This window comes from Cottoperca gobio, chromosome 4 (assembly GCF_900634415.1).
Source record: "Cottoperca gobio chromosome 4, fCotGob3.1, whole genome shotgun sequence".
Lineage (NCBI taxonomy): Eukaryota > Metazoa > Chordata > Actinopteri > Perciformes > Bovichtidae > Cottoperca > Cottoperca gobio.
Genome location: NC_041358.1, coordinates 26,892,395 through 27,036,573, shown reverse-complemented (window position 1 = coordinate 27,036,573; position 144,179 = coordinate 26,892,395). Strand labels below are relative to the sequence as shown.

Genomic DNA, 144,179 nt, shown 5'->3' with positions numbered 1-144,179 from the left:
TACCATGCTGATGAGTGGGTTCACTGATATTTTGTTTTAGATCATTAGCTGTCTAGTAACTTTTCAAGTTCAATAGTCTTGGGATCATTCTTCTTATTTAGGTGAATATTTAGGTCTCCATGCAGGATTATTCTTTCACATCTAGTGATGCTGAGTGAAATCAGCTCTGAGAATTCCTCTAGAAATAGTGCTGAATATTTTGGTGGCCTGTACGATGTGATGATGAGCAAAGATAATTCTGCTTTGAGCTCAATAGCAAGATATTCAAATGATGTAAATTCACCCAGGTCAATGTCATTACATACAAGTGACGCTGATAAGATAGCAGCAATCCCTCCCCCTTTCTTATTTTGCCTGACTGCCTGATAGTATTTATAGTTTGGAGGACACGTCACAGTCAGTGTGCCACACCAGTAATGTTGTTTAACCAGGTCTCAACTAGAAACATACATGCAAGTTCTTTTGAACTATTAGATCATTAATCAAAAAAGATTTGTTAGCCAGTGATCTGACAGAAGAGCCACTTTCAGCTGCAGGGAGTCTGTGACAGGAGTCAAAGCCGGTCCTGGCTGTGCACTGATATATCTAAGATAACCAGACGCAGTGCGTGCTGAGCGCTGATTATTTAGTCTGGTAGTAGTCAAGACAGGAACGGCATGACATATTAGAACAGTTTGGGGCGGATGATGTCCTTGAGTGTCCATGAGTGTGCTCTTCGTATACGCTGAGGCGGAGGTGCGAGGGATGTCTAGGAGGGGGGAGAAGAACAGGGGATGATGGTTTAGAGGAACGGGTGGCTATTTGAGGTGTCAGTTTAAGACCACCTTTCACTAATTTGTTCATCTTGTCGTTAAATTGGAGGAAGGGAGAGGAAGATGAGGAGGAGGGGGGGTAGGGTGTAATTCCATCTTCATCCATGTCTGGCAGTGAAGTTGAGGGACTGGGGTCCTTGGTGTGCAGGCTTGTTGTGGCAGGTGCTGCAGCAAGGTCACTCGCTCCAGTTATTTGGACGGTAGTTAACTAAAGATGACACTTTAGAAACCTGCATCAGGCAGGTTGTATTGCTGCAAGAGTAGCCTAAAGATAACTGCACACTTTATTAATAATATAATTGAAGAGGCATTTATTATTATTATATATTATTATTATGATGGAGGCCTTTTCATTGTAAAGGCACTTTGTTTCTCCAAGTAAATTTAAGTAAAATAATCTTTTTTTCTCTCTGTGGCTTCTTTTCGATCTGAAATCTGTTCAATCAGTAATAAAATAAATAACATCCTCTTCACGTCGATTTCTTCTCACTGACAGACTTTTGATTTTTGTAATAAACTTATTCCAGATTTCCAACGTGGCGTTATCATGTGATGAATTTGTGATTTTGCTGCTGACTTCCCAAAATAAATGTATAAAATATAATTTTTTGTTTAACGCACTTTTATCAAGTCTGTCTGTATCCACATTCCCTCGATTGGAACATGAGCTGCGATCCAACAGAAATTAACGTCTCTTCCTGTTTGCTGTAGATTAAATAAAGTGATATAACCTCGATTATAAACTCGTCTCGAGCTGATTTTATACGGAACCTGAACACATCACTTCTTTACAGCTGTCACAGAGAGTGTAAGGACCCAAATGCAACACACAGGAAACCAGGAATTGTAGATAGACAGGTTTATTTACCGGAACAGGCAGGTACAGGAAATCCCAGGACGCATGCAGAGACCAAATGCAAAATGATAATTTCACACAGCAGAGACATAAGTACTCAGACATAAGTAACCCAGGTTCAGAGGTGGGGAACATAAGGCTGGTGGGTATTCCTGGGATTTGACGAGGAGGGTAGTTCAGAGACAGGCAGTGTCGGTAACAGGAAATCAGTCCGGGGGTAATTGCTGGAAAGTCTGACATGAGTAGAGAACAATCTGGCACGGAGTGAGTGACTGGGAGAGGCTTAAATAAGGGCTTGATTAATTGGCAGCAGCCTGAGCCCAAGGTGAGGTGATGAGGTGGGAGTGGCTGGCAGGTGAGGTGAGAAGGAGGCGGGGTGTGGAAAAGTAGGAAGTACTGGAGCAGACTGTGACAACTGGTTTAACCTCCTGAAGAATGAATATTATTAAAGTATCATTGTAACCTAAACTCTATTTATATAACCTGTGCAATACTCACACACATTTAGTATTATTACTGTATTACACTGACATTTCAAGCTATATTCTTGTTTTCAACATTAATGTCATTATTAATAATATTACACCGGTGTATATATTGTAAAATACATATTTATTGTTGTTTTATAATGTATGAATATGTGAACATTTTTACTTTAACTTTTCTGTTTTTCTATTAATATTTTAATTAATTTAAAAAAAGTTTTTTAAATGAAGCTACTGTTACAAAATCCAATTCCCCCCCTGGGAATAAATAACCTTTTTTATGATTCTTGTTCTGATACCATTCGTGGCCACATGATGTCGACCTTGTTTGACCAATTTTATACATTTATTTTTAATGCAAAGTAAGTAGAAACATTTTCACAGTTTCTCTCAATTCTAGAACCAGAAAGTTAAAATCTCTACTTCCCAAGGACGGAGAGGTTCGGGGTGGGGAACATATTTTTCAGACGTTGTGTGTGAGATGAGAACGAGTTTGTTCCTTTTGGAGGCAGTTTGTGATCGTGGAGAAGAAACGGGGAACTAAAGATGAGAATGAGTTGAATTAAATTAGAGCAGCAGCAGAAGGTGGGGGGCAGCAGAGAGTTCATTGAGTTTGTGTCTATGCTGTGTCTAAGAGGGGAAACACACACACACACACACACACACACACACACACACACACACACACACACACACACACACACACACACACACACACCATGGTTATATGTTCCTTCTTTTTACTGCCTGGCTTCAGCCCAGGATGTCGTATGCAGGTGTAAAGATGAGAGGGCAGAGTGCACATCTCGTCTGCCCAAATGTCTCACGTCTCTTGTCTCATAAACAGAAATATCGTCTCCATCTAACTCTCTGCACTTTAGCTGCACGTGGTTTGATAAATGATTTATTTACACAGAACATGTTCCTGAACAGAGTTTTCTAGTTTGACTAAATAAGATCATAGCTGTTAAACATATTTAAACTGCGTACGGGATATAAAGTAACAGGAATGGATTCTGTGCAACAGAAAATTACAGAAGACTGCTTTTTGTTTTCTATCAAGTTACATCTGGACGTTACTGGCCAAGCATGTTGACACACATACAGTAAGTTTGAGACTAAACCTCCCCTCACCCTGATTATATAGATCACATGTACAGAGCCTGCTGAAACAGTAAAATAATATCATGTACATGCAATTGAACGATAAGTATATTAGGCTGTGTATGCACAATAAGATTTGACACATATTAATTCCAAACTATTATCGTTCAGTGGCTGAAAGTGATTTCTCTGTATTTATTCAACATCTCAAAGAGAAAATCATTAAGAAAAGCTTCAACAAAGTGAGCAAAGCATCTTTGACAAAACCTCTGAAGCACTTCAAATGTGTTTCCACACACTTCTAGCGCTGCACGCTCTGTATCCTCTGATCAATGAACGAGTGTCATCCTCTAAGAAAAATGTGGAAGTATTGTTCAGTAAAAGTACCAGACTGTAAAAATACTCTGTTACAAGTTAAAGTCCTGCATTGAAAAGGTAATTAAGTAAAAGTATATAATGTAGAATATAGTAAATATTATATCCGTAGATTATTATATTTCTCTATTAATTGATCGATTGTTTGGTTTGTAGAAATAGTGGAAATAGTGAGAAATGTTCAGTGCAAACCTTCAAATTACAAAAACAAATTAAAACCAGAACATTTTAGAAGTTGGAAGCATGAAATGTTTTTGTATAAAGAATTACTTAAACGTCAAACTCTTCATATGTTTTATAAGTAACGAGTAAATAAATGTAACGGAGTAAAAAGTAAGTGTTATGAAATGTGTTGGAGGAGGAGTGTGAATGAAAATAAAACACTCAAGTAAAGTACCTCAAAACTGTACTGAAGTGCAAAATGTCCACAAAAAGGTGTCAATAACAAAAACTGTTCGTGAACGTTTGTGTTCCAGGAGCCTCATGTCTGCCGCTGCATGTCTGCCGCTGCATGTCTGCCGCTGCATGTCTGCCGCTGCATGTCTGCCGCTGCATGTCTGCCGCTGCATGTCTGCCGCTGCATGTCTGCCGCTGCATGTCTGCCGCTGCATGTCTGCCGCTGCATGTCTGCTGCATGTCTGCTTCTATGTCTGCTGCTACATGTCTGCTGCTACATGTCTGCTGCTGCATGTCTGCCGCTACATGTCTGCTGCTGCATGTCTGCCGCTACATGTCTGCCGCTACATGTCTGCCGCTGCATGTCTGCTTCTATGTCTGCTGCTACATGTCTGCTGCTACATGTCTGCTGCTGCATGTCTGCCGCTACATGTCTGCTGCTGCATGTCTGCCGCTACATGTCTGCCGCTGCATGTCTGCTTCTATGTCTGCTGCTACATGTCTGCTGCTACATGTCTGCTGCTGCATGTCTGCTGCTACATGTCTGCTGCTACATGTCTGCTGCTGCATGTCTGCTGCTGCATGTCTGCCGCTGCATGTCTGCCGCTGCATGTCTGCCGCTGCATGTCTGCCGCTACATGTCTGCCGCTGCATGTCTGCCGCTGCATGTCTGCCGCTGCATGTCTGCTGCATGTCTGCTGCATGTCTGCTGCTACATGTCTGCTGCTGCATGTCTGCTGCTGCATGTCTGCTGCTGCATGTCTGCTGCTACATGTCTGCTGCTGCATGTCTGCTGCTGCATGTCTGCTGCTACATGTCTGCTGCTGCATGTCTGCTGCTGCATGTCTGCTGCTGCATGTCTGCTGCTGCATGTCTGCTGCTACATGTCTGCTGCTACATGTCTGCTGCTGCATGTCTGCTGCTACATGTCTGCTGCTGCATGTCTGCTGCTGCATGTCTGCTGCTACATGTTTGCTACATGTCTGCTGCTACATGTCTGCTGCTGCATGTCTGCTGCTGCATGTCTGCTGCTACATGTCTGCATGTCTGCTGCTACATGTCTGCTGCTACATGTCTGCATGTCTGCTGCTGCATGTCTGCTGCTACATGTCTGCTGCTACATGTCTGCTGCTACATGTCTGCTGCTACATGTCTGCTGCTGCATGTCTGCTGCTACATGTCTGCTGCTACATGTCTGCTGCTACATGTCTGCTGCTACATGTCTGCTGCTGCATGTCTGCTGCTGCATGTCTGCTGCTGCATGTCTGCTGCTACATGTCTGCTGCTGCATGTCTGCTGCTGCATGTCTGCTGCTGCATGTCTGCTGCTACATGTCTGCTGCTGCATGTCTGCTGCTGCATGTCTGCTGCTACATGTCTGCATGTCTGCTGCTGCATGTCTGCTGCTGCATGTCTGCCGCTACATGTCTGCCGCTACATGTCTGCTGCTACATGTCTGCTGCTGCATGTCTGCTGCTGCATGTCTGCTGCTACATGTCTGCTGCTACATGTCTGCTTCTACATGTCTGCTGCTGCATGTCTGCATGTCTGATGCTGCATGTCTGCTGCTACATGTCTGCTGCTGCATGTCTGCTGCTACATGTCTGCTGCTGCATGTCTGCTGCTACATGTCTGCATGTCTGCTGCTGCATGTCTGCTGCTGCATGTCTGCCGCTACATGTCTGCCGCTACATGTCTGCTGCTGCATGTCTGCTGCTACATGTCTGCTGCTACATTTCTGCTTCTACATGTCTGCATGTATGCCGCTACATGTCTGCCGCTGCATGTCTGCTGCTGCATGTCTGCTGCTACATGTCTGCCGCTACATGTCTGCCGCTGCATGTCTGCCGCTGCATGTCTGCCGCTGCATGTCTGCCGCTGCATGTCTGCTTCTATGTCTGCTGCTACATGTCTGCCGCTGCATGTCTGCCCCTACATGTCTGCTGCTGCATGTCTGCTTCTATGTCTGCCGCTACATGTCTGCTGCTACATGTCTGCATGTCTGCTGCTGCATGTCTGCTGCTACATGTCTGCTGCTACATGTCTGCTGCTACATGTCTGCCGCTACATGTCTGCTGCTGCTACATGTCTGCCGCTACATGTCTGCTGCTACATGTCTGCATGTCTGCTGCTGCATGTCTGCTGCTACATGTCTGCTGCTACATGTCTGCTGCTACATGTCTGCCGCTACATGTCTGCTGCTGCTACATGTCTGCTGCTACATGTCTGCTGCTACATGTCTGCATGTCTGCTGCTACATATCTGCATGTCTGCTGCTGCATGTCTGCTGCTACATGTCTGCTGCTACATGTCTGCATGTCTGCTGCTGCATGTCTGCTGCTACATGTCTGCTGCTACATGTCTGCATGTCTGCTGCTACATATCTGCATGTCTACTGCTACATGTCTGCTGCTACATGTCTGCTGCTACATGTCTGCATGTCTGCTGCTACATATCTGCATGTCCGTCTCCTCCTCACGGATGCACAGATGTTTTAGTTCGAGAGGAGACACCTAAACGTTGTCTGACACTCATGTGCAAAACCCTCAAAACAATACGAGCATTTAGAGGAAAATATAGACTGAAAATATCTGCAGGGTTCAACTGTTCGCCCTCCTCGTCCGGCCCGCCTCCCTGCCCAAAAATAATACAATAACAGGATTAATAACAGCGTGCATTCACTCAGACGACATGTTGAGTGATATATTTACCCAGCACCTCCGGGAGGAAAAGTAAAAAGGTCATTAGTCACATTCTTCTATTTCAAACAGGGAAAGCTGTCGAATCTGTAACGCCGTGTAAATGTTCAGACTCCTTGCGCTGCCCAGGTAAACATTACTTCATTTTGTTTAAGGATGTTCAGACACTCGACCGAGGACAGAATAATATTCAGTCATTTCCACTGAGCTCCAACAAACAGCTTCTACTCTTTGCAATAAACAAACAATTCTCTCCAAAGGTAAATATTCAGAGCACGTACCCAGACAGAGAACACAACATGAGCACAGAGGTGGCGTTAAGTCATTTCACTAATGATCACACTGCAGACTCGACACACAGTCGGGAGGGTTAGAAATGTGCATCGCTGGTTATGTATGTGTGGATTTAAATACATCACATTGAGCTCTTTTAATAGTTTTGAAGAGCCGTTACATCATCGATATCATGTACGTGCAAACACTGAGGCTGCTTACAATTTTCTTTTTACTTTTAGTACATTCTGCAGCTTCCCTTACAAAGTATGCACTGTTACATACAGTATGCACACAATTAGAACATACTTCTTCATCTAACATTGACCCTCTCGATCAGATGTCCCCTGTGCAAAGGATTGTGGGTCAGCATAGCCAGAAAAGCATGCTGGCTTGCAGACTGCGGAATGCGACCGGGTGCAGCAGGACATCCTGGTATTTATCATACTATGTATTGGGAAGTACTAAATCTTTTTCTTAGCAAACTAAGCAGTGTGGTAGTGTGTCTGTTGGAACGCAGGCGGAGGATCTTAAAGTTGCAACCTTGCAAGATGAAGTCACAAAACTTAGCAGGTGTGTAGTCGAGATCGAAATGAAGATTGAGTTTGAAGATTTCTTGTGTATACAGCATTGTTTTCCGAGTATGTCACCACAGACACCCAGTTTGTAATACTGCAAATATATAAATATTGCAATACTTTCATCGGTAGGACATTGTGTTGCCTCTTAGGCGGTGGATGGTGATTTAACACACTTAAAAAAGAATGCAAATTGCATTTTCCCAACTTTAATGTTGTGAAATCTTGTTTGAAATGTTTCTGTTATCCAGTGAATATGTCTTGTAATTATGTTTTGATACTACAGTGTTAATCTTCTTCAGATTCTCTGTTTCCTGCCCAGAAACTACAGATGTGAACGAGTGATTAACCAGCAGGACTTCATTGGAGGATTAGTCAGAGTTGATACATTATTATGTTATTATGTGTCCTCTCATGCAGCTGATGTGTGAAATCATAATTGTCTAAATGTGTTAAATATGATCTGAATGATGGAGGTTTGTATGAACAGTGTCAGATCTATCACAATGAACTCAGACTATGTGAACAAACTCACAGAAGTTTATTATGAAATTGAGTCACAGTTTACAAATGTACGACTGTGGAGGAAAAGACATCCGGACGTTTTCAGGTGATGTAATGATACAGCTTTAATTTAAGGCGACACGATACCGGAAAAATCATCGTTCTTTATTAATGCACTGATCCATTTTGCATTCAGAACTCGTCTTCTGTCAGACGAGTGTAAAGAAAACATCAGAATCACATCCAGAGTTTCTGTTTCTAACTTTGTGTGTGTGTAGATGTGTCCTAAACTCAGCAACAGTTACATTACATAATGCCTCATGTACATATTTAAACATGTCAGAACACATTTACACATGCTTTGCTCAGTTATTGTCTCAGATCAGCTTCACGTTGTCTCCGTCAGCTTTGTTTGATACCCTGGAATGAAGACAAGAAGAAAAGACTTGATGTTTGTTTATTCATCATGTGAAGCTGCACTTTGTTCTCACATCAGTAAAGTTCAATGACGTCATGTACACGTTCACTTTGAGCACAATGTCAGCATGTGAAAGACAAGAATGAATCCTCTGCTGATGGATTATGATCAGGATAAGTACACTTCTATAAGCCCTCATAACAACAACAACACATCAATGTGCTTCTAGACGTCTTTCTAACAGAACAAAGTGTCCAGGATAAAGCTGCTGCTTCCTCTCTGAACACATGCAGTGGAAGAGAAACAAGATAGAAATACATCAACACAAATATTCATCAAACATTGAGTGGACATGTTGATGCAGAGACAGCAACATGATGAGCAGTGAGAGCCTCCATGGCTCCACAGACAGAGGGAGCAGCTCCACCTAAACAAAGTCCCACATTACACAACCACTGATGACGTCAAGCACCGCCCACAATGTTTGAGTGACAGCTGAACAAACGCCACAACAATCAGCCGTCGGCACAAACACGGAGACGAAATACGTTTCAGAGTTTAAACACAGAGCTGATGTCGGCTGGATGTTTAGTCGACTCCCCTCGAGCTCTCTCTGCCTCTCAGTCCTTTCTGCTGCAGCTGAGACTGTGTCGTGGCCTTTATGTTCCTCCACAGAGCAGAGATAACAGATACACTGCTGATCAGTACGGCAGAACATCTTCATCACCTCATCGTGACGAGAGCACATGTTCTCCTGGAGCTTCTGGGAGGGCTCCACCAGCTTGTGTTTCTTTAATGGAGCCGCATCATGATGAGGCTGGAGGTGTTTCTCACAGTAAGAGGCCACACACTGCACACAGGACTTGAAGGCTTTCAGTTTTCTCCCAGTGCAGACATCACATCCCACATCTTCAGGTCCAGCATAGCAGTGATCAGCAGGAGCAGCTTGGAGTCCAGTCTTCTTCAGCTCCTCCACTAAAGCTGCTAACATGGTGTTCTTCAGCAGGACAGGCCTCGGTGTGAAGGTCTGCCTGCACTGAGGGCAGCTGTGGCTTCTCTTCTCGTCCTCTCCATCCCAGAAGCTTTGAATACAGTTCTTGCAGTAGCTGTGTCCACAGGGAGTCGTCACCGGATCCTTCAGTAGATCCAGACAGATGGAACAAGAGAAGGTTTCCCGGTCCAGCTGAACTCCTTTCTGCGCCATTTCTCCTTCACTGCCAGATACTGTGTGAGTCTCACTTCCTGAGAAGTGTTGGGTATAAAGGTCCTCCACATTACAGGAAGAGGAAGGGGGGGGGGGGGGGGGGGGGGGAGAGCAGGGTGTGACAGATACTGTGCGAGTCTCACTTCCTGAGAAGTGAAACTAGTTTGAGCTGCGATCTCAACAGCATGTGTGTGTGCAGCGAGTGGAGCCTGTCAGCTGTGTGTGTGCAGCGCCATGTTGGTTAGACCCATCCACACAGCTGTAGATCTGCAGGGGAGGGACCAGGTAGTGTATGAGCAGGGGGAGGGGGGGGTTATCAAGCTCCTCCACATTACAGGAAGAGGAGGGGGGGGAGAGAGCAGGGTGTGACAGATACTGTGTGTTCAACATGTTTCACAAACACTCACTTCATCTTCAGGAAACTTCTTACAGTCAGTTTAGACTTCAGCTGTAAAAACAAAGGAGTCGTCCTGTAGTGAAGTACAAATACTACAGTAATACTTCAGTACAAGTACAAATACTACAGTAATACTTCAGTACAAGTACAAATACTACAGTAATACTTCAGTACAAGTACAAATACTACAGTAATACTTCAATCCAAGTACAAATACTACAGTAATACTTCAGTACAGTATAAATACTACAGTAATACTTCAGTACAGTATAAATACTACAGTAATACTTCAGTACAAGTACAAATACTACATTAATACTTCAGTACAAGTATAAATACTACAGTAATACTTCAGTACAAGTACAAATACTACAGTAGTACTTCAGTACAAGTACAAATACTACAGTAGTACTTCAGTACAAGTACAAATACTACAGTAATACTTCAGTACAAATACTACAGTAATACTTCAGTACAAGTACAAATACTACAGTAATACTTCAGCACAAGTACAAATACTACAGTAATACTTCAGCACAAGTACAAATACTACAGTAATACTTCAGTACAAGTACAAATACTACAGTAATACGTCAGTACATGTAATACTTCAGTACAAGTAAAAATACTACAATAATACTTCAGTACAGTACAAATACTACAGAAATACTTGAGTATAGTACAAGTACAAACACTACAGTAATACTTCAGTACAAGTATAAATACTACAGTAATATTTCAGTACAAGTATACAAACTACAGTAATACTTCAGTACAAGTACAAATACTACAGTAATACTTCAGTACAAGTACAAATACTACAGTAATACTTCAGTACAGTATAAATACTACAGTAATACTTCAGTACAAGTACAAATACTACAGTAATACTTCAGTACAAGTATAAATACTACAGTAATACTTCAGTACAAGTATACATACTACAGTAATACTTCAGTACAAGTATAAATACGACAGAAATACTTCAGTACAGGTATAAATACTTCAGTAATACTTCAGTACAAGTACAAATACTACAGTAATACTTCAGTACAAGTACTAATACTACAGTAATACTTCAATACAAGTATAAATACGACAGTAATACGTCAGTACAAGTACAGATACTTCAGTCATACTTCAGTACAAGCATACATACAACAGTAATACTTCAGTAAAAGTACAAATACTACAGTAATACTTCAGTACAGTACAAATACTACAGTAAAACGTCAGTACAAGTACAAACACTACAGTAATACTTCAGTACAAGTATAAATACTACAGTAATACTTCAGTCGAAGTCTAAATACGACAGTGATGCTTCAGTACAAGTACAAATACTACAGTAATTCTTCAGTACAAGTATAAATACTGCAGTAATACTTCAGTATGGATATAAATACTACAGTAATACTTCAATACAAGTACGAATACTACAGTAATACTTTAGTAAAAGTATACATACTACAGTAATACTTCAGTACAAGTATAAATACTTCAGTAATACTTCAGTACAAGTACAAATACTACAGTAATACTTCAGTACAAGTACTACAGTAATACTTCAGTACAAGTACAAATACTACAGTAATACTTCATACAAGTATAAATACGACAGTAATACGTCAGTACAAGTACAGATACTACAGTAATACTTCAGTCGAAGTCTAAATACTATTGTGATGCTTCAGTACAAATACACATACTACAGTAATATTTCAGTACAAGTATAAACACTACAGGAATACTTCAGTACAAGTACAAATACTACAGTAATACTTCAGTACAAGCATACATACTACAGTAATACTTCAGTAGAAGTACAAATACTACAGTAATACTTCAGTACAGTACAAATACTACAGTAATACGTCAGTACAAGTACAAACACTACAGTAATACTTCAGTACAAGTATAAATACTACAGTAATACTTCAGTCGAAGTCTAAATACTATTGTGATGCTTCAGTACAAATACACATACTACAGTAATATTTCAGTACAAGTATAAACACTACAGGAATACTTCAGTACAAGTACAAATACTACAGTAATACTTCAGTACAAACAAACATACTACAGTAATACTTCAGTACAGGTATAAATACTTCAGTAATACTTCAGTACAAGTACAAATACTACAGTAATACTTCAGTACAAGTACTACAGTAATACTTCAGTACAAGTACAAATACTACAGTAATACTTCAGTACAAGTACAAATACTACAGTAATTCTTCAGTACAAGTATAAATACTGCAGTAATACTTCAGTACAAGTACAAATACTACAGTAATACTTCAGTACAAGTATGAATACTACAGTAATACTTCAGTACAGTATAAATACTACAGTAATACTTCAGTACGGATATAAATACTACAGTAATACTTCAATACAAGTACGAATACTACAGTAATACTTTAGTATAAGTATACATACTACAGTAATACTTCAGTACAAGTACAAATACTACAGTAATACTTCAGTACAAGTACTACAGTAATACTTCAGTACAAGTACAAATACTACAGTAATACTTCAGTACAAGTACTAATACTACAGTAATACTTCAGTACAGTACAAATACTACAGTAATACGTCAGTACAAGTACAAACACTACAGTAATACTTCAGTACAAGTATAAATACTACAGTAATACTTCAGTCGAAGTCTAAATACTACAGTGATGCTTCAGTACAAGTACAAATACTACAGTAATTCTTCAGTACAAGTATAAATACTGCAGTAATACTTCAGTACAAGTACAAATACTACAGTAATGCTTCAGTACAAGTACTACAGTAATACTTCATACAAGTATAAATACGACAGTAATACGTCAGTACAAGTACAGATACTTCAGTAATACATCAGTACAAGCATACATACTACAGTAATACTTCAGTAGAAGTACAAATACTACAGTAATACGTCAGTACAAGTACAAACACTACAGTAATACTTCAGTACAAGTATAAATACTACAGTAATACTTCAGTCGAAGTCTAAATACTACTGTGATGCTTCAGTACAAATACACATACTACAGTAATATTTCAGTACAAGTATAAACACTACAGGAATACTTCAGTACAAGTACAAATACTACAGTAATACTTCAGTACAAGTATACATACTACATTAATACTTCAGTACAAGTATAAATACGACAGAAATACTTGAGTACAGTACAAATACTACAGAAATACTTGAGTACAAGTAGAAATACTACAGTAATACTTCAGTACAAGTATATATACTACAGTGATACTTCAGTACAAGTATAAATACTACAGTAATACTTCAGTACAAGTATAAATACTACAGTAATACTTCAGTACAAGTACAAATACTACAGTAATACTTCAGTACAAGTACAAATACTAGAGTAATACTTCAGTGCAAGTATAAATACTACAGTAAGACTTAAGTACAGTACAAATACTTCAGTACAAGTATAAATACTACAGTAATACTTCAGTACAAGTATAAATACTAGAGTCATACGTCAGTAAAAGTATAAATACTACAGTAATATTTCAGTACAAGTGCAAACACTACAGTAATACTTCAGTACAGTACAAATACTACAGTAATACTTCAGTACAAGTACAAATACTACAGTAATACTTCCGTACAAGTATAAATACTGCAGTAACACTTCAGTACAAGTATACATACTACAGTAATACTTCAGTACAAGTATAAATACTACAGTGATACATCAGTACAAGTACAAATACTACAGTAATACTTCAGTACAAGTATACATACTACAGTAATACTTCAGTACAAGTACAAACACTACAGTAATATTTCAGTACATTATAAATACTACAGTAACACTTCAGTACAAGTATAAATACGACAGTAATGCTTCAGTACAAGTACAAATACTACAGTAATACTTTTGTACAAATACTACAGTAATACTTCAGTACAGGTATAAATACTGCAATAATATTTCAGTACAAGTATAAATACTACAGTAATACTTCAGTACGGATATAAATACTACAGTAATACCTCAGTACAAGCATACATACTACAGTAATACTTCAGTACAGTTATAAATACTACAGTAATACTTCAGTACAGGTATATATACTACAGTAATAGTTCAGTACAGGTATAAATACTACAGTAATACTTCAGTACATGTATATATACTACAGTAATACTTCAGTACAGGTATATGTACTACAGTAATACTTCAGTACAGGTTTATATACTCCAGTAATACTTCAGTACAGGTATAAATACTACAGTAATACTTCAGTAGAAGTACAAATACTACAGTAATACTTCAGTACAAGCATACATACTACAGTAATACTTCAGTACAGGTATATGTACTACAGTAATACTTCAGTACAGGTATATATACTCCAGTAATACTTCAGTACAGGTATAAATACTACAGTAATACTTCAGTAGAAGTACAAATACTACAGTAATACCTCAGTACAATTACAACTACTACAGTAATACTTTAGCACAAATACACATACTACAGTAATACTTCAGTACAGTACAAATACTACAGTAATACTTCAGTAGAAGTACAAATACTACAGTAATACTTCAGTACAAGTACAAATACTACAGTAATACTTCAGTAGAAGTAGAAATACCACAGTAATACTTCAGTACAGTACAAATACTACAGTAATACTTCAGTAAAAGTACAAATACTACAGTAATACTTCAGTAGAAGTACAAATACTACATTAATACTTCAGTACAGTACAAATACTTCAGTAATACTTCATTACAAGTTCAAGTACTACAGTAATACTTCAGTACAAGTATAAATACTACAGTAATACTTCAGTAAAAGTACAAATACTACAGTAATACTTCAGTAGAAGTACAAATACTACAGTAATATTTCAGTACATTTACAAATACTACGGTAATACTTCAATACAGTACAAATACTACAGTAATACTTCAGTAGAAGTACAAATACTACAGTAATATTTCAGTACATTTACAAATACTACGGTAATACTTCAATACAGTACAAATACTACAGTAATACTTCAGTATAAGTACAAATACTACAGTAATACTTCAGTACAAGTATAAATACTACAGTAATACTTCAGTAAAAGTACAAATACTACAGTAATACTTCAGTACAAGTATACATACTACAGTAATATTTCAGTACATTTACAAATACTACGGTAATACTTCAATACAGTTCAAATACTACAGTAATACTTCAGTACGGATATACATACTACAGTAATACTTCAGTATAAGTATAAATACTACAGTAATACTTCAGTACAAATACTACAGTAATATTTCAGTACAAGTACAAATACTACAGTAATACTTCAGTACATGTACAAATACTTCAGTAATACTTCAGTACGGATATAAATACTACAGTAATACTTCAGTACAAGTACAAATACTTCAGTAATACTTCAGTACGGATATAAATACTACAGTAATACTTCAGTACAAGTACAAATACTTCAGTAATACTTCAGTACGGATATAAATACTACAGTAATACTTCAATACAGTACAAATACTACAATAATACTTCAGCTTCCCTTACAAAGTATGCACTGTTACATACAGTATGCACACAATTAGAACATACTTCTTCATCTAACATTGACCCTCTCGATCAGATGTCCCCTGTGCAAAGGATTGTGGGTCAGCATAGCCAGAAAAGCATGCTGGCTTGCAGACTGCGGAATGCGACCGGGTGCAGCAGGACATCCTGGTATTTATCATACTATGTATTGGGACGTACTAAATCTTTTTCTTAGCAAACTAAGCAGTGTGGTAGTGTGTCTGTTGGAACGCAGGCGGAGGATCTTAAAGTTGCAACCTTGCAAGATGAAGTCACAAAACTTAGCAGGTGTGTAGTTGAGATCGAAATGAAGATTGAGTTTGAAGATTTCTTGTGTATACAGCATTGTTTTCCGAGTATGTCACCACAGACACCCAGTTTGTAATACTGCAAATATATAAATATTGCAATACTTTCATCGGTAGGACATTGTGTTGCCTCTTAGGCGGTGGATGGTGATTTAACACACTTAAAAAAGAATGCAAATTGCATTTTCCCAACTTTAATGTTGTGAAATCTTGTTTGAAATGTTTCTGTTATCCAGTGAATATGTCTTGTAATTATGTTTTGATACTACAGTGTTAATCTTCTTCAGATTCTCTGTTTCCTGCCCAGAAACTACAGATGTGAACGAGTGATTAACCAGCAGGACTTCATTGGAGGATTAGTCAGAGTTGATACATTATTATGTTATTATGTGTCCTCTCATGCAGCTGATGTGTGAAATCATAATTGTCTAAATGTGTTAAATATGATCTGAATGATGGAGGTTTGTATGAACAGTGTCAGATCTATCACAATGAACTCAGACTATGTGAACAAACTCACAGAAGTTTATTATGAAATTGAGTCACAGTTTACAAATGTACGACTGTGGAGGAAAAGACATCCGGACGTTTTCAGGTGATGTAATGATACAGCTTTAATTTAAGGCGACACAATACCGGCAAAATCATCGTTCTTTATTAATGCACTGATCCATTTTGCATTCAGAACTCGTCTTCTGTCAGACGAGTGTAAAGAAAACATCAGAATCACATCCAGAGTTTCTGTTTCTAACTTTGTGTGTGTGTAGATGTGTCCTAAACTCAGCAACAGTTACATTACATAATGCCTCATGTACATATTTAAACATGTCAGAACACATTTACACATGCTTTGCTCAGTTATTGTCTCAGATCAGCTTCACGTTGTCTCCATCAGCTTTGTTTGATACAGAACAAAGTGTCCAGGATAAAGCTGCTGCTTCCTCTCTGAACACATGCAGTGGAAGAGAAACAAGATAGAAATACATCAACACAAATATTCATCAAACATTGAGTGGACATGTTGATGCAGAGACAGCAACATGATGAGCAGTGAGAGCCTCCATGGCTCCACAGACAGAGGGAGCAGCTCCACCTAAACAAAGTCCCACATTACACAACCACTGATGACGTCAAGCACCGCCCACAATGTTTGAGTGACAGCTGAACAAACGCCACAACAATCAGCCGTCGGCACAAACACGGAGACGAAATACGTTTCAGAGTTTAAACACAGAGCTGAAGCCGCTTCCCTTAAATCATACGTTCACATTCATTTTAAAGGAAGAAGTCTTTTTAGTCTTAACATGTTTAATACAAACCCCACCCAGGATGAGTGTCATGTTCAACTTCACTGTTAACATTACAAGAACATTGTGTTCAAAGTAAATGTGATCTGTGATCAACATTCACAGGAAACTATCTGCTCACACTTCATCCTGGTGTCACACAAACCTCCTGCACTTATATTGGGATTATTATTCAGGTTCATTGTACAGCTGATCATCTGGAATATAATATGAAACATAGAACATGTCACTTAGTCCGGGGGGGTTAGTTTACTCACTGAGAGAAAAAGACTCCCTGAAGGAGAACCAGAGATTTACTTCTGTCTACTTGAGTTTACAGAACTCAGCAGTGTCTCCAGGAGGATAATGTAAACTAACTCCAGCGTAGAGCGGCTGAGAGAATGTGTGGTGGACTCTGTGCAGGAGAGTCATGGTGTCAGAGACGCTGTAGAAGGACAGAACACCTGCTCTGTGATCCAGGTACACTCCGAGTCTGGAGGACACAGGACCTGAGACGGGAGTGTGGACATTGTTGTGATAAAATGTATATCTGTTATTGTAACAATCTAACGCCCAGGATTTATCATTGTGTCCAAATCCACATTCAAGCCCCCTCCCTGCTCTGCTGATGTTCTTATATGCGACTGCTACACAAACTCCCCCCCCGCTCCGCTCCACCTCCCAGTAACTACGTCCAGTCAGACTCTCTCTACTCAGCACCTGATACCATCCAGTGAATCTGTCTCTGTGACGAGAATAAGACTGATGACTCATTGCTGTCACTTTTCTGCCCCCCTCAGATAATAACAGCTGTCTGAATGCTGTGTTTGGATCCAGTGTGATGTCACGTGAATACTTTAAGAATCCAGCTCTGGTCTTGGGCTCTGCTGACAGTGAAACATCCACTTCAGTCCCAGTCTGTGAGATGTTTGTCCACTTCTCTCTCAGAACGTCCTGGAGTTCATCTGTGACTTGTGACACAGCCGCTGTCACTTCCTCAAAGTATCTGAGAGGGATGTTGATGCTGGAGGAGAGTGTAGACTCACTGAGTGGGGACAGTGAGGGGTAGTTGTGTAGAAACTGGTTGTGGTCCTCTGTGTGTGCGAGCTGCTTCAGATCAGCGTCTTTCCTCTTCAGCTCAGTGATCTCCTGCTCCAGCTTCTCCTGAAGCTCTTTGACTCGACTCACTTCACTTTCCTGCTGCGATCTGAGCTGCTGCTTCACATCAGAGCTTCTTTTCTGCATGAGACGGATCAGCTGAGTGAACATCTTCTCACTGTCCTCCACTGCTCTGTCAGCAGAGCGATTGATGACCTTCACCTCCTGCTGAAGCAGCTTCACATCTTTCTCTCCGTCCTGGATTCTCGGCTGGATGTTTAGTCGACTCCCCTCGAGCTCTCTCTGCCTCTCAGTCCTTTCTGCTGCAGCTGTGACTGTGTCGTGGCCTTTATGTTCCTCCACAGAGCAGAGATAACAGATACACTGCTGATCAGTACGGCAGAACATCTTCATCACCTCATCGTGACGAGAGCACATGTTCTCCTGGAGCTTCTGGGAGGGCTCCACCAGCTTGTGTTTCTTTAATGGAGCCGCATCATGATGAGGCTGGAGGTGTTTCTCACAGTAAGAGGCCACACACTGCACACAGGACTTGAAGGCTTTCAGTTTTCTCCCAGTGCAGACATCACATCCCACATCTTCAGGTCCAGCATAGCAGTGATCAGCAGGAGCAGCTTGGAGTCCAGTCTTCTTCAGCTCCTCCACTAAAGCTGCTAACATGGTGTTCTTCAGCAGGACAGGCCTCGGTGTGAAGGTCTGCCTGCACTGAGGGCAGCTGTGGCTTCTCTTCTCGTCCTCTCCATCCCAGAAGCTTTGAATACAGTTCTTGCAGTAGCTGTGTCCACAGGGAGTCGTCACCGGATCCTTCAGTAGATCCAGACAGATGGAACAAGAGAAGGTTTCCCGGTCCAGCTGAACTCCTTTCTGCGCCATTTCTCCTTCACTGCCAGATACTGTGTGAGTCTCACTTCCTGAGAAGTGTTGGGTATAAAGGTCCTCCACATTACAGGAAGAGGAAGGGGGGGGGGGGGGGGGGGGGGGGGTGGGGGGGGAGAGCAGGGTGTGACAGATACTGTGCGAGTCTCACTTCCTGAGAAGTGAAACTAGTTTGAGCTGCGATCTCAACAGCATGTGTGTGTGCAGCGAGTGGAGCCTGTCAGCTGTGTGTGTGCAGCGCCATGTTGGTTAGACCCATCCACACAGCTGTAGATCTGCAGGGGAGGGACCAGGTAGTGTATGAGCAGGGGGAGGGGGGGGTTATCAAGCTCCTCCACATTACAGGAAGAGGAGGGGGGGGAGAGAGCAGGGTGTGACAGATACTGTGTGTTCAACATGTTTCACAAACACTCACTTCATCTTCAGGAAACTTCTTACAGTCAGTTTAGACTTCAGCTGTAAAAACAAAGGAGTCGTCCTGTAGTGAAGTACAAATACTACAGTAATACTTCAGTACAAGTACAAATACTACAGTAATACTTCAGTACAAGTACAAATACTACAGTAATACTTCAGTACAAGTACAAATACTACAGTAATACTTCAATCCAAGTACAAATACTACAGTAATACTTCAGTACAGTATAAATACTACAGTAATACTTCAGTACAGTATAAATACTACAGTAATACTTCAGTACAAGTACAAATACTACATTAATACTTCAGTACAAGTATAAATACTACAGTAATACTTCAGTACAAGTACAAATACTACAGTAGTACTTCAGTACAAGTACAAATACTACAGTAGTACTTCAGTACAAGTACAAATACTACAGTAATACTTCAGTACAAATACTACAGTAATACTTCAGTACAAGTACAAATACTACAGTAATACTTCAGCACAAGTACAAATACTACAGTAATACTTCAGCACAAGTACAAATACTACAGTAATACTTCAGTACAAGTACAAATACTACAGTAATACGTCAGTACATGTAATACTTCAGTACAAGTAAAAATACTACAATAATACTTCAGTACAGTACAAATACTACAGAAATACTTGAGTATAGTACAAGTACAAACACTACAGTAATACTTCAGTACAAGTATAAATACTACAGTAATATTTCAGTACAAGTATACAAACTACAGTAATACTTCAGTACAAGTACAAATACTACAGTAATACTTCAGTACAAGTACAAATACTACAGTAATACTTCAGTACAGTATAAATACTACAGTAATACTTCAGTACAAGTACAAATACTACAGTAATACTTCAGTACAAGTACAAATACTACAGTAATACGTCAGTACATGTAATACTTCAGTACAAGTAAAAATACTACAATAATACTTCAGTACAGTACAAATACTACAGAAATACTTGAGTATAGTACAAGTACAAACACTACAGTAATACTTCAGTACAAGTATAAATACTACAGTAATATTTCAGTACAAGTATACAAACTACAGTAATACTTCAGTACAAGTACAAATACTACAGTAATACTTCAGTACAAGTACAAATACTACAGTAATACTTCAGTACAGTATAAATACTACAGTAATACTTCAGTACAAGTACAAATACTACAGTAATACTTCAGTACAAGTATAAATACTACAGTAATACTTCAGTACAAGTATACATACTACAGTAATACTTCAGTACAAGTATAAATACGACAGAAATACTTCAGTACAGGTATAAATACTTCAGTAATACTTCAGTACAAGTACAAATACTACTGTGCGAGTCTCACTTCCTGAGAAGTGAAACTAGTTTGAGCTGCGATCTCAACAGCATGTGTGTGTGCAGCGAGTGGAGCCTGTCAGCTGTGTGTGTGCAGCGCCATGTTGGTTAGACCCATCCACACAGCTGTAGATCTGCAGGGGAGGGACCAGGTAGTGTATGAGCAGGGGGAGGGGGGGGTTATCAAGCTCCTCCACATTACAGGAAGAGGAGGGGGGGGAGAGAGCAGGGTGTGACAGATACTGTGTGTTCAACATGTTTCACAAACACTCACTTCATCTTCAGGAAACTTCTTACAGTCAGTTTAGACTTCAGCTGTAAAAACAAAGGAGTCGTCCTGTAGTGAAGTACAAATACTACAGTAATACTTCAGTACAAGTACAAATACTACAGTAATACTTCAGTACAAGTACAAATACTACAGTAATACTTCAGTACAAGTACAAATACTACAGTAATACTTCAATCCAAGTACAAATACTACAGTAATACTTCAGTACAGTATAAATACTACAGTAATACTTCAGTACAGTATAAATACTACAGTAATACTTCAGTACAAGTACAAATACTACATTAATACTTCAGTACAAGTATAAATACTACAGTAATACTTCAGTACAAGTACAAATACTACAGTAGTACTTCAGTACAAGTACAAATACTACAGTAGTACTTCAGTACAAGTACAAATACTACAGTAATACTTCAGTACAAATACTACAGTAATACTTCAGTACAAGTACAAATTCTACAGTAATACTTCAGCACAAGTACAAATACTACAGTAATACTTCAGTACAAGTACAAATACTACAGTAATACGTCAGTACATGTAATACTTCAGTACAAGTAAAAATACTACAATAATACTTCAGTACAGTACAAATACTACAGAAATACTTGAGTATAGTACAAGTACAAACACTACAGTAATACTTCAGTACAAGTATAAATACTACAGTAATATTTCAGTACAAGTATACAAACTACAGTAATACTTCAGTACAAGTACAAATACTACAGTAATACTTCAGTACAAGTACAAATACTACAGTAATACTTCAGTACAGTATAAACACTACAGGAATACTTCAGTACAAGTACAAATACTACAGTAATACTTCAGTACAAGCATACATACTACAGTAATACTTCAGTAGAAGTACAAATACTACAGTAATACTTCAGTACAGTACAAATACTACAGTAATACGTCAGTACAAGTACAAACACTACAGTAATACTTCAGTACAAGTATAAATACTACAGTAATACTTCAGTCGAAGTCTAAATACTATTGTGATGCTTCAGTACAAATACACATACTACAGTAATATTTCAGTACAAGTATAAACACTACAGGAATACTTCAGTACAAGTACAAATACTACAGTAATACTTCAGTACAAACAAACATACTACAGTAATACTTCAGTACAGGTATAAATACTTCAGTAATACTTCAGTACAAGTACAAATACTACAGTAATACTTCAGTACAAGTACTACAGTAATACTTCAGTACAAGTACAAATACTACAGTAATACTTCAGTACAAGTACAAATACTACAGTAATTCTTCAGTACAAGTATAAATACTGCAGTAATACTTCAGTACAAGTACAAATACTACAGTAATACTTCAGTACAAGTATGAATACTACAGTAATACTTCAGTACAGTATAAATACTACAGTAATACTTCAGTACGGATATAAATACTACAGTAATACTTCAATACAAGTACGAATACTACAGTAATACTTTAGTATAAGTATACATACTACAGTAATACTTCAGTACAAGTACAAATACTACAGTAATACTTCAGTACAAGTACTACAGTAATACTTCAGTACAAGTACAAATACTACAGTAATACTTCAGTACAAGTACTAATACTACAGTAATACTTCAGTACAGTACAAATACTACAGTAATACGTCAGTACAAGTACAAACACTACAGTAATACTTCAGTACAAGTATAAATACTACAGTAATACTTCAGTCGAAGTCTAAATACTACAGTGATGCTTCAGTACAAGTACAAATACTACAGTAATTCTTCAGTACAAGTATAAATACTGCAGTAATACTTCAGTACAAGTACAAATACTACAGTAATGCTTCAGTACAAGTACTACAGTAATACTTCATACAAGTATAAATACGACAGTAATACGTCAGTACAAGTACAGATACTTCAGTAATACATCAGTACAAGCATACATACTACAGTAATACTTCAGTAGAAGTACAAATACTACAGTAATACGTCAGTACAAGTACAAACACTACAGTAATACTTCAGTACAAGTATAAATACTACAGTAATACTTCAGTCGAAGTCTAAATACTACTGTGATGCTTCAGTACAAATACACATACTACAGTAATATTTCAGTACAAGTATAAACACTACAGGAATACTTCAGTACAAGTACAAATACTACAGTAATACTTCAGTACAAGTATACATACTACATTAATACTTCAGTACAAGTATAAATACGACAGAAATACTTGAGTACAGTACAAATACTACAGAAATACTTGAGTACAAGTAGAAATACTACAGTAATACTTCAGTACAAGTATATATACTACAGTGATACTTCAGTACAAGTATAAATACTACAGTAATACTTCAGTACAAGTATAAATACTACAGTAATACTTCAGTACAAGTACAAATACTACAGTAATACTTCAGTACAAGTACAAATACTAGAGTAATACTTCAGTGCAAGTATAAATACTACAGTAAGACTTAAGTACAGTACAAATACTTCAGTACAAGTATAAATACTACAGTAATACTTCAGTACAAGTATAAATACTAGAGTCATACGTCAGTAAAAGTATAAATACTACAGTAATATTTCAGTACAAGTGCAAACACTACAGTAATACTTCAGTACAGTACAAATACTACAGTAATACTTCAGTACAAGTACAAATACTACAGTAATACTTCCGTACAAGTATAAATACTGCAGTAACACTTCAGTACAAGTATACATACTACAGTAATACTTCAGTACAAGTATAAATACTACAGTGATACATCAGTACAAGTACAAATACTACAGTAATACTTCAGTACAAGTATACATACTACAGTAATACTTCAGTACAAGTACAAACACTACAGTAATATTTCAGTACATTATAAATACTACAGTAACACTTCAGTACAAGTATAAATACGACAGTAATGCTTCAGTACAAGTACAAATACTACAGTAATACTTTTGTACAAATACTACAGTAATACTTCAGTACAGGTATAAATACTGCAATAATATTTCAGTACAAGTATAAATACTACAGTAATACTTCAGTACGGATATAAATACTACAGTAATACCTCAGTACAAGCATACATACTACAGTAATACTTCAGTACAGTTATAAATACTACAGTAATACTTCAGTACAGGTATATATACTACAGTAATAGTTCAGTACAGGTATAAATACTACAGTAATACTTCAGTACATGTATATATACTACAGTAATACTTCAGTACAGGTATATGTACTACAGTAATACTTCAGTACAGGTTTATATACTCCAGTAATACTTCAGTACAGGTATAAATACTACAGTAATACTTCAGTAGAAGTACAAATACTACAGTAATACTTCAGTACAAGCATACATACTACAGTAATACTTCAGTACAGGTATATGTACTACAGTAATACTTCAGTACAGGTATATATACTCCAGTAATACTTCAGTACAGGTATAAATACTACAGTAATACTTCAGTAGAAGTACAAATACTACAGTAATACCTCAGTACAATTACAACTACTACAGTAATACTTTAGCACAAATACACATACTACAGTAATACTTCAGTACAGTACAAATACTACAGTAATACTTCAGTAGAAGTACAAATACTACAGTAATACTTCAGTACAAGTACAAATACTACAGTAATACTTCAGTAGAAGTAGAAATACCACAGTAATACTTCAGTACAGTACAAATACTACAGTAATACTTCAGTAAAAGTACAAATACTACAGTAATACTTCAGTAGAAGTACAAATACTACATTAATACTTCAGTACAGTACAAATACTTCAGTAATACTTCATTACAAGTTCAAGTACTACAGTAATACTTCAGTACAAGTATAAATACTACAGTAATACTTCAGTAAAAGTACAAATACTACAGTAATACTTCAGTAGAAGTACAAATACTACAGTAATATTTCAGTACATTTACAAATACTACGGTAATACTTCAATACAGTACAAATACTACAGTAATACTTCAGTAGAAGTACAAATACTACAGTAATATTTCAGTACATTTACAAATACTACGGTAATACTTCAATACAGTACAAATACTACAGTAATACTTCAGTATAAGTACAAATACTACAGTAATACTTCAGTACAAGTATAAATACTACAGTAATACTTCAGTAAAAGTACAAATACTACAGTAATACTTCAGTACAAGTATACATACTACAGTAATATTTCAGTACATTTACAAATACTACGGTAATACTTCAATACAGTTCAAATACTACAGTAATACTTCAGTACGGATATACATACTACAGTAATACTTCAGTATAAGTATAAATACTACAGTAATACTTCAGTACAAATACTACAGTAATATTTCAGTACAAGTACAAATACTACAGTAATACTTCAGTACATGTACAAATACTTCAGTAATACTTCAGTACGGATATAAATACTACAGTAATACTTCAGTACAAGTACAAATACTTCAGTAATACTTCAGTACGGATATAAATACTACAGTAATACTTCAGTACAAGTACAAATACTTCAGTAATACTTCAGTACGGATATAAATACTACAGTAATACTTCAATACAGTACAAATACTACAATAATACTTCAGCTTCCCTTACAAAGTATGCACTGTTACATACAGTATGCACACAATTAGAACATACTTCTTCATCTAACATTGACCCTCTCGATCAGATGTCCCCTGTGCAAAGGATTGTGGGTCAGCATAGCCAGAAAAGCATGCTGGCTTGCAGACTGCGGAATGCGACCGGGTGCAGCAGGACATCCTGGTATTTATCATACTATGTATTGGGACGTACTAAATCTTTTTCTTAGCAAACTAAGCAGTGTGGTAGTGTGTCTGTTGGAACGCAGGCGGAGGATCTTAAAGTTGCAACCTTGCAAGATGAAGTCACAAAACTTAGCAGGTGTGTAGTTGAGATCGAAATGAAGATTGAGTTTGAAGATTTCTTGTGTATACAGCATTGTTTTCCGAGTATGTCACCACAGACACCCAGTTTGTAATACTGCAAATATATAAATATTGCAATACTTTCATCGGTAGGACATTGTGTTGCCTCTTAGGCGGTGGATGGTGATTTAACACACTTAAAAAAGAATGCAAATTGCATTTTCCCAACTTTAATGTTGTGAAATCTTGTTTGAAATGTTTCTGTTATCCAGTGAATATGTCTTGTAATTATGTTTTGATACTACAGTGTTAATCTTCTTCAGATTCTCTGTTTCCTGCCCAGAAACTACAGATGTGAACGAGTGATTAACCAGCAGGACTTCATTGGAGGATTAGTCAGAGTTGATACATTATTATGTTATTATGTGTCCTCTCATGCAGCTGATGTGTGAAATCATAATTGTCTAAATGTGTTAAATATGATCTGAATGATGGAGGTTTGTATGAACAGTGTCAGATCTATCACAATGAACTCAGACTATGTGAACAAACTCACAGAAGTTTATTATGAAATTGAGTCACAGTTTACAAATGTACGACTGTGGAGGAAAAGACATCCGGACGTTTTCAGGTGATGTAATGATACAGCTTTAATTTAAGGCGACACAATACCGGCAAAATCATCGTTCTTTATTAATGCACTGATCCATTTTGCATTCAGAACTCGTCTTCTGTCAGACGAGTGTAAAGAAAACATCAGAATCACATCCAGAGTTTCTGTTTCTAACTTTGTGTGTGTGTAGATGTGTCCTAAACTCAGCAACAGTTACATTACATAATGCCTCATGTACATATTTAAACATGTCAGAACACATTTACACATGCTTTGCTCAGTTATTGTCTCAGATCAGCTTCACGTTGTCTCCATCAGCTTTGTTTGATACAGAACAAAGTGTCCAGGATAAAGCTGCTGCTTCCTCTCTGAACACATGCAGTGGAAGAGAAACAAGATAGAAATACATCAACACAAATATTCATCAAACATTGAGTGGACATGTTGATGCAGAGACAGCAACATGATGAGCAGTGAGAGCCTCCATGGCTCCACAGACAGAGGGAGCAGCTCCACCTAAACAAAGTCCCACATTACACAACCACTGATGACGTCAAGCACCGCCCACAATGTTTGAGTGACAGCTGAACAAACGCCACAACAATCAGCCGTCGGCACAAACACGGAGACGAAATACGTTTCAGAGTTTAAACACAGAGCTGAAGCCGCTTCCCTTAAATCATACGTTCACATTCATTTTAAAGGAAGAAGTCTTTTTAGTCTTAACATGTTTAATACAAACCCCACCCAGGATGAGTGTCATGTTCAACTTCACTGTTAACATTACAAGAACATTGTGTTCAAAGTAAATGTGATCTGTGATCAACATTCACAGGAAACTATCTGCTCACACTTCATCCTGGTGTCACACAAACCTCCTGCACTTATATTGGGATTATTATTCAGGTTCATTGTACAGCTGATCATCTGGAATATAATATGAAACATAGAACATGTCACTTAGTCCGGGGGGGTTAGTTTACTCACTGAGAGAAAAAGACTCCCTGAAGGAGAACCAGAGATTTACTTCTGTCTACTTGAGTTTACAGAACTCAGCAGTGTCTCCAGGAGGATAATGTAAACTAACTCCAGCGTAGAGCGGCTGAGAGAATGTGTGGTGGACTCTGTGCAGGAGAGTCATGGTGTCAGAGACGCTGTAGAAGGACAGAACACCTGCTCTGTGATCCAGGTACACTCCGAGTCTGGAGGACACAGGACCTGAGACGGGAGTGTGGACATTGTTGTGATAAAATGTATATCTGTTATTGTAACAATCTAACGCCCAGGATTTATCATTGTGTCCAAATCCACATTCAAGCCCCCTCCCTGCTCTGCTGATGTTCTTATATGCGACTGCTACACAAACTCCCCCCCCGCTCCGCTCCACCTCCCAGTAACTACGTCCAGTCAGACTCTCTCTACTCAGCACCTGATACCATCCAGTGAATCTGTCTCTGTGACGAGAATAAGACTGATGACTCATTGCTGTCACTTTTCTGCCCCCCTCAGATAATAACAGCTGTCTGAATGCTGTGTTTGGATCCAGTGTGATGTCACGTGAATACTTTAAGAATCCAGCTCTGGTCTTGGGCTCTGCTGACAGTGAAACATCCACTTCAGTCCCAGTCTGTGAGATGTTTGTCCACTTCTCTCTCAGAACGTCCTGGAGTTCATCTGTGACTTGTGACACAGCCGCTGTCACTTCCTCAAAGTATCTGAGAGGGATGTTGATGCTGGAGGAGAGTGTAGACTCACTGAGTGGGGACAGTGAGGGGTAGTTGTGTAGAAACTGGTTGTGGTCCTCTGTGTGTGCGAGCTGCTTCAGATCAGCGTCTTTCCTCTTCAGCTCAGTGATCTCCTGCTCCAGCTTCTCCTGAAGCTCTTTGACTCGACTCACTTCACTTTCCTGCTGCGATCTGAGCTGCTGCTTCACATCAGAGCTTCTTTTCTGCATGAGACGGATCAGCTGAGTGAACATCTTCTCACTGTCCTCCACTGCTCTGTCAGCAGAGCGATTGATGACCTTCACCTCCTGCTGAAGCAGCTTCACATCTTTCTCTCCGTCCTGGATTCTCGGCTGGATGTTTAGTCGACTCCCCTCGAGCTCTCTCTGCCTCTCAGTCCTTTCTGCTGCAGCTGTGACTGTGTCGTGGCCTTTATGTTCCTCCACAGAGCAGAGATAACAGATACACTGCTGATCAGTACGGCAGAACATCTTCATCACCTCATCGTGACGAGAGCACATGTTCTCCTGGAGCTTCTGGGAGGGCTCCACCAGCTTGTGTTTCTTTAATGGAGCCGCATCATGATGAGGCTGGAGGTGTTTCTCACAGTAAGAGGCCACACACTGCACACAGGACTTGAAGGCTTTCAGTTTTCTCCCAGTGCAGACATCACATCCCACATCTTCAGGTCCAGCATAGCAGTGATCAGCAGGAGCAGCTTGGAGTCCAGTCTTCTTCAGCTCCTCCACTAAAGCTGCTAACATGGTGTTCTTCAGCAGGACAGGCCTCGGTGTGAAGGTCTGCCTGCACTGAGGGCAGCTGTGGCTTCTCTTCTCGTCCTCTCCATCCCAGAAGCTTTGAATACAGTTCTTGCAGTAGCTGTGTCCACAGGGAGTCGTCACCGGATCCTTCAGTAGATCCAGACAGATGGAACAAGAGAAGGTTTCCCGGTCCAGCTGAACTCCTTTCTGCGCCATTTCTCCTTCACTGCCAGATACTGTGTGAGTCTCACTTCCTGAGAAGTGTTGGGTATAAAGGTCCTCCACATTACAGGAAGAGGAAGGGGGGGGGGGGGGGGGGGGGGGGGGGAGAGCAGGGTGTGACAGATACTGTGCGAGTCTCACTTCCTGAGAAGTGAAACTAGTTTGAGCTGCGATCTCAACAGCATGTGTGTGTGCAGCGAGTGGAGCCTGTCAGCTGTGTGTGTGCAGCGCCATGTTGGTTAGACCCATCCACACAGCTGTAGATCTGCAGGGGAGGGACCAGGTAGTGTATGAGCAGGGGGAGGGGGGGGTTATCAAGCTCCTCCACATTACAGGAAGAGGAGGGGGGGGAGAGAGCAGGGTGTGACAGATACTGTGTGTTCAACATGTTTCACAAACACTCACTTCATCTTCAGGAAACTTCTTACAGTCAGTTTAGACTTCAGCTGTAAAAACAAAGGAGTCGTCCTGTAGTGAAGTACAAATACTACAGTAATACTTCAGTACAAGTACAAATACTACAGTAATACTTCAGTACAAGTACAAATACTACAGTAATACTTCAGTACAAGTACAAATACTACAGTAATACTTCAATCCAAGTACAAATACTACAGTAATACTTCAGTACAGTATAAATACTACAGTAATACTTCAGTACAGTATAAATACTACAGTAATACTTCAGTACAAGTACAAATACTACATTAATACTTCAGTACAAGTATAAATACTACAGTAATACTTCAGTACAAGTACAAATACTACAGTAGTACTTCAGTACAAGTACAAATACTACAGTAGTACTTCAGTACAAGTACAAATACTACAGTAATACTTCAGTACAAATACTACAGTAATACTTCAGTACAAGTACAAATACTACAGTAATACTTCAGCACAAGTACAAATACTACAGTAATACTTCAGCACAAGTACAAATACTACAGTAATACTTCAGTACAAGTACAAATACTACAGTAATACGTCAGTACATGTAATACTTCAGTACAAGTAAAAATACTACAATAATACTTCAGTACAGTACAAATACTACAGAAATACTTGAGTATAGTACAAGTACAAACACTACAGTAATACTTCAGTACAAGTATAAATACTACAGTAATATTTCAGTACAAGTATACAAACTACAGTAATACTTCAGTACAAGTACAAATACTACAGTAATACTTCAGTACAAGTACAAATACTACAGTAATACTTCAGTACAGTATAAATACTACAGTAATACTTCAGTACAAGTACAAATACTACAGTAATACTTCAGTACAAGTATAAATACTACAGTAATACTTCAGTACAAGTATACATACTACAGTAATACTTCAGTACAAGTATAAATACGACAGAAATACTTCAGTACAGGTATAAATACTTCAGTAATACTTCAGTACAAGTACAAATACTACTGTGCGAGTCTCACTTCCTGAGAAGTGAAACTAGTTTGAGCTGCGATCTCAACAGCATGTGTGTGTGCAGCGAGTGGAGCCTGTCAGCTGTGTGTGTGCAGCGCCATGTTGGTTAGACCCATCCACACAGCTGTAGATCTGCAGGGGAGGGACCAGGTAGTGTATGAGCAGGGGGAGGGGGGGGTTATCAAGCTCCTCCACATTACAGGAAGAGGAGGGGGGGGAGAGAGCAGGGTGTGACAGATACTGTGTGTTCAACATGTTTCACAAACACTCACTTCATCTTCAGGAAACTTCTTACAGTCAGTTTAGACTTCAGCTGTAAAAACAAAGGAGTCGTCCTGTAGTGAAGTACAAATACTACAGTAATACTTCAGTACAAGTACAAATACTACAGTAATACTTCAGTACAAGTACAAATACTACAGTAATACTTCAGTACAAGTACAAATACTACAGTAATACTTCAATCCAAGTACAAATACTACAGTAATACTTCAGTACAGTATAAATACTACAGTAATACTTCAGTACAGTATAAATACTACAGTAATACTTCAGTACAAGTACAAATACTACATTAATACTTCAGTACAAGTATAAATACTACAGTAATACTTCAGTACAAGTACAAATACTACAGTAGTACTTCAGTACAAGTACAAATACTACAGTAGTACTTCAGTACAAGTACAAATACTACAGTAATACTTCAGTACAAATACTACAGTAATACTTCAGTACAAGTACAAATTCTACAGTAATACTTCAGCACAAGTACAAATACTACAGTAATACTTCAGTACAAGTACAAATACTACAGTAATACGTCAGTACATGTAATACTTCAGTACAAGTAAAAATACTACAATAATACTTCAGTACAGTACAAATACTACAGAAATACTTGAGTATAGTACAAGTACAAACACTACAGTAATACTTCAGTACAAGTATAAATACTACAGTAATATTTCAGTACAAGTATACAAACTACAGTAATACTTCAGTACAAGTACAAATACTACAGTAATACTTCAGTACAAGTACAAATACTACAGTAATACTTCAGTACAGTATAAATACTACAGTAATACTTCAGTACAAGTACAAATACTACAGTAATACTTCAGTACAAGTATAAATACTACAGTAATACTTCAGTACAAGTATACATACTACAGTAATACTTCAGTACAAGTATAAATACGACAGAAATACTTCAGTACAGGTATAAATACTTCAGTAATACTTCAGTACAAGTACAAATACTACAGTAATACTTCAGTACAAGTACTAATACTACAGTAATACTTCAATACAAGTATAAATACGACAGTAATACGTCAGTACAAGTACAGATACTTCAGTCATACTTCAGTACAAGCATACATACAACAGTAATACTTCAGTAAAAGTACAAATACTACAGTAATACTTCAGTACAGTACAAATACTACAGTAAAACGTCAGTACAAGTACAAACACTACAGTAATACTTCAGTACAAGTATAAATACTACAGTAATACTTCAGTCGAAGTCTAAATACGACAGTGATGCTTCAGTACAAGTACAAATACTACAGTAATTCTTCAGTACAAGTATAAATACTGCAGTAATACTTCAGTATGGATATAAATACTACAGTAATACTTCAATACAAGTACGAATACTACAGTAATACTTTAGTAAAAGTATACATACTACAGTAATACTTCAGTACAAGTATAAATACTTCAGTAATACTTCAGTACAAGTACAAATACTACAGTAATACTTCAGTACAAGTATAAATACTACAGTAATAATTCAGTACAAGTACAAATACGACAGTAATACGTCAGTACAAGTACAGATACTACAGTAATACTTCAGTCGAAGTCTAAATACTATTGTGATGCTTCAGTACAAATACACATACTACAGTAATATTTCAGTACAAGTATAAACACTACAGGAATACTTCAGTACAAGTACAAATACTACAGTAATACTTCAGTACAAGCATACATACTACAGTAATACTTCAGTAGAAGTACAAATACTACAGTAATACTTCAGTACAGTACAAATACTACAGTAATACGTCAGTACAAGTACAAACACTACAGTAATACTTCAGTACAAGTATAAATACTACAGTAATACTTCAGTCGAAGTCTAAATACTATTGTGATGCTTCAGTACAAATACACATACTACAGTAATATTTCAGTACAAGTATAAACACTACAGGAATACTTCAGTACAAGTACAAATACTACAGTAATACTTCAGTACAAACAAACATACTACAGTAATACTTCAGTACAGGTATAAATACTTCAGTAATACTTCAGTACAAGTACAAATACTACAGTAATACTTCAGTACAAGTACTACAGTAATACTTCAGTACAAGTACAAATACTACAGTAATACTTCAGTACAAGTACAAATACTACAGTAATTCTTCAGTACAAGTATAAATACTGCAGTAATACTTCAGTACAAGTACAAATACTACAGTAATACTTCAGTACAAGTATGAATACTACAGTAATACTTCAGTACAGTATAAATACTACAGTAATACTTCAGTACGGATATAAATACTACAGTAATACTTCAATACAAGTACGAATACTACAGTAATACTTTAGTATAAGTATACATACTACAGTAATACTTCAGTACAAGTACAAATACTACAGTAATACTTCAGTACAAGTACTACAGTAATACTTCAGTACAAGTACAAATACTACAGTAATACTTCAGTACAAGTACTAATACTACAGTAATACTTCAGTACAGTACAAATACTACAGTAATACGTCAGTACAAGTACAAACACTACAGTAATACTTCAGTACAAGTATAAATACTACAGTAATACTTCAGTCGAAGTCTAAATACTACAGTGATGCTTCAGTACAAGTACAAATACTACAGTAATTCTTCAGTACAAGTATAAATACTGCAGTAATACTTCAGTACAAGTACAAATACTACAGTAATGCTTCAGTACAAGTACTACAGTAATACTTCATACAAGTATAAATACGACAGTAATACGTCAGTACAAGTACAGATACTTCAGTAATACATCAGTACAAGCATACATACTACAGTAATACTTCAGTAGAAGTACAAATACTACAGTAATACGTCAGTACAAGTACAAACACTACAGTAATACTTCAGTACAAGTACAAACACTACAGTAATACTTCAGTACAAGTATAAATACTACAGTAATACTTCAGTCGAAGTCTAAATACTACTGTGATGCTTCAGTACAAATACACATACTACAGTAATATTTCAGTACAAGTATAAACACTACAGGAATACTTCAGTACAAGTACAAATACTACAGTAATACTTCAGTACAAGTATACATACTACATTAATACTTCAGTACAAGTATAAATACGACAGAAATACTTCAGTACAGTACAAATACTACAGAAATACTTGAGTACAAGTAGAAATACTACAGTAATACTTCAGTACAAGTATATATACTACAGTGATACTTCAGTACAAGTATAAATACTACAGTAATACTTCAGTACAAGTATAAATACTACAGTAATACTTCAGTACAAGTACAAATACTACAGTAATACTTCAGTACAAGTACAAATACTAGAGTAATACTTCAGTACAAGTATAAATACTACAGTAATACTTCAGTGCAAGTATAAATACTACAGTAAGACTTAAGTACAGTACAAATACTTCAGTACAAGTATAAATACTACAGTAATACTTCAGTACAAGTATAAATACTAGAGTCATACGTCAGTAAAAGTATAAATACTACAGTAATATTTCAGTACAAGTGCAAACACTACAGTAATACTTCAGTACAGTACAAATACTACAGTAATACTTCAGTACAAGTACAAATACTACAGTAATACTTCCGTATAAGTATAAATACTGCAGTAACACTTCAGTACAAGTATACATACTACAGTAATACTTCAGTACAAGTATAAATACTACAGTGATACATCAGTACAAGTACAAATACTACAGTAATACTTCAGTACAAGTATACATACTACAGTAATACTTCAGTACAAGTACAAACACTACAGTAATATTTCAGTACATTATAAATACTACAGTAACACTTCAGTACAAGTATAAATACGACAGTAATGCTTCAGTACAAGTACAAATACTACAGTAATACTTTTGTACAAATACTACAGTAATACTTCAGTACAGGTATAAATACTGCAATAATATTTCAGTACAAGTATAAATACTACAGTAATACTTCAGTACGGATATAAATACTACAGTAATACCTCAGTACAAGCATACATACTACAGTAATACTTCAGTACAGTTATAAATACTACAGTAATACTTCAGTACAGGTATATATACTACAGTAATAGTTCAGTACAGGTATAAATACTACAGTAATACTTCAGTACATGTATATATACTACAGTAATACTTCAGTACAGGTATATGTACTACAGTAATACTTCAGTACAGGTTTATATACTCCAGTAATACTTCAGTACAGGTATAAATACTACAGTAATACTTCAGTAGAAGTACAAATACTACAGTAATACTTCAGTACAAGCATACATACTACAGTAATACTTCAGTACAGGTATATGTACTACAGTAATACTTCAGTACAGGTATATATACTCCAGTAATACTTCAGTACAGGTATAAATACTACAGTAATACTTCAGTAGAAGTACAAATACTACAGTAATACTTCAGTACAATTACAACTACTACAGTAATACTTTAGCACAAATACACATACTACAGTAATACTTCAGTACAGTACAAATACTACAGTAATACTTCAGTAGAAGTACAAATACTACAGTAATACTTCAGTACAAGTACAAATACTACAGTAATACTTCAGTAGAAGTAGAAATACCACAGTAATACTTCAGTACAGTACAAATACTACAGTAATACTTCAGTAAAAGTACAAATACTACAGTAATACTTCAGTAGAAGTACAAATACTACATTAATACTTCAGTACAGTACAAATACTTCAGTAATACTTCATTACAAGTTCAAGTACTACAGTAATACTTCAGTACAAGTATAAATACTACAGTAATACTTCAGTAAAAGTACAAATACTACAGTAATACTTCAGTAGAAGTACAAATACTACAGTAATATTTCAGTACATTTACAAATACTACGGTAATACTTCAATACAGTACAAATACTACAGTAATACTTCAGTATAAGTACAAATACTACAGTAATACTTCAGTACAAGTATAAATACTACAGTAATACTTCAGTAAAAGTACAAATACTACAGTAATACTTCAGTACAAGTATACATACTACAGTAATATTTCAGTACATTTACAAATACTACGGTAATACTTCAATACAGTTCAAATACTACAGTAATACTTCAGTACGGATATACATACTACAGTAATACTTCAGTATAAGTATAAATACTACAGTAATACTTCAGTACAAATACTACAGTAATATTTCAGTACAAGTACAAATACTACAGTAATACTTCAGTACATGTACAAATACTTCAGTAATACTTCAGTACGGATATAAATACTACAGTAATACTTCAGTACAAGTACAAATACTTCAGTAATACTTCAGTACGGATATAAATACTACAGTAATACTTCAGTACAAGTACAAATACTACATTAATACTTCAGTACAAGTACAAATACTACAGTAATACTTCAGTACAAGTACAAATACTACAGTAATACTTCAGTACAAGTATAAATACTACAGTAATAATTCAGTACAAGTACAAATACTACATTAATACTTCAGTACAAGTACAAATACTACAGTAATGCTTCAGTACAAGTACTACAGTAATACTTCATACAAGTATAAATACGACAGTAATACGTCAGTACAAGTACAGATACTTCAGTAATACATCAGTACAAGCATACATACTACAGTAATACTTCAGTAGAAGTACAAATACTACAGTAATACGTCAGTACAAGTACAAACACTACAGTAATACTTCAGTACAAGTATAAATACTACAGTAATACTTCAGTCGAAGTCTAAATACTACTGTGATGCTTCAGTACAAATACACATACTACAGTAATATTTCAGTACAAGTATAAACACTACAGGAATACTTCAGTACAAGTACAAATACTACAGTAATACTTCAGTACAAGTATACATACTACATTAATACTTCAGTACAAGTATAAATACGACAGAAATACTTCAGTACAGTACAAATACTACAGAAATACTTGAGTACAAGTAGAAATACTACAGTAATACTTCAGTACAAGTATATATACTACAGTGATACTTCAGTACAAGTATAAATACTACAGTAATACTTCAGTACAAGTATAAATACTACAGTAATACTTCAGTACAAGTACAAATACTACAGTAATACTTCAGTACAAGTACAAATACTAGAGTAATACTTCAGTACAAGTATAAATACTACAGTAATACTTCAGTGCAAGTATAAATACTACAGTAAGACTTAAGTACAGTACAAATACTTCAGTACAAGTATAAATACTACAGTAATACTTCAGTACAAGTATAAATACTAGAGTCATACGTCAGTAAAAGTATAAATACTACAGTAATATTTCAGTACAAGTGCAAACACTACAGTAATACTTCAGTACAGTACAAATACTACAGTAATACTTCAGTACAAGTACAAATACTACAGTAATACTTCCGTACAAGTATAAATACTGCAGTAACACTTCAGTACAAGTATACATACTACAGTAATACTTCAGTACAAGTATAAATACTACAGTGATACATCAGTACAAGTACAAATACTACAGTAATACTTCAGTACAAGTATACATACTACAGTAATACTTCAGTACAAGTACAAACACTACAGTAATATTTCAGTACATTATAAATACTACAGTAACACTTCAGTACAAGTATAAATACGACAGTAATGCTTCAGTACAAGTACAAATACTACAGTAATACTTTTGTACAAATACTACAGTAATACTTCAGTACAGGTATAAATACTGCAATAATATTTCAGTACAAGTATAAATACTACAGTAATACTTCAGTACGGATATAAATACTACAGTAATACCTCAGTACAAGCATACATACTACAGTAATACTTCAGTACAGTTATAAATACTACAGTAATACTTCAGTACAGGTATATATACTACAGTAATAGTTCAGTACAGGTATAAATACTACAGTAATACTTCAGTACATGTATATATACTACAGTAATACTTCAGTACAGGTATATGTACTACAGTAATACTTCAGTACAGGTTTATATACTCCAGTAATACTTCAGTACAGGTATAAATACTACAGTAATACTTCAGTAGAAGTACAAATACTACAGTAATACTTCAGTACAAGCATACATACTACAGTAATACTTCAGTACAGGTATATGTACTACAGTAATACTTCAGTACAGGTATATATACTCCAGTAATACTTCAGTACAGGTATAAATACTACAGTAATACTTCAGTAGAAGTACAAATACTACAGTAATACTTCAGTACAATTACAACTACTACAGTAATACTTTAGCACAAATACACATACTACAGTAATACTTCAGTACAGTACAAATACTACAGTAATACTTCAGTAGAAGTACAAATACTACAGTAATACTTCAGTACAAGTACAAATACTACAGTAATACTTCAGTAGAAGTAGAAATACCACAGTAATACTTCAGTACAGTACAAATACTACAGTAATACTTCAGTAAAAGTACAAATACTACAGTAATACTTCAGTAGAAGTACAAATACTACATTAATACTTCAGTACAGTACAAATACTTCAGTAATACTTCATTACAAGTTCAAGTACTACAGTAATACTTCAGTACAAGTATAAATACTACAGTAATACTTCAGTAAAAGTACAAATACTACAGTAATACTTCAGTAGAAGTACAAATACTACAGTAATATTTCAGTACATTTACAAATACTACGGTAATACTTCAATACAGTACAAATACTACAGTAATACTTCAGTAGAAGTACAAATACTACAGTAATATTTCAGTACATTTACAAATACTACGGTAATACTTCAATACAGTACAAATACTACAGTAATACTTCAGTATAAGTACAAATACTACAGTAATACTTCAGTACAAGTATAAATACTACAGTAATACTTCAGTAAAAGTACAAATACTACAGTAATACTTCAGTACAAGTATACATACTACAGTAATATTTCAGTACATTTACAAATACTACGGTAATACTTCAATACAGTTCAAATACTACAGTAATACTTCAGTACGGATATACATACTACAGTAATACTTCAGTATAAGTATAAATACTACAGTAATACTTCAGTACAAATACTACAGTAATATTTCAGTACAAGTACAAATACTACAGTAATACTTCAGTACATGTACAAATACTTCAGTAATACTTCAGTACGGATATAAATACTACAGTAATACTTCAGTACAAGTACAAATACTTCAGTAATACTTCAGTACGGATATAAATACTACAGTAATACTTCAGTACAAGTACAAATACTTCAGTAATACTTCAGTACGGATATAAATACTACAGTAATACTTCAATACAGTACAAATACTACAATAATACTTCAGCTTCCCTTACAAAGTATGCACTGTTACATACAGTATGCACACAATTAGAACATACTTCTTCATCTAACATTGACCCTCTCGATCAGATGTCCCCTGTGCAAAGGATTGTGGGTCAGCATAGCCAGAAAAGCATGCTGGCTTGCAGACTGCGGAATGCGACCGGGTGCAGCAGGACATCCTGGTATTTATCATACTATGTATTGGGACGTACTAAATCTTTTTCTTAGCAAACTAAGCAGTGTGGTAGTGTGTCTGTTGGAACGCAGGCGGAGGATCTTAAAGTTGCAACCTTGCAAGATGAAGTCACAAAACTTAGCAGGTGTGTAGTTGAGATCGAAATGAAGATTGAGTTTGAAGATTTCTTGTGTATACAGCATTGTTTTCCGAGTATGTCACCACAGACACCCAGTTTGTAATACTGCAAATATATAAATATTGCAATACTTTCATCGGTAGGACATTGTGTTGCCTCTTAGGCGGTGGATGGTGATTTAACACACTTAAAAAAGAATGCAAATTGCATTTTCCCAACTTTAATGTTGTGAAATCTTGTTTGAAATGTTTCTGTTATCCAGTGAATATGTCTTGTAATTATGTTTTGATACTACAGTGTTAATCTTCTTCAGATTCTCTGTTTCCTGCCCAGAAACTACAGATGTGAACGAGTGATTAACCAGCAGGACTTCATTGGAGGATTAGTCAGAGTTGATACATTATTATGTTATTATGTGTCCTCTCATGCAGCTGATGTGTGAAATCATAATTGTCTAAATGTGTTAAATATGATCTGAATGATGGAGGTTTGTATGAACAGTGTCAGATCTATCACAATGAACTCAGACTATGTGAACAAACTCACAGAAGTTTATTATGAAATTGAGTCACAGTTTACAAATGTACGACTGTGGAGGAAAAGACATCCGGACGTTTTCAGGTGATGTAATGATACAGCTTTAATTTAAGGCGACACGATACCGGAAAAATCATCGTTCTTTATTAATGCACTGATCCATTTTGCATTCAGAACTCGTCTTCTGTCAGACGAGTGTAAAGAAAACATCAGAATCACATCCAGAGTTTCTGTTTCTAACTTTGTGTGTGTGTAGATGTGTCCTAAACTCAGCAACAGTTACATTACATAATGCCTCATGTACATATTTAAACATGTCAGAACACATTTACACATGCTTTGCTCAGTTATTGTCTCAGATCAGCTTCACGTTGTCTCCGTCAGCTTTGTTTGATACCCTGGAATGAAGACAAGAAGAAAAGACTTGATGTTTGTTTATTCATCATGTGAAGCTGCACTTTGTTCTCACATCAGTAAAGTTCAATGACTTCATGTACACGTTCACTTTGAGCACAATGTCAGCATGTGAAAGACAAGAATGAATCCTCTGCTGATGGATTATGATCAGGATAAGTACACTTCTATAAGCCCTCATAACAACAGCAACACATCAATGTGCTTCTAGACGTCTTTCTAACAGAACAAAGTGTCCAGGATGAAGCTGCTGCTTCCTCTCTGAACACATGCAGTGGAAGAGAAACAAGATAGAAATACATCAACACAAATATTCATCAAACATTGAGTGGACATGTTGATGCAGAGACAGCAACATGATGAGCAGTGAGAGCCTCCATGGCTCCACAGACAGAGGGAGCAGCTCCACCTAAACAAAGTCCCACATTACACAATCACTGATGACGTCAAGCACCGCCCACAATGTTTGAGTGACAGCTGAACAAACGCCACAACAATCAGCCGTCGGCACAAACACGGAGACGAAATACGTTTCAGAGTTTAAACACAGAGCTGAAGCCGCTTCCCTTAAATCACACGTTCACATTCATTTTAAAGGAAGAAGTCTTTTTAGTCTTAACATGTTTAATACAAACCCCACCCAGGATGAGGGTCATGTTCAACTTCACTGTTAACATTACAAGAACATTGTGTTCAAAGTAAATGTGATCTGTGATCAACATTCACAGGAAACTATCTGCTCACACTTCATCCTGGTGTCACACAAACCTCCTGCACTTATATTGTGATTATTATTCAGGTTCATTGTACAGCTGATCATCTGGAATATAATATGAAACATAGAACATGTCACTTAGTGCGGGGGGGTTAGTTTACTCACTGAGAGAAGAAGACTCCCTGAAGGAGAACCAGAGATTTACTTCTGTCTACTTGAGTTTACAGAACTCAGCAGTGGCTCCAAGAGAATAATAAAAACCAACTCCAGCGTAGAGCGGCTGAGAGAATGTGTGGTGGACTCTGTGCAGGAGAGTCATGGTGTCAGAGACGCTGTAGAAGGACAGAACACCTGCTCTGTGATCCAGGTACACTCCGAGTCTGGAGGACACAGGACCTGAGACGGGAGTGTGGACATTGTTGTGATAAAATATATAACTGTCATCGTCACAATATAACGCCCAGGATTTATCATTGTGTCCAAATCCACATTCATGCCCCCCCCCTGCTCTGCTGATGTTCTTGTATGCGACTGCTACACCAACTGCTCCCCCGCTCCACTCCACCTCCCAGTAACTACGTCCAGTCAGACTCGCTCTACTCAGCACCTGATCCCATCCAGTGAATCTGTCTGTGTGATGAGAATAAGACTGTTGTTGACTCATTAATGTCACTTTTCTGTCCCCCTCAGATAATAACAGATGTGTGTGTGCTGTGTTTGGATCCAGTGTGATGTCACGTGAATACTTTAAGAATCCAGCTCTGGTCTTGGGCTCTGCTGACAGTAAAACATCCACTTCAGTCCCAGTCTGTGAGATGTTTGTCCACTTCTCTCTCAGAACGTCCTGGAGTTCATCTGTGACTTGTGACACAGCCGCTGTCACTTCCTCAAAGTATCTGAGAGGGATGTTGATGCTGGAGGAGAGTGTAGACTCACTGAGTGGGGACAGTGAGGGGTAGTTGTGTAGAAACTGGTTGTGGTCCTCTGTGTGTGCGAGCTGCTTCAGATCAGCGTCTTTCCTCTTCAGCTCAGTGATCTCCTGCTCCAGCTTCTCCTGAAGCTCTTTGACTCGACTCACTTCACTTTCCTGCTGCGATCTGAGCTGCTGCTTCACATCAGAGCTTCTTTTCTGCATGAGACGGATCAGCTGAGTGAACATCTTCTCACTGTCCTCCACTGCTCTGTCAGCAGAGCGATTGATGACCTCCACCTTCTGCTGAAGCAGCTTCACATCTTTCTCTCCGTCCTGGATTCTCTGCTGGATGTTTAGTCGACTCCCCTCGAGCTCTCTCTGCCTCTCAGTCCTTTCTGCTGCAGCTGAGACTGTGTCGTGGCCTTTATGTTCCTCCACAGAGCAGAGATAACAGATACACTGCTGATCAGTACGGCAGAACATCTTCATCACCTCATCGTGACGAGAGCACATGTTCTCCTGGAGCTTCTGGGAGGGCTCCACCAGCTTGTGTTTCTTTAATGGAGCCACATCATAATGACGCTGGAGGTGTTTCTCACAGTAAGAGGCCACACACTGCACACAGGACTTGAAGGCTTTCAGTTTTCTCCCAGTGCAGAAATCACATCCCACATCTTCAGGTCCAGCATAGCAGTGATCAGCAGGAGCAGCTTGGAGTCCAGTCTTCTTCAGCTCCTCCACTAAAGCTGCTAACATGGTGTTCTTCACCAGGACAGGCCTCGGTGTGAAGGTCTGCCTGCACTGAGGGCAGCTGTGGCTTCTCTTCTCGTCCTCTCCATCCCAGAAGCTTTGAATACAGTTCTTGCAGTAGCTGTGTCCACAGGGAATAGCCACCGGATCCTTCAGTAGATCCAGACAGATGGAACAAGAGAAGGTTTCGCGGTCCAGCTGAACTCCTTTCTGCGCCATTTCTCCTTCACTGCCAGCGACTGTGTGAGTCTCACTTCCTGAGAAGTGAAACTAGTTTGAGCTGCGATCTCAACAGCATGTGTGTGTGCAGCGAGTGGAGCCTGTCAGCTGTGTGTGTGCAGCGCCATGTTGGTTAGACCCATCCACACAGCTGTAGATCTGCAGGGGAGGGACCAGGAAGTGTATGAGCAGGGGGGAGGGGGGGGGGGGCGATAACAAGCTCCACCACATTACAGGAAGAGGAGGGAGGGGGGGGAGAGCAGGGTGTGACAGATACTGTGTGTTCAACATGTTTCACAAACACTCACTTCAGCTTCAGGAAACTTCTTACAGTCAGTTTAGACTTCAGCTGTAAAAACAAAGGAGTCGTCCTGTAGTGAAGTACAAATACTACAGTAAAACTTCAGTACAAGTACAAATACTACAGTAATACTTCAGTACAAGTACAAATACTACAGTAATACTTCAGTACAAGTATAAATACAACAGTAATACTTCAGTACAAGTACAAATACTACAGTAATACTTCAGTACAGTATAAATACTACAGTAATACTTCAGTATAAGTACAAATACTACAGTAATACTTCAGTACAAATACAAATACTACAGTAATACTTCAGTACAAATATAAATACAACAGTAATACTTCAGTACAAGTACAAATACTACAGTAATACTTCAATACAAATACTACAGTAATACTTCAGTACACGTACAAATACTACAGTAATACTTCAGTATAAGTACAAATACTACAGTAATACGTCAGTAAAAGTGCAAATACTACAGTAATACTTCAGTACAAATACAAATACTACAGTAATACTTCAGTACAAATACTACAGTAATATTTCAGTACAAGTACAAATACTGCAGTAATACTTCAGTACAAGTACAAATACTTCAGTAATACTTCAGTACGGATATAAATACTACAGTAATACTTCAATACAGTACAAATACTACAGTAATACTTCAGTACAGGTATAAATACTACAGTAATACTTCAGTACAGGTATAAATACTTCAGTAATACTTCAGTACAAGTACAAATACTACAGTAATACTTCAATACAAATACTACAGTAATACTTCAGTACACGTACAAATACTACAGTAATACTTCAGTATAAGTACAAATACTACAGTAATACGTCAGTAAAAGTGCAAATACTACAGTAATACTTCAGTACAAATACAAATACTACAGTAATACTTCAGTACAAATACTACAGTAATATTTCAGTACAAGTACAAATACTTGCAGTAATACTTCAGTACAAGTACAAATACTTCAGTAATACTTCAGTACGGATATAAATACTACAGTAATACTTCAATACAGTACAAATACTACAGTAATACTTCAGTACAGGTATAAATACTACAGTAATACTTCAGTACAGGTATAAATACTTCAGTAATATTCTGAAGCTTTGTGCAGAGGGCTTTGTTCACCTGTCACTCACAGCTCATGTTATACACGCTACACTCACTACATGCAGGAGATGCACAGAGTTCTGTGTGTTGACAGGATTCAGTGATTTATGGAGTGATACAAAGACAGATCCAGAATCCGTACAAACCTTTGACGACAACATGTTGAACCTGATTTATCTAAAGTTCACTTTTCTCTTGCAAATGAGCACAAATGTAATAAGTTAATGCCACATCTGCATATTTAAACATACCATTTCAGAAAACTTGTAATACAATAAATAGTTGTCTTAATGTAAGTCATGAAGTGGGGAAGCTTCATGCTGATATCTGTTAGTTACTTTTCTGACCCTCATCCAGTGCAGGGTGGATGCAGTCGGTATGGACAGATGTGCAGTTTGTGTCACTGCAGTCTCGCCTGTTGGCTCTGACACTTGTTGACCGGGAGTCTCAGACAGTCGGGCTCAGCCTCACAGACCTGCCGATCACAACGTTCAGCCGTGGTGCTGCTGAGGTTAACAGTTTGCAGTCAGGTTTTCCTGGCCGTCTGCAGATCTGTGGAATTTCTCTCCTCCTCGCCATCTCCTGCAGGGGCGACCGGCAGCTCTGCCCGTCCCGCACGCCCTGCAGGCTTACAGCACATCGGCCTGCCCTGAGCAAACAGCTCCGGGAGGCCCTGACCCTCCGTCACACTCAAGTTCACATCAGCGGATCACCTCCACGTCTCTGACCAAAGATGGTGTGGGCTCACAGAGAGGCCAAGTTTGGGTAAATCTGAGGTTTTAAAGAAGCTTTTAAGCCTCGTGGGATGTGGACATCTGCGGCTGCGACGTGCACAGAGATTCTCCTCATGTCTGGTTCTTTGCCATCGTTTGCATCCACATAACTTTATAATTACAGCAGCAGAAAGTCACCAAGTGCGTTTTCACAGATACATACAGACGTTTCAGATTCATGTGTTGATGAACAACATTAGTTGACGTTAAGCTTGAGCCAACTTAAGACCCACTTTTATTCTCTGGCTTTAATTGTGTGTAACCAGTTGTTCTTATTCCATGTTTAACCTCCACATGCACATATATGTATATATATATATATACATATACGTCTATGTCTGTCTTTGTGCAGCATTTATAAATGACCTAAATAAATGAAATAAACTTGAAACTTTACAAATATTTTGTCTTGTTCCTGGTTGACAGAGTTCCCTTCTAAACTTCTCAGATGGTTTATTTAAATACTTTTTAGAAGTTAAATCATCCAATAATTCACAAAACAGCGAATATAAAAACAAGGAATAAAAGGAACTTTTCTTTGCTCTGCTCAGTATTCTTTAATATTAATGATCCAGTAATGTTTTAATATCATTCACATGGACCAGTGCTTTAACTTGTCATGGAGTATTTTAACATTTATTAGTGGCCTACTTAAATGTGTAACAACTCTGTATTAAAATGAACAGACCTGTAGTATATATTTTGTTTTGTGTTCTCACATTATCCCAAATGTTTCCAGATAAATCCACATTTTGAATCAAGTGTTATCTGCTCTCCTGTCCTCCCGGCGTTGAACGTTGCGTTTCTCTGCCACGCGCTTCATAAACTGACTTATTATCCAGATTTAAGTCACATTTTTACCAGACACTTTCTCAGATCTTGGTGGTTTTTAACTCTGTTTTAACCAGATGAAGGATTTTAGTCGTCGGACGTCTGGATCTCAAGTTATCAGAGAAACAATCCGTTGTCCACAGAGCAGCGTCGGGGAAACACTGATTTGGTAAAAACCTCCTGAATGATCCAAACCGGGAGAAGCTGGCAGCGATGGACGCCACCAAACTCCATCTTTAGTGGCAGAAAATGACGTGTTGTGCATTTGAGTAAAACAGTTTCTTCTGGTTCTCTCGGTGCCTTCATAACTTGCAACGTGTGAAATAACAGATGGAGATCATCGACCCGGCAAACGAGGGAGCAGAGAAGTTGGCGGTGACCTGCTGATGTTGCCATAAGACAGACTGTGTAAGTGATTCAGGAACAGATGCTGCAGAGCAGTGGAGAGAACACACTCCCTGACCTCTACCTCCACCTGCACATTCATCTCGCAAACATCCCGAAACTTTCATCAAGGTTTTGCATGAAAGTTGCTGAGATCAAAAAAAGGTTTCTGCTGAGGAACAAGTCGTTGTGGTGCAGAAACAAACGTTTAATTACACAACAGTTCCCGGACTTCTCTCGTGGAGTTAGCAAATGTTTTCTCAATGCCTCATCGACTGCAACACAACATGACAAACACACAACAACAGGCTTCAGGTGCGAAGTGGAATCATTTCAGGTATTTCTCAGAGGTGTGTTGTTCCGAAAGGAGTAAACGAGCCACAGCTGACTGAAGGCCGTCAGCTGCTGTTCATGATGAATGTGCAGCGACTTCATGTTGCTAAATATTTGTTCAAATTATCCCATCAGTGACTATTTAGATTGTTGTTTGGAAAGTAAGTCTTCAATGCTGCCTTTGTTTCCACAAATACATTATTAATAAATAGAATTCAGAGCAGCTTTCAAACAACCAAACATCCTTTCAATGGATTGTAGAAGAGCAGACTTTACATGTGTGTGAAGGTAATATATATAAATAAACTGCAAAGAATCATACTGCTCGAAATGCATGCACATGGTTTTTATATTTTAATAACATTTGCACTTGATTAAATAACAGCAGGCAAATATTTGTGTTCTTGGTCTAAATATTTATGCACATTGTTTAGTGACGTTCTTTTCAATATGAGTTTGTTTGGAGAATCTGTGTTTGTTAAGGACAAAAGGCCGACGATGTTCGGACTAATTAGGACTTTTACGACGATATAAAATAGAATATGACACGGAGAATCATAAATGTAGTATATGATCTCGTCACCTGAGGGTTAACGAGGTCTATCTGACAAGCTGGACAGATGTGAGGTCTATGTCTCAAACGTCTGGACGGTATTTTAATCTAATTTATCTCAATGTGATGTTTAAATGATAAAGAAAAGAGTTTGTCTTCTTGTTTTATTGTGAACAGCGTGAACATTTTGTAAACATGGATGATGCACAAAGGTGTGAAACATATAAATGTCTGGAAGAAGAGGAAACAAATATTCACAGAAATGATTATTAAGTGTTTTTAATGTGAATCTTTTTCACATGCTTTGAATGACAAGCCGGAAGATGTTTGTAAAATAGTTTAAATGGGCCGAATGTTTGACCTTCCTTCCAACACTGAATATAATAAGACAAAATGCAGATACATACATAACTTCTTTATGTTTGTGACTCACGCTCTCCTTCTGCACACACACAGCCAACAGTACAGTCATCGCTTAGAAATACACTGAACATGTATAAACAATAACATAAGTTAACATCCAGCCGGCCCGGCTGCAGCTGCAATGTATCATAAGACATAAATATGACAAACATCTCAAAGTAAAACATTAAGAGCAACAAGAAGTTATTAGTTATTGTGTTTCTGTGGGACAAAGAATAAACATCAGGGATCTTCCTCTTCTTCTTCTTCTTCTTCTTCTTCTTCTTCTTCTTCTTCTTCTCCTTCTTCTTCTCCTTCTTCTTCTTCTTCTTCTTCTTCTTCTTCTTCTTCTTCTTCTTCTTCTTCTTCTTCTTCTTCTTCTTCTTCTTCTCTTTGACCTCTGACCTCTGACCTCCAGAGAACTTGAGACTCACACGGTGATCCTGCAGTTTCTCGCCTGCACGAAGCTTCCTGTGTAGCGGATGTCGCAGCGAACCTCGTTGTTGGAGAAGTCCGACTCCTGAACCGTCTGAGACGGGTTCACTGTCACCTGAGAGACAGAGAGGCGGGCGTCACGGTGACCATCAATCACGTGAGACGTGATGACTCGAATGTGTTGATTTTAAATAATAAATATTATATTAATACAAGATGCTGCAGGTAGGTCTGCAGTATCTTTGGGGGGCACGATCACACACACGCAAAATTAAACTGTGCCTCCCGCTCACGGCCTTTCTGTGTTAGCAAAAGGAAGATAAAACATTGACTTCCTGTGGCGAAGAACATCCGTATATTTGAGTCTTTGCATTGCGTGGAGTTCAACTTTGGTCACACGTGGCCTGATGGGGTGAGGGGTAGGAAGCCCCTTCGCTCGCACAGAATGGAAGTGAACGGGAGGCGAATGTTATTTTAATCTAATGTGAGGAGACTCGATGTGACTTCACTTGTTGAGTCACATGTTTGTCTGAGAAACAGCTACGAGCGAGAATGTCTTTTGATTCCAGTGATATGAAAACATGCTGCACATGCGGTGAAGTTCATAATTAATCTGGTTATCATGCATCGTGTGCTGTTTCCTAACGCTCTCCCACCTTGAGTACGTAGTTTCCAGGAGGTACGTCAGTGATGTCGATCCATTGGCAGTCGATGTTGGCGTGATACGTGTCGTAGCAGCCGGGACCGAGCCCCTGAGAACAATCCAATTCAATCGATGGATGAATAAAATAATGGAGGGATGGAAAGAAAAGTAAATAAATCAGAGAGCAGGACCAACCTGTGTGTGAGCAGTGCAGGCGAAGCGCCGGCGCACCCCCGGGTCACAGGAAGTGTCCTCCAGACAGAAACTAGCTTTGTGTCCCTCAGCGACCTTCTGTCCAGAGGAGACGTCCAGCAGGTCGTAGTTACTGAAGGCATCCATGCTGTGGTAATGCCTGCAGAGACACACACACATACACACACACACACACACACACACACACACACACACACACACACACACACAGACACACAGAGACACGCACACACACACACAGACACACACACACACACACACACACACAGACACACACACACACACACACACACAGACACACACCCACACACACACACACACACACAGACAGACACACACACACACAGACACACAGTCTCTCAATGCACTTGGCTCTCAAACATGCTCCAGTAAAGAGTCTACACACCACTGTGCACCGACTGGTTTGATAACTGAACTCACTGGTGACAGCTGTGCCATTCCCACTCATGTCTGGGCTTCACTGGCAGGAAGTCTGCTGTTCCCTGGTTCTTCACTCGCTGTGGGAACCGCAGCAGAACTCTGTAGTCCAGGTCCCTCACACTCGGGTGATTCGCGGACCTGCAGGAGAAGGAAACAGGAAGAGAATGAGCGAAGTTTACCTTGAATTCAGCTTTATAGAGAAGATACTTTTAAAGCTTCCAGGATCATTTGTTGTCATTATGCAACACAGATATACACATAATGCAGCCGCAGCTTAATCCATTACACTGAATCCCTCTGCAAACATGAGTTAAGATATCAAACACAGTGTGCGAACTATACGACGGCTTTGGGAGCTCACTTTGTGTGAATAACGACGATTAGTTTATTTTCTGATCTATGAGTTAAAGGAGATAAGTTCTTTGATTTGCACGCTTCGATGGTGATGTCAGGGATAACATAAACATCCTCATGCAGGAGTCAGACAGCAATAACAGGTGATCCTTGATGATGAGGATACAGAAAGTGGATACTGTATGTGTGTGGGGTCAACATGGGTTTAATTACAGAAGCAAAGGTCAAATAAAAACTCATTATTTTCCTTTTTATGGCCCAAAATAGTTTGTAGTTTCAGTAAATAATGTCAAAGAACAGTAACTAAACTAAACTAAATATATTTCATAGACTGAACAGGGATGTTGCACATGAATGATTGAATTGTGAGTTTCGTTCACATTGACGTCTCCTCCCCACAGAGGACTTCACATAACGGGACTGTGGAAGCGGCCCAGCTGCTTTCTGGTCTTACTTCAGTCGGGTGGTTTTTTTTTGCATTCACCTCAGGAATCCTTTGCTTTTCACTTCTGCTGCTCAGATCAGAGGAGAGAATCTCCAGCCGCCTGCCGCAGGTGGGACTGAAGCCAACACACATCCTCATGTGGCAACTTCAGAGGAACTAAACCTTTATTTCTTTAGAAGTGTTGATGTCAAGGACAAAAGGTTATACCAGGCTGACTCTCATACTTTACCTGATTTAATGCATCTTGACTTGACTGACAAATTCAATGTCAAATTAATACATTAATAAATGCACCTGGAAAGACAGTTTTCTTCAGCAGCACAGCGCAGTGCGTACATCTGCACTCTCTGGATGTAGGAGGCAGCTTGGATGTAATAAGGGTCAGGAACCAAGTCAGGGAGACCTGCAGGAAAACAATTCATCCACGACGTTAAAGTAACTCGTGCACTGACTCCAGAAATATATTTACTTTTCGTTAAGGCTTAAAAAAGTTCTTCAAACTTAGTCTCTGGAAAAGAGGAGGAAGGTTTAAGGAAGTTTGGGCAGAACAATTAAAATATAGGAAATTGAACAAATATTAAAGTTAAACTTTATTGTACTTTTTCTACCTCGTTAACATCATGCTTCATCAGATTATTATGGAGAGCTTTGGATACTTTATCCTCTCATAGTTTATATTCTGCACCACTGCTGGCTGAACTAATAACTCACTTCCAGTCCATTAATCAGCCATTTAATTTAAATTGAGCTCAGAGGCTCTCACACTGTAGACATTAGTTTTGTCATTAGGGGGCATTAACTCTCACTCTCATTAAAAAAATGCATTAGGAAATAAAAGGGATTTAAAATGTGAAAATCATCATGAAGCATCTCTTCTCTGGTTACTTTGATTTCAGGGTCAATTAAGGAATATTTAGATTTATTACGTTCTACTTGTTATGCACTTCCGTTAAAGTGTCTCTGTGCGCCTCACCGTTGTGGAAGAACCTGGTGCCATAGCCCGGCCCTGGTGGAGGCTGCGCAGTGATCCTGTTCCTGCGGTCTGGCGGGTAAACATTATAGAAAACTGAGTTCCTGTGATGAATACTGTGCGGGTCGCGCGGGTCACCGGTGTCCGTAGTCCGTGTTGTCTCCGGCCTCGGACGAGGAAAGTGTATTTCTACTGCGTTACTGGACAGCGCTGTGGGAGAAACATTGGACTCTGGAGTGACTCTGGTGAGGGATTGCGCTCTTTGCGCGCTGCGAGCGTCTCCTTCACTGTTTTGCCGCGGGATGCCACGTGCATTCCCGCCATCCTCCGCCACGGTGAGCGCTGCAGCTGCGGCAGGTGACCGGGCAGTTGATTCTGAGCGTGCCCTGCCGCCGCGGCTGTGCGTAGAGTCCGGAGATCTCCCCGGTGGCGCAGTGGCCTGTTGTGCGCCATCTCCAGGTGTGCTCCGGCCTCCTCGTGGAACACCACTGCCGGAGAACTCCTGGATGGGGGTGAAAGCGGCGGCGCTGCCGTTGGACGCCGCCTGCTGTGGACGGTATCCCGGAGCCGCTCTGGTGGTCGCGATGCGCGGTGGGGACTGACTGTGCGTCCCGGGTCGTCCCGAGGCGAGTAAATACTGACCCGCATCAACACCAAGAACCGACGCATCAATGGGACTCAGTTCGTTTGGATGAGAGTGACCCATGGCTGCGTCCTCGAGCTCTCCATGTCTGGTTCTTGTGGGTCTGCTGAGCGCGACAGGGGGGTGAATTCGGTTAAAACTGTTTTTAGTTGTTAATAAGAGCTGAGTGCGTCTTCTGGTCTGCACAGGCGAGCGATACTGAGTCCCCGTGCTCAGCAAACTGTACACCTGACCGTTATTCTCCCACTGAATCCGGTGTTTCCACGGTCCGACACGTGCGCGTAAATGGTGCTGACCGGTACCAAAACACACTAAAACATTTAGTAGGAAAATTAATACCAGCACAAATTTCTCCATGACTGAACGTGACGGTGTCTCTACAGAATGTGAAGATCTCCAACACTGAGACATTAACTACAAACACAGTTTACACCCAACTCCGTCACGCAGTTGCGCACAACACCATCCCCGAGGGAGAGTTTGGGTCAAGACGTCTTCAAATACAAATCTCTGTTCGCAGTTCTATTTGATAGATCTGATTTTTATTTTGACAACATTTTATATTCATAAATCCAAACTTTATAGAGCTTGTCCATATCAAACATTACATTCCCTCTATATCTAAATAAACAAACACAAACAGTTTAGAACATATAACCTCTGTAGGCTTTACAAGATATTTATTTAACTCTATTATTATTTTTTATCTTTTTATTTGTCTTACAATCGTCAGTCCCCCTGGCGTGTTTATATTTATGAACCTATATATACACAAAGTGTTGTGAACTGCTTGATCTATAAGTATCTCAATAAAGTTATTTCAATTTAACAAATAAGAAAACGGTAGAAAGTTTTTATTTCAATTTCTGTATTAATGTTCGTGTTGCATGTTTGCTTCTGACTAAAGATGAATTCAATGTCAATGTCTGCAGGTAATTACATTTTCTTGGCACATTGCGCACACACTGAGGTTTGTCTTTATCCGACACCTGTTGAACCTGCAGACTGTGATCCACCTCTTCACCACGAGGTGGCGCTGGACCCTCACTGAGAGTCACATCAATATTTATTCAAGTCTCGTGACCTTTGCGGGTGTCAGCGCGTGAACAGCTTTGAACAGGAATAAATAATTCTTATAATTTACTATTTATAAAGTTTATTAATCTCTACTATTTTTTTCCTATTGTTTTAAATATAATTATTATTTATTGTGCATTTAAATGTAAAAATATGCCACTTAATTGACCTTTGAACCCTTGTAAACACATGTCATCATGTGATGTGTGACAAGTTTAGCCATTTATCACTGTAGAGTTTTAAATGGCTGCAGAACATTTATGTAAATATATGTCCGAGAGATCTTTACATTTCATACTCTACTGTCTAACGTCACATTTATTGCAGATCATTTCAAAATAAAACAGTAAAAACAGGAACATGAAGACTTTGTCAGACTGTTCAATGTCTTTGGAGATTGTGATTATTGAAATTTAAAGACACAAAATGTTTTAGTGGTGAGAAATGACACATCATACACATCACAAGCTGTGTAACACACCACGTATCTCTCATAGTGCTCACAGTGGTGGAAAGTACATTTTTACAATGTATTTAATATTTCTTATATGTATTTCTTATATGTGTATTTAAGTTGTGAAATAAACTAAACTAACTAAACTAAACTAAGTTGTATATATGATAACTATTAAGTTAATTCTTATAGTTGTATCTTTATATTAAGAGTTTGCTTTGTGTTTACTGTTTTTACTTAATTAAAATATTTTCTTTACATGTTTGAAACAAATAAATATCTAAATATTTTTATTTCTCATTTAGAATTAATTACATATTTCCCAAGAAACATAACAAGAAAAACAGTATAACACTACAAGGACTTAATACAATAAATAAATACAAATAAGGTTATATATTAATATATATTAAGTAGGTGAGAGCTCACCTTTATTCTGTCTCTGTTCTAAATATACCCTCACACCCTAACAGGCACTCTGAGCTTTCGTGTGTGTGTGTGTGTGTGTGTGTGTGTGTGTGTGTGTGTGTGTGTGTGTGTGTGTGTGCGTGTGTGTGTGTGTGCGTGCGTGTGTGTGTGTGTGTGTGTGTGTGTGCGTGTGTGTGTGTGTGAGTGCGTGTGCATGTGCGTGTGTGTGTGTGTGTGTGTGTGTGTGCATGCGTGCGTGTGTGTGTGATTTGTATCCAGTGGTGGTAAGTACACTTACACAAGTACTGAACTTAATTATTTCCATTTCCTGCTACTTTATACTTCTACTTTATCTACTTAAGATAAACTTTATTGATCCTTTATTGATTCACAAGTTACCCGGCATATATAATAACAGTGAAATGTAGGCTCCTGTGAATAGTGAAAAAGCTTGTGGTGCATCTATAACCAGCACATGTTCCTCTTCATTTTATTGCCTCCTATTAAAATAACAAGCAGTCTTTCAGTTGCTAAGACATCCGCTGTCTGCACGTCATCTGTCATGTGTTTGTCTTTGTGATTAATGTGACGCTGTAGCAGGTGGACGTGGAGTAAACCACGGTGGCTGGACTCCCGGTGCTAAAAATAACAGCAGTGTGTGTGAGGGACGTAAAGCATGCACATCGAATATACTTAAAGTATCAGAAGTAAAAGTACTCATTATGCAGAACAGCACATTTCAGAATAATATATATTATATTACTGGATTAGAATTATTGATGCATTCACGTGTTCATCACTTTTATGTTGCGGCAGGTAAAGATGGAGCTCATTCATTACTTTATATGCTGATAGTTTGAGAATTTCCCCCTTTATCTTATATTATTTATCCTCTAATAATATACATCATATTTTAAAGGTTCAGTGTGTAAGATATGCCAGAATTTAAACTTAAAACATTAAAACAATGAACTAATATTATGAACAGAGTGTAAAGAAGTAAGTGTTGACGTTAAAGACGTCTGCGTGTTGTGTTACAGAGATATCTACTGAAGTTAGCATGCTAACAGTTAGCATGCTAACGGCTAGCTGCGCTCCGTCCAGTCTGTAATACCACTTGTTCCTCTAGAGGTGATAGTGAGTCACTGTAGCTGCAGTCTGCCTCATTACAGAGAGAGAAGAAGAACAGCTGCCTGACTGTATATCGGCGTAGCTTCAGTTAGCAGTTAGCAGTTAGCAGTTAGCAGTTAGCAGTTAGCAGTTAGCAGTTAGCAGTTAGCAGTTAGCTGGAGTTCAGCCACAGCACCAGGGTTGGACTTGGTTCTGGCTGAACTCCTTCTGACGGAGGCTCTCTCCTCCCCGGCGGGCTGCTCTCCTGGCTGCGCCGCCACCGGGAAGACGAGACGAATATGTGTCGTTTTCTAGTTTCTGCCACTTTGGATTTAGTCCAACAAACAAACTAACGTAACGTTAACGGACTACAGCCCCGGTAACATCAGTGCAGTAAACACAGATGATCAACGTGAAGATTATAATCACACAGGAGTAAGACACAATAGAAAGAATACATTACAATACAATAAATATGTCAAACTACTACAACTAAAACATAAACATTAGAGATTGTATGGACCCAGTTTAGAGGTGAAATACTGCGTCCTGTTTCTTTGGAGCAGGTGGCTCAGAATTACACTTAATCGTTGATTATATTTTGTATTATCATTCTTAATCTGCAAAGTGAATAAAGTCGTCAGATCAATGTAGATGGAGCTTCTGAGATAGAAGTATAAAGTGAATATATATATATACTCAAGTAAATTACAAGTACCTCAAAATTGTACTTAAGTAATTGTACTTTTGACCTCTGGCGCTGATGAGGGTGGATCTGTTCATAAATTACAAACATGAAACAAATAAAAAAACAGAAAACAAAATAATATCTGTGTTTTGGAAGATTTTCGACACATTACTCAAGTCAGAATAAAAATAAGGTTTATTGCCATGCAGGTTTTCACTTGCAAAAAACAGGCAAGTACATAAATATATATTTAAAAATGTTTAATATAAATATAAAAGATAGTATAACAATAACCCAGGTCAAGAGGTGAGAAACATTATGTTTGCCACGTCAGCGAACACAAACGTCTCCACACGTGAAGGCGAGTGTGAAACAGCGGCGTCGTTATCCGCAGCTGCTTTACAGACAAAACAAATCCAGTCTCGACATTTTCCTGGACAAACTCGACACCATAACTCACAGCGTGTGTGTGAATGATCATCAGCTGGGTCTGAACAGGGTCAGTATATCACATGGTGCTGTGACCTCACACTGTTTGCATTGTGACTGCACATACAGAACATTGCAATGCAAGTCTGTGAGGCTGCACGTGTTTTTACTTTTTAGTTTAAGCTCCAAAATGATTTAATTCCCTACCAAGAGCTAAAAGAGATGCTGTGGACATTTTTAAATGACTGTTAAAAACCTATTTATTCAATTCTTTAGGGTGAATAGTGGTAAAGTGGGATACTTTCAGATTATTTTATTTTATTAATGGTCTGTGTTTTTTATTTCACTTAATATTTTAGCATCTACTGTGTTATTATTGTGAAATGTCAGTGTGCACTTATTTAAATGTTGCATTTGCATTATGAGCGACATCTCTTGTATGAAAAGTGCTCTATGAATAAAGTAAATTATTGTTATTTTATGTTTCTTAAATGCCTTTGTGGAATAGAGTGCTGCTCGTGAAACAGGGTTTACAAGAAGAGTATAGCGATGATTTATATATATATATATATATATATATATATATAAATCTGGTCTTTGTTTTGGACTCAACATGCGTCACAGGACTCTGAGGTTTATTACCTACATGGAAAAACTCTCACTGACTTGCAGCATGTACGCTTTACTGCCCGCATGTTCACATTCAGACCCGGAGGTGCAGAACAACTGTTTACTCATTAATAAGCAAACCAGAACAGAAAAGCAGCTATAATTTTATTATTATTATTCTGTTGCTTTTATAACAAAGAGTTTCCACAACAAAATGACCCAAATCATTTCTACCTTCTTTCTTTCTTCAACCTTTATTTAACCAGCAAGTCCTTGAGATTCAAATATTTTAAGAGGGAGAACTATCCAACATTACAAAGTACAAAGATAATAAAATAGAGCACGCAGCAAACAGACACATAATACAAACTCCAGTTTAGGAAACACAATCTTCAGTTACAGAGTTTTATATCAGAGCTGTAAGCAAAGAGTTCAGTCAGCCAATGAAACGGCAGATAATCTGTTTCCTTAGTCGAGTGTGAATTATTGTGTGCGGCTCATGTTTCTGTACGTATTCATTGTAAGTAACTATATTTGACAGACTTTCTATTTCAATTGTTTATTTATTGTTTAGAGTAAACATAATATGCTTCTTTACGCTCGGGGAATGTGTAAAAAGAGTTGTGTTTTGATTGTAAATCACATTTCTTTTCTTTTATTGTGCACTGCCATGAGAGGAATAAATGAAATAAATTATCCTTTTGTTCCGCTAATGAAAGAAACACTACTTTGGAAATGAGGAGCCCCAGAAAACATGCACCTACCGGACCTGTTCTTAATTTAGCTGTGGTATATAGAGCTGTGCGACAGGGTGAGGTGTTCCCACGGGGGAAATGAGAAATTATTCTGGCCTATTTATACGCGTGGGAACATAGGTGACATATCTGCCTCCAGCTGTAAATCTAGTGCTAATATCCTAAATCTTGAGGTGAGTCTATGACCTACTCCGGCATCTACTCACAGATTTATGTCTTTCCTGTTTCCAAAATAGATGCAAGCAAACTTGTCTCAACCCAGATGCAGTTTACGTGGATTGTTTATACGTAAAACAGGTGTGATAATGAGATTAAAGCTATTTGATTTCCTGCCAGTTAGAACTTGTGCCCCTTTAAAGTTTGAAATGTTTACCGACGAGCCCCCTTCAAAGGTTGAATACAGGCGACAACCTCCGGGTCTGAAAAGTGAAGCCAAAGCAGAAGAACCTTAAACCTGCAGTCTCTGTAACCTCCAGCAGGGGGCGACACCTCTGGTTGTATAGAAGTCTATGAGAACATGTTTCTACTCCTCTGTAACCTCCAGCAGGGGGCGACACCTCTGGTTGTATAGAAGTCTATGAGAACATGTTTCTACTCCTCTGTAACCTCCAGCAGGGGGTGACTCCTCTGGTTGTATAGAAGTCTATGAGAACATGTTTCTACTCCTCTGTAACCTCCAGCAGGGGGCGACACCTCTGGTTGTATAGAAGTCTATGAGAACATGTTTCTACTCCTCTGTAACCTCCAGCAGGGGGCGACTCCTCTGGTTGTATAGAAGTCTATGAGAACATGTTTCTCTCTTGATTTATTTCTTCAGTAACATTTTCCTGATGAGTTTATGTCTCAAGTCAACACATGATGTTCATTTACTAACTTATGGAAACATTTAAAATAGAGGATAAAGCAGCGTAAGCTTTAGGGCGGGGCTACCTGTGATTGACAGGTCACTACCAGTGTTGTCCGTGCTTTTGTCTTTCAACTTTAACCTTTTCTCAGTGCGTTTTCAATTCATGAAAGTTAATTGTAACACCGCCTAAAAATTCAGTGTTTGGTTGAACTTAGCTTCACCCTCTCGTGTCACATCTGGTGGCAAAAAAACAAGATGGCAACAACCAAAAAACCAAACTTGAGGCATCAAAGCACAAAATAGTCCACAAACTAATAGGTGACATCACAGTGACTACATCCACTTATTTAGTCTTTGTTTGAATAATCATTGAGTTTGAGGAAGTTAAACCAAAAAGTGAGGTTTCCTTTTTTAGACTGAAGTATGCTTATCTTAAAAAAAAGAGAAAAACAAAAGATTTATTTTTTCTCCATTTTTTTTTTCTGGTCGAGTACTGGTCTAATTGTTAGTTAAATAGACTCTTGTGTTACTCTTTGGAGGGAATAGTTCAAATAGAACAGAAAAAGAAATATGTCGCTGTATTTTATTTACTTTTTTCAGAAGTATACAAAAACAACGGGGAAACAGCAAAAACACATCCGACACATTAAACAAAGATTGGACGTCTGCACAACGGGACTCATCCTGTGATGTTCTGATATATTCAATTTAAAAAAAGGACCCCAAACCAAAACAGTTACAATAAGTCAGATGAGGAGTGAATCATTTTAATTCACACTCGTCACAAGATGATACTATATCAAGTTGCAGGTGTTTTAATAGGCATTAAAAACCTCAACTGGTTCAATAGAATTATAATAAGTCGTGTTTATCTGCATATAAAATGATAAAGGCAATATGTTATATTCATGCGAGGATTCAGGAAGCTATATATATATATTATATATATATATATATATATATATATATATATATATATATATATATATATATATATATATATATATTATATATAAACTCATAACACAAAACATATAGATAATTATAGCGACTGCAAACGGTAATTCTGTGATGACAAGAAAATACAGATTCTTGATTTACTGTATATCAACAGCAACGAACACATTTATTTGAAGGAGAATGTGACAAATGGTCCAGTACAAGTTCAGTGGTTTAACAGAACAGTAATGTTCACATAAAAAAATAAATCAAAACAATGATAAGTTAACAAAGAATAAAATTAGAAAAACGTCATTAAAAAAAGCAAAATATCCTCGAGACTATTTACAAGTTCTGTACAGGGATGGAGGAGTCTTCCTGCTGCAAGAAAACAAATACTGTTGTTAGACGAGTACACGTTAACATACATACAGTTCTTTTTAAATATGCATAATATTAGTTTCCTACGATATACACAAAATCTGTCTTCTTACCTATAAACGATTGAGCAGGTTGTTCTGGATGCTCTCATACACCTGGTTGTAGATTTCCTCTTTGGATTTCAAACCATCCAGGCACTCTGCAACACATTAACATTGACTAGTTAATAAGATGTTTGAAAATCATCCATATAAAATATATATATATAAAAAAATATATATATATATAAATAAAAATAAAATATATATATAAATAAATAAATATATATATAAATAAATATATATATATATATATAAATAAATATATATATATATAAATAATATATATATATATATATATATATATATATATATAAATATATATATATATATATATATATATATAATAAATAATATATAAATATATATATATATATATATATATATATATATATATATATATATATATATATATATATATATATATATATATATATATATATATATATATATATATATATATATATATATATATATATATATATATATATATATATATATAAAAATTGGGAATTTCAGAATAGACTAAAAGCTGCAACATACCAATACTAAAGCCGCTGCTCTCCATCTCTCTCCTGTGCTTCAGGTACATCGGCCACACATGGCCATCAAACAGGCCGGGAGGGTCGGGGACGGTGTACTGTCTTGTACTGAAAATAACAACACAATGTTACAGATGAGTCAAGACAAAAAAGGGCAAAAGCGAGAATGAAGTCATTAAAATGTAAAAAAGGTATCCACTAAAAATATAATTCTATGTACGCTCACCATCTCCTTCTCTTGCACTCCTCATAGGGAATCGTGATGTAATAGCTCTTGTCGAAAACATCCAGCAGAGGCCTATAAGAGAGATGAAGCATTAAACTATGGTACACGTTTCCAGAGAAAAGGAGCAGCGTCATGCCACTCGTGCTCATGCCGTCTGCAATCTACAACTCTGCAGCGTGCTCGACATTCATCCCTAGCACAGAGGCACTTCCACCTTATCTTTACCAGCAGCTGAAGGCTGGGATCCGTGTACACACACTAATGTTCCGCATGCACAAGTACCGCGTGACACTACAGCTATATCACAGTACATCCCATCTTCGGTGTCATGAATTCCTCAGAAATAGCAAAGAACAAGACTGTGGTGTGAAGGGGATTAAGTGAAGACTCATTTTAGAGCCAGATTAAAAACAAGACTTATCACTTGCAAATTGACACAAATGCAAACTATCGTTTTATTTCTTCGGCACACAAGGTCAGAACACTTGTACGTACCTGATCACTTAAATATCAGGATTGCTTTATAACTGGACTTCTCTTTATTATTAATAACCTCATTCTTTGCACATAGTATTTTTTGACTTACTTACTTATCTTCAGTACTTTATGCCTTCATATTGCACCTTATTTAAAACCAGACAATAACCCCACTTATCCATTTTGCCATCTTCAGCTGTGTTCATGAACCTGTTGTCTTTGTATTTTATTTAATCTGGCTGCTATGACCATTTAATTTACCACCTTAGATTAATAAAGTAAACTTTCCATCCATCTTTCCTCATTTGGAATAACGAACATATTTTCCATTTATAAAAACCGGTTTATGTGTCATTACAGAACAGTCGTTCAGGGTGTTGCAACAAAAACATATTGGGGTAATAAATTGTGTTCAAGGACACTGAAGCAGCAGAGGATCAAACCCCAAACCTTATGATTTAAGGATGACCGGCTCTACCTCCTGAGCCACAAAGATGGCACACACAGCAAGTTAAAACAAGCAAAAGAAAACCCACTTACGGGTAGTTGTAGAGCAGGAAGCCCTCCACGATCAGAATGTAGATCTGCTGGTCTGTGTCGGCCACCTGGGATGCAGAAGACAGCGGGACGCCGTGGGAACGGGCGAACTTCACTGGGTTCTCGATCCAGCCTTTTACTGTGTTGGTCATGGACTCCATATCCATGGCTGTTATCACTGGAGAGCAAGATCGATAGAAAAGGAAGACGGTGAAGAGGATAAACAGTGAATTAGACTTTATTCAAGGAAAAAAATACAAAATAGAAATGTGTCTTGCTTACTGGGGGCTGTTATCAGATAAATAATGTTGTGCATGTTAAATTGACATGTGTGTCATGTTGGAGGGTGGGGGGCATATATAGATATATGATATTAAAGGGTAAATGAGTCAATGGCAGTCTTCGGTGAAGTCTTACCATCCCATTGTCTAAAGCCGTCGTCCCCGACTTCTATCTGATCAGGTTTCTGAAATAACAGTCACCAATAAAACATTGCTGCAACCTCACAGCTCTGAACACTTGCAGATCCCACTCACATGCCAGAGTAATAAGGCTAAACAAGTGCGCGCACGCACGCACACACGCACACACACACACACACACACACACACAGACAGACAGAGAAGAGGGAAGAAGCAAAGCAAAGGGCATGCACAAAATAAAGCGAGCAATTTACAAAAGTACATCGCTTTAATGAAATTGGGGAAAAGAGGGAAATGCTAAACCAGATACAGTATGTTGGTGCTAATGGAGATGAATGAGAAAATGGATGCATCTGGCCCTGATAGTAAAGTGAAGTTATTTGTTAGTTCCCTGGTAAAGGCATGTTATATGGCTATCCCAGAAATCTGAAGACATTTTAATGACACAAGCAAGGAAATCCTGACTGAAGCAGTAAAGGATCTATGTTGAATAGACATTTAGATATGGCACACACAGTGTGGGGGGTGACATGGCAGCACCAACTACTAAAATGCAATGCTGATGCAGCGTGAATGAAAGGGGAAAGTATGCCCACAATAAACAAATAAAACTCTTACTATCTATTTGCAAACACTCACCTTGAAGAAGTCATCTTGGTGCACAACACAGCAGTTGGGCAACGTCTTGATCAACTTATTTGTCAGGGTAGTTTTACCACCATTAGTGACTCTAAACAACAACAAAAAAAGCACATTAAAAATATGTTGACAGTTTCAGCTATATCTTAAAATTCAATATTTATTATTGGGGTTAGGGGTGAATCAGGCACACAGGACAAGAAGTCACATTTGCCTAACACACATTAAAAGTAATAAAAGATGCATGTGTGAATAAAACGTGCACTGATTTAGTAAACAAATGCTGCACATGGTCACATTTCATAAAATAGCTGGAATAACATGCATTTAAAGTAGTGTCATTTCCTACTTTAGAAGTGTATATACAAGTTATTATTAGAACAGTTGACTGTTTCTGGTTTGGGACCATTGTAATGTTAAATCTCCCTCCACTTTTGAACAGAGTCTCGCGGTGAATTTTCAAATATCCCGCTCGATTTATGACAACAAACCGGCAACACCGGACATGGCTGATAACACCTGTGGCCATAAGGTAGTAGATGGTGTCCATCAACCAGAAGCTAAAGTAAGTCACCATTTATAAAAACAAAAGCACTTTTAACTTGAGATACCTCCACGAGCAATAACACAACACTACACAAGATCATGTTAGTTTGATATTAACTCATCCACAAGTCAATTTAGCTAACATAACAATATTTTAGATAGAAATTAATGTAACTCTACTTGGAAAATGTTAGCAAGTAACAAGCCGTTTGATAGAAATATAAAAACTTACCCGCCAACTCCTATAATGTATTTCATCTTTTCGTCTCTTCTCGACAGACCTGTTCAACGTCAGCTGAAGAAACACTTAAGAGTACTTTTTTTTAGTAAAGTCGAGGATAAAAATCCAACAAATTAAACGCTTAAAAAGTCGTAAATGTAAGTTTATGTTGCTCTGAATGCGTTTCTCTCTACTTCTCCATTGACTGAGTGCGCGCGAGCCACTGCAGTTTATATCCAACGTGCGTCGTATTGCGTCATCACTCACGCAGTTATAGGGCGTTCTCGTGATCGGGCGTGCACTAAGTCGAGCTACGTGCTCCTTGGCGGCAGCCAATCAGCGCCCACAGATCTTCTGCCACCAGCCAATCACAGCCCGCGAACTTTCACATATTAACATATGTCCCAGCACCTGCTCTTATCCATCGCATATGATCAGCCGCTTGTACTATTCCTTTGACGTACTGTGGAAAGAGTACGTCAAAGTGACAGTTACTAAGTACATTTACTCAAGTTATGTAATTACGTACAGATTTAAGGTTCTTGCACTTGAGTATTTCCATTTTCTGCTACTTTATACTTCTACTCTCACTGTTGTGAGATGCCAAGAACACATATTGTTCTTTTATTTTTACTCCTTCTACATTTAAATTGACAACATAAATTATTCTACACATTCAGATTAATAATACAAAAGTATAAATTAAGAAATAATTGTTGATGTATTATTATAGATTAAACTACCCAGCAGTGAATGAAGCAATTAAATGAGCTACACCTTTAACAGCTGCAACATTAAAGTGATGAACACATTATTGCATCAATAATTATAAGCCAATAATATATATAATAATATATGTTAGTAGGTCATATTGCATATTGAGTAATTTTTGTACTTTAGTGTTTTTTGATGCTAATACTTTTGTACTGATACTTCAGTAACATTTTGAATTCAGGACTTTTATTGTAACACTTTAGTATTACTACTTTTACTTAAGAAAAAACAGGAGTACTTCTTCCACTGCTGCTTATTGATATATTAATATAACAGCTGTTTTGCGCTGCTGTTTACCAGTAAACTGATGGTTAACAGTGCTATCAAAATCAGTGAGGAAAGTATTAATGTAATTGTAATTTTCAGATGTTATTTAAGTCAACTATCTATAAATAAAGAGATTGTTTGTTGTTCATCATTCAGAGGTCTCATCTTCTCCAAAACAACAACGGACACAGTGATTAAAACCAGTTAAAACTCTGAATAAAGCAGTTTCACGTCACGGGGCGGAGCAGCTACGAGTTAAAGGCTAACGTTTGCTCAGCTTGTTTCTTAGATAACTTAAGATCCAGATGTACGATGAGTAAAATCCTTAATCAAGTTCAAATGTATCGCTAAAAACAACCAAACTGTAGCCTCATAAAAATGCTTAAAACTGGATAAAAAGTACATTTCTGACTTCTGACAACCACAACGCTGACGCATGCTGAAAGGAGATACGACGCCATGACAGCCGACTGTTACCTTGAATTTATGGAAATATTTGTGATAATTTAATGTAAAGTACACAACTGATCAAAATACATAACATAGGTGTAGCGATTTTTAGACATTTTAAAGCGGGAAATGTTACATATTATTCCTTTAAATCAATATTCTGTGTCAAATTATTGATTTTGTCAGTCTTCCATTGCGGTCCTGCTCACCGTGTTCATTTCACAACAACCCGCTTGCTGTAGATTATCTTATGTGATATATATAAATAATAATGTGTTTACAGGTGCTGTAGGCTTACATTAGCTATGTCAGTGCCTTGAGGTGAATCACCTTCTGTAAAGTGTCCTGCTCTCTGTTCCTGACAGTGTGCGTGACATTCATGTCTATTTGTGTGTATGCGTACGTGCAATGTGGGTCAGGGGTCTTCAGCCAGGGTCTCTCTCTGTCAGTATTGTGTGTAAGTGTTTGAAGGGTGACTCATGTGATAATCGTATGGCTGCATCACAAGACTCCCCCTTTTAATCCAAGAAAAGACAGGGACAAATCGAGCATCCTTCTGAAGTTGTGACACCGCTCTAAACAAAGGCAGCATCAACAGTAAGGTGCACGCCCCCATGAAGCCGGAAGTTTGGCCTAAACCAAAGAAGCCATTCAAGCAAAACGACTTCTGCAGGTAGCTTAATTTTGTTCTGTGCAAGAGATATGTTAATGGGAATAAAAGGGAATACAGCATACACCATGGATCCATGAACATATTTCTGATACTCTAAAGTAAGGATGGGAAGATAAAGGATCACAATAAGTTGATCCTGGTGAATTTCCTTTATCAGGATATTTGTAATGCATAGTTGATTGCATTTGTATCAACTGGTTACAGTATTGTGAATACTAGTAAGAAAATGCACCAATTAGAATTGTACTAACAAATCATCACCAAGAACACAAACGTCATGTTTCTTTTAACTGAGTGCACTGCCAGAGTTTTTACACACAAAACACACAAGACTCAAACTCACTGAACTCAAAGCCATAATTGCTCCTTAAAGGAATAGTTCCCCCACAAAATGATCATTTGTACATCATGTTCTCACCTCGTGTTACTTTGAATTATTGAAGAAAACTTTGATTTTCCCACATGCCTCCCTCGTGAACAAACAATTAAAAAAACAGAGAAAGATCTTGATGAATTGACGTAAAGTGAGCCGCGTTTAACATCAGAAAAACTACATCAAAACATCCGTTCACAAACTCTCTCACAACTCGTGCAGAATAATCCAAGTCTCCTTTATCCTGTCGTGTGCTCATTACTTTACAGACACGTGACTTTTCACGAGTGCACGTGCAAGCGAGCGTGACACTGTTTGTGTGTGTGTGAAGTGTTTTAAGGTTTTAGGGAAAATGCATGTTTTTGGATTCTTCGTTCACCGTGGAGGCACGTGTGAAAATCAAAGTTTTCTTCAAGAATTTAAGGAAACACGGGTGAGATAAAGAAAACGGGATTTTGTGGGTTTTAAACCTTTAAAAGAACTCCTTGTTTGACCTCTTGGTAAAAGCTGGATACACAACACTGACATCAAAACATCCTTTGAGTTAATAGGACAAAAGTGTCTCTTTACACATCCAGCTAAAAATGTAATGTTTTTTTCCAGTACAAAGAAAGTATGAAAACATAAAACAGATTTAGGGAGGAACAGTTTATTCAGTTATATTTACAAGGCAGAACCAATTATGGATCATCTTTCCCATTTAAATCTGAGCAAACATTTTACAGCAGACAGATGATAGGCAAATCATTTGCAATATAAATATTGTGCTTTTATAGTCAGAAGGAACATTTAGACTTTTGCGAAGGTCATATCAGCCGTTTCTATGCAAACCTTGCTTGTTATTTTGGGTGTGACTTGATGTAGTAAACCTATAAAGTAAAATAACTACAAATGTAAAGACAATACTTTACATTCCTTCACTTTTTATGGATTTCTTTTAATCATTTGGTTCAAAAATAGGCACTCAGTACAGCAAACAATAATGAGCTGTTTCATCAAGGATGATAAATATTTGATGAAGCTGCTCAGGTTTGAAGCGGGACTGAAAATAAGTGAGAAGTCGAATCTTTTCCTTATTATTTATGTATCACAAAAGGCAAAAGAATTGAGATGGCACTTCAGAAACATACATTTCATTGTTCTGTACTAAAGAAACATAAACATGTTCATGCCTTACTAACAGCTACACGACTGCATGTTATGCTACTTAACACAAAATATACTTCAGGAGACTTTTCTCCTCTAAACATAACCGAATGCAAAAATGCAGAAATGCAAAAATGCAAAAATGCAGGCAGGAAATGTAGTTATGCATTTTACAAAAATAAAAATTCTTTCTCCTCTGCCCTCCTGCTACAATATATATAAAAAGATGGAAGACATTAGAGAAAATCTAAAATAACCCCAGAAAATGTTCATAATGCATAAGGATGTTTGTGGTTCCAGATTTTCATCAGAAACAATCACACTTAAAAACATAAGGTGATGTCGCTCTGCTGGAACAAACACAACTTCTTGAAATCACAAACTAAATCTCAACATAAACGACATTAACTTTATGATTCTGAAATAAGAAAACAATTTCATTTCAGAGGCCGCCGACAGAGAAGTTTCCCATATGAAACGGATCAATAAGAATTATAGATGCACAATTATTATGCAATCATATGTACAATGTTTGTGTATTTTGTCTTGAATTGTGGCCACTTTGATGTGAATTTCATACAAAATGATTGCAGATATTTTGTATATGGTGGGTTAGTACTATATTTATCTTACATGACGTATATGTGGAATACATGGTCTGAATATTAATGTAAAGCGGATTTGTTTAATGTTGTATGATATCTATTTATGTGGCCATTTTACACAAGCATATTTTTTTACAACATATGATTCTTAAAGATTTTCTCATATGGGGTTTTCCAGGCCACAAAATGCAAATATTGATCATGTTCATGCATTTTCTACGCACAAGATGACTGAGGCACATCATAAAAACAAGGATGTTAGTACGTTTGGACATTTTCTAAATGTCGTACAGCAAAGGAGAGAGCTTGAGAAGGCTTTATGATACAGCAGGCAATATGAGGCAAAAAATAGCAAAGAAGGCATCTGATGCATTATTATTTACATCACACACACATTATGTTCACACGAACCAGAATATAAATGTGTGTTTGGTCTGGTGGTCACATACTGACCCAAGATCAGCATCTGCTACATGATTATTTTTGCTGTAAGACGTATTTGAGTTAAATCTTTCATAACATACAGTATGTACAATACTTATATCTCCAATTGTAAGATTTTCTGAAATTTTGATGCAAAATTCTGCCTTTTTTGTTGTTAATTTAGTAAATTTGTTTTATTATTAAAGCAACATTATGTAACTATTTTACCTCAAAATAACAGCTTCAAAATCATTTTGATGCTACACTGACGTGTAAGGGGGAGAATAGTGTCTGGATCAAACTGGATCATATTTTATTAAGAAAACGTTTTTCTGGTTTTCCCTCTGATGTCCTCTAGCTGCTCCGTCGCGACCCTCTGTGATTTACGGAGTTTCCTGATGGACAGAAAGCTTTAATTGTTGCTAAATTAACGCTAAATGCTAACAGTAGCCGTTAGCTCAGTTAGCTGTCAGCTCAGTTAGCCGTTAGCTCAGTTAGCTGTCAGCTCAGTTAGCTGTCAGCTCAGTTAGCCGTTAGCTCAGTTAGCTGTCAGCTCAGTTAGCCGTTAGCTCAGTTAGCCATTAGCTCAGTTAGCTGTCAGCTCAGTTAGCTGTCAGCTCAGTTAGCCGTTAGCTTAGTTAGCTGTCAGCTCAGTTAGCCGTTAGCTCAGTTAGCGGAGCCGGGTTAGTAATATTAGCTGGCTAGCTTACTTGATGATTCGCTGTTAGCAAAGTTGTTGACAGTAATGTAATTATAACAAATGCATGTGTAACGTTACAGCTGTCCATATTTAGGGAAGCGGTGTAAAAGTGATTACACTCTGAAAGTGTAGGGGCGCTAAAGCACAAAAATACCGAATTAATATTATTATTATTATTATTATTTGTCATTTAGCAGACGCTCTTATCCAGAGCGACTTACAGTGAACTATGTTCATTATGTTGCTTTAACAAAAAGTAGAATTGCAGCATTTTAAAGCTGTACTTCTTCAAATGAAGTAACAACATGAGTTTTGACAATTGGAGTTACAAGTTTCACCCAACATTGCTAAAGTCAGTTATCTTTCTTCAGTGTTCCCGTTACGTCTGTGTTGCATTATAGACTGAGAGTTTCTGATCTTCCAGAGCCTCGCGATGATGCAATATTACAATGTGAGCTACACAACAAGTCCGACTACACAGCAGGTAAATGAATCGAAGAACCCAACATTAGTCGTCATGGTGAAACCCTTCCTGTCGCAGAGCGGGGTCTTCCTTCGTACATTTTCAAGTTGCAATATGAAATCCTCCGGCAGGGAGGAAGAAGGGTTGCTTCACACGGGTGTAAATCGAAAGGTTCATGCTCCATACGTCTGTCCCACACTGAAGAGAAGGAGATGTGTGTGGGGGATTAAAGCATCACAGGATATTAAGAACATTTTGCTGCTCTGGTATCATGATATGGCAATCGAGAGAAGCTGCTCTGAAAAGCTGAAGAACTAGTCTTCCTAACGACAAAGCATCAATGCAAAACATCACAAACTACTACGGAGGATTATCAACCGGATGAACGTGAATCTGAATGCAAATGAAAGTTTAGAAAGGCTACAGTTGAACCCTCTGTATGGACCAACACAACCTGCACAAATAACACAAAGTCCTTCACACCACATTCACGCTGTTTGCTGTTTGCTCCCCAACAATAGACAGTTTTCTCTCCAGAGGCCATTGTGCTTATGCAAATGTAATAAATCTCTTTGCAATAGATGCATGTATTTATCTTTACCTCTCATTGTTTCTTTGTAATTTATTCTTCGTTATCTACATACCCATGGCCTCAGCTAAAACCTCAAATATACTTGAATATTCTGTTTCATTATTTCTGTTAGAAAAGGAATGTAATAATAAATAATAATATCTTTTGTTTTCTTGACAGGAAGTGACCTTCTGACGATTCCTCATATTTTATTCACAGTTTTGAAATCTACATTGAGTAAGTAAATGTTTGGCTCTTTTCTTATTTCTTATTATCGGCTGATGCTAGTGAATCTGTGTCGGTATGTAGCGCAGGAGTGAGTCTGCTCTCCTCAGTTGGTATTGTTTAGAGTTCCTCCACAGAAACAAGACAAAAGCTTTTCCTGAATGAACAAAACAACAGTGTGTTTTGTTCATTCAGGAAAAGCTTTTGTCTTGAAGTCACTAAGTGAATATTAAGTAGCAGCTGGTTGGAAATCACAAATTCCAGATCTCAGTAATTCATGAAAATATAACAATTTTTACAAATGTTTTCTTTTTTCTCAAAGAAATGTGTGAACAAGTGACATTATACATATAAGGTGTTTAAATACACAAAAATGCACTTTAACAAGAAATACAAGCGTGTTTTAAATTACCTTCAGCCGCGACGCTCGGTCCTCATAATCCTTGATTTACAAACATTGACTTCGGCCTGAAAATGAGAAAGAAATGCACTGAGAACTTTTAGAAAGTTGGCGGGATGACAACAAACTAAAAACAAATGTCCCAACTACCTAAATGTTTATGATTTTAAAATCCAGGCTGAAGCAATACCTCTCAGACTTTTTAATTGGCTCCTGTGGGACTGACTGCTGCTCCTGTTGTCTGTGCTCCTGCTCCATCCTACACACACACACACACACACACACACACACACACACACACACACACACACACACACACACACACACACACACACACACACAGGGAGAGAGAGTTATTGTAGTCATTTGGACTCATTCCCATTTACTGTAGAATCTACACGCAGCCACTTAATTCAAGCTAAGTGCTTAAACCACAGTTAATTTCGAGGACAATTCTGTACAAGCAATAAATATGTATGAGTGAGCAATCTTATTACATTTATGTTACCTTTCTCTCCGTGCTTTAATCCTCTCCTCGTCAAATCTGAAAATGAGTAACAGTGTTACATCCTGCAGTAAATCCAAGCCCTTTTATTTAAACACATTGGACTTGTTCTCAGTCAGAGTTACACGACTGTTAGTTTTAATAAGCAGGAGCTGCAGCATCACTGCGGCGGCTCGTGTTCTCCACCCAGTGTTCAGAGGTACTTACTGCACCACACACTCGGGAACATGGACGTGCTCCATGGGGACGATCTCTGCCAGTTCATCCAGGCTGTGCACGTACTGGATCTTATTCATGAACTTCACACTGCAGAGGAACACACACACTGTTACAGTCGCTGCATCACTGATGTCACATTTACACAATCCTCACGGTTAAAAGCAGATCTGTTCACTGTCAGTGCCACAAAAAGCATTGTAACTGTGTGTGTGTGTGTGTGTGTGTGTGTGTGTGTGTGTATTACCTGATAAAGGGCCTGGATATTGCCAGGACGGTGCGTATGAACCAGGTGGGATGAGCGATGACCAAAGACTTCAGGTTCTTCCTCAATCTGCCATCACAACACAAACAGCATCAATAATAAGTCCAGTCAGTGAACACAGTTCTGTTAGTGTTTACAAAAATTTTTAAGTAATACTTCACCCACAAAATGTGTTACCCTAAATTCCTGAAGAAAACTTTATTCTCGTACGCCTCCACGGTGAACGAAGACTCAAAAAAGAGAAGATTCTAGATGAATGGAAGTAAAGTGCATCAAAACATGAGTTTACAAACTCTCACAACACTCGTGCAGAATCATGCTTCGTGTGCTCACTACTTCACAAACACAAGACCTTTCACTGCATTAACACTTTGGCACATGTGCAGGCACGCTGCTCGCGTACAAGAGTTTCAAACAGGACGGTTTGTAGTGAGCACACGAAGGATACATGAGACTTGGATTGTTCTGCACGAGTTTGTAAACTGATGTTTTGATGTAGTTTTTCGGCTCCATTTACTTCAGTTCATCAAGACTTCTTCTTCTTCCCCTCTCTCTTTGTGTCAGTCAGTAACACCATCATGCATTTCCATATATCACGGGTGAACAGGGCGCAGCAGCTAAATATAGCTCGGTGGGCCCGACTCATATTTCTGTGTAGAACAATAAGTATTTTATACACATCGTATATCCAGTTTCACACCTCCTGTCAATCATCTGGTAGCATTTCTTGAGCCAGCTGATGCCGGGCATTTTGTTCCGAGGAGTGGCTCCGTTCATGTAGATGATCAGGTAATCTTCAGCCACGAGCATCTCCAGACTGCTCACCACATACCTGCAGGGGGGGGGGGGGGGGAGGCTGCTCATCAGACAACAGGCGCACAGATACATTGAAAGAAGAACTTTTTAAAAGATACGTTTTTGCCTTTTATTGGATAGTCAGATCCAAATATAAATAATAATAATCAGTCAAATTAATCTTTAACTTTGTTTATTGTGTGTTTTGTCTCTTTTTTTGGCAAATTAATTGCACTCTGAGGTGGGGAGAGTCTGAAACTGTACAAGAGTGTACAAAAAGAATAAATATAATTAATTTTAGGGGTGCTGGATGATTCACACGATATTATGATATGTGTATTATTAACATGGTATCAATATTACATATTCTTTTTAAATATCACGGTATATTGCGACACCCCATAATATATACGGTATATATATATAAATATATGTTTTACTTTATATACCTATATATATAAATATATTGAACTTTTTATATTGTAATATTATTAATTTAGTTATTTATTCAGTTTTGTTGTTTTTCGGTCGTCTTACCCATGTGGGGGGAGGGGACATTTTAAAAACAAATATTTTAAAGGCAAATAAAAGTTGATGAATGTCATAATATACGTGGATAAACAAGAATACTATGTTTGTATACTTGTGTTAAAATAATCCACGTCCAGGATGACAGACGCTGATGATTTAACCTCCAGTATTCAGTATCTAAGTCACTCACAGGAAGAGGTTCTCCATGATGTAGTGGTAGTTTGCACAGCTGCTGTCAGGCAGGTAGCAGGCGGAGAAGACGATGATGGCATTAAGCCCCTCGCCATAATAACCTGGAGGCAGAGAGTTTCAGTTAAACGTGAATAAAGCTTCTCTGCTCTCGGGTTAAAGATACGATGAGAACTTTACTGATCCCACACCGCGGAAATGCACTTGTTACAGTTCAAGAGACGAAGAACACAAGGAAAAAAGATACTACAAGTAAAAGTCCTGCGTTAAACATTTGACTTAAGTAAAAGTACATTTATTAGCATTAAAATATATTTAAAGTTCTCATTCTGCACAGTGGCCCATTTCATAATAAATATATTATATTATTGGATTATAATTATTAATATACTGCAGGGTAGCTTCTTTATTCCACCAAGTGATCGATACACTTCATCTTATCTATAATAATATTTATTTTATTATTTGCTGATTATATTGTGTATTATAAATCAGTCAGCTAAGCAATACTACCAAATACATTTAGTGGAATAAAAAGTGCAATGTTTGCCTCTGAATTGTAGTGCAGTAGAAGAATAAAGAGGAACACTCAAGTAAAGTACAAGAACTTCACATTTCTACTTAAAGTACTTGAGTAAATGTACTTAGTTACTGTCCACCGCTGCATACGGATCTTATCCATGATGGATAATTGCACCCATAGGATGGATTTATATGTACTATAAAGTTTGCAGAGTTTGAATAATACTTGAAACCATCATTCACGACATATTCCTGTCCCTTCACTGACCTCCGTGTGTGATGACCCGCAGGTAAGGTCTGATGACCTGCATGTCGATACGATGCTCCTGCTCTCCGATGATCACCGTCCTCCAGAGGCGTCCGTTGTTGGCGTTCCCCTCCTCGCCCGCTTCTCCTGAGCCGCCGGCGGGACCCGCTTTAGCCGAGGCCACCGGGGCGTCATCTGGACGGACACATAATGTAATAATGTTGCTTCTGTTCACACATTAAACATTTATACATCTGTTTATACAACCTCTTCATTCAAACCTCCCCGTATTACAGTGTTTCATCTCACGTTCTGTTTTCTCTTATTCTGTTCCGTATGTATACATGTGACTTACTCCTGCACGGTATTATTGCACCATTATGTCTCCTGCATTATTTTATTTATTTTTATGTCTTGGGTGTAATGTACGCTGTCGCTGTTGTGCATGAAAATAAATCCTTTTAATCTTTTCTTATCAAACTATATTTAGTGTTTCGGCAATTTTTGTCATGATCTTGGTTCTGTTTCCTGTTTTATTTTGAAATGTTCCCTTCCCCTTGTGTTTTTGCCTTCTCCCCAGGTGTGTCTCGTTCCCTCGTTAAGTGTTTGTGTGTATATGTCTGTCCCAGTGTTCCTTGTCTGTTCGTCATCGAAGTGTCGCCCCCTGGTGCCCCTGGTGCCCCTGGTGCCCCTGGTGCCCCTGGTGCCCCTGGTGCCCCTGGTGCCCCTGGTGCTCCTGGTGCTCCTGGTGCCCCTGGTGCCCCTGGTGCCCCTGGTGCCCCTGGTGCCCCTGGTGCTCCTGGAGCCCCTGGTGCTCCTGGTGCCCCTGGTGCTCCTGGTGCTCCTGGTGCTCCTGGTGCCCCTGGTGCCCCTGGTGCTCCTGGTGCCCCTGGTGCCCCTGGTGCCCCTGGTGCTCCTGGAGCCCCTGGTGCTCCTGGTGCCCCTGGTGCTCCTGGAGCCCCTGGTGCTCCTGGTGCTCCTGGTGCTCCTGGTGCCCCTGGTGCCCCTTGTTACTTTGTGTTTTTGCTAGCTTTTATATAGACATATATAGAAAGAAAACAATATGTACCCTGAGACTAAATATAGTATGATAAGAAACCTTTTTCTCAACTAAACGGTTTGAAAAGGTTTTTCCCCAGATTTCTTTTGTAAATATATAAGTGTATACTCGTATACATTACAATACATATCACATCGACACGCTGCACAGCTCTTCCACTTTAATTCAAATATTATTATTATTGTATTTTCTTTTTTGCACATTTATGTTTCTTGTACACATTTCTTCTCTTTCTTTTATAATGTTTTTAATATATTTGTCTTCAATATTTGCTCAAATTCTCTCACTGCGTATTTTACACCAAGACAAATTCCTTGTTTGTGAAAACTTCTGATTCTGATATGAATGAAATGTGAAGTTTGATGTTTCAGACAGAAATCATAACTTTAAAGCTGCTTTCTAAAGGCGTCGTGGTTTAATAAGGGACAGTGGAAAGTCGTCCGCGTGCGTGTTTAACCTCTGACCTTCCCACTCCAGCTCGTTGCCGTTGGTGATGAACTCCAGCGAGTCCGTCTCGTCGGGCGTGTCCATGTCGTCCACGTTGATGTCCAGGTCGTCCGGTGTGTCCAGGAAGTCGTCCGACAGCAGAGAGCCCTCGCTTCGGTCCAGGGACAGGCTCATCTCCGGGGCAATCAACGTCCGGCGTTTACGGTGGGACGAGGACACGCCGCCGCCTCCCGGGGGGCTCACAGCCAGGCAGAGGGGGGGTGCTGCAGCAACACAGGGAACCGTTAGTAATGTCAAAAACTACGAGTAATTAAACTGGTGCACAGAAACTAAGTACATTTACTCAAGTACTATTTTGAGGTACTTTACGCGAGTATTTATATTTACTTAATACTTCTACCACATTTATATCATATTCTATATTTATATAATTTACTTATTCCTGCATTATTATTGCATTAATGCATTTTGCATTGTTGGAGAACAACTACACTGCTGCTCTTTGAATCTTTGAATCTATTTGATAACTTTAGTTACTTTAAAGATTCAGATAATAATACAAAATATAATCAACAAATAATTCATCAGGTATTATTATAGGTTAAGATGAACTTTATCGTTTGGTGCAGTTCACAAGCTACCAGGCAGTATATATATATATATATATATATAGTAAAAATAAAAGATTTATTATGAAGCAAAGGAAAGTATTATGATGACATATTCTAACCCCCTTTGTCTAATCTGCTTTAATCTACCTATCAAATCTGTATTTACATGTTTTATTATTATTATGATTATTTCTATGATTTTCTATGATTTTTTTAAATACACATTATTATTATTTTTTTTATTATTATTATTATAATATATTTATTTTTGTCTGTTTTTCCCCTACTTTTTTCATAACTTAAAAGAAAAAGCTTTTGGAATAAAAGTCATACGATATGGCATGTTCTTTGTTTTGTTTTATTTATGACAAAATAAGACATTAATGCAACAATAATTATAATCCTATAATATAATTATATATTATTCTGAAATGGGAAATTGTTCAGAATGCATACTTTTACTTTACTTTAAGTACATTTTCATGCACATTTCTTTTAGACCAGTGCTCAAGTTACATATTCTTAGCTTATGCTTTAAAGTATCTTCCCCAACACTGCTCATAAAGCAGAGTTATTATGGACTTTATTAATGACCCTCGGTGTTACTTACAGGCTCTGTCGTCTGAGAGACCACAAGAGGGATCCATGTCTCCGTACTCTGGCAGAGGTCTGGAGGGAAACACATTCACAGGTAACAGTGCTGAGCTTGTTGAGTATCTGCAGAACAATCATTACTCTTAAAGCCAACCTCAACTTCTGGCTGATAACATTTGTTGTTCTGTTCTCCAGCATGCAGTACTCTCTAAAGCCTCGTTTTGAGCGCATGGATCGGCGTCTACATTAGGTTTTAGGGACATTTTGCGAGGAGATTTAACGTCCTGGTCGGGGGGGGGGAAGTACATTCTGAAAGTACAGGAGCTTTCGTTGTGGGGTTTGCAGGGATGTCCATCGCCCTGGTCCCGTGTCATGTTGCCTTTTCACACATCAGTGGACTAATTCTCCTAATCTCCGCAGGTCTTTATGGAAACGCAGACAACAATGGGCTGAAGGAACCTTTTCAGTTCCTCGGAAAATGTTAAATTTAGCAGGAACTTTTCGGTGTAAACGCAGCTCAACTATTGCGTCACAATAAAATGTAACCTTGGCGATTAGGATGATGTTCAAAGCACCAGTCAAGGCTTGGGTGTCACTGATCTGGATAAGCACTAAAAAGAGGAGCAAGGACAAGAGGGTAGAGATGGTAATTAACTTCTCTCTGGGGAGAGATGGAGATTTCAGGGCTGCCAGAGGGCGTGAGGGGGGGGGGGGGGGTTAAAGATATGTGAGTGGAATAGAAGAGGGACGAAGAGTCTGGTGCAGCTCTTTCCTGCTTCTTATTTACTGCTGATCATCCTCTGCATATGTTTGCATGTGCGTGTTTATTCGAGAGGACAGAAGTGCTCTTTTTGCATATGAGCAACAACAACAGGAAACATCGTCGTGGTTGAAGAGATGCAGAGAGTTACAGCTGCAGTCCTGTGTCAGTGAGTGTGTGTGTGCTCCTCCTGAGCTTCACACTGGCTTCAGCTCAGAGAAACATGCACTGATGATGAACGTGTTCGACCCTTCCCCCCCCCCAGCACTCTTGCAGGGATTACTGGTCCAACGCTTCCTTTGTCAGACATAAAGCCAATTCTATGAACACATTTATGGGGATTTCTTCTTTAAACAAAAGCAAGATAATCTCTTTTGATCCTCCGGCTACAAAACAACAACAGTACCGGGATGAATCGATGATGCTTACCTTCTGGAAATAGCACGGGGCTGCTGTTGTCAAAGAGCTGTTTAACCTCACACACCTTTCTGTGTGCTTTGCTTACTCATCCCCTGCCTTCTCAGCTGATGACAGACAGTGTGGAGCAGAGCTTCTCTCGGAGGCTTGATGATTCTTTTCTTCCTCCGTCTTTAACCAAAACCTGCCACCATTTTCCTGGCGATGCTGTGTTGTTGATCGCAGTTGCGTCACATGACGTAGCTTGAGACCATTTACAGACGGAGCTGCACCTGCTCCCTGGCTTCCTGCCTCCCAATCTGACGGAGGAGGAGGAGGAGGAGGAGGAGGAGGAGCGCTGACTGTCAGCACACTTCTCCTTGCTCTCTTTCTGCCCATCAAGCTCTGCAGCTCCACTTCTGAACACACTTTCTAAATCCTTCTGTAGCATCTTTGTAGTGCATCAAGAATAAGGAGGAATAATAAGTGCAATATTGATGCATGTCTGCAAAGAGCTTGACAAACCCTGAAGTATGTGTTTGAGTAAAAATAACCTTTGAAACTAGAACAAGTATTACTCGGACATATTGCGTGTGACGGCCATGAAGCAAGTGACAGTGAAATACACCTAAACTAAATTCCTGGTGACCAACAACAGAACACATTTTGGATACGGAAACATTTACCTTTTGCAATCAGAGATTATACTAAAGAAATGTAATTACATTCATCCCAAAGACATTAATCTAGCCCAAGATCTGCAAGAAACAGGTACTCCCCTCCTACATTACCTTTCTCTTTTTATTTATTCATGTTTTAATGTTTAGTTTTTTATTATACAGAAATGTGCAATGAACTGTGAAGTAAACAATGTCCTGGAATATTATGAAAAAACAAAGTATTTAAAACAAATAACTTTTCTTTCTCTCTGTTTCTCCTCTCACTGTGAACATGACATTAAATACCTTGTACATTAACACATTAACACAATAACCCCGCACCATCAGAAACATAAGAAAATGTTTATATTAGGCTAAAACTAAAAGTTGAACATAAACAGCTTCTAAATGCACCCAGACTACACTACATGGTGCCCACACTTCAATAAACCGTTTATCCCATAATTAACTGCGTAATTAATTCTAAATAATGAGCTTTTCATCCATGAATTAAATGTGCTGCATATTCACCAACACAAGAAGAAGCCATATAGCTAAAGGCAGAAACACAGAGATTAACAGCAGCTCAGCTGTCTCAGAGTTATCCACAACGTGTCTCTATCTGACATCATTAGAGCAGATTGATAGATGATGAGAAAGTAAAGGATCCCACCTGGGGAAGTCTTCATCCTGCCACTCGTCTTTCACTTCCAAGTTCTCCATTCGTAGCGTTGCCTCTGTGGTGCCCATCCCTCGGAGAGGAGCGCCTGGAGGTGTGAAGAACAATGTTTATCAAATAACCCCATTTACAATCAATGTCTCCATGTCTGCACTGCAGGAATGTTCCACCGAGACAGCAAACAGCAATGTTGGAGAATCTTTATCCATATAATTATTGGATATAATTTGGGAGCTGTAACTGCTCTTTAGTCACATGGTTTTTATCCCCCTGCCCAGAGGAGCACATGTGAGCGGCATGTGACCCGGACAGAGCCCACTCTCTGAGCTCAGCTCTCCTCAAAGTCAGATATCACGTTCAGTTTTCTTCCTGGCTGGATTTTAAGAGGCCGACGAGGAGACGACATGCACGTAATCCTCCCTCTCTGCTGCCTGTGGGATCTCCACTCACAGGCTTTGTGTCACCCATAAAACAAACTTCCAATATTCATTCATTCGTTTGTGCTCAAGAGATTCAAGAGAAGTCAAATTTAGGGGAGACCGGGGTCGGTTGGCACACAGCTATTTTGTAGTCATTTGAAGGTCACAGAAAAAAAATCAAAATGTGAAATCAAAATATTTCTTAAACACCTGAAAGTTACTCAGATTTCAGTTTTAAGTATAGAAAGTAAAAAGAATAACCTTTGCACAAACCTACCTCTTCTAAAACTGCACAGCTCTTTTAATTCCAGATATATTGAACATTTTATTTATAGTATATTTTCACATGTTATTGTTTTATTCTTCTATTCTATATTTATGTGTTTTGTACGTATTATTTAATAATATTTTTTAATATTCTTATTGTATTTCAGAATCAGAATCAGAATTCGGTTTATTGCCAAGTGCATTTTCACATACAAAGAAGTGTGTAATGTTGCAAACATAATTACAAACAACAGCAAGTGTAGAAATATTGTTAAAAAATTAGAAAATCAAAAAATGTGTACAAGAAATACAATAAGTGTGACAAATAACTGTGAACAAATATGTTAATGATATCTGAATTAAAAGTGGAAGAGCTATTTGATTTTGTACTATGTTCATGTTCTACACCAATAGCTAACTGAATGTGAAAACCTTCAGGTCAATAAACCGATGACTTATTATTAAGATCCTCTCTTCTGAATGACAGGATGCAACGCTGAAATAAAGAAGCAGTGTCACAACACAATAGTGACACTTAAACAGCAGAAGGTCTGTGAGCGGAGCAGCAGGAAGACATTTAATTGGACTTTATTTCTCTTTGTAGTTCTTCACTCACGCATCTAATCCACTATGTCTGAGTGACAGAGCATTTGTGTTGCAGCAGCATTAACGCAGTTTAGAGTGTGTTAAGTGACCGCAGCCAAAATAAATACTGTTGTGGGAAAATAAAATGCAAACAAACCCTGTGTGGTGCAGACACGCGTGTCAGCAGTGCATACTGTTGAGCACAATGATAAATAATGCAACATGTGCTCCTGTGGTATAATTACTATAAGGAAGTGGTTCTGGTGGTTTTGGCAGAGACACTATTTCATTTCTGCAGGCCTGACTTTACATTAGCAAAGATAGGAGATTGTACCATGAATGGAAATCTACCAACACTTCACTCTCTTGTCTTGTAGCAGGTCATGGTCACATGTAATCCAATGTGACAGCAGCCCGAGAAAGAAAGCAGGTCAGTTTAATCAGAGCGGAGAGCAGAAGAAATCAGTGGTCATCATTTATCACACATGAATGTAATTATCAACAATCATTTAAAGGTATAATATGTTATATTTCTGCATTTAAATGTTTTAAAACGACTACACCTATGTTTTGATGTTTTGATGAGCTGTGTACTCATATTATCCCAAATGTTTCCAGAGAAATGTGAAACTGTAATGAAGGTAAATGTGTTTCATCTGGTCGTATCCCCTTGGAGCGTCCCTCAGCGTTGTCTGCCAGAAGCTTCATAAATTGACTTTTTATCCAAATGAAGCCACATTTTTACCAGACACTCTTTAGATCTTGGTTGCTTTTAACTCTTTATTTTAACCAGATGAAGGATTTTAGTCCTCAGACGTCTGGATCTTAAGTTATCAGAGAAACAAGATGGGCTAACGTAAGCGGCAGCCAAACAGCATCAGAGAAAATTCTATTTTTTAAAGTGAAACTGCTTTATTCAGAGTTTTTACTGGTTTTAATCAGCTGGTGTGTTTGTTTTGGAGAGGAGGAGACCTCTGCAGATAATTCGGCTCCAGGTAAAAAACCTCCTGAATGACGAACAATTAAGGAATCCTGACCGGGAGAAGCTGACTGCAACGTCAAACTCGCATGATCCCATCCTACTTTACTGCCACCAAACTCCGTCTTCTGTTATTGTTTTGATTGAGAGCCCCCTAGTGGCAGAAAATGAAATATTGTGCATTTAAGGTTTTTACAACATACTGTGTGGAGAAAATGAAAAAATCATTGCACATCATTTACAGAGTAAAATGTCAGCACAGCCTTTCTGGGTCATCCCAAATGTTACAGCCTAAAAGGGGAAAACACCCTAAATGTATTTCATGTGTTGATGCATGCAGTCAGTCTAAGGTGTCTGCTTTGTGCAGCATGCAGAACAGAAATGCACGGACGTTATACTCACATGAGCGGTGTGAGATCCCCGTCAAAACCTCTCGCTGGTCCGCGTGTCCTCCCTCCTCCTCAGTCACAGATGCAAAGATCCGAGGGGAGAAAGCGGGGGTCAGTCTGAAATTCCTCCTCTTTCACTGCTTCAGATGAACACATGCACTCATGCACACAGACACAGTGTCCTCAATGTCAGACGCTCGCCAGCAGCAGGTGTCTGCATACAGGGGGCACCTCTGTGCTGCCGGACCCCCACCCCTCACCCCTCTTCTCCTCCGCCTCTGGCCACCTTTGTTGGGGAAAGACTAGTCGTGAAGAGCGAGCCGACAGCAGTACGTCCACACCAACAAGACACAAAATTCCTTTAATCAGAATGCATCTGCTCTGGCATCATGGTCTCTATCTCCCTCTCTGCAAATACCTTTGGAGTATCTTTTTTTTCTACTCCTAAATATCAATTAAAATCCTTCTTTAGGGGGGAATGTGCCCCAGCCTCGGTTACTCCTTTAGATAATCCTGCAGTTGTCTTCAGTGGTCCTCTATGTGGCTGCTGTTCCCTGGCAACAGCATCTCTATCTCTCTCCATCACTAGCTTCTCCCCTCCTTCTCTTGTAAACCCCAACTCTCCCCACACATTAAATATTCATCCCCTTACTTCACTTTCACCCAACCAATCATATCCCTGCCCAGTTTCCCTGCACATGGCTGCTCATATAACAGGCCTCCTTATATACAATTTGGGCTTTTTTTGTGCCTCTGGTGGTATAATCACGCCATATATATAGGTTAATGTTATTATCTCACATTAGTCTCTTTAGATTTATAGCATAATTATTTGTGGGTGATGCCTTTAAAACCCAAGGTCGTTTTCATCGTATGAGCTGGAAGATTATGATTTATATTTCTGAATATGATGTTATGATGATTTTTGTGTCTATACACTCAGTGTCTGGTAGTTGGGTTTATATTAGATTATATCTTTATCATCGGCGCAAGCATGACTGACAGGCACACCGACATTCAGCAGACACAGCAGGTGAATACTTGGCTACGTGCAGAGCGAGAGGATTCCCTTCCACCTACTTCCGGCTTCGCAGCCAGTTTTTTTTAGACCCTAGAAGATGAGAATGAAAGCCTTTTAGTGTTGCAGTTTGTTTGAAATAATTGACAATAGCATTTTTGTTCTTGTCCATTTCGTTTTTTTAATGAATTTTCTTCCAAACAGGAGTGATATACAATAACAAAGAGTGACCGACATCTTTTTATTTTCGCCTTTCCCCGTTTAATTTTCATTGTATTACTCCTAACTTTCTAGGGTTCCTTAAATCATTATTTTATTTTATGTTTTATCCAGACAGACAGGGAATTAATATACCAAGACGAAGGATAAAATACAATTAGCAATGATGGAAATGATGTTGCAAGACAAACAATAAACAATAGAGGTACCATTATACTGAAATCAAGAGAGAATAACAGAAACACAAAAAGAAACAATCAGGCGAAGAGCATAAAATAGAAAGGTAAGAGACATATAGATGTTTACAATTATTTAGCCTTTCTATTAATTTATTACCATATATTTCAGCCACGTAAAGTAGTTCAATTAAATTAATCAGAATCAGGTTTATTGCCAAGTAGGATTTCTCATACAAGGGATTTGCTTTGGTGTTTTGGTGCTTGGATAAGAAACTTAAATATATAGAATAGAAAAAATAAAATAAATATTTTATTTCAAAATGATGATATATGTACAATGTTTGAAATTAAATAGCTCGGCAGGAATGTGTTTGAATATATTCTAAGAGATGTGCAAAGGTTCACAGTATTTAGAATAAAACAGTATTAAGAATAAAAAGATTATGCAAAGCACAGTTACAAGTATAAATATGATTTTTATTTTTAAGTGTAAAGTATCTTTAAATCATATTTGTCTCACAAAAACATGATTCTTCTCAGAATTATTTTTTCAATGTTAGTGCGCATGCGTGATGCAGTTATGTCGAACGCTAAGAACATTTTGTTAAAACCAATTAATGCTAAAATGTTACGCTAAATGATCTGAAACTATACATTTACTCTCGCTTTGTGATCTTTAACACCTGACTCACAGTGTGTGTAAGATATGTGTGTTGTCTTACGCAGTTCCGGTGTAGCAGAGCTGTGTCCCCATTGGCTGCTGTCGAGGGGGGGAACTATCTTGACGGTCAGTTTCTGGGTTTTCTCTGCTGTCTGCCAGTTACTGTACTGAACTGGAGATGCCAAGATGGCTGCAAGCAATTATTTCGGCTTCACACATGGTGCCGGTCCGCAATACAGGTAATTCAAGTGATGCAGGTTGATGTCAGCGTGAGGTTTGAGTCACGTTTATCAGCCGTTGGTGTGTAACGGTCGGCGGTTGGGTTTGCTGGCTCAGGCTACTCGGCTAGCTTGACCTGCTAGTTGGGTTAGCTAACGTTAGCAGGCCAGCTCCTACCGACACGCTGCTTGACATTAGGTGATGAACCCCCAGTGAAGTCATCTTCGGCTACTCATGGGGCAACACTTAACCTGTTTAAAAGACTTTAATGTTAAACAAAATGTCAGTTCTGGCAAGTGTCACGCAGCTGATTTGGCTAGTGGAGCCGGCTGCAGCTGTGACGGGTGATATTGTGGCCGGGATTAAGAGGGCAGACCCCGGTGTAGCTGAACTGAAGGTCCCCTGTTCTGCAAACACTTGCTGTAGTTGTGTTTAATAACGACATACTGCCACAAAGGAATATTGCACATGTGCAAATGAAGTAATACTCTTAGCAGCATGGATTGGAAGTTTGTGCGACAGGTAAATCATCTAGCCTGTCAGTTTGACAGGTAATTAAATATAATTAACATATCATAATCATCACACACTGCGGGTAAAGAAGGTTTCCTTGTCTGGTGTGTTTGGGGTTTTCTTGACTAGCTGCACTCAATCCAACACACCTGACAAACAGGACTGTTTCCTCTGCACCACAAAGTGCTTATTATGTATTAATCTTCTCTGGAAGTCTGCACTCCTCCAGTATTCACATCTTTTACTTAAGTACAATTAGTAATGCCACAGTGTAGACATACTCTGTACAAAGTACAAATCCTACATTCAAACTCTTAAGTTAAAGTACAAAAGTTTTAGCATCAAAATACTTGTTAAAAGTATTCATTATGCAGAAGGTCTCATTTCACAATCATGTGTTTAATGACTGCATTGTGATTATTGATGCATTAATGTGTTCATCACTGTAATGTTGCAGCTGGTAAAGGTGGAGCTAGTTTAATTACTTTATATATTGGTGCGTAGTTTATCCTTACAAACTATACAAATAGGCTTTACCATGTGGTTGTTTCATGTATATATAACTCGTAGAACTTCATATATATTATCCCATCCCTAAATAATCCATAATGTAGTGGAGAAGAAGTGTAGTACAGTTCTTTAGACGGTATATTGCCCCAAACAAATTGCAATATTGCCATTTCAAGACTATTTTATGCCACTAATATAATACCCACTTTCAATGAGCAATCAACTTGTTGTTAAGAATATTCAGAAATTGGAATTTGAATGTTGTTAAATCTTAATAAGTAAAATATTGCCTGGCAAAACACCTGCCGAGCCTTCTTGAAAACCCTGCAGGTTATTCTGGCATCATGGTGACATTATGTAAACAAACACGCATGTAAACACAACGATAAGTGGTTAATTATTGTTACAGGCCTCAACATATCTGGTTAAATGACCAGACGGGAACTAATCCAGCAGGAGACGCCTGCGAAAGAAACGTGCTTGATAACTTTGATGCAAAACACCCTAAAAACAAATGCAGTATTGCCGTAAAGAAGTTCCCACGACGACCTCAAACCTGTGATATTACACGTGGCGCTACAACGACACAAACGAGCGGAGCTGAAACTAAAGGGCGGTGGGGGAAAGTAACTAAGTACGCTTTCTTTGTAAGCGTGCAGTATTTTCTCTGCTCCCAGGATGCTGCCACACCTGATTTAAATCAACAACATTGCGTTATGTTCACTTCCTCTAACATGTTTTACTTTCCCAGGAGAAAACCGGTGCGACACATCTGTATAACGCCACGACTGTAATTAGCATAAAGGTTCAGACTGACGACATGTTGCTGCAGGGAGCCGAACATCCACTAAACTGCTGTTTGCTGTGTTGTAGATCATTTCCCGTGAATATCACAATATAAAACGTGTATTTCCTGTTTTAAAGAGGAAGTACGTCGGAAGAAAGCAAAGCTACTCGGCCATCTTTCAGTGGTTGCGTCTGGTCGTGACGCTGTTTGTTTACACGACGGCACTGAAGTGCATATTTAACAGACTCCGTGTGGACGGAGAGCGTCCGGTGTTTACGTGACGTGGACGTTCGCTTGCATCCGACATTTTGTGGATCTCGTGTGTAAATTTGACTTTGAATTTTTGGCAAAAAAGTATTTAAAAAATCCCTCTCTGTCCTCCTCTCCTCTGTCCTCTGTCCTCCTCTCATCTCCTCTGTCCTCCTCTCATCTCCTCTCTCCTCTCCTCTGTCCTCCTCTCCTCTGTCCTCTGTCCTCCTCTCATCTCCTCTGTCCTCCTCTCATCTCCTCTGTCCTCCTCTCATCTCCTCTCTCCTCTCCTCTGTCCTCCTCTCCTCTGTCCTCTGTCCTCCTCTCATCTCCTCTGTCCTCCTCTCATCTCCTCTCTCCTCTCCTCTGTCCTCCTCTCCTCTGTCCTCTGTCCTCCTCTCATCTCCTCTGTCCTCCTCTCATCTCCTCTCTCCTCTCCTTTGTCCTCCTCTCCTCTCCTCTGTCCTCCTCATCTCCTCTGTCCTCTGTCCTCCTCTCATCTCCTCTGTCCTCCTCTCCTCTGTCCTCCTCTCCTCTCCTCTGTCCTCCTCTCCTCTCCTCTGTCCTCCTCTCATCTCCTCTGTCCTCCTCTCATCTCCTCTCTCCCCTCTCCTCTCCTCTGTCCTCCTCTCCTCTCCTCTGTCCTCCTCTCCTCTGTCCTCCTCTCCTCTGTCCTCCTCTCCTCTCTCCTCCTCTCCTCTCTCCTCCTCTTCTCTGTCCTCCTCTCTCCTCTCCTCTGTCCTCCTCTCTCCTCTCCTCTGTCCTCCTCTCCTCTCCTCTGTCCTCCTCTCCTCTCCTCTGTCCTCCTCTCCTCTCTCCTCCTCTCCTCTCTCCTCCTCTTCTCTGTCCTCCTCTCCTCTCCTCTGTCCTCCTCTCTCCTCTCCTCTCCTCTGTCCTCCTCTCATCTCCTCTGTCCTCCTCTCCTCTCCTCTGTCCTCCTCTCCTCTCCTCTGTCCTCCTCTGTCCTCCTCTCCTCTCTCCTCCTCTCCTCTGTCCTCCTCTCCTCTCTCCTCCTCTCTCCTCCTCTCTCCTCCTCTCATCTCCTCTCTCCTCCTCTCCTCTCCTCTGTCCTCCTCTCCTCTGTCCTCCTCTGTCCTCCTCTCCTCTCTCCTCCTCTCATCTCCTCTCCTCTCATCTCCTCTCCTCTCCTCTGTCCTCCTCTGTCCTCCTCTGTCCTCCTCTGTCCTCCTCTCCTCTCCTCTCTCGTTCTCTCCTCTCGTTCTCTCCTCTGTCCTCCTCTCCTCTCTCCTCCTCTCATCTCCTCCTCTCCTCTGTCCTCCTCTCCTCTCTCCTCCTCTCATCTCCTCTCTCCTCCTCTCCTCTCCTCCTCTCCTCTGTCCTCCTCTCCTCTCTCCTCCTCCTCCATCTCCTCTCCTCCTCTCCTCTGTCCTCCTCTCCTCTGTCCTCCTCTCCTCTCTCCTCCTCTCATCTCCTCTCTCCTCCTCTCATCTCGTTCTCTCCTCTCGTTCTCTCATCTCGTTCTCTCCTCTCGTTCTCTCCTCTCGTTCTCTCCTCTGTCCTCCTCTCCTCTCGTTCTCTCCTCTCGTTCTCTCCTCCCCTCCTGTCCTCATCTCCTCTCTCCTCCTCTCCTCTCCTCTGTCCTCCTCTCCTCTCCTCTGTCCTCCTCTTCTCTTCTCTGTCCTCCTCTCGTTCTCTCCTCTCGTTCTCTCCTCCCCTCCAGTACCCAGCCTCCCCCGGCGTACTCCCACCCCTCTACAGCCACTTACAGCGTGCAGCAGGCTCCAGCTGTGGCTCATGCAGTGACTGCGTCCTACTCTCCAGCTCCAGTGCAGGCGGCCCGGCCTGTGGTCACTGCCCCGTACCCCACCTATCAGAGCCACCAGGCTCCCCCTGACTACGCCTACCGGCAGCCAGACCCCCCGGCACCCCCGCAGCCCACCACCACCCCGCAGGCGTACCAGGTATACTCGGACACGGTAAGTGGCTGTCTGCCTCCTTTATTATCGCATGATGTTTTCATATTGGATGTTATGTAAATGATTTAGTTTTGGAAGACCCTTGGGGCAAACGGAAACGAAGGCCATGGCCAATTATTTTTGATTATTGATTAATTGTGAAAGTAATTTATTTTGCAAAAATGGCAGAAAATGCTGTTTTCAGTCTCTCAAATATATATTTCCTCCTTTTCTGTTTTATATCAAACTAAACTGAATATCTTTGTTTTACACAAAACATTTAAAGACTTTATTTTTCACTATTTTCTGACATTTTAACAACAATTAATCGATAATATAAATAATCTTTAGTTGCAGCCAGAAATGTCGTCAGAATTTAAAGCATGCTTTCATTTTACATGCAGGATGCAGAAATGTGATATCTGTGGTTTCTTCACTTGCTGCAGTCGTCACTTCAATATGCTGCTTTCCCATTGGATGAAATGCTCTCTTGTAAACACCAGCAGGACAACTACAGCTATGGGCGTCCTGCCGCTGTGACTACCTACGACAATAAGCAGTACTACCAGACGAGTATACCTTCGGCTCAGAGGACACACGCAGATAATTACTACCAGACTGGTGAGTCCGTCCGTCCGTCCGTCCGCTCATGTTGCCGCCAAAGTTCCAGTCATTGTTGGGGCCGAGCGGTTATTCAATATTAAAGGGGACCGATTTTAATACAGCAAAGTCTGTACAGCTGTTGAGAAGGTGTGTGTGTAGGTGTGTGTGTGTGTGTGTGGCAGCCGATGTGAAGGCCATTATAATAATATGACCTGACATTTTGTGTTACTTACAGTTAAATCAGTTCGACAAAGATGTGTTGCTTCAGATCTCACGAACAGTGTAAAACACACACACACACACACACACACACACACACACACACACACACACCTCAGGCTTGCTGGTGGTATTATTTACCCTGGCTCTCGTCTGAAGGCGATGTGACGCTTGTGAAATGTGTCGGCTGCTCATTTGCTCGTGAAATGACGATTCTTCCTGCGCTGCCAAAACCTCTCCGGCAGGCGGTCCCAGAGGATGCAATGGATGTGTCGGATATCTTTTGCTGTCTGCTCTCCTCACTCTAACACAACCCCCCCCCTTCCTTTCCTGTTCCAGTGGGAGTAAAGAGCGCTTACAGTCCAGCCCCCTCCACCGTGTACAGCCAGCCTCCCCCCCCCCAGAGGCAGGTGACGGCCCTGAAGCCTCTGGCCCCGTCTGTGTCCACCAGCTACAACATCTACCCGGTGTCCACCAGCGTCCAGCAGCCGCCCACACCCATTTCATCCTACACCCTCGGCTCCTCCTTCGCCTCCACTGTTTCGGCCACCACCTACTCAGGTAACATAACGTCAATGTTTGTGCCGATATGCTCGATGCATATTAAAATAGATATATCAGTGTAACTATATTGTACATGCATGCGTAATAAAACATAAATGAAGGGAGATTTAACTTTACATGAAGGTGAATCCTTGTTACTAGAGCAAAGAGAAGAAATGACTGTGTTCTTTAGAGGAGCCCAACAGAAGACTTGTCCTGCAGGTTTCGCTCATTTTAAAAAGCCTCTTATAAAGAGTGGTTTTACAAAGTCACTCTCCTGCATGTCGGCCCAGATCAGGTGACCTTCGGAGGCAGCTGGATATACGAGAGCGACATGAACGAGCGGTGCTTTGTAAAGTATTTGTTTCTAGATGCTCGGTGACGTGGTGAATACTCGCAGTGCTGGTTGTTGTAACTGTAACATGAAATATCTAAAAGGAAACCACGAGCGTCTCGACGTGTGATGTGATTCTGAGTAGGGCTGCAGCGCTTCCCATTTATTTTCTAGATTAATCGTTTGGGCCGTTAATGTCCACCCCAGTGACGTCTTTAAATGTCTTGTTTTCAGTCCAAAACCAAAAGATATTCAGTTTGCTTTGATACAAACAGAGAAAGCAGGAAATCTCCATATTTGAGAAACTGAAAACAGCATTTTCACCCATTTTGAAATGAAAAATGACTTTTTAGCGATTAAATTGATTAAAATGGTCGACAATCATTTCTGTCGATGGACTCATCGTTGCAGCTCTAATTCTGAGTGTCGGGGACATAAATACAAATGTAAATATCTTTCTAATTCAAGTTTAAATTTCTTATTACATGTTGTTATTTGCCACGAGTCAAAGATGATTTTGGATCGACTTGCTGCTGCAGCTTGTTGCCTGTATGACAGCTGACCATTGTCTTGTGTGCTGTCCTCACCCTCTTCCTCCTGCTCTCTCACCCTCAGGCATTAGCTACTCCAGTTATGACTCAACTGGCTACACCTCCACACCCACCCCCTCCTATTACCAGCCGGCCCAGCAGACTCTCACCCAGCCGCAGCTTCCACCTCAGCAGCAGCAGCAGCCGCAGCCCGCCATCCAGCCGCCACCTAAACAGCTGACGAGCTCTTCCTGGAGCAACTCGGGCAGCAACATGGTGACCGCTCCGACTGTAAACGCCTACAAAAAGCCCACGTTTCACCAGAGCAAGCTGCAGAAGCCCAAAGGGCCTCCCAAGCAGCCCCAGCTCCATTACTGTGACATTTGCAAGATCAGCTGTGCAGGCCCGCAGGTAGGCGTTGAGATGAGAAGGTGTCTCATTAACTACATTGTATTTATCCAATGCTTTTAACATCAATGCTTTATTGTGATGTGCATTAAGGAAATACATGTTATATAGTTTCATAGCTGGTTAACATCAAGTATCAGCAGAATAAATTAAGTAAATAAAAGCAACAAATGTGTAGCTGTATAGCAGAGCATGTGAGCAGAGCGACAGGATTTTGGACGGCGCACAGAGCGGATTTATCTGCGGCTACATCTCGCTCCAGTTGTGTTTTTAAAGCCGGTATTTGCGCAAAGTTGCAGATAAAGTTTAAGCTACACTGATATTATTAGTATGATACTGTTTCAGAGTATTGTCGAGTCACTTTGAGCGGTGACGCGAACAAACAGTTCCGTGAAGGAGGGGCTCCGGTCGGCTCACGGGTCCTGATGTATACATATTTCTGTCTGTGCATCTGGAAGCTTCTAATTTCTAACCGTCTGATTTACTGCAACAGACGTACCGGGAGCACCTCGAGGGCCAGAAGCATAAGAAAAAGGAAGCGGCACTTAAATCTGGGGGGCAGACGGGGGCCAGCAACGGGCCCAGAGGGGTCCAGACTCAGCTACGCTGTGAGCTATGTGACGTCTCCTGCACCGGAGTGGACGCATACGCCGCCCATATCCGCGGGGCCAAACACCAGAAGGTGAGTGACGCTTTTGTATTTATGCTCAAAGTTATTATTTAAGGAAATACAGGACGCTGTAGAAGTTATGGACGTGACACGCTTTCATTATTGGACACGATGCTGTGCTCATGTGATGTTCCATCTGAGCTGCCAAGTCTTGGAATAAAACCCGCCTCAGGGATTTGGGATGGGATTAAGTGTCAGCAGCCTTACATGGCTGTATCTCCTGCTGTCTCTCTTTGTAACCTTGGAAAGGTGGTGAAACTTCACACCAAGCTGGGCAAACCTATACCTTCCACGGAGCCGGTGTTGGTGAATTCGGCTCCAGTTATCACAACCTCGACAGCTGGGAAGCCTCCAGTCTCCACAACCACTGCTGCCTCCTTCTCAACCACTTCAACTCCCGCTGCGACCCCCAAACACGTGGCTGTAAACGCCCCGGCCAAAACAACAGCACCAGTCAAGAAACCAGCTCCATCCAAAATAACTGTCATTTGTGAGTTTGTTGATTTGTTACGTCGATGATTGGAGATGCTTTGTCATCCCAATGTTCCCCACGTAGTGTTGAATAACCACCGATCTGGTATTAATTGGAGCCGAGTCGTTATGGAAACCGGCTGAGCTGACATTTGTGATCACTTTAGTGTACACCTACAAAATGTGACAATTTAGTTTTTCCCAACAAGAACATTATAACGCATCTTAAAAGAGTTTTTGTTTGTTTTGAATGTCCTGGTGTCAAAGCAAGGTCAAACCAACGAATGTCACAACATCTGTTTTTAATCATCTTCAGGAATAGAAGAAGAGACGGAAAGTAGAGACTAGAAATAATAATATCTTTCCTTCTGCATAGCTAACAAGCCTGTCAGCGCTCCAGCAGCTGCGGTGGTGGCGGCGGCTGCGAAGGTGGAGGAGCCCGTGCACCAGTCCGCTCAGAGGATGGAGTCTCAGAGTGACGATGAGGACTGTGACAGAGCTGGAGGTCAGGGAGACATCCAGCCCGTGGGACACGACTACGTAGAGGAGGTAAGCAGGGGAATGATGGTCTCAGTATATCAGAGGAATAGACGTGTGTGTGTGTGTGTGTGTGTGTATATATAGTGACATAAAGCTGCACTATCTCTACTGGCCAGCAGGGGGCGACTCCACTTGATTTATTACCTCAGTAAACCTTTTCCTGATGAGGTTATGGTCTCAATGGCTAGTTTCAAATCTTCTACGATACAGCATGATGTTCATTTAGTAAATAATGGTCTCATTAAGGATGAAGCAGAGTGTTTTATCTATTCAAATATTTGATTTCCTTTTCTTATGATTACCGTAGAAGATAACTTACGATGCATGATGTGTCTTCAGCTGAACTTTCTTTCTGTTTCAGGTCAGAAACGATGACGGCAAAGTGATTCGATTCCACTGTAAACTGTGCGAGTGCAGCTTCAACGACCCCAACGCTAAAGACATGCACCTGAAAGGACGAAGGCACAGACTCCAGTACAAGGTAGGAGAGATGGTGCATCACTGAGCTGATTCCTGTCTGAGACGTGATGATCAGGGTTGAGATGCATACTTTCAAATGTATATACTTTGACTGCCATTATTATAGTTGGGCGGTGTGGGAAACACTGGTCCATGAAAGCGTGTCCATGACACCCGTATTGTGTGATTGTCTGTTCAAAATGAGCCGTTTAAAAAGATTTGGAAACGACAAAAAGTTCTCAAAGGTGCCAATATGGAGCTGTTTTCCTCTGAGTGGGTCCCCATGTTGAACGTGGGGGACATGATGCACAATCATGGTGTCACACTATTAACACGCCAAGATAGGCAGAGAAGAAGAAGAAGAGTGCAGGCTGGTAAACATGTGCTGATGCACGTAAACGATGCTGGATATAAAATAATACACGTTTCATGTGGACCAAGATGCACTCGACATGTTTGTTAGAGCCACAGACTACAACAGGTAGATCATGCGTTTATTGAGTGACACAGGATGTAAACATAATTTATTTTGTAAATATTTGTATTGTTTCTTTATTTTCCACTTATACATTTGTTTAATTGGTATTTTAAACGTCTTTCGCACGTCAGCTGTGGTTGTTATAAATGTGCTATAATGATGAAGTAAACATTGACCTTTAGGACACATTTTAAAGTGGCTGATTGTTTCTTTTTTTATTTAAAAAGCTCAGTATTTACTTGTAATAATAGCAGTTTGGAGCAGATGGAAGCTTAAATGAAAAGAGAGATTATTTAAAATTGTATCTGCACTCGTGTAGAAATATCCAGAGACTGTGCAGCATCCCGTGTGCAAATCAAATGTATTGATATCGCTCAATATCACAAATTATACATTTGTCTCAGTGTTTACACACTGTACAGGATACGACACCCTCTGTCCTTAGACCCTCTGTCCTTACACCCTCAGACCCTCTGTCCTTACACCCTCTGTCCTCAGGCCCTCTGTCCTTACACCCTCTGTCCTCAGACCCTCTGTCCTTACACCCTCTGTCCTCAGACCCTCTGTCATTAGACCCTCTGTCCTTACACCCTCTGTCCTCAGACCCTCTGTCCTTACACCCTCTGTCATTAGACCCTCTGTCCTCAGACCCTCTGTCTTTAGACCCTCTGTCCTCAGACCCTCTGTCCTTACACCCTCTGTCCTCAGACCCTCTGTCCTTACACCCTCTGTCCTCAGACCCTCTGTCCTCAGACCCTCTGTCTTTAGACCCTCTGTCCTCAGACCCTCTGTCCTCAGACCCTCTGTCCTTACACCCTCTGTCCTCAGACCCTCTGTCCTTACACCCTCTGTCCTCAGACCCTCTGTCCTCAGACCCTCTGTCTTTAGACCCTCTGTCCTCAGACCCTCTGTCCTCAGACCCTCTGTCCTTACACCCTCTGTCCTCAGACCCTCTGTCCTTACACCCTCTGTCCTCAGACCCTCGGTCCTTACACCCTCTGTCCTCAGACCCTCTGTCTTTAGACCCTCTGTCCTCAGACCCTCTGTCTTTAGACCCTCTGTCCTCAGACCCTCTGTCCTTACACCCTCTGTCCTCAGACCCTCTGTCCTTACACCCTCTGTCCTCAGACCCTCTGTCCTCAGACCCTCTGTCTTTAGACCCTCTGTCCTCAGACCCTCTGTCCTTACACCCTCTGTCCTCAGACCCTCTGTCCTTACACCCTCTGTCATTAGACCCTCTGTCCTCAGACCCTCTGTCCTTAGACCCTCTGTCCTTAGACCCTCTGTCCTCAGACCCTCTGTCCTCAGACCCTAGACCCTCTGTCCTCAGACCCTCTGTCTTTAGACCCTCTGTCCTTACACCCTCTGTCCTTACACCCTCTGTCCTCAGACCCTCTGTCCTTACACCCTCTGTCCTCAGACCCTCTGTCTTTAGACCCTCTGTCCTTACACCCTCTGTCTTTAGACCCTCTGTCCTCAGACCCTCTGTCTTAGACCCTCTGTCCTCAGACCCTCTGTCCTTACACCCTCTGTCCTCAGACCCTCTGTCCTTACACCCTCTGTCCTCAGACCCTCTGTCTTTAGACCCTCTGTCCTCAGACCCTCTGTCCTTACACCCTCTGTCCTCAGACCCTCTGTCCTTACACCCTCTGTCCTTAGACCCTCTGTCCTCAGACCCTCTGTCATTAGACCCTCTGTCCTCAGACCCTCTGTCCTTAGACCCTCTGTCCTCAGACCCTCTGTCCTCAGACCCTCTGTCCTCAGACCCTAGACCCTCTGTCCTCAGACCCTAGACCCTCTGTCCTCAGACCCTCTGTCCTCAGACCCTCTGTCCTCAGACCCTCTGTCCTTATACCCTCTGTCCTTATACCCTCTATCCTTAGACCCTCTATCCTTAGACCCTCTGTCCTCAGACCCTCTGTCCTCAGACCCTCTGTCCTTAGACCCTCTGTCCTTAGACCCTCTGTCCTCAGACCCTCTGTCCTCAGACCCTCTGTCCTCAGACCCTCTGTCCTCAGACCCTCTGTCCTTAGACCCTCTGTCCTCAGACCCTCTGTCCTTAGACCCTCTGTCCTCAGACCCTCGCATCGCACAAGGAAAAACTTCCTAAAAGAAACTTCCTTTGATTGATTTAATTTTTGCATTATCAGACAAGGAAACAAAGGTTTCCCAAGTATAACATGTTGAAGTGAAAACATGTATTTCCAACATGGCCCCAAGATGTTGGAAGACAAACGATAAACCAAGCGCAAGATATTCAACGTAAAAAACAGAAATACTCCTGAAATCCAAAAACATTATTTAAAAGAAAACTTCCCACATAAGTAGTTGTGCATCCTGTAGTTGTGCATCCTGTTGCATCCCTTTTACGTTTGTTCTGTCCACGCTGTAGAAGAAAGTGAACCCAGAGCTTCCTGTGGAGATCAAGCCCAGTAACCGCGCCAGGAAGCTGCAGGAGAGCAAGCTGAAGAAGCAGAAGCAGAAGGCGGTGCTGAAGAGGCAGAGAGACGACGAGCAGCGCTGGCACATGGAGATGAGGTCAGACTCGTGGCCAAAGTTAGTAACTTTAACTTCTTCACACTCTGACGTTTTGCAAGTTTTCTTGTTGGATAGGAATAGACTAAGATGCTTTCATACAGGTAAATGATAAGTAAAGGGGAAGTCCTAAAGCAGATGTGATTTCTTGTCATTCACATCAGCTTTCTTGCATGTTTTGTAAAATACAGCCAGAGGAAGTCGTGTCAATCAAAGTACTTGTGAGGATCATAAACTGTGCAGCCAGATCTAATCAGTAAATGTCCTTTATGCACGATGAAATATACGTTCTGCTTTAATTGTTTTAGTCACAAGAGGAACTGCCAGTTTTGTATCAGTGGACCTTCAAATATCACGACACTTCTGTATCATCAGAATCACTGGTTCAGAGTAAATGTTTTTGGGAATCATTATTGTGGACTGCTGTAACGATTCCCTGCGGGAGTAAACTACCTTTAATGAGTGACTGCCTCTCCTGCAGGCGATATGAGGAGGACATGTACTGGAGGAGGATGGAGGATGAGCAGATGTACTGGGGCGATCAGAGGCGCAGGATGGTTCCGCCGCCGCTGATGAGCCGCCCTGGTATGCCAGTACCCCCTCTGCTGGTGAGCGCCGCAGTTGGCTTTTCTTTTTACTTTGGCTGACTCTCGATTCCAAGCGTGATCACTTTATTCCCCTTTATTTTTTAAAGACGTGTGTGCGTCGGCCAGACTCTCCCGATGACCGGCACATCATGGCTAAACACTCGACCATTTACCCGGTGGAGGAGGAGCTGCAGGCCGTTCAGAGGATCGTCTCCCACTCGGAGAGAGCGCTGAAGCTGGTGTCAGACTCTCTGCTGGAGAAGGAGGCACCAGCTGTTGATACCGCTGCTGCTGCTGCTGAAGGAGGAGATGAAAAAGGGTAAACGGTGTTTCTGCCAGTTGAAGCCTAAAAGCAGTTTTAACCAAAGATCCCAAAAGTATCAAAACTTTAATAATTTAGGTTTTTGATGTGGATAAAGGAAATTCATAGTATTTGTTTTATTGCTAAGTATGTTCAAACTACATTTAAAAACAGTATATTAGTATATAGAAATATATGAAATGCATAAAACCAATCGTGAGTAATAAACCGAAGAACTAAAGCAAAGATGAATCCGACTAATGGAGTCACCGGCAGAAACATAACCCATTATTTCGATAATTGATTAATAGTGAAATTAAAAATGTCAGAAAATGCTGTTTTCAGCCTCAAATATGGAGATTTCCTGCTTTTCTCTGTTTTTATATCATATTAAAGTGAACAAGACATTTAAAGACGTCACGCTTTTTCACTATTTTCTCACATTTTATAGACCAAACGATTAATAGTTAATGAAAGTAATTGAGAGTTGCAGCCCGACTAAAAACAGGATAATATAAGCAATATGACATGTGACAGTTCATTATGACTCGTGTTTCCATTCGTTGTGCTGAACTGTTTGTTTCCCTCGACAGTCCTGAGAACGCAGCGCGGCTGCTGAAAGGTGTGATGAGGGTGGGCATCCTGGCCAAGGGCCTGCTGCTCCGTGGAGACAGAAATGTTGAGCTCATCCTGCTGACTGCTAAGAAACCCACCATCACTCTACTGAAGAACATCGCCCAACATCTACCCAAAGAACTGGAGGTAAGGAAACTGCAGCCGTTAAGTTAGGACATTGGTTGAGGTTGATGGAGGGAAGAATTGTGGTAAACTTGGAATTCACAACACTGACCTTCTTGCATTTAAATTATAAATTATTTAGATTCCGTCATACCCCCGGGTGTGGGATCACATAGACGGTAAATTCGGATAAAAATGGCAGGAAAAAGCGTCCTTTGTCAGTTTTATCAGTAATTTGTTAAAGATGTTGTCCATTTTTAAAAAGAGGAAATTGTCATTCGCTGCCTCGTGACTTGTGTCATAAGAGCTGGACACTGAAAGGTTGTACAGTTATGTAACAAATAGACGTTGTGAGGAAGTAATGGTGATACTACCTCGTGTTAGCAACCTAAACACAAACCCAGAAACAAACTGAGTCACATCATCAGAGATGTTTCTGTCAGCTGCTCGAGCAGCTCGTTCACCATTAGTGAACATGTGCAGCTGTCCTCCACAGCCAGAAACAACAGCAGTTTGTCCTCCACACGTGTATCAGTGATTAAAGGGATAGTTTGGATGTTTTGGGGGGTTGTATCAGGTACTTGTACATAATCAGGTGGCGGTTTGGAGGAACAGACAGGAATCAGCTAAGCTATAATAAATCCATCAGTTTAAGTGAACGCTATATTTACTACATTGACACGACTTTACTTTGCTGTCAGAGCCCTTTTCAGAAGGGGAGCTGTTATTAATGCTCTCTTCAAAGTCACCAGACTCCATTAAAGAAAACAGTGATTTTACCTTGTAGAACACAGCAGCTGCTGGTGTCCCTCTGCTGTGATCGGTTAGTTAGTTGGTGTTGTTGTGTGACTTTGCTGTTTCAAAAGTATCGTCCAAAGTAAAAGTAAGTCATGAAATAACACAAACAAACTAACCGATCAAAGCAGAGGGACACCAGCAGCTCCTGTGTGCTACAAGGTAAAAATCACTGTTTTTTCAATGGAGTCTGGTGGCGTTAAAGAGAGAAGACTACTTCAGTTCCCCTTCGATGAGGGCTGTCTGAAGGCGATGCAAAGCGGGGAGAATATTCTAAATATAACTAATAGATTTTTTTTGAGGTGGTTGAATTAAAGTTTTGCTGCTGCAGCACATTGTTTAGAATCTGTGCCTAACTGGGGGTGTGCCGACCTACTGTAGGTGATGCACAGACTATGTATAAGTACCTCATACAACCACACTTCAAAACGGTGAAAGTAAAATCAGTAGAGTAGTTACTCTGTGGACTTCACGTTTTGGTGGTTCACTCGGTAAAGTTAATTTGTGTAACTCAGTTTGTTATTGGAGGATTTCCAGGCTGTTTATTCCACAACATCATAGAAATCCTTTGTGGTTTCTGGCTCTGGGAGACGCTTCACTTTCTGCTTCCAGTTCACAAATGACTGAACTGAAGAGGAAAACTCTTCTCTTCTCTTAACTTGCATTTGCGTTTGAGCTCCACACGTCAGAGGATTGGCTCCACGTAGAAGGTCGTGCTGTGTTGTAATTCCTCCCTCTTCCTCCCTCCTGCTTTAGCTGTACTGTGTTTCACTCAAGGTGCTTTTGACTGATCTTTAGATTCCCTGCCTGGTTATGACACCTGAATCCTACAGAGTGAGATGGGGCTTTTTCTTCCTAAACCGCCCCAATGCTTTCCTAAGTAATTACAAAGATCTAAGGAATGTTTAGAAATATATTTATGGTGACAGACCCTGTTTTTAAATCAGGGAACTACCTTGAGAAAGAGAAAATTGCACAATCCAGGGTTAAAACATAACAGTATCGCCCTGTAAACTCGCCCAAACAAGGCTACTTCTTGCCCCTCCTCCTCTGTAGTGAGTAATCCCAAGTGTCCTTTTAACCGGCAGACATTTTCTGAAGATCAGTATGAGGTGCAGGCTCACCCCGAGGAGGCGAACATCGTGATATTGTCAAGCAAGGAGCCCAAAATGCAGGTGACCATTTCTCTCACCTCGCCGCTGATGAGGGAGGACCCTGCTACTGAGAAGGACAAGCAGGCAGGAGGAAAAGCGGCTGAGAAAGGTTAGAGAAGCCAAAGCTTTCAGTACCAGGCGACCAAATGTAAGCGATGTGTGTAATACACTTATATATATATATATATATATATATACATACATATATAATATGTATATATATATATATACCCCCTTGCTCCACCCTTCCACCCATAAACAGCCTTAATCTTTAGGCTGAAAAGCTCTTAAATTACACAAAATGAGAAGTGGGACTTTTAACAAAGCCCACGTTCAACTTGTTTCTTTTCTTTAACCCCTAAAAGAAGATTTAACTCGCATTCATTTGTCCCACTTTTTGTCATTTCCCACATTTTTTCGCAGTTACACTAGCCCCCAATTTCTGTATTTCTTTTCCACAACATGGGAATCAAAAGCAGGGCTCTCCGACCTTTCTGTGCCACGTGTGTGTGTGTGTGTGTGTGTGTTTATCTTGTGAACACACACTCAGATGAAACCTTTTGTAAAGCTGCAATAATAGACTGAAGGCGATGGTCAGTGTTCAGATGATGCCCGGGGATGAACATGCCTGACATGGTGCTACCGACTTCCACAAATATCTTTTATTTTGTAGTCTTGTGGCATTTTGTTCACGTTTCCTGATGAGGGGATCTTTGAGGTCCAGCGACTTCCCATCCTCTCGTTTCTCATCCCCGCGTCCTACTGTGGCGCTATCCATGACGAGGTGTTGGAGTGTCGTTTTATCGCCTCACAATGATCAGGGTTGAAATGATAGAGCTCAACAGCGAGGACCAGGAAGGGAAAATCCCATTCCTATTCCCAATACAAGCTTTAGATTATTAACCTTAATGTCGTAACAAACGATGTTCCTGTCGAAGACACGAGTCCAAACCAACATGGCGGCTCATTACGGGAAAAGTGTTGGGACGAAATGTGTTGAGAAAACATTTGAGGCGAGAAATAAGCGGCGCCGTTGCTCCATGTCCAGATATAAAGAGAAGTCTGGATGAAAGCAGGTTCAAAGTGTTTCATGTTGTTCACATGTCAAAGGTTTGTACAGATTCTGGATCTGTCTTTGTATCACTCCATAAATCACTAGATCCTGTCAACACACAGAACTTAGTGCATCTCCTGCATGTAGTGAGTGTAGCGTGTATAACATGAGCTGTGAGTGACATGTGAACAAAGCCCTCTGCACAAAGCTTCAGAATATAGAGAGGAATGAAAGTGGAAAGTTTGGTGTATGTAAGTGCTACTGAAGTGGAGACTTTCTGCTGAAGAGTGTGAGAAAAAGCTCCTTTAGAGAATATGTATTGTAACATTCATACATGTTGTACACACTACAGGTGAACAGAGTCATACATGTTGTACACACTACAGGTGAACAGGGTCATACATGTTGTACACACTACAGGTGAACAGGGTCATACATGTTGTACACACTACAGGTGAACAGGGTCATACATGTTGTACACACTACAGGTGAACAGAGTCATACATGTTGTACACACTACAGGTGAACAGAGTCATACATGTTGTACACACTACAGGTGAACAGGGTCATACATGTTGTACACACTACAGGTGAACAGAGTCATACATGTTGTACACACTACAGGTGAACAGAGTCATACATGTTGTACACACTACAGGTGAACAGAGTCATACATGTTGTACACACTACAGGTGAACAGAGTCATACATGTTGTACACACTACAGGTGAACAGAGGTCATACATGTTGTACACACTACAGGTGAACAGAGTCATACATGTTGTACACACTACAGGTGAACAGAGTCATACATGTTGTACACACTACAGGTGAACAGAGTCATACATGTTGTACACACTACAGGTGAACAGAGTCATACATGTTGTACACACTACAGGTGAACAGAGTCATACATGTTGTACACACTACAGGTGAACAGAGTCATACATGTTGTACACACTACAGGTGAACAGAGTCATACATGTTGTACACACTACAGGTGAACAGAGTCATACATGTTGTACACACTACAGGTGAACAGAGTCATACATGTTGTACACACTACAGGTGAACAGAGTCATACATGTTGTACACACTACAGGTGAACAGAGTCATACATGTTGTACACACTACAGGTGAACAGAGTCATACATGTTGTACACACTACAGGTGAACAGAGTCATACATGTTGTACACACTACAGGTGAACAGAGTCATACATGTTGTACACACTACAGGTGAACAGAGTCATACATGTTGTACACACTACAGGTGAACAGAGTCAAACATCAACACAAGTTTATATTAAGTGTTTAATATGTACATGAGGCGTTATGTAATGTAGCTGTGGAGAGTTTAAATCTACACACAGTTAATAAAATACAATAAATGTGTATTTTATGCGTTTTCTTTCCACTCGTCTGAAAGAAGACGTGAAGGAAGCAAACAGGCCCAAACTCTCAAAAATGAGAAGTGCATGAAAAAACATGTTTTAGCCTTTTTTTAGTCTCACCTTAAAATAATTATGAAACTTTTCTAATTTCTTTTGGTTTGTAAAGTTTTTTTTTTGTTGCTCCGACTCAAATATTCTTCTAAAACGTGAACGGAGTGAATGAATGGGAACTAAGCCGATCACTGTTGAGCTCTACAGCATGACATGAGTAACCCCCCCACCCCTGTGATCACACACTCCTCCACCTGCTCCAATAACTCCAGTATTTGAATGTGGTCCCCCCCCCCCCCCCCTTTGGAAAACATGATAGAAATGTTTTCGTTGTACTTTTTGTTTGGGTTTGTTGATCAGACCTAGACGAGCCCATGGCTGATCTGAAGACCACACGAGTCCACACGCCACTGAGAATAGAAACACTGAAGGATCCAGCTCATGTTTATGTTCAGAGGAGGAAACCTTCTCGTCCGCTGCCGCTGAATCCAAACGGCCCCCTAAGAGCCATGATAAATGTGTCTTTGAGTGTAAGTGTAGTGTAGACTTCACTTAATGGCTTTGTGTTTGTTCTGCAGGAAAGCTAATGTCCTCTGTTGTTGCGTCACTTCTAGTCGACGTAAAAGTGTGAAAGCCCCGAGGCTGATGAAATGTCATCGCCGTCATCAGTAACCACGTTGTATGTTTTACTTTACAGTCTTGTTAATCAAACTATTTAATGAACGTCTAAATCCAACACGCACACGCACACGAGCATTGTTTATTTTTAAACAAACGCATTGCTATTTCCTTTTCTAATATTAAAATAGGCACGAAGGGAGAGAAGTCTTCTGGCTCTGAGTCTTTATCTGCTTCAGAAGTTCCCTTTAAAAGTAATGGCTCAGTATGCCATGCAGAGTACGGCCAATTAAAAAATAACTACAAAGAAAACATTAGATGTAGAATGAGAGCATTTTTCCAAAGGGATGAAGTCCATGTTTTATGATCAAAAGCTCAGAAACAGTTTTTTAGGGTGTGTGTGGGTGTGTGTGTGTGTGTGTGTGTGTGTCGCTAACAAATCAGCGTTTTGATTAAGTTATGAATAATGTACAGAAAGGGGGGGTGGCAAACCTCAATCGAAGCTTTGGATGTAAAGGAATGACGTTCAGCTCGAATAGAAACAAACAATAATAATAATCTTAATCCTCACATGTGAGCGACTAGAAGTGTGTGTTGGTGTTTGCGTCTGCAGCCCTCTGCCTGGACTTTCTTGGTGTCAGCTTCTATAAAAACGTAGCAGCCAGGTGCCGCATCGTAAACACAAAGAGAAAGCTACAAAAAAATGGCGCCAAAAATAGCGAAACGCCAATCAGACGAAGCTCGTTCCAAAGCGAGAGTGAATCTAGAGTTTGCTTCCACTGGGGGAGGAGGAGGAGCCCACTTTGAATGCCTTAAACTAAAGCTTGAAAGTAAACTCCTCTTCTCTCTAACGCTTTGGAGTTCCTTCTCTCTCGCTTGTGTTTGTGTGGATCAACACAAACGCTGCATCCTCATCAGATGGTCCAACGCTTTTCTTTTCGCTCATATCTTCCCCTCATTATTTTTCTCACAAAACAAACGGAAGAGGAAATGTTTGTTGACACGAGATAATTTCCACCCTGATCAGCGTCTGTGCAGCCACAGCGTCAACACGTACGATGTATTGCATAGTCATCATTTGGGTTTTGCGTTAGTTTGACTGCAAGTCATGAGCTGCTGCACGTTCTCTCCTCCAGGTGTGGCTGAGAAGGAGCCGGCCGATCTTCTGAACAAGAGGAAATGTCTGGAGAACCTCGCATCGCTCCGCCACGCCAAATGGTTTCAGGTAAACGCATCACAAGAATGTCAAAATGTCTGAAAAGGGCTAAAATCTGGGAGATGTATTGATTTTAAAATGTGTTTTATTGCAGAGATGGATGAGGGAACTGATCGCACTTCCTCTTAGGCTAAAAATAGACTTTGTGTTAGAGCCGCACAAACAGGGTTCTGTGGTTCTACAGAAGAAAACGTGGCGTTCTAGAGAACTCATTGTATCAGTAATGACCACAGAACTCCCTGGTAGGAGCATTTATCAGAAAGGGTTTTTAGGTTTAGTTTTTATTTAAAGTCAGATTTTATAGTGACAGTCAGAAGGTAAATAAATACTGTGTTCTTGTTTGATGCGTTTGTTTCCTCCCTGAAGGCTCGGGCCAACGGGCTGCAGTCCTGTGTCATCATCATCCGGGTGCTGAGAGATTTGTGTCAGCGGGTTCCCACCTGGGGGAAGATGCCCGGCTGGGTAAGAGGCTTCAACTCTTTCCGTTTTGTTGCTCGTGTGTGAACCTTCTCCTGAAGAGGTTTTATACAGTATCGTTTCATCTTTCCAAACACATAGTTGGACATTTGTTTTTACATTTGAACTTTTAACTAATGTTTTGTTCGTCCTCTGTTTTGTACATCTGTCTCTGCCGGTGCTGCGTAAGAGAGAACATACAAGTATATTTATAAACCTACATAGTAGGGCTGAACAACTCAGCAGAATTTGATCGAAATGGGACTGTTTGTATATCCAGATTGCAGGAGATGCAAATATAAATCCATCAATCTGGATCGACGTATCGATGCATACTGCTGTTAGTGAGCGGTGCTAGCGTCGATGGCGGCTTAACGTGGCCGTGTGCGGTCGATAAAGAGTGTCTGACGTGAGTAATAATAAACTTTATTCAAAGAGCGGCAATCAAAAGAGTACAAGAAGGAAAGCAGACATTAGATCTGTGTGTCGTTTATTTCTCGGTGAGCTACGACTCGTCAAGGTTCGCCCCGAAGTCAGCGACTACAACGCTTCAGGCTCACTTAAGGTGGACTGACTTTTAAGGTGGACCAGCTGTTCTCATTGTAGTGACCAGCAACCAGACCTCCAACAACAGAAGTCTGTTTTTATTGTTGTCATGCAAAAGAATAGATTGTTTTAATTGCAATCTGAAAGCCCAGTAATGTGTGTGTGTGTGTGTGTGTGTGTGTGTGTGTGTGTGTGTGTGTCTCCCCCTCCAGGCGATGGAGCTGCTGGTGGAGAAAGTGATCAGCAGCGCTGCAGGCCCGCTCAGCCCTGGAGAGGCGATGCGCAGAGTCCTGGAGTGCATCTCCACAGGCATCCTGCTGCCAGGTCAGACAGACATACGTGTTCTTGAGACATGAAGAAGTCAAATACTTCACAGGATGCACAACCTTGTAACTTCTAGGGGCCGAAAGAACATCTGTGAAACTTGAGTTTCTCCACAAAGAATATTAAATGTTAATGTTCACCAGAGATGTGCTCAAAGGTTTCTGGGAAATAAGTCATTCGGCATTTTAAAAATGACTAATCGATTAAAGGAGGAGGAGGCAGCTCTAATGCTTCATGTAATTACTTTCTGTAGATTTATTTTCTTATCTACAGTTTCTCCCTCAAAGTGTGTGTTTGTCAAACGGGAAGCTTTTTAAAAAGAGAAGATTCTGCGTCAGATTCAGTGACTTTTATCTTCACACGTGTCACTCACCTCTCCCCCCTCTCAGACGGACCAGGCTTGATGGACCCCTGTGAGAAAGACACGACGGATGCTTTGGAAAGCATGATGCTTCAAGTCAGAGAGGACATAACTGCCAGCGCACAGGTACGCAGACGCAGCATTCACATCATGGCCGCTGAGAAGATTGTGATTGGCTGGAAGGTGTTGATTCACTTTTAACATTAATGGCATAACGGGACATAAAAAAGCTAAAACTCATAATCACAATTATTTTTAATAATTAATTAATAATTATTATTTCACATTTAAATAAATATTTTATTAATTAATTTGTTAAAAATAAATAAGAGTATGTAATGTTAGTGCACTTTCAGAGCCTTCTGAAAACTCCTAAACGTTTTGATAAACTATATTCAACATATTCTAGTGAAAGTGTGCAAAGGAAAGATGGAGGTGCGCTGGATTTATAACACCAGACAAAACAAGAGTCACTGCCAAACGCAATATGTCTAAATAACCACATTTATCCACTTCATCTTATATCGTCTGAGGGTCAGCAGCTGCCGTACCTCCGTCTCCTCTGGTTTCAACCTTGAACGTAGTTTCAGGCTCGGACAGAACAACTTCTGCGTCTCTCAGGCAGATGTGACTGTAACTCATCATCTCACATATTATCGTATATAATTAGTCTGCAGCTGCACCCTCACACCTGCCTGATGAGCCACTGTGGTGATGCAGAACATTAAGTCACTCAGAGTTTAAGATGTTTCTCTGCTGCAGTGAGTAAAAGGTATGTTTAAATGAGGTCTGTGGTTAACAGCTCACAGAATGTGTCAATAAATCCCCCGCGCAGTTTGTAATCTTTGTGTTCCCTAAAAAGGCGGTTTACTAACGAGTGTCAACATGAGACTGCAGAGGTTACTTAACTTTAGTGCTCAGTGGTGACGTGAAGGTCATGCAGCATCTGTATTCTAACGTGGTGATTTTACATTTACGCTCCAAAAATCACGAAAGTGTTCATTTGTGTAGATTAAAATTAATACATTTATTTTCTGTAATAATCTTAATTTTGCTTTTAGTCGAGGAACCAGATAACTTCTCTGTCGGCCTCCAAACATCCAACATCTGCAGAACTTCAGTGGGTTCATCCCAATAACAAACACGGTTCAGTCTTTAATGGTGGTGTGTTGTGCATGTGTGGAAACATCTGGAGGTCAAACCGTTCAATGGTAAAGCATCTAAAGACGAGAGCAGAGCGACGATATAAAATACATCCTATACTACTTATTATATTTTCATTTATTTATTACAATGTACATTTCAGATGAGGAAACACAAATGCAGGACTGAAAATAATGCATTTAATCCCATGATTATAAAGCTTGTAATAGAATAAACCTTTAGACTGTTTGTTACGGAGTTCAGTTCAGGAGCGAGAGGAAACAAGGAAGTGAAATAAAGTCTGATGTGTGTCCCCTGTGCTCTCTGGCTGCAGCATGCTCTGCGGCTGCTTGCTTTCCGTCAGATCCACAAGGTCCTCGGCATGGAGTCTCTGCCGGCGTCCAAGGCCAGCGCTCGCAACCGCAAGCGCCGACGGGACGGCAGCGACACGGGTGAAGGGGAAGGGGAGGGCAAGAAGGACAAGAAGGAAGACGCAGAGAGCGCTTGACCTCCGTCTCCAGAAGCGTTTGCTAGTTTAGAGACTGGTAGAATGTCACAAGTTTCAATTTTTCTTATCTTGAAAACAATCTTAACACGCAGCTATACACATATGAATATAACTGACTACATGTTACATGTCTGCCCTCGCAGTAAGAGGAGTGATGTGTCGGGAGGAGAATCTGTACCGCAAATCCTTCTGTCGTAAAGTAAATACCCGCAGATTTAGTGTCTTTTTAAAGTGCAGAGAAAAACCCTGAACTGATTGCATCATTCCATTTCAGTGTAATTGCACACCAACTACTGACCCCCCCCCCCCCCCCCCCCCCCCCCCCCTGTTGATTCACAGCTGTTAAACCACCATTGCAACTACAGCGGAGTTGTTTTCTATGATAACTCATCAGCACCTTGGGCTTTATCAGTCTGACCTCGGAGCGTGACATTTGTCCACTGTAATGTGTTTTGTTTCCAGTCTGTTAATCATTCGAAGATGGGGGGGTTGAAGTTTAGAAGCTTTGAAACTGAGAGAAGGACTGACTGCGTTTCGGATCGACGCAGACGCTGTGACGGTCGTTGTGCCTAAAATGACACATTTAGTAATAAGATAAGGGACGCTGTTGAGTGAAACTCGCAGGCTCCGTTCATCATGCTGCCTCTAAAGTCTCCTGTTTCAACATTTCCTGAGATGAGTTGAAATAGTTGTGAAATCCAAATCCCACCTTTAAAACAAAACAAGGCTACACTTAAATAACTTCCCCTTTAAACTACGTCATTGAGGTTTGTGCGAGGAAGCGTACAGACAGAAGCTGTGTGTCTGTCACACTGGACGGGGACAAGTCTTATGTTGCACAGTCTGTAGCATGCTGAGGGAATGAAGCACTTATAGAAATGACAATGTTACTGTATGCAGCCATAATTTTATCATTTGAATAATATGCCTAGTAATCTTTTTTCTTCCAGCGTATGGTAAGCAGAAGAGGGAGAAGCTTTAGACTGAATATCTACTGTAATGATCAAGTAGTCCTGACTTTCTTCCTTGTGCCTGCATCATGTTGTGTATTACAGAGTGAGGGGAACATTTAGGACTTGTTTTTTTGTCATATTGTAATGATATAATTTCACAGAGATGTAGGACGGGGAAGGGACAGTTGCACAACTCTGGCTTAAAAGTTGACGTGAGAGAATTTATTGTGCCGTTTTTAGTTTGAGTTTCATTTATCAAGAGCATTATATATATATATATATATATATATATATATATATATATATATATATATATATATATATATATATATATATATATATATATATATATATATATATATATATATATATATATTCAAGTATTGCTTATTTTATTTCTGAAGGATGCTGCAATCTATTTTGTATTGTTTAAAGGAAAAGTGTGAACGTTGATGTCCTTTTTATTATTTGAATGTCTTTGTAGTGTTGCCTAAAAAAATTAAGGGGAGATATTAAAACACTTTTAAGCCATTTTGTGTCCTGAGTTGTTTCACTGTGTGCACATTTTTACCAAATACATGTTCACAAGACACGAAAACGACGCTGTAGCTGTTGCATGGGACAATAAAGCCTTTGAGTCTTAGTAATCTAGTAAAAGTATTAGCATCTAAATACTTAAAGTACCAAAAGTAAAAGTAGTAATGCTGAATAATGTATATTATATTGCAGGATTATAATTATTTATGCAATTGTGTTGATTCAGCCTGTGAATTTCACGAAGTGATCAATAAAGTTTTATTCTAACACATGCTGAAGTATTGATTATTTTATTTAGTAACTAAAGATTAATGTAGTCATTTATTATACTTAGTTACTTTCCACCACAGACAGATAAAATGACAATTACTCAGTTATAGGAGAAATTATAAATGTGTGAATAAAAATGAGAAAGAAAAGCATAAATAATGAATTGAAGAGACTCGCAGCGTCACTTCTTGCGTCGCCTCATGCAATATGAATCGCGTTTCCCACAATCTGGAGGAAGTGGCCTGAGGACTGATGTCCCCTCACATCTGCAGGTCTGGTGTCTGTCGGGACGAACATCTGCGCTGCAGGCTCCTGCTGATCTCTTCTCATGAAGGCATGTCAGAAGCATGTCAGGAGCATGTCAGGAGCATGTCTCCGCAGAAAGGAGGGGTTGTGAACTCGTTGTTTGTGCAGCTGTCCTGAAGAGGAAGGCTTCACACTGAGCTGCAGGTAATGAAACATTCATGTCGACAAGAAACCAGCCTGAGCAAGCTGTCAGGGGCGGTGTTACTTTTGATTTATGCGACACAACATCCCGCTAACATCTTCGTCTTTATTGTGTTTCTGGATCCACCTCTCTTAAAGTCTCTATTTTAAGCATTTCATGGACTTAAATGTAGATTTTCTTCTTGTTCAGAGACACTTTTTCTCCTCGACAGGTGTTCAAACACAGAATTAATACCCAGCCCCCCAGCCCTGCTCATGGCAAAGGTATGTACTGTGATAAGTAGGGGAGACCGGGGTCTGTTGGCACGCAGATATTTTCTGGTCTTTTTAATGTGAAACTAAAAATATCAAAATGCAATGGGGGGAATACAAGTCAATACATTTACTCAATTATTGTATTTAAGTTTAATTTTGAGGTACTAACCTTAGTTACTTTACAAATTAAGAGTTTTTGAATTTGCACAAAATAAATACAAGTAGAGCCGAAACAATTCGTCTATTTATCTTAATTAATTAATTGGAAACAATTTTGTTTAGTTTTTCATGCAGAAACATTTCCAGCTTCTCAAATGTGTTTTAAGTATTTCAATATATTTTTGCCTCATTTTGAGGTTTGAACTGTTGGTTGTGAACTTTGGGGTTAATTGTGACGACATTTCTCACCACTATTTTTTGTGCGTTGAGTACTTTTACGTACTTTAAGTACAATTTCCTGATTATACTCGCATACTTCTACGTTAAAACATCTTTTGACGAGGGTTGCATTTCAGTTTGTACTAATAATAACAGATGTGGAAGCGTTCAGATTGTTTACTTCAGTAGAAGTAGTATTACCACACTGTCACGAGGATAGTAGATAGTAGATGTAGACAAGAGGTTATTGTCTATTGTTCAAGGCTCCGATAGCCTACGCAAAGAACCCTCTTCCTCAGTCTCTGTGGGGAGGGAGGTTTTCATCCTCGCCCCGCTTCTGCATTCATTTGAGGTGAAATAGAGACGTAGTGAAGTCTGTACGTCTCCAACTTAACTTTGAGTCTTTTACTCGATGCTGCTGGACGTTGCAAACATGTGCAATTTGTTTACAGACGAGCATTGAACAGAGAAGAATAAAGTTTCTAATGATGAACGAATCATGACAAGTTATTGAGTTAAAGTTAAACAATTATTTAAAGATAATTCCTGGAAATCAAAAATGACTAAAATAACAGAGCTTAGTCTCTATTAATTGCATATTGCATCGTTCTTATTAAGTGATAATGTTCTTATAAAATAAAACATTAATAATATTCGTAAAGTTGTTGTTTATTACAACCAGCAGTTAAATATAATATATTATATTATATATAATATAATTATTTTATCCTCTTTTATTATTATGTTATCTTATTTCAGTTTTTATGTATTATTATTATTATTATTATTTTTATTAAAATGATTATGCTACTACTATTTTTATTATTTTACTTAGTTGAATTATTATTGTTTTATGTTTCTTATTATTTTTATTATTATTATTATGCTACTACTATTTTTATTATGTTATTATTTTACTTAGTTGAATTGTTATTTATTACTATTATGATGATGTTACTTATTTTTATTGTTATTGTTTAATGTAACTTATTTTTATTTTTATTATTATTATTGTTATTGTTATTCCTCTGCGTCTGTAGATGAGCTGGGCTGCCGGTACGCAGTGTGTAGCTAAGGCCGACCACAGGAAACCAAAACCTGAAGAGCTGTCGTACCACAAAGGAGACGTCCTCACCATTGTTGACCACGGCACGGTACGGCCATCTTTAAAAATGAGCTGCAGAAAGTATTTGTTTACACTTATTTTGTATTTGACACTTTGCTGTTTTCTAGAAGAAGGGATATTACAAGGCCAGACACAACAGCACGGGAGGGGAAGGACTCATAAACTCGTCCAATGTGCGCGAAAGAGAAGCTCTGCGTGTCGACCCCGGCCTCAGCTTCATGCCGTGAGTCTCCTCTCGACATTTTACACTTGTTCTCCTGCAGGTTCTCCACTGATCTTATGTCACACACTCTAAATCTCATCCTATTTTTATCCGTCCATCGTCTACCGCTTATCCGGGGTCGGGTCGCGGGGGCAGCAGCTCCAGTAAGGAACCTTATAACCTCCAGTTATAACCTCCGTCAGGAGTGCTATTGTAGTTCTCAAGTGTGTTTTATTTTCCTTCTTATTTCCCATGTATGTGTCTGTTGTCCGTTATTGTAAAGCACTTTTAGCTGCTTGTCTTGTGTGGAAGTTTCTTATGATGGCGTTATTACCTGCAGTAACCAGCAGCCGTGAGACTCTGATTCTAACTTTAGCTGCTTTCTCGGTTAATCATGAAAACATCTTGTGACCACACAGCGAGGGTTTGACACAAACATTCTCTTAACTTCCTGTTTTTGTTGTGTAAACCTCTGACTTCTCCTCCTGTCTGTTAGCACATGAGCATCTGTGAGATATGTCTGAGATGTTTACGCGTCTCACCCTGGGCCGTCTGTCACCAGTTGGTTTCACGGGAAGATTTCGGGTCCAGAGGCGGTGTGTAAGCTGCAGCCGGCCGAGGACGGGCTCTTCCTGGTCCGAGAGTCCATCCGCCATCCCGGCGACTACGTCCTGTGCGTCAGCGTCTCCGGAGACGTTATCCACTACCGGGTGAGATATCGGGACAACAAGCTGGCCATCGACAACACACAGTATTTCTACAACCTCATTGACATGATAGAGGTACGTAAGAAACTCCCGGCTGGATTTAATCCAAGTTGTGTAATCAAGACAGTTAAAAACATATAGGAATAAGCAAAATATACCAAATAGTAAACACGGTTAAAAGTGAAATGAACATTAAAGTTTAAAGTTTATTGTTTGTTGACGACACACATTGACATGATGGAGGTAAGTAAGAAACCCTGAAGGTCTTTCGCTAACACTTTATAATAAGACACGCAACATTTTGAGTAGTTACCAGGAAACCTTTAGTTAATAAGTAGAATCTATTAATTAGTTAATTAAGAAACGAAGCAGGAACGACTTAATTAATGATGAATCATTAATAAGTACTTCCCTAATAAATACATATAAATATGAGACACTAGAGATCCTAAACTAATGCTCCATCGTGTGTTATTATTATTATTATTATTATTATTATTATTATTATTATTATTATTATTATTATTATTATTATTATCATTATTATACATTTTTAAGATGAGCCGCACATGTATTTTATTTGTATTCCCTCTTTATGACCTTTCTTTTTATAAATTATTAGCATTTTTATTTTATGCTAATGAATTATTCTAACTTTATAACTTTATTTACATAATATTAATCAACCAATCAATTGATGACATCATAGCAGAATAAAGTCATTAAAAGTAGCCCCAACTTTACCTTTGATGTGTTATTACATAAATAATTAGTGACACAAGTTACTGTATGAGTCCATTCTGCATGATGAGAGCTTTAAGTGTGTTGTGTTGCTACTTTTACTGAAGTTAAAGATCTTCTTCCACCACAGACACCAGAAGCTCAGTCCTTTTATGGCTTTATCTGGCCTGTTTCTGTGTGTGTGTGTGTGTGTGTGTGTGTGTGTGTGTGTGTGTGTGTGTGTGTGTGTGTGTGTGTGTGTGTGTGTGTGTGTGTCAGCTGTTCACGAAGGACACTATGTGTGGGGGGGCGGGGGGGGGGGCAGGGCAGTGAACGCGTCGTGTTATCAGCGAGCCGCAGACGGCTTCAGGCCTGAGTCACACCGGCTGACTTAGTCTTCTGAGGAAACGCAGGGAGGACGTCCAGAGGAACATTCAGGCTGAATCATGTGCAGACTGCTGGAGATATCATTTAATTCAGCCCCTTGATGTGTTTTGTGGTCGGAGACACTGAGCAGTATCTACACACACTGTGTGCGGCGGTCCTTCTGATGATTTCTAAAGCTAAATACAGATTAAACTCTCATTGTCATGTTCTAGTGGCTTCCTGTGTGAATCCACATTTGTTTTATGACGACGCATGAAACTGATGAGCTGCACGGAGAGTTTAGAACCGGCATGGAAACCTTTAGTGTTTTTTAAATACACAACTTTCAATATACTACAAGCACGACGTACTTTGGAGATGTAGTAGTGATACCACGGTGTAGAAATATTCTGTAAGTAAAAGTTCTGCATTCAAACTCGTACTTAAATAAAAAAGTGTCAAAAAGAACTTGTGATGCAGAATGGCCTATTTCAGAATAATATTGTATATTATTATATTGAATTCTAGTGATTGATGCTCATCACTTTAATGTTGCAGCTGGTGGAGCTTATTTTAATTACTTTCTATGCTGATGACCCCCTTTATCTTATTTTATTTGATCTATTATCATATTTTAATTATATTCTGTATTATTAATCTGAATGGCAGAAAGTACCTCAAAAATGTAATTTAAGTCCAGTACTTGAGTAAATGTACTTAGTTTACACAAAGAGTGGAGAACCAGAAACGCACCAAATGAAATGACCGATGTTGCAGATGTAAAAAGAAAGAAATGATCGAGTATAAAAACTAAACTGTTTCCATCTCTTCAGTTTTACTCGAAGAACAAAGGCTCCATCGCTACGATTCTCCTGAAGCCAAAACAAAAACATGGAACCAAATCTGCCGAGTTGGAGCTGTCGAAAAGTGAGTTCCATGTACAAATGCAGATGAAATATAATAATAAAGATTATGAAGGTTTACAGTTCACGTCTGTCTGCAGCTGGATGGCTGCTCGACATCACGAAGCTCAAACTGGGGAAGAATATCGGAGAGGGGGAGTTTGGTGGTGAGCTACTTTTATTATTGTTCTCTTTGTACTTTGATAATTCTTTGTCGATTAGTTGAATGTTTGGTCTTAGTCGACTGAGATTGATTCAGCTGATTAGTTGTTTTTAATGCTGAATCCAAGAAACGTATTCAACCTTTATTTAAATTCTGAAATATATTGAGGAAGAGATTTAAAAACAATTATAAACGCACGTAAAACTAATAATAATTTTAAAAAAGCAGCTAAAATGTATCAACTAGAACAACTGGAAGTGAAATTAAACATTTGAATTGCATTAAGGATAAAGGTGACGTAAACTTTAGATTGTGCAAACTTATAAACACATATTATTATATTATATATTTAACGTGGAGCTTTTACATGATTCTTTGTGCAGTTTCACAAATCTGTCGATTAAATAAACTAGTCTGTCAGTCGACAAAATGATGAAGACATCCAGACTTTGTGTTTTATAATCATGTTTTGTACTGTGGTGTCCGTTTCTATATATTTATTGTGTCTGTAAATATGAGCAAAATGAAGAACATTTATTTATCTACCTTCAAAACATCTACAATGAAAAAGTGTCTTCTAACATTTACATAAAATAATAATGAAGTCCTCGTTAGTTTGATGTAATGCTGTGTGTGTGTGTGTGTGTGTCCCCCCAGCTGTTCATGAAGGACACTATATGGGCCAGAGGGTGGCAGTCAAGACCATTAAATGTGACGTGACCGCTCAGGCCTTCCTGCAGGAGACGACGGTGATGACGTGAGTCTGAAGATTTATTCAATTTTAATGTTTTCACATTTTGTCAGAGATAGAAGAAGTTTTCAGATCCTTTACTTAAAAGTAAAAGCATGATACAAATACTCTACGAGTACAAGTCCTGCATTCACAACTTTACTTCAGTAAATGTATGAAAAGTAAAATGTTCTTAAAGTATGAAAAGTCTTGATTGTGCAGCAAAATGTTTCCTGAAATATGATGTTTCTGGGTTAATATTCCTGCTGCATTAATGTGTGTGTTACATGTTCCTGTTACATTAATGTGTGTGTTACATGTTCCTGTTACATTAATGTGTGTGTTACATGTTCCTGTTACATTAATGTGTGTGTTACATGTTCCTGTTACATTAATGTGTGTGTTACATGTTCCTGTTACATTAATGTGTGTGTTACATGTTCCTGTTACATTAATGTGTGTGTTACATGTTCCTGTTGCATTAATGTGTGTGTTACATGTTCCTGTTACATTAATGTGTGTGTTACATGTTCCTGTTACATTAATGTGTGTTACATGTTCCTGTTACATTAATGTGTGTGTTACATGTTCCTGTTACATTAATGTGTGTGTTACATGTTCCTGTTACATTAAAGTGTGTGTTACATGTTCCTGCTGCATTAATGTGTGTGTTACATGTTCCTGTTACATTAATGTGTGTGTTACATGTTCCTGTTACATTAATGTGTGTGTTACATGTTCCTGTTACATTAAAGTGTGTGTTACATGTTCCTGCTGCATTAATGTGTGTGTTACATGTTCCTGTTACATTAATGTGTGTGTTACATGTTCCTGTTACATTAATGTGTGTGTTACATGTTCCTGTTACATTAATGTGTGTGTTACATGTTCCTGTTACATTAATGTGTGTGTTACATGTTCCTGCTGCATTAATGTGTGTGTTACATGTTCCTGTTACATTAATGTGTGTGTTACATGTTCCTGTTACATTAATGTGTGTGTTACATGTTCCTGTTGCATTAATGTGTGTGTTACATGTTCCTGTTACATTAATGTGTGTGTTACATGTTCCTGTTACATTAATGTGTGTGTTACATGTTCCTGTTACATTAATGTGTGTGTTACATGTTCCTGTTACATTAATGTGTGTGTTACATGTTCCTGTTACATTAATGTGTGTGTTACATGTTCCTGTTACATTAATGTGTGTGTTACATGTTCCTGTTACATTAATGTGTGTGTTACATGTTCCTGTTACTTTAATGTGTGTGTTACATGTTCCTGTTACATTAATGTGTGTGTTACATGTTCCTGTTACATTAATGTGTGTGTTACATGTTCCTGTTACATTAATGTGTGTGTTACATGTTCCTGTTACATTAATGTGTGTGTTACATGTTCCTGTTACATTAATGTGTGTGTTACATGTTCCTGTTACATTAATGTGTGTGTTACGTGTTTCTGTTACATTAATGTGTGTGTTACGTGTTCCTGTTACATTAATGGGTGTGTTACCTGTTCCTGTTACATTAATGTGTGTGTTACGTGTTTCTGTTACATTAATGGGTGTGTTACATGTTCCTGTTACATTAATGTGTGTGTTACATGTTCCTGTTACATTAATGTGTGTGTTACATGTTCCTGTTGCATTAATATGTGTGTTACATGTTCCTGTTACATTAATGTGTGTGTTACATGTTCCTGTTACATTAATGTGTGTGTTACATGTTCCTGTTACATTAATGTGTGTGTTACGTGTTTCTGTTACATTAATGTGTGTGTTACATGTTCCTGTTACATTAATGTGTGTGTTACATGTTCCTGTTACATTAATGTGTGTGTTACATGTTCCTGTTACATTAATGGGTGTGTTACCTGTTCCTGTTACATTAATGTGTGTGTTACATGTTCCTGTTACATTAATGTGTGTGTTACGTGTTTCTGTTACATTAATGGGTGTGTTACATGTTCCTGTTACATTAATGTGTGTGTTACGTGTTCCTGTTACATTAATGTGTGTGTTACGTGTTCCTGTTACATTAATGTGTGTGTTACATGTTTCTGTTACATTAATGTGTGTGTTACATGTTCCTGTTACATTAATGTGTGTGTTACGTGTTCCTGTTACATTAATGTGTGTGTTACGTGTTTCTGTTACATTAATGTGTGTGTTACATGTTCCTGTTACATTAATGTGTGTGTTACGTGTTTCTGTTACATTAATGTGTGTGTTACATGTTCCTGTTACATTAATGTGTGTGTTACATGTTCCTGTTGCATTAATGTGTGTGTTACATGTTCCTGTTACATTAATGTGTGTGCTCAATAAGAAATTAACTAACGTTGACTTGTTGTGCACGTGATCATATACTTTTGAATTCATTATAACTTGTTATTCCTGCTGTCAGTGTTTTTAATGTGGCTTCACTTCTTCCAGGAAGCTGCAGCATAAAAACCTGGTGCGACTGTTGGGGGTGATTCTGCACAAAGGGCTTCATATCGTCACAGAGCTCATGACTAAGGTACAGTGAACGCATCATTTATCAGTTAGAAAATAAAACATGATTATAATAACAACCGGTAACACATAAAAATAAAGATAACAGTGAATACATATTGATCTTGAAGACTTTATTCATCACACAATGGAGCAGAAAATGCAATATTATATAATAAGTGAAAGCCCGTTGCTTTGTACTATTTAAAGCAACAACAAACAACAAACTCTCATGTTGTGTTGATGTTGGCGCCCCCTGTGGACACTAGTGGTAGTGTTTCCCCAGAATGAAAACTGCATTTCCCATGAGCTCCAGCGCCTCGTGTCGTACAGATATTGATCTGGAATTTGTTCTGTAAGCGAGTGAAAGAAAGATGCAACTTCTTCTTAATATCATTTTTTATTTTTTTAAACAGCTGTTTGCAGGATGCACAGTGACCTTGATGTCGGTCACACGAGCGTTGCGGTTCATGCTTTGCTTAAGTGCAGCTTAAATTAGCTACAGTCAGCTAGCATTAGCTAGCTTTGTTTCAACCATCGACGTAAACTCATATATTGATGTAAAACCACATCTCTCAATGTATTACCAGTGTAGGAGGAAGAGGGCCAATTCAGGAGCGTTTGAATCCTTTTAAATCAGAAAGTTTGACTCAACAGCTATAAACATATCTGCTTTTTTGTTATGCAAATTCACCTCCAGCAGCCAGTGAAAAATAAATACTTATGGGGGGTTTATTATTTTATGTGGGTTGCTTTACTTTGTGGGTAATAAAGTGATCTGGACAACTCCTGAAGGATAGACAGAGAGGGAAGGACGCACTGCAGGTTTTCACTGTTCGTGTAGTTTTTAAAGAGATAGTTTGGATGCATGAGGTAATTATCTATAGTCAGTGTACCTGCAGTAGATGCAGTTTGGAGAAACAGACAAGATTACCAGCAGGAAGCTGAGCGATGTGCTGCTGAGGACGTGGGCAACAGCAAAAAGTATTTTAACCACTTAAAATACATTGCCGTCAGACAGGGAACTGAAGCCATTATCAACGCTCTCGCTACCAGACTCCATTGGAAAAAACAGTAATTTTACCTCACAGAACACGGGGGCTGCTGGTCCACAGCTGCTTTGATCAGTTAGTTAGTTTGTGTTATTGTGTGACTTTGGGGTTTTAAAGGTTTAGTTAAGAATCACCAAAGTCACACAATAAGACAAACTAACTAACCGATCGCGGCCTGAATAATTCAACCTGAAAGGTGAAATTACTGTTTTTGTCAATGGAGTCTGGTGGCTTTGGCGAGAGCATCGATAACGGCTTCAGTTCCCCGTCAGAAAGTGGTGAAATATTCTAAATATAGCATACACTTAAACTGATATGAAATTTTTAGTGGCTAAAATGAGTTTTGCTGCTTCCCCGTCCACAGCAGCACATTGCTTTACTTCCTGCTGGTGCTCCTGTCTGTTTCTGCAGGTAACACACTGACTGTGGAGAAGAACCTCATACAACATCCAAACGATCCCTTTAACAGAGTGAATGGCTTCTGTGATTAATTTAATCTGTTTTCATTTCATGTGTTTTATTGTGAAGTTTGGGTTTGATACATCGCCTCTTAATTAAAGGCAATTTCCTCCTACGACAGACAATGAGAAGTGACCTTAACCTTAACGCCTGGCTGCCCTGATGCCAGTTGGAGCCTCTGATGGCATCCAGCTTTAAGGAGTCAGAGTCGGACTTCTCCTGGTTAATGACATTAGGCCAAAGCCCAGAAGCTCATTGTGGTTGCTCGGCCTCGAATACGGTCATATTATGACTTAAGGTGACATTTTAAATAGTAAATAACTTGGTTAGCTCCGGCTTAACACCTTGGCAAACCAAAAGAAGAGATCCTCTGCTTGTAGTGCTTCTCATAATACTAACTGAGAAATCTTCTAAATGAGCTTTGTTTGAGTATTTTCTCAGTTATTTACACACTGTGTGTGTTTGTGTTGCAGGGAAACCTTGTCAACTTCCTCCGGACAAGAGGACGCTCGGTTGTACACTCAGTTCAGCTGCTCCGCTTTGCTCTGTGAGTTCAGACTGTGTGTGTGTTTGGACAGACGTCAATGGTTTTAATATTATGTACAAATGATAGCGTGTGCAGAGTTATACAGTGTGTGTCCATACATGCAAAGACTGTGAGGTAAGTTTATTTATACCACTTTTCAGACACTTTACAGTGTGTGTGTGTGTGTGTGTGTGTGTGTGTGTGTGTGTGTGTGCTCAGGGATGTGTGTGAGGGGATGGAGTACCTGGAGTCCAAGAAGTTGATTCACAGAGATTTGGCGGCTCGTAACGTGCTGGTGTCTGACGACAGCGTGGCCAAGGTCAGCGACTTCGGCCTGACCAAGGTGGACTCGAAAGAGTCCGATAACGCCAAACTGCCGGTCAAATGGACCGCGCCCGAAGCGCTGAAGAAAGAGGTCGGTGGGAGGCGCTGCTCGGTCACTTTTCTTCTGTCTGAGATTTGTTTTTATTGTGTTCCTATGTGTTTCTGTGTCTTTTTAATATTTATAATAAGGCATGTTTTATAAAGCATTCATAAGTTTAGACGCCGTAATAATGGTTAACGCATCATTTATTAACGCTTTATATTCAGTAATAATCCATCAGTAAGGAGCCGGTTGGTTTTAATGACCGGATGCTTTTCTTTCTCTAACTTGTGGGTTTATTTAGTTCATCAGGAGCTGACAGTTTGATTACTCACTGGGTTTATAACAACTTATAAACCCTTTACAAAGTATTCCCTATTAGAAAAGAGTTCCACAGTTTTTATGTTTTTATATATTTGCTCCCATTTTGCAGAAATTCTCCACAAAGTCAGACGTTTGGAGCTACGGCGTTCTTCTGTGGGAGATCTTCTCTTACGGTCGGCAACCTTACCCTAAGATGGTACGTAGCCCCTGAACACATCACTATTACACTGTGTGTGTGTTTGTGTGTGTGTGTGTGTGTGTGTGTGTGTGTGTGTGTGTGTGTGTGTGTGTGTGTGTGTGTCTTTGGTTGCTTACATAATGCAAGTATTATTACATGTTCTTATTAAAGAATGTATACTTAATTATAATAATTCATATTGTGTTCAAGCTTTTTATAACGAAATGCAGCTGAAAATGTATTAGATTTAGTGAAGTGATTTCATACTGCGGTGTTATAATGTCTTGTTATAAGGGATTCGTGTCCTTTAAATATGAAGCTCCAGACAGGCCATGGTTAGCTTAGCTTAGCATAAAGACTGGAAACCCGGAAATGACTCCTCTTAGACTCAATAACAATAATTCATTAACATGTAATACCTCGTTTATTTAATCTAAGCAACAACAATTGTTGGGGGTTATGTGCAGAACTATTTCTTGGCCGGGACCAGATGACGTCACCTTCTCGTATAACTCTCAGCAATAAAGCAGAAAGAAACACTTTGCGTTTAACTGGTTAACCTCACAACCTAATATGACTTTATTTACACTTTGTTATTATTAAGCAGCTGCACAACCACTCTTTGTCTGAGAAGTCGCAGACCTCCATCTTTTCTGTATCTCTCTCCACGCTCACTAATAATCATTTTGAGAGAGGACACCCTATAAAGAAAGTAGGACTCTGAGGAAGCTGTCCTCTCTGTCCCGACTGCAGCTTGTTACTTAACTGTGCCGCCGGCTTCGTCACTACACCGTTCCTCTTCTGGACCGACTTACTGCTTCTGAGCAGGATCTGTGCCAGGTCGTTCGGTTCACTCGGGGTGCTCAGTTCACTCGTGTCACGGTAGTGCGTCAGCAAGGATCCAGATTTACTGTAGGTTTTGTGATGGGACAACATGTTGAAATAATCTTATTGTTTCCAGCTTAACTAATCTACTTTATAACCTGTTTGGGTCTGGAGGAAGAGGAAGTTGCTCCTTATCTGTGGTATCTGTCGCTTTCAGGTAATCTGTGCCACTCGAGGTTTAGTGAGGTCAGCAGGATCAGGCAGCATTAATCAAAGGCACAGTTAGTATGTCTCTTTTCCACTTTACGTCAGGCGGTGTCCCTTTAAATGCAAACGATTACCTCCCAATTACAGCCTGCTTGTAAATGTATATGCAGGTTGATTTATTTGGGTCAAGTTTGTGTTCTTAATTAAACTCTGCGCTGGGTAATAGTTATCTGTTGGCTGAGAGACCAATAGAAACAGCGTGTGTGTGTGTCTGTGTGTGTGTGTGTGTGTGTTCCTGCTGCATTAATGTGTGTGTTACATGTTCCTGCTACATTAATGTGTGTGTTACATGTTCCTGTTGTATTAATGTGTGTGTTACATGTTCCTGCTGCATTAATGTGTGTGTTACATGTTCCTGCTACATTAATGTGTGTGTTACATGTTCCTGCTGCATTAATGTGTGTGTTACATGTTCCTGTTACATTAATGTGTGTGTTACATGTTCCTGTTACATTAATGTGTGTGTTACATGTTCCTGTTGCATTAATGTGTGTGTTACATGTTCCTGCTGCATTAATGTGTGTGTTACATGTTCCTGCTACATTAATGTGTGTGTTACATGTTCCTGTTACATTAATGTGTGTGTTACATGTTCCTGTTACATTAATGTGTGTGTTACATGTTCCTGTTACATTAATGTGTGTGTTACATGTTCCTGTTGCATTAATGTGTGTGTTACATGTTCCTGTTGCATGAATGTGTGTGTGTTACATGTTCCTGTTACATTAATGTGTGTGTTACATGTTCCTGTTACATTAATGTGTGTGTTACATGTTCCTGTTGCATGAATGTGTGTGTGTTACATGTTCCTGTTACATTAATGTGTGTGTTACATGTTCCTGTTGCATTAATATGTGTGTTACATGTTCCTGTTACATTAATGTGTGTGTTACATGTTCCTGTTACATTAATGTGTGTGTTACATGTTCCTGTTACATTAATGTGTGTGTTACATGTTCCTGTTACATTAATATGTGTGTTACATGTTCCTGTTACATTAATGTGTGTGTTACATGTTCCTGTTGCATTAATGTGTGTGTTACATGTTCCTGTTGCATTAATGTGTGTGTTACATGTTCCTGTTACATTAATGTGTGTGTTACATGTTCCTGTTGCATTAATGTGTGTGTTACATGTTCCTGTTGCATTAATGTGTGTGTTACATGTTCCTGTTGCATTAATGTGTGTGTTACATGTTCCTTTTACATTAATGTGTGTGTTGCATGTTCCTGTTACATTAATGTGTGTGTTACATGTTCCTGTTACATTAATGTGTGTGTTACATGTTCCTGTTACATTAATGTGTGTGTTACATGTTCCTGTTGCATTAATGTGTGTGTTACATGTTCCTGTTGCATTAATGTGTGTGTTACATGTTCCTGTTACATTAATGTGTGTGTTACATGTTCCTGTTGCATTAATGTGTGTGTTACATGTTCCTGTTACATTAATGTGTGTGTTACATGTTCCTGTTACATTAATGTGTATTGATCTTGTTTGCAGTTTTACAGACGTCTCTTTTATGACGGTGGTCTTTGGGGACGAACGTTCACATTCAAAAGCAGCACATTTCGAGAGATTCATAAAACTGTAATATGTAAAGTAACTCTAGCTGTCAGACAAATGTAGTGGAGTAAAAAGTACAATATTTACCTCTGAGATGTAGTGAACTCGAAGTATAAAGTAACATAAAATGGAAATACTCACGTAAAGTACCCTGAATTTGTACTTGAGTACAGTACTTAGTTACTGTCCACCACTGATACTTGGTGACGTTGTTCTTATTTATTTCCCTCCTCCTATTCATGAAGTCTCTGAAGGAGGTGAAGGAGAAGGTGGAGGGGGGCTATCGCATGCAGGCCCCAGACGACTGCCCCCCCGGCGTTTACTCCCTGATGAGGATGTGCTGGGAGCCGGAGCCTCGCAGGAGACCTGCCTTCCACAAGCTGAGAGAGAAACTCGAGCGAGAGATGGGGAAACTCAGCCCGGGGTGTCGGGAGGGGATCGGCACAGGATCCAGGTGCTGATCTTGAACTCATAGTGATGGAAACAGAGTGGCGGCTGACGGAGAGGTAACACACACATTGTTACCCGCTGCTGGGTTGGCGTGTGTCACACAAGATGGCGCGGTGCACATTGAACTGGATTCTCTTCTCTACTTTGGTCCATTTGGAGTTCGTACAGACGTTCACGCTCCCCAGAGGATAAACCCTCAACGACTTTGGTGACTTTTCCTTTTGCGCCACCAACAAGTTCAAGTCAAGCACAGTCCAACACACAGTACAACACACAGTACATACCCTGTACCCCAGTTTCTTTGTGGTTGCACAATAAATACAAATAACTTAAATAATTAAATCAATATAACTGCAGCCTGTGATAATAAATATGCTTGCTGCTTGTGAATGTTCCATAGAAACCGCCTCGCTTTGAGCACGAGGGCCTAGTTTAATGTGAACACAATTTATTTATTTATGAAAAACTATTTAAATTGCAATGTGTCTGTAACGTTCATACTGCCATACTTGATGACAGTTATTAGTTTGTAGTTTCACTCAACAGCACGTTGTTCTCTCTCTCGCTGCAACCGACACAACCAGGAAGCTTTATGCAAATGATGTCATCAGGTGACTTTTAGAGCCTGTGCTCGTTTCTTTCATTGGTTGACTTCACAGGAAACTCTGCGTTTCGTTTTCAACGGCTTTGTGCCGTAAATCGAGCCTTCGTTTCCCCTGGAGATCGGACCTGGTGGCAAAGCAAAGCTTACAGGGAGACAATCCAAACGCAGATGTCATTATTCTACAGCCATTACATCGTGCAATCAACGTTTACTTCATAATGACAAGATAAAGCAAAGAACTTGTCCTTTGACACTTAAATTATACATTTTAAAATGTTTTTTTGTGACTAAAAGATTTAATTTTAATGTGTTATTTGCACACACACATCAGACTGCATAAAATTCAGATATTAAAAAAAATAATAAATGTAACAATAAAAGGAAGAATACAAAATGAGAAGAAAAACTAACTAATTAATCCAAGTAAAATAAAATAAATACATGAAAAACAATATGGGGAAAAGGAAGAAAATAATGTAAACAATGTGTTCACTGTAATAACAAACATTCAAACCACAGGACGATGCTCGGCCACTGTTTGTGAAGTCTGTGGACACTTTGTTTTTCGTACCACACCAATGCGTTACAACTAACAAGTGTTGTCTGTGTAGCCAAAGCCAACTGGTGTTTGGCGGTAAGATGCCATAATGTTTTAGAAATACTGAACCTTGAGTTTGAATCTCCTGAATGTTTGAATGTGGGTTCAGTCGATGAGGTGAAGAGCAAACAGGATTTAGTCTCCGTTTACTGTATGAATATGGTACCTGTATGATCAAAGTTTGCATGCAAATTAAACACAGAATATTTATATTTATTGTCAGGGAGCAATGTCAGGAAAAAGACACAAAATGACTACAAAGAGACACAACATGACTATAAAGAGAAACAATGACTTCAAAGAGACACAAAATGACCACAAAGAGACACAAAGTGATTACAAAGAGAAACAAAATGACCACAAAGAGACAAAAAATGACCACAAAGAGACACAAAATGACCACAAAGAGACACAAAATGACTACAAATAGACAAAAAATGACTACAAAGAGACACAAAATAACTATAAAGAGAAACAAAATGACTACAAAGAGACACAAAATGACTACAAAGAGACACAAAATGACTACAAAGAGACACAAAATGACTATAAAGAGACATAAAATGACTAAAATGACTACAAGAGAAACAAAATGACCACAAAGAGAAACAAAATGACTATAAAGAGAAACAAAGTGACTATAAAGAGAAACAAAATGACTATAAAGAGAAACAAAATGACTATAAAGAGAAACAAAGTGACTATAAAGAGAAACAAAATGACCACAAAGAGAAACAAAATGACTATAAAGAGAAACAAAATGACTATAAAGAGAAACAAAGTGACTATAAAGAGAAACAAAATGACTACAAAGAGACACAAGAGAAACAAAATGACCACAAAGAGACACAAGCTGTAAAGTCTGTGTGTCTTGCTCCTGTGTTGGAGAGGTGTTGGGGCCTTTTGCATGTCTGTGCCCGGGGCCCCGCTGCCTCATGAATGTTAATTAAATATATTTTTGACTTTAAAGATAAACTTTGCCATTTTAGTTTTCCAGATTTCTTGTTTAGCCACCAAACCTCACAGTATTTGTGACACTTTGTCTGTCGCACTGTACCAGGCAGCATAGTTGGGGCGGACTTTGATTCACATCATTCAAATTTAATTTATTTTGTAAAACTAAATCTACGGGAAATACCACAGTTATTACTACTTCCTGTCCCCTCTTTATCGGGATTTTGAGATTATGAGAGTGACTTTACGTTATCCAACGTCCTCTTGGGATCTCTTGGGGTTTTTACAGGTACAGAATGTTTTCTGCTTTCCTAATCTTTGTACTGCACATGATTATTTTACATATACAGTTATATAATATATTTATTAATGTATCACTCATTTCACTGTATTGTGGTTGTCAGATGCTTTTTAACAGAATTACCATTAAATGTTTATATTTCTGACGAGACAAAAACACTTTCAGATAAAAACTCACCAGAAAATGAAGCCTTTTTATTATTTTTTTGGGGTTGTTGTCACGTTAGAAGTTGAATTAAAGATGTCATTTGACTTAAGTCTACGTAAGCCTGGTATTTGTCTGTCCCAGGAGACGGACCAGAAATTGAGGTTTGATCCTCTGCCTCTTGTTATCGCTCAGAGCGAGGATCCTCCACGATTTGTTCAATCTGCTCGGTGTTTTCCTGAAGCTCTCTAATAGGATGAGCTGGATTTATAAAGCAACCAATTGTAAAAAAAAAAAAAAAAGAAGAAGATAATAATAATAATAATAATAAAAGATTTGCGGCCTTAGAGTTATATATATTATTCAGTGAAGGATTTACTTATTTTCTGAATACAATTGGTTATTTCCTAGCTGTTTGTCAGTTTGCCTTTTTAAAGCTCTGACACAGAAATATCAGGACAAAGGTTTTATCCTTGTACCCATATGTTAACCGGAGTGGCACTGGAGACCTCCGCCAAGGCCAATGGTGCATTCAAGTGCTCCTCAGAGTGTCCCATTGTGGAAACAACGCAATGTTTTTTTATTGCTCAGAGCGTCTAATGAACACGTTGATATCTGTTTCTAGTTGTTGTTCCGACTTGAGGGGGTGTTCCTGGGAATCTTCCCAGTCGGAAACTCATTTTTCCCATTATTCCAACCCCACATGAATGCAGCACAAAAGCCTTATCTAGCAATGTTAATGAAAGTGAAACATAAATCATGAATCCCCCCGTGATTTGGATCCGCTCCAACATGTAATGGGTTCTTCCTCGGCCCATGCTTCACCCTTCCACCAAGTTTCATAGAAATCGGGATGGTAGCTGACAGAAAAAAACAAAAACAAAGATGACATAATACCGACAGAGACTTCTATTAAACGCTCCTAAAAATAAAACTGATCTCTGATGTAATAATCACAGGAAATAATCTGCTCAAAATTCATCCAAATTGCTCGTTTGACACGAACATCCTGCAGATGCTGAGTTTTCACTTTTTGGGTTAATTGCACCGTTTATCAGCTGTTCTGTTATTGTTCTGCAGAATCTAAATTAGTTTTTACATACAAGTCATTTGATTTGGTGCATAATAGTGAAAACTTAAACACATTAAGAGAAAATAAAATGGAAAAACAAAAGCAAATATTGAAAAAAAACTAAAGATATATTATAAAAACTATTATCGAATTTAAAAAATGTGTACAAGAAACAAGAATCTACAAAAAATGACAAATTACTGTGAAAAAACACGTGCAGTATATCTGTATTAAATGCAGTGCAATTTTAAAAGTGGTAGTATTTTGTCAGATGAATGTGCAAAGGTTCACAGGACGGAGTGTGAGGAAGATTTTGCATTGACTATAATATGAAAATATCCATAAAATACGTCACTTAACGTTCGTCGTGTGTCCTCACGACTCAATGACGGAAAAAGGATCCCTTAAAGAAGCAGGACGACCCTGCTGGGGCTTATGGTGATCAGGATTAAGTAGATCGTGGTCACTTCAGAAGGTCCGAGGGTTAAAGCGACGGAGGTAATATGAGCACAAAACCTCTTTCACCTGCTCATCCCTGAAGAGCTGCTTTCCTCTGCACCTGCCTCTGTTTTCAGGCTTCAGAAACCGTCGCCTGTGACGGGGGACAATCACAGGTCATTTCAGATACACATGCAGATGTGCGTGCGCCTTCCTTCAGATGGTGAAATTCATAGGCGATAAATACTGCAGGAGTAACTACACTACGCTCAAGGTTATTGTGCACATTTTGCCCAATGAAGCCAAAAATAATTAGGGAATTGTAAGGAAATGTCACGTTTTATTAAAGTTAATCTGTTGTTTTTATATAGTATTTACGTTTATATATCTTCAATAGACCAGACTTATAATCAGTGTTGGAGAGCGAACTACATGAAATTAAACTAGTAGTTTATATTCATATTTGCATTGTGATTAAAGTAGTTAAATTACTTAATTCATTCATTTTTTATGTAGTAATAAAAGGAAAGGAATTCTTTTTATTTGCTTTCATTGCTTCTGTCCTGTAATTGAACCTCTTTGGTTGCTCTGAAAGTAAAAGATAGCCTTTTGTTTTGACTGTAACAGGTCAAGTTAAACTGTTTTAATTGTTAAGGTTGTCGATGAGGCGCTGAAGTTAAAGACTTTTTTCGGACGATATTTTATTTTATTTTATTTTGTTATGTACTACCTGTAAACAAGTGTACACTTTTGTAAATAAACTAATTTGAGTTGCTTTTTTTAAATTATATTATGTTAGAAGTTTCTATCACATGTACATTGTCAATTTGACTTTTCTTTTTTTTTAAGTAACTTTATTGAACCAAACTTTCTCCTTGGGGTATCTTTGCTGTAATTCAGTACACTAGTTAAATAAAAGACTAATAAGATGGAAAGACAATAATAAGACAGGTTGTGAGATAAGAAGTGATGACATAAATAAAGTATGTTATAATATACATGTATGAAAATGAGGATTGATGTTAAAAAAAGTTTTTCCAACAGTTTTGCTGTTATTAACTTCTTTCAGTGTGAAGTTATCACACTGTGCTTTTAAAGTAGCTCCCCCAACACTGCTCTTTATTATAATAATAAATATTAATAGTTATAATAACAATAATAATGAAGAATTAAATGTATATAGGACACTTTAAAATACAGCAAAATCTCAAGGTGCTTCACATAAAAGGAAAATAATCACAGTAACATCTGGTCAATTACACAAAAGAACACTTTGATATTAAAGGTTAAAGTTGAACATAAAAACACACTAAGAGAAGAACTGCTGAGTTTTAGGATTATATTTAAAAGCAGCGCAGTAAGTAAGCGCACACTTATCCCGGTTTCCTACAGTTGATCGGTGCGAACATAACGACATTTGGATCGATAGTCTGGCCCGGAGTCAAAGGGTTTGCTTCCTACTTAAAATACCTTGAGAACTGTGTGGAGAAGATTTAGTTGAGAACATGCTGTGAAGAAGGGTAAGTAGGTCAGGTTCAGCAAAAGCCCATATGCATCATGGATTGGCCTTTTAACACTAAAGAGTTAACAGCGGCCATGTTTGTCTCCGTGTGGATTTACGTCAGTGAAGGAGCTCTTCACATAATCGTCTTCATCACAGTTTTTCTTTTATTGCGCGGATTTAAAACATTTTATGTTCTGAATGTTTTTCTCTGTAATCGTCATCGTGAGAATAATAATAATAAATATTTCAAGTAGGATAACCTGACGTTTGGTGGGACTCACATAATGCTGTGTAAAGACCAACCATCATTAATAAATGCTAAATTTAAATTTTATTAAAAATTATTTCACTGTTAATAAAATGTAAATATGTTTACTAATTATTAGTAATGCTATTAATTATTTTATTTATTTATTTAGTTTTAAGTATTTGTTAAAGATTTAATAAAAACAGCATTACATTGACAGATGAACACTTTGTTTATAAACATTGTTTAGAATTACTTTTTTTAAATGGTGAATAAATAGTTTGTGAAGCATCTATAAACATTGTTTAGACAGATAATTAATACTTTGTCAATGTTTAATAATAAAACAGTTTCTTAAAGGTTTATAAATCATTTCGTATGATTAATATAGTATATAAAATGTTACAATAAACATTAATAACTTAAGTAATAAGAATGTAATTGTTATCAGCTATGATACAATATATAATTTATAATGTAATTATTTCACATTACACAACTAAAGATAAAATAACACATTATAGCATTACTCATAATTAAACATTTATCATTTCATTGTTAAGAGTAAAATAGCTTTATATGTATAGATGTATATAAACAGCTGATGAGAGTTGACGGGCAGGTGAGTGTAAACACTATGAGCTTACTCTGCCCGGGGTGCAGCTGTAATTAGCCCTCATAAATAAGGTTAAGAGCAACCGTCTGTCTCAGAGTCTGACGTAAGAGCTGCTTGCGTGACAAGGTGACCGACCAGCTGAAGAAAAGCACAAGAGTGTTACTCTTTTACACTACAGCCAAAGTAAACTTAAGTTACTCCTTTAATAAACAAAAGGAAAAGAATATTTGCTATATGCGTTTAGTTTGTGTCATAATTCCTTTGCATGTTCAGTTTTGTGATTGCTGTTTGTTCCTGAGAGTTTCCATTAGCTTTAAAGACGGTGCATTATTGTGAGGGTAGGGTACGACTTCTCAGGGTGACCCGTTTTCCTGTGGACGTCTCAGTCGTGTTCTGCAGGTTTCTTTACTAATGTATCGCAAATTTTAACCAAATTTTGAGTAAATTGACAAAAGAAAATGTGAACCAAGACTTGTTTCCATCCACTAAAGTAATGCGATCCTTCGGGCTTGTTCATCAAGAGTAAACAGTTGGTGGCGCCAGTTCTCCCGTCAGAAAACCGTTATACATCTGCAGAAGAAGAGGCCGCAACAGGATGACGTGATGAAAAGAGCGCTAGTCGAACCTCACCTGATTTATTAACGTGATGACGGTTACATTAGATCTGTTTCCATTGCACTCGCTTGCATTTTGCTTTTAACGACACATCGACTTTTCCTACTTTTTCTTTCAATATTCCAAGATGTTTTTCTGCGTAAATTGAAAATATGCCATTTTCTTCCGTTTTCCAATAAGACTCTTGATCGGCGACGACACAGACTTCACTTGATGCCAACGTCGTTGTACTATTGGCTCACAATCCTTGTTACCAACGGCACCAACGTCAACCACACGTCAGATATCGCTCACAGAAGTAAACAAAACATTTTTAAAAGAATTAATTCACAATCATAATATTCTTTTTATGAAAAGCAATACTTTTATTCTCCTTTCATTTATTTATTATTATTACTCTAAGTAAAAATGGAATAAAAAATGTCGATGTATTTAATGTAATTATGTGTTGGGAATGACTATGTGTGCCTACAGAACTGTAAACAAACCAACATGGCAGCTAGAACATTAAAAAGGAACGATACACAGTTTGTATGTCATTCCAACAAATTGTATAGGGGGAGGAATTAACGTTACCGTGACAACAATCGCAACAGTTCTATGGAATTCTCAGCAGCCAATCACAACAATCGCAACAGTTCTATGGAATTCTCAGCAGCCAATCACTGGAATTCTCAGCAGCCAATCACAGCCGAGTGTTCTCTCTTTATGCCTGCGTGCTTTTGCATGATAGAGAATCACATGAATTCGCCTTCCCCCCCCCCGTCACACCACCACCACCACCCTTTCTCTCCCCCTTTCCACCTCCCCCCTCCTCCCCCCGTCATCTCTCTCCACTTCCCTCAGTAAGCTGACACTGTGCATTTACACGTTAGCTGCTTTTACCTCTAATAGGATCAGGGGGACTTATATTGTCATCTGATAATTCTAAGCAGCTTGATAACTGCACTGCTCCTTCTTAACCAATTTATGTGCAATTAGGATAACAGAGAAACAGTGGAAGGACAAAAATGTAGTAACAAAATCATGAGGGGATAAACGGGCACCTTAGACTATCATTACGCCGTAAGCTTGTTGGCAGTGAGAGTCATTTTGCAAACAGACCGACGACTCTAATGGAGACGAAGAAGGACTGTTGAGGCAAAATAATGTTGTTGTGCTACAGTTCGGTTTTCTGCGCTGACATTTAGATGATTATTCATTTTCTTAATGGCTTCCTTAATATTTTGGATATTTGATTGTATATTATTGGTATTAATTTAAAAAAATAATTAGCTTTTTCACTTTATCATATAGTACAGCTGGAGATCAGCAAGGCTGGCATCACTTTCCACATGTCAGTATAGGGAATGTTATGGTTATGCCGTGTTGCATGCTGGGACGGGGGCGTCATTTTCAGTTAAACATCCATTCATCAAGCTAAGCTATGTTAGCTAAGCTAATGGACCCATTGTTTTTTATGAATACATTATTCCATCAGGTGCATCATTTTATGCTTTTTTGGTAGATGTGTAAACTTTGGAATCTCCACCAGAATATAAAATAAAGTTCTGGTGGGTTTGAACAACAGTTTCAGCAATTAATCAGTTTATATCTATCAGCAGACGTCAGGATATCTTTCTTTCTGGCCCGAGTGAACTTGCACAAATAGCAATTTTTTGACACCATTTTTTGCCGACCAAAATGTTACAATTAACTTTCATGAAGTGAAAACACAAACTGTGAAAGGGTTAAAGTTCTCAGAGGAAAACAACAACACTGTGGTAGTGACCTGTCAATCACAGGTAGCCCCGCCCTAAAGAGACGCTGCTTTATCGTCTATTTTACTCTAAATGTTTCCATAAGTTACTAAATGAACATCATGTTGAAGAAGACTTGAAACTACAGATTGAGACATAAACTCATCAGGAAAATGTTACTGAGGGAATAAATCAATAGAGAAGTAGAAACATGTTCTCATAGACTTCTATACAACCGGAGGAGTCGCCCCCTGCTGGAGGTTACAGAGGAGTAGAAACATGTTCTCATAGACTTCTATACAACCAGAGGAGTCGCCCCCTGCTGGAGGTTACAGAGAAGTAGAAACATTTTCTCATAGACTTCTATACAATCTAACTTGTTTTTACAGCAGTGGAGTCGCCCCCTGGTGGTTATTAGAGAGAATGCAGGTTTAAGGCACCTCAGCATTGCCTTCACTTGCCAGAAAAGTATCTTAAGTTTCCTAAAATAATGATGATCACAAATCCTACGTAATTTATTTTCATGGCTCTACATTTTCTGCTGTCTTTTACATTATGTATGTGCAGAGTGTGGTGTCTAATGTTAGAGTCCAATGTTTGCTTTTATTTAGTTTTATAAAACAGTTGGCACAAGTTTTAATCTGTAGTAATGGTTAATGGTAAACTCTGACATGTATGATTAATTAAGGGGGTGAATTTAATTGAACAGAGATAGACAAACAAGATGAATTAATTGTGAATCATTGATTGCAAATCCCGAAGAAACAACTTTACTTTTGATTTCTGAGCATTTATCATCTAAAATCTCCACTTTCCCCATAAAAACCAAACTTCTTCCTCTCAGCAGACTTTGCTTTGTGAACATACTCCCAGAAGTAATGACTGAATCTGAATTGGCTCTGAAATCGACATTTCTCTAACGTATCTCTGGATATGTTTGAGGTCACGGGTAATCTCTTGAGCGTCTTTAGAGTCGCGGGTGATTTCTGTGACATTAAGCCCGGGTCAACTCCACTGCTTTAAAGCTGCTCGGAGACACTTTTGTGCTCCAGCACACAAAGAAACAACAACCGAGTATGTGACGATAATGAAGCAGCAGCAGGGCTTTTGTTCACAGTCAATATGAAGCATCACAACCTTGAGGAGTCTATGTCTTGGTGTCATGTTATCATTGTTAAAAGCACTTTGCAGCAGCTTTAAAGGGGAAATGTTAAAAAGCCTCCGATGGAAAGGCCTTAGAGAAAACCTGCACCTCTACAACTAGAGTTTTCATTTTCAATTTATTCTTTTAACTCCAGATGCACCAAACTTTCTTAACCATCCAAATCTGCTCCTCTCCATGTGTGAGGAATCCCACTTCATTATATTTAACAATTTATTATTAGCATATGCAACACCTCCTAAACACTAAATAAGGGCCGGTCTGCAGCAGATAATGTCAAACAAACTGAAACAAAGTAAACTTGTGATTTTTCAGAGCGTCAGTTCTGTTGTTACAGGAAAATCAAAAAGCATCTCAGAGAAATATTTTAAGGGTTTTAACTCGATAATGTTTCTTTAATTAATCCAATCATTATAATTACTCTGAAGCATATAATAAAATATAATAATACAAATTTGATTTTATGATATTCATGCTTTTTTTTTTGTGTTCCCCAAATGTCCCCCTGCGTTGGAAAAACAAATGATTTTTTCTTATCTTAAGAAAACGTAAAAGTGTTTCCTTCCTAAGAGAGCAGCAAAACTAAGAAAACGTGAATCCCAGAAATCAGCAAAACTAAGGACAAATCGTAGATATGAACAAAAATAGGAGGAGATTTCTTTGTCTTTGTCTTTGCATGAGGACTAAAGCTGAACTGAATCTTTCTTTAAAGTGTTGCATCCTCCATCATCTGACACCAGACTACAGGAGGCTCCTCCCTCAACACAGACTCTTTCATTTAGTGGTTAAATGCTTATTTTTAATGATTCTTCTTAAAGTTTGAAGGTATAATGTTTGTTTTTTTTGTAACTATCTATCTATTTTGTTATAATCTTAAGCCACTAAATACATATACTTTTGTATCTTCTCTTTTACTTGTTTATTGGTGTATTTTCATTGTATTGTTAAGTATTTGTATTGCAACTTTGCACAAAATGTGCTGTATAAATAAATAAAGTTTAGGTTTATATGACTGAATAACAGTTTCTTATATATATATATATATATATATATATATATATATATATATATATATATATATATATATATATATATATATATATATATATATATATATGCAATGTTTAACAATAACTTCAGCTCTGACAAACAGTTCTATGATGCATTAACATCATTATACTAAATACAAGACACGTCTCATATAGTTTCTCACTCATAATGTGCACAAACTCAATTATTTAAATATTTACTGAAATAAAAAAATATTTAAAAAGTAGATAAAATATGTTAATTGTTTACTAAATTGAACAAACTTAGTTTTCTTCTAAATTAACCAATGAAAGTATTGCAATTAAAAATAAGCAGCATTTAATGTTCCTGTCTAGAAGTAATTATTGGTCCAATTTACCTGAAATTTATTTACCAGCTAATGACTCAAGATTTTACATTTTTAATACTTTTATTAAATATCTTTTTAAATATTGAAAACATAAGTTACTGTATTCACTCCTACTTCATTGTTTTGTTCACTACAGGTAATAAAAGAAGCATTTTCTCTAATAAATAAAGTTTTCTTGTACGAGGATGTCGGAACACAGATCACATGTAGGACAAAATAAATTAAAATATTTTCCGGAGATTTAAGACGATCTTACGAAGTAATGTCATTTGATAGTTGAAATAAACATTCTGGTTTTAAAGGGAGATTAATGTGAGAAAGAAAAAGTGTATTATAGATTAATAGGTCATCATGAAGACAGGCTTTATGCTGATCGTAGTTTTAACCTCATGTGTTATCATTTCAAGTTTCCTCTCTTTTTGCATGTCGGCCCACATAATGGGGGGGGGGGATGTGTGTGCTTAGTGAACACTTTCAGTGGCTCTTTTGTTTTTAAAACAATACATTTATGAAAGAAAGTCTTGTCCAGGCTTCATTAGCTTGGGTGTCCTGCTGTGGGGGTGAATGTGAAATGACATTTAAAACAATTACTTGAGCAGAAACCAGCTGCCAATCACTGTTACAGGGGAAGGATTCCAATTAATAACCCTCTCCTAATCCCCTCGTTTCACCTCCTACCCCTCCGCTTTGTCCACCTCTCCCTCTCCGTCCTCCTGCACTCTCCTCCCTGAGCCGGAGCAGTGCATGGCGTCTGAACTCTGAGCTCTTTTGCACCGGGTGGATTTTACTCTAGTTGCACTTTTCTGTCAGGACTGTTTTTGCTACATAGAGAAATTATTCAGAGAGATGCAAGGGAAGAGGAGCACATTGAGGATCTGGGAAGAGTGAAGTTGGAGCTGCGGAGAGGTTCAGGTGGAGCTACTTTAACAGTTCAACGTAATTACTTACAAACGGTAAGCTGTCATACTTTTTTATGACACTGAACTTTAAGTGTGTTACTCGCCGATGCACCTGCTGATGTGTGCTCAGATCTCAGGATGCACTGAACTCTCTCTGCTCTATTCTTCTCTTTCTACGTGTGAGCAGCTGCTCTTGTCACATCTGTAGGTGTGTAGATAGATAGATAGATAGATAGATAGATAGATAGATAGATAGATAGATAGATAGATAGATAGATACTTAGTTTACTTGTATATGAATTAACGTCAATGTAAAGTACTGGACGTCCCAGATCTTGGATTTTGTTTCATCTTCCATCTTTTTTGCAGACTTGTCCAACACATAAGCCTCATTTATTCTTCAGCCACATGCATTACAACATGACTCGTTTGTGAGTTTACAGTTTAATGAGTAATAAGAATAATTGACTTTATTTGTAAAGTATGTTTCATACATGAAACGCAGCACAAAGAGGAAATAAACAGAATGAATATTAAAGAAGGGATATAGGTCATTGGAAATAAGATGTGATTAAAACACACTTGTGAAATGATATGTTATGTTATAGAGAGACTTTGATTTACACAAACAAATATAAAGGTTTAGTTTGTAATAGAAATGTTGTCTTTGTTTTATTTCGGTTAGGATAAGGTGGAAATGTTCACGTATACAATCAACACTGTCGTGCTTTAGTGTTTCATTCATCAGTCATTTAAAGAAAAAAGTAAAACATAAGGATTAAGAGGTAACTTGAGTCATTAGTGTCCATCAGCACGATCTTCTGTAAGTACTGCAGCTCTCAGAGGGATAGACTCTCGCCCACCTGCGGGGTAAGCAGGTTAGTATGAAAGACGTTTAAGGTGACAGGTGATCTCTGACCCACTGCTGCACCTCCACTTCTTCACTTAAACCCCTTTCCTCTGATTGCAGTGCCCGGACGCTAGAATGCATTTATCACTGGACACCATGAGCATGGTGGACGACAGCTGCCTCTCCCCCAGCAACTTCCACGAGTTGGGGAAAGGTGGGGGCGTCGCTGTGGGGGGCCGCGTCCACAGCATTGACGTCATCCTGGGGTTCAGTAAAGACCAGGACCCCCTGCTCAGCCCTGCTGGGACCCCGCGACCCCATAAAGTGGACATCGATGGCCTGGTGGAGCCTGGCAGGCAGCAGGAGCTCTCATCGCACCCGACCTACAGCGGGCACCTCTCCTCTCTGAGGAACGGCAGCACAGAGCAGCAGCAGTACCACGGTGAGTGACGCTGCTGCATCCTGCAAACGCTTCTACAGTAGTGTCACCTTTAGCAGCACTCAGTGTCACACGGCCTGTGAGTTCCTGCAGTGCACATCCTGCTTCACAGGTTGTTATTGAGGACAACGTTTATGAATCATCTGATCTTTTGCCTCCTGACATATGAGATCCCAGGATCGCCAGTGGCCCCGGACAACTTTACTTTACTAGAAAGCCTAAGACCTGATGGTCTATGGTGTTCTTCATGGTCTTGGTGTCTTGATGTGTTTTTTTGGAGGGATTCTTGATCATTTTTATTAATTCTCAAGTGAAAATCTGTGTAACAAATGGTGTCAACACAGAAATTGAACTTAAAGACACAACAGAGCACGGGGATGGCCATCATTTGCCTCCATCATAATGTTCTAAGCCCTCATACACTTTGAACTTTCTAATTTGTCTATGTGCTCAACCGAAACACAATGTGTACTACAGATTTATGACTAGAGAAACTTGACACACAGTGAACAGTACTGTTGACTTGTTATCTCGCCCTAAAGTACCCGGTCCCCCCCCCCTAGAAAACACAAATAAAGTTTACATCCTTAACATGAAACACACAGAGCATGCAATAAAAAGTTACTAAAACTTATAGCTTAAAAAACTGTTTCTGACACAAATAGACACTTAAAAGGAAAAACAAAAACATCCACAAAACATTTATTCTTATAATATAATATAATGTTTGCATGTTGGCAAATCTGCTTGACACAACTTTGATGTGGTTTGATGGATTACTGTCCATCAGTAACAATATCTATGTGATAAAAAAAAAGTTGTGAATAAATTAAGAATATTAGAAGATCATAATTCAGATTTTTTACCCACCACTAAATATTTTAAATGAATAAATAACAATTAGAATAAATTAAAAGGAAAACAAACAAAGAGGCTGAAACTTGAGTATCATTCCTTTTTAATGATCATATTCTAATATTTAACCCTTTCACTTCGAGGTTTAAAAACATTTCACACAAAATAATAATCATATCTCAGTTTTATATCGTCTGACCTATTTAAATGACGGCTGGTGAACATTTCTGATCAGTTTGCTTCCATTTAAAACCGCTCACAAGCAGATTCAGAGTCACTGAGTTGCACACTGTTGCATTAACTGTGTGAACTGAGATTGAGAGATAAATCACAGGACAAGATGGTGCGGGGGGGGTTTATGTCCCCAAACCTAATCCCATCCCCTTGTGGAATTCCCCTAATCTTCTCTTGCATGCAGATTAGATTGCACAGTACTTCATTCGGGTGTTATTGTTATCGTCTCAGAAACAAATTCATCACGTTTAATCTGAAGCTATTTTCAAACGCAGGGTCGGGAAGGTGGTTCTTTGGCAGAAAAAAAAAAAAGTTATTCCCGTGGAGATGGATATATGTATGTATATATATATAAGTCCAAATAAGCAGCGACCTGCTTTACACCTGCATTCTCTCTAATGGACAGCAGGGGGCTGAAGTCAGCAGAAGCAGAAGTCAGATTGTATAGAAGTCTATGAGAAAATGTTCCGACTTCTCTCTTGATTTATTACCTTAGTAAAGATTTTCCTGATGGGTTTATGTCTTAATCTCTAGTTTCAAGTCTTCTTCAACACATGATGTTCATTTAGTAAATGATGGTCGATAAATAGAGTAAAATAAACAATAAAGCAGGTTATGCTTTTGAGCGGGGCTACCATGTGATTGACAGGTCGCTACCACTGTGTTGTCCAGTTTGGGTCTGTGTTCTTGTCTTACAACTTTAACCCTTTCTCAGTGTGTTTTCAGTCCATAAAAGTTAACTTTAACATTTTAGTCGCCTAAAAATGTTTAGGTTCACCCTCTGGTGTCACTTCTAGTTCCAAAAAAACAAGATGGCAACGGCCAAAACGTCAAATTCGAGGCTACAAAACGGTAGTCCACAAACCAGCGGGTGACGTCACAGTGACTACGTCCACTTCTTATACACATGTCTATGTTGTAACTAATGAAAAATGTTTATCGTCAGATCTATAAAATGTCCAAAAATAGTGAAAAATTGATTTAATTAAATGTAATTTTGACTTTAATATGATATAAAACCGAATCGATTATCAAAATAGTTCCTATCGACCGACCGTTGCAGCTCCAGATTCAAACTCAGTCTCTGAATCCGGACCGTGACTCGTTTTTCTTGATTAACGTACATCAACACCAATGACATCACTCTTTTGTATATAACTATCCTGTGAAGTCAGCCCAGTTCCCCCTGAATGAGCAACTTTTCTGTGCTCGGTGTCGGCCTGCCCCCCCCTCGGAGATGTGCTGCTGGCTGGTAAACAGTGGGCAGCCTTCAGACCGGTGGCTGTGATGGGCTGACAGGCCAAGAGCTGGTCACTGAACCAGACCTGACCTCTGCCTTTGTCAGAGCCTGGCCTTTGTCATAGCTGCTTAATGAGAGGTGGATAAATGAACCCCTAAATATCCTGCTTTGCCTTTGCCCTGTGCTCCCATTTGCCAGTTGAAAGACCACAATGACGCCCCCCCCCCCCCCCCCCCCCCCTCATCTCAGGAACATGGTCACATTTACATTTTTATACTGTCAGTTGTTTTACTGAAGCGGTGACAAGTGTCAACATGTATCGTTGAGAAAACCACCAAATACAAACTACTATCATCAGGAACATTCAAACCGATCTGTAATCCACATTCTTATACTAACAATGTTCTTATATCCAAAATAAAAGGGTTTATAGTGCTTATAAATCCTACTGTACACTACAGCACCAAACGTCAGACTAAAATAAAATAATCCTTCATTAGTCCCACAGTTACATCAGCAAAGGGGACAGTGCAACAGCAAGAGTAGTAAAGATATAATAAATAATTAGGTAAACGTTCAAAAAGCACAATTTAATAGTATTTAAATTAATACTAATTTATTTAATAATTTATTTAGCTGGTAAACACACTGTAGTGGAGCATTTAGCAGCTAAAGATCCAGATATTTCCTGCAGGAGGAGTTGGTAGAGACCAAAAACAGAGCAAAAAGAGTAAATAATGGGCTCAAACACGACTCCAAATAAATTCAAAAGTTGCTCCGTATCTACTGGTTGTTTAAATAAGCAAGTGTTTTCTGAAAGGTTCACAATATCAACTGGAAAGGTGATGATATGTCAATGATGGGGGAAGAAAACAGGTTTTCAATCCACTGAAGAAGATTTGATTTGAATTCTCCAGAGAAGATAGAATATGAACCATTGTGTTGTCTTTGTCTGGCTGTATACAGTAGGAGTTCATTTTATTTGGACTATATTGACAAACAAGATTTAATTATTACTTTCTGCTTAATACTTCTACCAGGAAATTAATTAAAAGTCAATTCAACCGACTTTCTGTAATTGTCAACGTATCCAACACGACCTGAATGACGTGCGTTATCAGGTCGAGAGTAGCTGCTTCACGAGAGCGACTGATCTGATTGGCGGATAATCATGTTTGTACTTTTTTAAATTCAATTACTTGCTGGTTAGACTAATACAGTCTTCTCTTGACATGGAGTTAAAGACTTATTTCTTCTCTGAAGCAAATTAGACATCATAGATGTTTTGCTGTTTAATGGCGAAAGGCGCTTTTTTGCCGCCACGCCAACATTGTTTGCAGAAACTCAAGATTTTAGCAACTTTTTATGACATACGTCTTCAGCTCTTTGTAATGACCAAATATGAAGTTGGTCTGATCAAATCTGTATGAGGAAATTCATCTAAGTACATCGCCTCTAATAGGCTTAAAAATGGCCTAAAGTGGCACAGTAAATCCAAAATGGCTGACTTCCTGTTGTGTTTTCAACATAGCTCCAAGAGGCTTTTTTGTACGCCTCCACATGTTACATCTGCCTACCCAATTTCGTACATGTAGGTGAAGCGTAACACGAGGGCTACTTCTTTCTAATTTTGGAACGGTTGTATTGAGCCATTTTGCTAAATCCAATCCTGTCTTGAAGGATTACGAGACAGTTGCAGTTAAATCCTTGTGGCAGTGAACAAAAACAGTTTTGTTTGTGGCTACTTCTTTAATCATAATCAACTGTGGGAATCAGTGTCACTGATAAATACTGTTGTATATTCCATGTGATGCATGTGGTTTGCAGTTCAGAACATAAAAGTGACATTCTGGTTTCCAAACAACTTTCTGAGGACAGTTTCCCTTCGGAGAAGATCAACACTGGAAAACAACTTTTCTAAATCCGATTAGGAATGTTTTCGAGCTTCATTGAAGTTCAGAGGATTGCTTGCTTCACTGACCTACAGTAGCCTATTGTTGCAAGTGTCAAACTAATGTCTGCATCTACTGGAAAGTGAGCACTACATTATTCATTTCAGCGTATCACTCTGCTTTGCTTTGGTAATGACTATTTTTATTTTTCTCTGAACAGATACGGGCTTATTCTCAAACAAGTGTGATGAAGAGCTGAGTGAGCTGAGGAAGAGTGTAGAGAGTGACGAGGACAAGTCTCCGGACCCATGCAAGGACGATCAGCCCAAGAAGAAGCACAGGCGCAACCGCACCACCTTCACCACCTACCAGCTGCACGAGCTGGAGCGTGCCTTCGAGAAGTCCCACTACCCCGACGTGTACAGCCGCGAGGAGCTCGCCATGAAGGTGAACCTCCCGGAGGTCCGAGTGCAGGTAGGAGGCCCCGCAACAACACAACCGTCTTTCCTGTCCCCAGGACGTTACATAAATATGCATGAAAGTTTCTTTAGAATATATTTTATTAGTCGAGCAAAGTCTCCGGCATTTTGTCATGTTTGCAATTTGAAGATGCATCATGTGAAACCTGAAAAGACAAAAACATTTTCTCATGGGAAATACATAATATATTAGTTAAAATACATACTTAATGTTGGGACACTTCTTAGTATATATAATATAAATATATATATAAATATATATAATATAAATATATATATATATAGTATATATATATATATTATATATATATATATATATATATATATATATATATATATATATACTATTATATATATATTATATATTATATATATATAATATATAATATATAATATATAATATATAACACACACACACACACACACACACATACACACACACACACACACACACACACACACACACACACACACACACACACCAAGCTTCTGGCCTTTGGCTCATCAGTATTTAGGTGAGGAGATTGTTCCAGATTGTTACACAAGCATGCGTGTGTCGTTTCCAAGCGATTCAGGACGCGCCATGCGAGGACAAGAAGGTGCAGAAGGTCTTTAGAGGAAGACAAAATGACACCGTAAAGGTTTGAAGAAGCAGCAGTGGGCGGACATTTCAGGAGCTTTTAGTCGCATCTCATGGTCTTCATCAGTGGTTGAAGTTTGCTCAGTTTATGTCACATTTCCAGAGAGTGGACTTATAATGAAAAGATAAACACAGCCGCGCTGCAGTGTAAGAATGTGAAGGTATTTAACGACATATAAATACAAATATACATCACATGTAATACTACAAGTTCATCTAAAGGTACAGAGCTGTACGGAACTTCTTTAGCACGTAGCGCTGCTGCTACAGAGACTAAGATTTATCAGACCCCCCCCCCACCCTCCAAATAAATATTGAATGAAATGAAAATGATTTCTTATGACTTTGAGCCCCTCCAACATCCTCTGCAGAACTGTAGGAAAATGTGTTCTTTGTGTCATCTTCAGGTAAACTTCATGATAACTTAGTTTTTCTCTCTCAGGTCTGGTTCCAGAACCGTAGAGCCAAATGGCGCCGGCAGGAAAAAATGGACGCCAGCACCATGAAGCTCCACGACTCACCGATGCTTTCCTTCAACCGCCAAGCCCCCGTTCACACCAGCATGGGCCCGATGTCCAACTCGCTCCCCTTGGACCCCTGGCTGTCCTCCCCCCTGTCCAGCGCCACACCGGTCCACAGCATCCCGGGCTTCATGGGTCAAACTCAAGGCCTGCAGCCCAGCTACCCGAGCCACACCTTCCTCAACTCCACTCCTCACCCTCACTCTCATCCTCACTCCCACCCTCATCCGTCCTCCCACTCTCATCCGTCCATGGGCCAGGGGATGCAGAGTATGGCTCCTCCCCCCTACCAGTGCACGGCACCATACCCCGATAAATACCCTCTGGAGGACGTGGACCAGCGCAGCTCGAGTATCGCTGCTCTGAGAATGAAAGCCAAGGAACACATCCAGTCTATGGACAAGACCTGGCACCCCATGTGACTGACATGGGCAAAGGGAGACGCTGAAGTTGTTTTTGGGGGTTCAGGGTAACAGTCAATGAGTCAAATGTTGGAAAATATGACAGTGAATTGTCTGAAACCCACAGAGGGAAAAAAGAAATGGACTTTGAACTGTGAACACTGGAAGGACGAAGGACTTTATTTGGATTTTTTATTTGACTTTTCCTCATCTCAAGGGCACGAAGCAGCAAAGTGAACTCTATAGTCTTGTAAAATTGTTCATTTTAAACCACATCTGTTTTCCCTCCAATCTACAAGTTTTTAGCGTTGCCTTGGTGCCGTAACAGCTAAATGTCTTCTGGTGACCATCGCATCAACCACTTTGTACAACAAACCAATGCAATGAATGCATTCTTCCATCCATATTCACGAACAGCTTGTCTGGAGATGAAGGCGTCACAAACATTTATGTCAGAACATAGTTTTTGATGCACACAGATGTTTAAATGCCCCTCGTGAAAGCTTGTGTCCATGAACAGGGAATTAAGGGGATCGCTTTTCTGTGATTTCTGTCCACCATCAAACATCGAGTCGGACGAAACATCCTGCGTTCAGACGTTCTGTTTTCATTTCCCCCATTGTTTTCCACCATGTGTGTGTTTTTACTAATTAATCCAATTGTCTGGTTTTCATGGGTCAGCTGATCAGAGCGTACTTTGTGAATGAGAGTCTCAGTTTAATGTGACGGCAGCTTTTAGAAAATCA

At 39.1% G+C, this 144,179-nt stretch overlaps 9 protein-coding genes across 20 annotated transcripts; 3 read left to right on the top strand and 6 right to left on the bottom strand.

Annotated features, from left to right (window-relative positions):
* Window positions 1–17,517: 17,517 nt before the first annotated feature.
* On the bottom strand, window positions 17,518–19,315 carry LOC115007457 (tripartite motif-containing protein 16-like). The gene has a single exon (XM_029430331.1). The coding sequence runs from the start codon at window positions 19,290–19,292 to the stop codon at window positions 17,625–17,627; it is 1,668 nt and encodes a 555-aa protein (XP_029286191.1). The 5' UTR covers window positions 19,293–19,315; the 3' UTR covers window positions 17,518–17,624.
* An 8,516-nt stretch (window positions 19,316–27,831) lies between these two features.
* LOC115006724 (tripartite motif-containing protein 16-like) lies at window positions 27,832–43,738 on the bottom strand. Its single transcript, XM_029429166.1, has 2 exons — window positions 43,575–43,738; window positions 27,832–29,611 (listed from the first exon to the last, which is right to left on the bottom strand). The coding sequence occupies exon 2, from the start codon at window positions 29,604–29,606 to the stop codon at window positions 27,939–27,941; it is 1,668 nt and encodes a 555-aa protein (XP_029285026.1). The 5' UTR covers window positions 29,607–29,611; window positions 43,575–43,738; the 3' UTR covers window positions 27,832–27,938.
* LOC115006723 (tripartite motif-containing protein 16-like) lies at window positions 41,899–43,569 on the bottom strand. The gene has a single exon (XM_029429165.1). The coding sequence runs from the start codon at window positions 43,567–43,569 to the stop codon at window positions 41,899–41,901; it is 1,671 nt and encodes a 556-aa protein (XP_029285025.1).
* Window positions 43,739–48,157: 4,419 nt separating the features above from the next.
* loxl5a (lysyl oxidase-like 5a) lies at window positions 48,158–52,868 on the bottom strand. The gene is made up of 6 exons (XM_029429798.1): window positions 51,793–52,868; window positions 51,114–51,222; window positions 50,021–50,158; window positions 49,562–49,718; window positions 49,380–49,475; window positions 48,158–48,838 (listed from the first exon to the last, which is right to left on the bottom strand). The coding sequence occupies exons 1-6, from the start codon at window positions 52,841–52,843 to the stop codon at window positions 48,719–48,721; spliced, it is 1,671 nt and encodes a 556-aa protein (XP_029285658.1). The 5' UTR covers window positions 52,844–52,868; the 3' UTR covers window positions 48,158–48,718.
* A 7,030-nt stretch (window positions 52,869–59,898) lies between these two features.
* mibp (muscle-specific beta 1 integrin binding protein) lies at window positions 59,899–64,064 on the bottom strand. 3 transcript variants are annotated; one of them, XM_029430098.1, is made up of 8 exons: window positions 63,849–64,064; window positions 63,071–63,161; window positions 62,427–62,475; window positions 62,013–62,187; window positions 60,996–61,067; window positions 60,771–60,877; window positions 60,243–60,328; window positions 59,899–60,126 (listed from the first exon to the last, which is right to left on the bottom strand). In XM_029430098.1, the coding sequence occupies exons 1-7, from the start codon at window positions 63,872–63,874 to the stop codon at window positions 60,243–60,245; spliced, it is 606 nt and encodes a 201-aa protein (XP_029285958.1). In that variant the 5' UTR covers window positions 63,875–64,064; the 3' UTR covers window positions 59,899–60,126. The 3 variants fall into 3 exon arrangements, with proteins under 3 accessions (XP_029285958.1, XP_029285957.1, XP_029285959.1); XM_029430097.1 differs by having other exon boundaries at window positions 59,899–60,129; window positions 63,849–64,063; XM_029430099.1 differs by lacking the exon at window positions 62,427–62,475 and having other exon boundaries at window positions 59,899–60,129; window positions 63,849–64,062.
* A 4,009-nt stretch (window positions 64,065–68,073) lies between these two features.
* Window positions 68,074–82,580, bottom strand: atcaya (ATCAY kinesin light chain interacting caytaxin a). 2 transcript variants are annotated; one of them, XM_029429968.1, is made up of 13 exons: window positions 82,035–82,580; window positions 79,377–79,470; window positions 76,905–76,963; window positions 75,701–75,946; window positions 74,198–74,371; window positions 73,409–73,511; window positions 72,593–72,724; window positions 71,875–71,961; window positions 71,619–71,717; window positions 71,415–71,450; window positions 71,097–71,165; window positions 70,919–70,974; window positions 68,074–69,908 (listed from the first exon to the last, which is right to left on the bottom strand). In XM_029429968.1, exons 2-12 carry the CDS (start codon window positions 79,451–79,453, stop codon window positions 70,941–70,943), a joined length of 1,116 nt encoding a protein of 371 aa, XP_029285828.1. In that variant the 5' UTR covers window positions 79,454–79,470; window positions 82,035–82,580; the 3' UTR covers window positions 68,074–69,908; window positions 70,919–70,940. The 2 variants fall into 2 exon arrangements, with proteins under 2 accessions (XP_029285828.1, XP_029285829.1); XM_029429969.1 differs by lacking the exons at window positions 79,377–79,470; window positions 82,035–82,580 and adding an exon at window positions 78,078–79,320.
* Window positions 82,581–84,206: 1,626 nt separating this feature from the next.
* Window positions 84,207–108,544, top strand: zfr2 (zinc finger RNA binding protein 2). 8 transcript variants are annotated; one of them, XR_003832200.1, is made up of 19 exons: window positions 84,207–84,337; window positions 88,058–88,313; window positions 88,739–88,913; window positions 89,454–89,675; window positions 90,607–90,932; window positions 91,423–91,611; window positions 91,849–92,089; window positions 92,447–92,619; window positions 92,972–93,091; window positions 95,940–96,103; window positions 96,564–96,690; window positions 96,777–96,988; window positions 97,564–97,732; window positions 99,592–99,766; window positions 103,909–103,997; window positions 104,355–104,450; window positions 105,203–105,314; window positions 105,704–106,886; window positions 107,153–107,290. XR_003832200.1 is itself a non-coding variant. In XM_029430583.1 (19 exons), exons 1-19 carry the CDS (start codon window positions 84,285–84,287, stop codon window positions 107,324–107,326), a joined length of 3,111 nt encoding a protein of 1,036 aa, XP_029286443.1. In that variant the 5' UTR covers window positions 84,207–84,284; the 3' UTR covers window positions 107,327–108,544. The 8 variants fall into 8 exon arrangements, 6 of the variants coding, with proteins under 6 accessions (XP_029286443.1, XP_029286442.1, XP_029286440.1 ...); XR_003832201.1 differs by lacking the exon at window positions 107,153–107,290 and having other exon boundaries at window positions 105,704–106,447; window positions 106,737–107,146; XM_029430583.1 differs by having other exon boundaries at window positions 88,799–88,913; window positions 105,704–105,801; window positions 107,153–108,544.
* A 754-nt stretch (window positions 108,545–109,298) lies between these two features.
* On the top strand, window positions 109,299–125,104 carry matk (megakaryocyte-associated tyrosine kinase). 2 transcript variants are annotated; one of them, XM_029430587.1, is made up of 13 exons: window positions 109,299–109,536; window positions 109,746–109,797; window positions 111,207–111,320; window positions 111,403–111,515; window positions 112,057–112,276; window positions 114,121–114,214; window positions 114,291–114,356; window positions 115,010–115,109; window positions 117,520–117,604; window positions 119,564–119,637; window positions 119,836–120,031; window positions 120,414–120,500; window positions 123,386–125,104. In XM_029430587.1, exons 2-13 carry the CDS (start codon window positions 109,789–109,791, stop codon window positions 123,599–123,601), a joined length of 1,374 nt encoding a protein of 457 aa, XP_029286447.1. In that variant the 5' UTR covers window positions 109,299–109,536; window positions 109,746–109,788; the 3' UTR covers window positions 123,602–125,104. The 2 variants fall into 2 exon arrangements, with proteins under 2 accessions (XP_029286447.1, XP_029286446.1); XM_029430586.1 differs by having other exon boundaries at window positions 109,300–109,536; window positions 111,400–111,515.
* Window positions 125,105–136,867: 11,763 nt separating this feature from the next.
* rx1 (retinal homeobox gene 1) lies at window positions 136,868–143,454 on the top strand. Its single transcript, XM_029430101.1, has 3 exons — window positions 136,868–137,174; window positions 141,613–141,866; window positions 142,954–143,454. The coding sequence occupies exons 1-3, from the start codon at window positions 136,868–136,870 to the stop codon at window positions 143,452–143,454; spliced, it is 1,062 nt and encodes a 353-aa protein (XP_029285961.1).
* Window positions 143,455–144,179: the final 725 nt, after the last annotated feature.

What these genes read in the sequence shown, in the direction of transcription:
- zfr2 (XM_029430579.1), top strand. Translation starts at nt 84,285, where the DNA reads ATGGCTGCAAGCAATTATTTCGGCTTCACACATGGTGCCGGTCCGCAA. An exon ending in GGTGCCGGTCCGCAATACAG is followed by an intron (nt 84,338 to 88,057) that starts GTAATTCAAGTG and finishes CCTCCCCTCCAG; the next exon opens with TACCCAGCCTCCCCCGGCGT. An exon ending in GACACGACTACGTAGAGGAG is followed by an intron (nt 92,620 to 92,971) that starts GTAAGCAGGGGA and finishes TTTCTGTTTCAG; the next exon opens with GTCAGAAACGATGACGGCAA.
- LOC115006724 (XM_029429166.1), bottom strand. Translation starts at nt 29,606, where the DNA reads ATGGCGCAGAAAGGAGTTCAGCTGGACCGGGAAACCTTCTCTTGTTCC.
- LOC115006723 (XM_029429165.1), bottom strand. Translation starts at nt 43,569, where the DNA reads ATGGCGCAGAAAGGAGTTCAGCTGGACCGCGAAACCTTCTCTTGTTCC.
- mibp (XM_029430098.1), bottom strand. Translation starts at nt 63,874, where the DNA reads ATGAAATACATTATAGGAGTTGGCGG. An exon ending in TACATTATAGGAGTTGGCGG is followed by an intron (nt 63,162 to 63,848) that starts GTAAGTTTTTAT and finishes GTTGTTGTTTAG; the next exon opens with AGTCACTAATGGTGGTAAAA. An exon ending in CGGCTTTAGACAATGGGATG is followed by an intron (nt 62,188 to 62,426) that starts GTAAGACTTCAC and finishes CTTGCTCTCCAG; the next exon opens with TGATAACAGCCATGGATATG.
- LOC115007457 (XM_029430331.1), bottom strand. Translation starts at nt 19,292, where the DNA reads ATGGCGCAGAAAGGAGTTCAGCTGGACCGGGAAACCTTCTCTTGTTCC.
- matk (XM_029430586.1), top strand. An exon ending in CCATTGTTGACCACGGCACG is followed by an intron (nt 111,321 to 111,399) that starts GTACGGCCATCT and finishes GCTGTTTTCTAG; the next exon opens with AAGAAGGGATATTACAAGGC. An exon ending in ACCTCATTGACATGATAGAG is followed by an intron (nt 112,277 to 114,120) that starts GTACGTAAGAAA and finishes CCATCTCTTCAG; the next exon opens with TTTTACTCGAAGAACAAAGG.
- rx1 (XM_029430101.1), top strand. Translation starts at nt 136,868, where the DNA reads ATGCATTTATCACTGGACACCATGAGCATGGTGGACGACAGCTGCCTC. An exon ending in AGAGCAGCAGCAGTACCACG is followed by an intron (nt 137,175 to 141,612) that starts GTGAGTGACGCT and finishes TTCTCTGAACAG; the next exon opens with ATACGGGCTTATTCTCAAAC. An exon ending in TCCCGGAGGTCCGAGTGCAG is followed by an intron (nt 141,867 to 142,953) that starts GTAGGAGGCCCC and finishes TTTCTCTCTCAG; the next exon opens with GTCTGGTTCCAGAACCGTAG.
- loxl5a (XM_029429798.1), bottom strand. Translation starts at nt 52,843, where the DNA reads ATGTCTCAGTGTTGGAGATCTTCACATTCTGTAGAGACACCGTCACGT. An exon ending in GAAGAAAACTGTCTTTCCAG is followed by an intron (nt 50,159 to 51,113) that starts GTGCATTTATTA and finishes CTTCTCCTGCAG; the next exon opens with GTCCGCGAATCACCCGAGTG. An exon ending in GAATGGCACAGCTGTCACCA is followed by an intron (nt 49,719 to 50,020) that starts GTGAGTTCAGTT and finishes GTGTCTCTGCAG; the next exon opens with GCATTACCACAGCATGGATG.
- atcaya (XM_029429968.1), bottom strand. Translation starts at nt 79,453, where the DNA reads ATGGGCACCACAGAGGCAACGCTACGAATGGAGAACTTGGAAGTGAAA. An exon ending in ATCATGGAGAACCTCTTCCT is followed by an intron (nt 72,725 to 73,408) that starts GTGAGTGACTTA and finishes CCCCCCCTGCAG; the next exon opens with GTATGTGGTGAGCAGTCTGG. An exon ending in CCAATTAAAAAGTCTGAGAG is followed by an intron (nt 70,975 to 71,096) that starts GTATTGCTTCAG and finishes TCTCATTTTCAG; the next exon opens with GCCGAAGTCAATGTTTGTAA.